Source organism: Haliotis rufescens, unplaced genomic scaffold, assembly GCF_023055435.1.
Source record: "Haliotis rufescens isolate VD_foot unplaced genomic scaffold, xgHalRufe1.0.p SCAF_20, whole genome shotgun sequence".
NCBI classification, from domain to species: domain Eukaryota; kingdom Metazoa; phylum Mollusca; class Gastropoda; order Lepetellida; family Haliotidae; genus Haliotis; species Haliotis rufescens.
This window is the reverse complement of record NW_025963891.1, coordinates 11,882,320-11,998,293: the sequence shown is the minus strand read 5'-3', so window position 1 is coordinate 11,998,293 and position 115,974 is coordinate 11,882,320. Positions and strand designations below refer to the sequence as shown.

The 115,974-nt window shown below is 41.1% G+C and overlaps 1 protein-coding gene across 3 annotated transcripts; it reads right to left on the bottom strand.

Moving 5' to 3' along the window:
* Nucleotides 1-56,238: 56,238 nt before the first annotated feature.
* Nucleotides 56,239-103,512, bottom strand: LOC124131606 (heparan sulfate glucosamine 3-O-sulfotransferase 3B1-like). 3 transcript variants are annotated; one of them, XM_046494979.2, is made up of 3 exons: nt 103,370-103,512; nt 88,881-89,783; nt 56,239-58,778 (listed from the first exon to the last, which is right to left on the bottom strand). In XM_046494979.2, the coding sequence occupies exons 2-3, from the start codon at nt 89,582-89,584 to the stop codon at nt 58,160-58,162; spliced, it is 1,323 nt and encodes a 440-aa protein (XP_046350935.1). In that variant the 5' UTR covers nt 89,585-89,783; nt 103,370-103,512; the 3' UTR covers nt 56,239-58,159. The 3 variants fall into 3 exon arrangements, with proteins under 3 accessions (XP_046350935.1, XP_046350945.1, XP_048256801.1); XM_046494989.2 differs by lacking the exon at nt 103,370-103,512 and adding an exon at nt 96,585-96,728; XM_048400844.1 differs by lacking the exon at nt 103,370-103,512 and having other exon boundaries at nt 88,881-89,850.
* Between the last annotated feature and the right edge of the window lie 12,462 nt (nt 103,513-115,974).

The window sequence follows — 115,974 nt, the reverse complement described above, 5'->3', positions numbered from 1 at the left end:
CATCATATAATTTTCATCACTTTTTTTTTCTTTTACGCCCAATGGAATATGTTTTAGCAGATAGTCGAGACTGGCTATTGCCTGGCGTTGACGTTTTGTATTTAATTTTCCTCTTTCAAATTCTTTTTGAGGATGTGGTTCATTTCAAAGGCAAGGCATATTCAGAAATATTTTGTGGGAACTGTCTCTCCGAATTAACATAAAACTAAAGACCTAAAATGAATTCAACTATAGCACTGGAACCAAGGATCTGTGGATTACCTTGTTACATAACCCAAAGCATAACTTTAATTAATTATCCCATGATTTTAACCGGAGAACAACTAAAAGGAATTACCCTGTTACGTAGAACAACTTTAATCAATTACCCCCATGACTAAGATTAATGGGCCATTTTAAATGAATTAATCTGTTATTTAACCCAAAGAACCTTTTTAATGAACTACCCCCTTGACTTAAATGAAAGGACAATTTTAAATGAATTAATCTGTTATTTAACCCAAAGAACCTTTTTAATGAACTACCCCCTTGACTATAATGAAAGGACAATTTTAAATGAATTAATCTGTTACTTAACCCAAAGGACCACTTTAATGAACTACCCCCATGGCTTAAATTAAAGAGACATTTTAAATGAATTAATCTGTTACTTAACACAAAGAACCACTTTAATGAACTACCCCCATGACTTAAATTAAAGAGACATTTTAAATGAATTAATCTGTTACTTAACCCAAAGGACCGCTTTAATGAACTACCCCCATGACTTAAATTAAAGAGACATTTTAAATGAATTAATCTGTTACTTAACCCAAAGAACCTCTTTAATGAACTACCCCATGTTTTAAATTAAAGGGCCATTTTAAATGAATTAATCTGTTATTATACTCCAAGAACCTTTTTAATGAACTACCCCTTGACTTAGATGAAAGGACCATTTTAAATGAATTAATCTGTTACTTAACACAAAGAACCACTTTAATGAACTTCCCCCTTGACTTAAATTAAAGGGCCATTTTAAATGAATTAATCTGTTATTATACTCTAAGAACCTTTTTAATGAACTAACCCTTGACTTAAATGAAAGGAACCTTTTAAATGAATTAATCTGTTACTTTACCCAAAGGACCACTTTAATGAATTATCCCGTCACTTTAACCAAAGAACAACAAAATAGATTACCTATTCAAGGACCACATAAATGAAACTGTACTTAAACCAAAGGACCACTTCAATAATTGACCTAGTAATAATAAAACCAAAGGACCACTTTAGTGCATTAACCCGGAAAAGAAAGCAAATAATCAGGTAATTGAAATAAAATATGATATCCAACTTTTAAATATTTTGAATTGGAAGTATCTTTTGAATAATCCAAGATGTTTCATTCAGTCACTCGCAGCAGGCTGCAGTTTGGCGCAGACATCAATGGCGCTGGATAAGTGCGTGTCATATAACACAGGGCCTCCATGGACGACAGTTCAATCAGTGTTTATGTTGTTCATGAATCTCTAATATTTACATTGTGTACATGAAACACAGAAATGCAATCTCAGGAAAAAAACACAAGCCTGAATTACGTACAGGAATACCCGCAAGGCCGAAACAGTTTAGTCTCGGTTTCTGTACACTCAAACAATATTGGAGGAGGAGGGTGGCGTGTGTGATGGCGAAAACTGCAGCTTAGCATTATTTGTTTTTGTCCAATGACTACTTATGCAAATTTAAAATGAAATCTAGATTCAATCGATCGACATTAGACTTTTTGTCAATGGCGTCCCCGTGCTATTGACAGCTTCTTGAAGCACGGGACGAACTGGACGCTTGTGAGGAGTCTGTGTTTATTAGATAACATGCACGTCAGTCCGAGTTCCTGTAAACGAAACAGACATGCTGCAAGATATGAATAATAACGAGTTGATATTTTCTGTGCTGAGTTGCTAGTTTGTTAATATTATTTGATATACTGGAGTCCTGTCAGGCAGGGTCGTGAAGATGAAAGGAACCATGGGCGCGATCAGCTGATTGACACCTCGCGAGCGTTAGTCAGTCTTGAGTGAGAATATATGATATTGGATGGTTCCTTATCGCCAAAGAAATGTGCAGTTTGTCAAGTAAAAACTTCGTTTTTGTTGACGTCTTGACGAATTGAATCGTTTTAAAGGTGAGACCTCTGTCTATGAGTGAGTGAATATAGTTATAGCCGCTTTTAGCAGTTTTCTAGTAATTTCAAGGCGGGGGTCACCAGAAATACGTGCACATGTGGGGAATCGAACCCGTCCCTTTGGCGTTACAAGCGAACGCTGGGCTACCCAACTGTTCAACCAGTCTATGACACAATGTATGAGGACGTCAGCGTTTATTGTGCAATATGACTAGACTGTGATTGATAAGTAACGGTTTATTGAACTTATATATGTGGTACTACATCGACTGAAGGTACTACATCGACTGTTTGCAACGTCTCCCTTTTCTTCTACCAATACAAACACACTTACCTACAATCGTCGATAGCTACGAAGATTGATATACAGTTTACTCTTGTTATAACAGCAGTTATATCGAACGTTTTAACGATCCAAGAGTAAGTCAGTCAGAAGGTTTAACGCCGCTTTGAACAGTATTCCAGTTATATCACGGCATGTTACCTTAATGTGGGGGGAAAGCCCGAAGTGATGCGAGTCGGTCCTCCAAGAATGGTATTTCACGTTACTACAGAGTGAGTATCTAACTCATGCCATTTCAAACATAACATGTGGATAAGACGAGTCAGAAAGAAGTAAGTTTGACAACACGTGTTTATGTTCCGCTGATGCCATCTGTTGTTTCAGAGATCTGCAAATGTGTCTTGCTTTACGTCTTTAGTGTACACACCTCCAAGTTGCAATGTGACCGTCGGCTTTGATGCGTTCTTTACAGTTTTGTAACAACGGACTGTCCTTAAAAACGTTTGAACATTTACCTAACTGTACTGGTCCTCGTATACGTTTCTCGTCGCGTGTAATCCCCAGTTTGAAGTGCGGGAAACACAAGCGTCTTTATGTGACCACAGAATCCGTCACGATGGGCCTCGTTCCAAAAACCGACCCCAGTGCTACGACTGTCACCAGTCTATATTTCAGTATTAGTTTTCAGGTTGACGTAGTGCTTAGTTCGCCTTGTGGAATGATTGATGGTTTAGAACATGTTTCATCGAAAAGGTTTTAAAAATGATTATGTCTCTACTTGCTAGTGTCAATCACATGAAATATAAAGGCTCATTTTGAATGATGCATTCAGCTTATGGGTGTCTTTCTTCTGACTGTTTCCATGGAAACATATTTTTAAGAACAGACAGAGACACACAAAAACCTACGGACCCATAATCTCCAGTAGGAAATCCATCCAAGGAATACAAACTTCAGATCTCCAAAGTGAGAACTCTTTTTGTATATTTCGATCCGACCTTACTGTGAATATTTTTTGTCGGCAAAAATATTCATTTGTGACGAGGAACCGTTAGAATGGTTACGCGAACTCCTCAGGAAAATGTCCTGGTTCCGAACTTCGAGACCAGTGGAGTGATGATATTAGATCGCAGTTCCGATCTTTGTAAACGATACATCAAATTAATGGCGTTATATTATCTGTTTTGTCCCTTTACCAAACCATGTCGTTTGTTTGCCAGGAATCAATTCCATTTCAGGAGATGGTCAAACTGGCCTTAAGGCATCATGCAGTTAGAAAGCCCCCCGTGGTATACTGACAAATTGATCCATTATGTGTCTCGAGAAAACCCTACAACTAAGACAGCGACATCTGTAACTGTAAGTTACTCACTGAGGACTAACCTTTCTGCACTTTGATACGTAAAACACGCGATGTATTTTAAGAAAAGGATTTGTCTTCATGCCATAGTCTGAATCGATTTTGAAATAACAAGCTAGAATAATAGGTCATATAGGTACTGATGACTATATAGAGCAGATGGGTATTTCATGTGTATATGTTTACCTGGTGTCGTTTCATATCATACCTGACAGGCCCATCAGTAATTGAGTATTCAACATGACACTTACGTAAACAACGTGTAGCTGTTGGTAATGCTGGTATTTTAAATCTTTTTATATCTTCAAAAAAAACACGACAGACAGATAACTTACGCCAACGGACAGGTAACAGAGATATCAACTGACAGGTAACCTTGGCGCAAACATGCAGGTAACAGAGATATCAACTGACAGGTAACGTTGACGCCAACAGACAGGCAACAGAGATATCAACTGACAGGTAACGTTGACGCCAACAGACAGGTAACAGAGATATCAACTGACAGGTAACGTTGACGCCAACAGGCAGGTAACAGAGATATCAACTGACAGGTAACGTTGACGCCAACAGACAGGTAACAGAGATATCAACTGACAGGTAACGTTGACGCCAACAGGCAGGTCACAGAAATATCAACTGACAGGTAACGTTGACGCCAACAGACAGGTAAGAGAGATATCAACTGACAGGTAACGTTGATGCCAAAAGAAGGTAACAGAGATTTCAATTAACGCCAACATACAGTTAATAGAGATATTAACAGATAGGTAACGTTGACGTCAACGGACAGGTAACGCTGTCGTCAACAAACTGGTAGGGTTGACCTCAACAGGGAGGTAACGCTGACGACAACAGAGAGCTAGCACAGACATCAACAGACAGGTAACGTTGATGTCATCAAACTGGTACGGTTGACGTCAACAGACAGTTAACATAAACCATCGGACAGGTAACCCTGACGTCAACAAACTGGTAGGGTTGACGTCAACAGACAGGTAATGCTGACGACAACAGACAGTAAACATAAATCAACGGACAGGTAACGGTGACGTCAACAAACTGGTAGCTTTGACGTCAACAGACAGGTAACATAGACCCGAATCTGGGTCTATGGCGGGGACGTCATGAAATTTGATCATTTTTCTGATGTATTCTACTTATATCACGGCCTGTCAGCTTGATGTGGGAGGAAAGCCCGAAGTCTTAGGCGTCTATCACTTTGGCTTAACCCAAGAGCACGGGTATGGTGCTGATAAACCTTGACACATAATCAGTCCGAATCGGGATTCGAACCCACTATCACAGGTTTCTGTCACGCCTAATGGACGCAACTCTGCACAGAGAAGACGACTGGCCCCCATCCATGCTGGGCTGATACACAAATGCCTGATGCCTATCACAATCCATCTCTATTGGCCAATCATAGTTTCGTGTTGCGTAATAAATGACGACTAGTTGGTGTATTGGGGTATTATCGGCGGCTGACAGGGAACGATTCAATGTTATCACTGCGCTAATGAGTATTAGCGAGAATAACATCAACGTCATTAGGGAATAATGAGTTCTCGTCATTTCTCGCGAGGTTTCGGGTCGGAGCCATCATGGCGTTTATTGATACTCTTCTGGTTTCGTAATGGCAGAAGTTTGGGTAAAATTGAAAATCGACTTTGCTGGTATATTGCTTTTTAAAGGAATTCAGGCTTTCGTTTTGCAATAATAGGATATAATACGTTTCATAAACAGCTTTCGCTTTCAGTTAAATCTCCAATGGTTCGTCAAAACGACGCATTATCACATAGCAGTAGAGTTAAAGAGAACAAACGAATTTATAGTGGAATGAGAATAAGCGACTTCTGTTTTACGCCGCAGTCAATAATATTACAATATTTATCTGTTGTTTAACGCCGCACTCGTTCCAGCTATATGACATCGGTCTATAAATAATCGCGTCTGGACCAGGCAATCCAGTGATTAACATCATAATCACCGATCCACGCAGTGGATATGGTCATCTATTAAGTCATCGAGTCTGACCACCCAATCCCGTTAGTTGCCTCTCACTCAATATTACAGCTGTATCAATAACGATGTACATAATAGTTTTGGGCCATACTAACCAGTGGTTGATAGCATGAGACACGATCCCGCCGTCGTGCTGCAACAACACACTACCATTCAGATTACAGGTTATAACCAGTGCTTGGAAATATGGGGTTCTAGGGACCAATTCTGAGCTGGAATCCAATGAGGTCGAACGAAACTATGAATAGGTAGAACAGTTTTCCCCAGCGTCAAATACCACTCTCCTTCTCCTTCATCAAGAGGAGCTGAACATAAGTAACAAGCTCTCAAGTAAATATTTACATGAACGTTATAAATATCCCGTGTCATATACACATATATTAAGCAGGGATAAGGGAGAGCTCCGCCCAGCTTGGAAATACGTTGTCATATTTGAACGTTGTGTGACAGGATTAGAAAAACCTACAAATCACGCAAACCAAATTCTGAACACGAACCTAATTTGATGGCGGCCGCTCGTTTCATTACGTTTTTTGTAATGAAATTACTCGATGCATGCCATCGGTTCGTCCGACAACAACGTGAACAACTGCTTGGATGAAAGAAACGGTGCTCGCCAGATGTCTTATACAACATCTCGCCAATAGACGTGGGAGGTATTTCAAACGATTTGTAATACAGTTGAAGTTCTTATCAATAAATAAACATAAAGGTGTGTAGTATCAGATTTACTGTTACGAACAGCCAATGTTAATGTGTTTTAATTTCGTTGTTTTCTATCAAACAGGAACAAGTTGTTTAGAGCGGATGTGTAAATTGTTTCATCAATCGCTTATATCGAACCTCCTGTTAGTTGTCTTGAGTTGAATGTGGTATGTTTATGTCGCTTTATATATGTCGATCTGGCCAAGTTCTTTTATGTCGAACCTACTGTTATTTCTAAGTTATCCAGAGAGCAATGGGGTAGCGTTATGTCACCACTCCCTATGTGTCGAAGGGCGGTCGGGTAGCCTAGTGGTTAAAGCTTTCGATCGTCACGCCGAAGACCCGGGTTCGATTCCCGACATGGGTACAATGTGTGAAGCCCATTTCTGGTGACCCCCGCCGTGATATTGCTGGAATATTGCTAAAAGCGGCGTAAAACCATACTCACTCACTATGTTTCGAAATGTCCATGTTACCAGTGATTCAAAGCGTAATTGTGTATTTAAATAATGCTCGCTTATTGATGTCAGACCTGTTATTTCGGGAGAGCGGGTGGCCCAATCGTCTAAGGCGCCGCAATGCTCAGTGCAGAGTTGTTTCCCTTGGGCACGCCAGAAACCTACGATCGTGTGTTTCTTGGTTTGTCAGCACCAAACCCATGCTCGTGGGTTTCACCAAATAGGAACGTCTGAGACATGCACCACTTCGGGATTTTGATCCTCCCACATTGCGGTAGCACACCATGATATCATTATATATCGCATCGCCAGTTACCTGTCGGGCTTTCGATCACACAACGGGGCGGTCGGTTTGCCTCGTGGTTAAAGCGTTCGCTCGTCACGCCGAAGACCCTGGTTCTATTCCCCACATGGGTACAATGTGTGAAGCCCATTTATTGTGTCCCCCGCCGTGATATTGCTGGAATATTGCTAAAAGGGGCGTAAAACCGTACTCACTCACTCCATCGATCACACAAGATCCACCGATGCTCGGGAACCTGAAGTCTCTCTGACTTTTCCCATTGCGCCGATACCATGATTTGTGCGGTTTGACTGGTCCAGACTTGATTATAAGCTGGCTGACGTGATGTGACTGAGGTGACAAAACGGCGTAAAAAAAACCTTCACTACATCAGACTTCTCAGTCTACTGTAAAGTACTAGTGCCTCATAGATTAATAGAGTGAGTATGGTTTTACGCCGCTTTTAGCAACATTCCTGAAATATGACGGCGGAGGACACCAGAAATGTGCTTTTAATTATACTTTGTACCCATGTGGGGAATCGAACCCGGGTCTACTGCGTGACGAATGAACGCTTTAACCACTTGGCAACCCCACCGCACGGTTAATGGTGTGTTTGTTTGTGTGTTTGTTTGTGTGCGTGCGTGCGTTTCTGTGTGTTTGTGTGTGTGTGTGTGTGAACGTGTGTGCGAGAATGCGTACGTACATGTGTATGTCCACGGGTTGGGGTTGGGCTAGAGGTGTGCGCGCGCGTGTGTTCATAAACATTTACATTCCCCACATACAATCAATATTCCAGGAAATATCTCACTCCCAACACGATCCGTTCTAACATGTACACTACAGAAATGGAAGACTTAATCTGTTAATGTCAGCAATAAAATGCACAATGGCTCATTGACCAGGAACTCATTGACCAGGAATTACGACAACAGTCCGTGGTGCACGATTCATCAGCCTAGTTTCAGGCAGCAGGTCCCCTGACGCTCTGCCTCTCTTGTTGCACCGTAAGCTGGTAAGGGAACCGTTTAGTTTTGTTTCTCATCACACTAATTTCTCTGCAGACCAAAATAAATAGAAGGAATCTTTTGATTCCCACTGACTAATCCGAAGCCAGCATCGGACGAATTGTTGATAAGGGCTGATATCTGTCGAGTAATCATTGTTTGAAGCCGCATCGGGGGCACGGGTGGCCCAGTCGACTAAGGCGCCGCGATTCGCTGTGCAGAGTTGCCTATGGTTGTGGGTTCGAATCCCGGTTCGCCCAGATTATGTTTCGAGGTTTGTCACCACCATACCCGTGCTCGTGGGTTTCACCGAAGTGGTAAACGTTTAAGACCTGCATCACCTCCCACATTAAGCTGACATGCCGCGATATAACTGTAATAATGTTAAATGCGACGTTAAACCCAACTCACCCACTTGAAGCCGCATCAGCATTAGGCGACCAAAACATCAAGAGTTACGCCCCTTGAAATTAAGAAATCTACGGTTTTGTCCCACAATGCATGATCCATCTGAGGTGAATATTTCAAAATTAGGCGTTATTAAAAGATACATAAATTTAATAAAGTTGCTACGTGCGAATTTTAACCCGATGGCTCATGACACACACACTTCATATATCATGACAATAATGTAACTTAAAGATGAATTCGCTTGTCTAAATTATCCGGGAAATAGTAACTTTCGTTATTAAAATGCCAAAATGTTATAATGTCAATCAAATTTAGTTTTCTTTGATAGCAAGGTGCACTGGTTACAATCTATATTTCTAATCTCCTCAACGTATATAGATTATATGCTTCTAGTACCACCGGTACTGAAATGAACTCATTTTCCCGCCTTGTATATGGATTTAAAATGTTCGTTACAATATTCGAGATAGTTTTAATCATCCAGATCGATGGTCTGAAACTGAACTTGACGTAAAATCAAACAAAACGCACGCGAAATAGATGTTGAGAAAAGTCAGTCGCCTTTCGAGGTAGCACGTGAAGAACGTTCAGTGGAGATGTAGATCACATGACCGTTATGTTCGTGCAGGCGCGTGATGTATTGGATGGGACTACCCATCAGATGAAGTAGGGCAATAGACACCGAGGTAATTTGGGCTTTGATGACCGACAACACTTCACTCGGAACTTCCTATAAAAATCAATTATTGTATGACATGTTATGCTAGTTTTAGTACAGTTTTATGATGAATAGGCCCGGGTGTAATCAAAAGGCTCCTTTCTCGAGTGTATTTCAATATCACATCAGCCCTTGAAAGGGAATCAATGATTAAACATGTCCATGATAAAAGTTAACTCGTTGATGTTTTGTTTCACATAGATATGGCTGATTCAGATACAAAATGCACAAACGACCCTTTCAGCACATTTTTAACGTTCTGGTTGAGCCTAGGGGCTTAATCTGCTTATGCTAGAATGTATGGCTGACAAATTGAGTGAGTTTGGTTTTATGTCGTTGAAGCATGATTTAAACCAAATCCATGCCAAAGACATCAATAATGGGCTTCGCGCGACGTCCCAATACGGAGATCGAACCCGGTCGCTGGCGTGACGAGCGAACACTGTTACCGTTCGGCTAACCCTCCACCCGCTGTTTGTCTTAATACATGACCTCTCCATTTTACGTTGATTTGAGTGAGCAGGTTTTACGCCCTTCTTAGCAATATTCCAGCAATATGCAGTAACCACTAGGCTACCTCACCGCCTCACGTTGATTGAGTCGTAACGGTAAATTATAAACACACCTGAAGCTCGACGCTGAAGCTCGACGCAAGGCAAGGCCTAAATCAAGTGAACAATAGATAAACAAAACCACGCCTATAGTCTAGGGGGGGGGGGGGGGGGGGGGGGGGGGGGCATTTCCAGATTAATCCTCCAGCAATTGTATGTTAGGTAGATATCAGACGTCGGACTGGAGTTTTGACGCCGCTTTAGAAATAGTTCCCTCATATCATGGAGGGGAACACCTCGAATTGACTTCCCAGATCGCACCGGTGTGCGTTACAGGGCCGTCTGTATGACGTCTGATCACGTGAACTGCTGGGCCACCCTGCCGCGCCATAACGTGGGAAGCTTTACTCATGTCGATCCTGTATACACGATACATATGATTTACACATGGCAATCATGCAACACAAAGCCCACATGCCAGGATGCTGTATCTCCCGTATAGTTTCTTTCCCCTCATTCATATTTATCACCCAGGGGGGATTATATAAATTACCAGAGCCCTTTATGATTTCCTCATGTGGTGTATGTAATAACATACGTTGTGCAACAACAATTTCATGTATATAATAACACCATGATGTATGATGCAAAAACATATTTCTGAAACTCAATGTCAAAGAGTCTTCTTGCGCACCTATTTAACTACGGTCATGATTTGTGGTCGTACATAGTTATATTTTAAACCCCAGACAATAAAACAAGCGGTCCATGGTGTGGTGTACATTGTCGTCTCTCTGTCCCTCTGTCGATATCCGAGAAGGCATCCGTGAATGTCAGATCGCCACAGGGGAAAGTTGGAAGTCGGTATCCTGGCCCAGGTGAGATACGTTTGGTATGTCTGATGGATCAGATGCCACCTCCGCCCACATACACCATACTCTCTCTATGAACGCATGGAGGCTTATTTTTGTAACCATCTTTCATCAGTGGGGTTCATTTATTGCGGCATACTGCCAGTAAATTCAGGTTTCTAGTGATGTGACTTGGTTAATAACAAAGGCGAATTTACTGGAAGGTTTGTGAATGAATAAATTCCGTAAATCTGACCAGGTGCTTGTTGACATATTTGCCCTACACCCGACGTTTATTAAAGCCCTTATGTATTCGATACCCCGTATATAAGCAGACATGTGGAACGTGTCAAAGAGACAGGCCTGTAGAACTGTAGGGAAGAGAGAGATGAAGAGTAATGTTGGTTAAATAGATGGAATTAAGATGGCGAAAGAGCACATATTTGCATCTACTGTGTGTCACCAATAACTAGACACAAATTCATCTACTGTGTGTCACCAATAATTAGACACAAGATACATCTACTGTGTGTCACCAATAACTAGACACAAGATACATCTACTGTGTGTCACCAATAACTAGACACAAAATACATCTACCGTGTGTCACCAATAACTAGACACAAGATACATCTACCGTGTGTCACCAATAACTAGACACAAGATACATCTACTGTGTGTCACTAATAACTAGACAGAAAATACATCTACTGTGTGTCACCAATAACTAGACACAAGATACATCTACCGTGTGTCACCAATAACTAGACACAAGATACATCTACTGAGTGTCACCAATAACTAGACACAAGATATATCTACCGTGTGTCACCAATAACTAGACACAAAATACATCTACTGTGTGTCACCAATAACTGGACATAAAATACATCTACTGAGTGTCACCAATAACTGGACATACAATACATCTACTGAGTGTCACCAATAACTAGACATAAGATATATCTACCGTGTGTCACCAATAACTAGACACAAGATACATCTACTGTGTGTCACCAATAACTAGACACAAGATACATCTACTGTGTGTCACTAATAACTAGACACAAAATACATCTACCGTGTGTCACCAATAACAAGACACAAGATACATCTACCGTGTGTCACCAATAACTAGACACAAGATACATCTACTGAGTGTCACCAATAACTAGACACAAGATATATCTACCGTGTGTCACCAATAACTAGACACAAAATACATCTACTGTGTGTCATCAATAACTGGACATAAAATACATCTACTGAGTGTCACCAATAACTGGACATACAATACATCAACTGAGTGTCACCAATAACTGGACACAAGATACATCTACTGTGTGTCACCAATAACTGGACATAAAATACATCTACTGAGTGTCACCAATAACTAGACACAAGATACATCTACCGTGTGTCACCAATAACTAGACACAAGATACATCTACTGTGTGTCACCAATAACCAGACACAAGATATATCTACCGTGTGTCACCAATAACTAGACACAAAATACATCTTCTGAGTGCTACCAATAACTAGACACAAGATACATCTACTGTGTGTCACCAATAACTAGACACAAGATACATCTACTGTGTGTCACCAATAACTAGACACAAGATACATCTACCGTGTCACCAATAACTAGACACAAAATACATCTACTGAGTGTCACCAATAACTAGACACAAGATACATCTACTGTGTGTCACCAATAACTGGACATAAAATACATCTACCGTGTGTCACCAATAACTGGACATAAGATACATCTACCGTGTGTCACCAATAACTAGACACAAGATACATCTACTGAGTGTCACCAATAACTAGACACAAGATACATCTACTGTGTGTCACCATTAACTAGACACAAGATATATCTACCGTGTGTCAACAATAACTAGACACAAAATACATCTACTGAGTGTCACCAATAACTAGACACAAAATACATCTACTGTGTGTCACCAATAACTAGACACAAGATACATCTACTGTGTGTCACCAATAACTAGACACAAGATACATCTACTGTGTGTCACCAATAACTAGACACAAAATACATCTACTGTGTGTCACCAATAACTAGACACAAGATACATCTACTGTGTGTCACCAATAACTAGACACAAGATACATCTACTGTGTGTCACCAATAACTAGACACAAAATACATCTACTGTGTGTCACCAATAACTAGACACAAGATACATCTACTGAGTGTCACCAATAACTAGACACAAGATACATCTACTGTGTGTCACCAATAACTAGACACAAGATACATCTACCGTGTGTCACCAATAACTGGACATAAAATACATCTACTGAGTGTCACCAATAACTAGACACAAGATACATCTACCGTGTGTCACCAATAACTAGACACAAGATACATCTACCGTGTGTCACCAATAACTGGACATAAAATACATCTCCTGTGTGTCACCAATAACTGGACATAAAATACATCTACTTAGTGTCACCAATAACTAGACACAAGATACATCTACCGTGTGTCTCATCAATAACTAGACACAAGATACATCTACTGTGTGTCACCAATAACTGGACATAAAATACATCTACTGAGTGTCACCAATAACTAGACACAAGATACATCTACTGAGTGTCACCAATAACTAGACACAAGATACATCTACTGAGTGTCACCAATACCTAGACACAAAATACATCTACCGTGTGTCACCAATAACTAGACACAAAATACATCTACTGTGTGTCACCAATAACTAGACACAAGATACATCTACTGTGTGTCACCAATAACTGGACATAAAATACATCTACTCAGTGTCACCAATAACTAGACACAAGATACATCTACCGTGTGTCACCAATAACTAGACACAAGATATATCTACCGTGTGTCACCAATAACTGGACATAAAATACATCTACTGTGTGCCACCAATAACTAGACACATGATACATCTACTTAGTGTCACCAATAACTAGACACAAGGTATATCTACTGTGTGTCACAAACAACTAGACAATAGATACATCTAATCGCACAATGTCATGATTTGTTTCGCCGTCCCGTTTTACTAAATTATACAGAAGGGCACAGCATGTGTTGACGTGCATAGAATCACGTAACCGAATGAATTAAGCACTTTGAAAACACATTGAGGGAGATACAGTGTATACAGCATATACGTATTTACAGTGACGTAACGTCAGGGTCAACGACGCCATTATACTCACCCCTCCCTCTCCAACCCCAACCCCCGTCCTCTGCACCGACCGCTTCTTCATACCCCTCATAAATCTTGCGTCTACTTTTCCAGACATATTTTACAATGGCGGGTGTAGGTGTTCAGTGGAGAGAGGATGTTTTGCCCCCATAACGAGGCGTCCACGTAACTAGATAGCGCGAGTAACAGTTGTGCCAGTGCTTCCTGTTGATCCCTGGCTTTGTCGCTCCTTCCTATGGTACCAAACTCCTGTCTACTTACACGACAACGATGTGAGGAACGTGATCAAGTATATGGCTCATATATGCGTGATGTTAGGGAGAATACAAGCGAGGAGTCTGTCATACAGACCCTGAAACAAATATATCCAATACAGCCCATGCAAGTCTATAATATTTGGCAAGTCTCGATAACTGCAGTATCTAAAACTGAAGTATATGGGCTCCTTTTATATTATATTTCATAATTATAATTCAACAAAAAATATTAACTGCCAAGTTTGTTCATTTCAGATACTAGTCTAACCAGAGAGTTGTGGGGGCCGGAATGGCTATGTGAACTGTGTCGTGGAAAACTTGAATAATTCGTTTTGACATTTATTAAAAGTCCCCCAGGACTTTAAGGGGTTCCAGTAAATGCGCTGTCGCTGGTCTCTCTGGTCTGGTCGGGCTCTCAATCACTGGATTGTCTGGTCCATCACCTGATTGTTTACGATTCGATTTTTTACAGACAGCATTTGTGTGGCAGGAGTATTGCAGTGCGGTGCTAGGCAACAAATAAACACCCCCCTTTGAATGTAACTTTAGTGATCGACGGGTACTACAGCAGGACATACTTACCCTTTCCCCGAACAACCGGTGTCATCGCTGATCCGCCCATATACATTTCACCGCCATTGTCCTTTTACGCCCAACATAACCTGTTTCGGCAGATAATAATTCTCTGGCGTTGACGTTCTATATTATTAATTTATCATCCTTTAATTGTTTGTTTGTTTGTTTCTTTAACGCCGCACTCAGCACTATTCCAGCTACATGACGACGGTCTGTAAAATAATCGAGTCTGGACCAGACAATCCAGTGATTGACAACATGAACATCGATCCACGCAATTGGGGTCGATGACATGCATCGACCAAGTCAGCGAGCCTGACCACCCGATCCGGTTAGTCGCCTCTTATGACAAGCATAGTCGCCTTTTACGGCAGGCATGGGTTGCTGAAGACCTATTCTACCCCGGATCTTAACGGGCCTCCTTTAATTGGACAAGGCGGATGTTAGAGTGTGCTAGTGTCAGTAAAGAACGACTACATGAGTAAGAATTAAAAGTCTCAATCGCATTCAGTGCACCCGTCTTCACTGATTCCACCACAGTGGCAAATGTCCCTACATTACTTGACACGCTGTGAAGTATTGGCGTGTTAAGCTACGTTAAACCGAACTCACTCACTCACTCATTCGTTCGTTTCTTGTGATTCGTGATTGATACAAACACATGCATAACAAACATGTTCGCAGCAATACCAAAACGTAGCCATTGCGAATAAAGATTTCGAATTTCGAATATATCATGAAACAACTTCAATACAACGTGTAGCCAGTCAGTGATATCCGTGACACAGGTGGTTTCATTGAACAATAACCTCATTTGATGAACCCGACATTTGACATAATTTTTTTAAAATGGCTACAAATTATATAGCGCAAATTGAAGAAATTAAAACCAGTTTTCGACATGTTTCTGGTGTATAGGCAAGGTCTTTGCTTTCGTTCCCCAGCAACAACTTCACAATGCTAACTTTACGATTATGCAACTTTGGATGGTATTTTAATAATATTTTTATTCATTAATTATTATATAATATTCCGTTTGCGTCCCAGACAAGCCATATTGGACATCGCTTGACTAAACCCAAATCCATAAAGGTTCCTATTCGCAAATCATAATGAATATCCGCATGATAGAACCAAGTCGCCCTGCTCTATAGGTCGTATTATCAGTGATCTTTAGAGTGTGCCATCGTCGGTATCTTCAAGTCATTAGTGTACACAATCAGACTGACATGATTCTGGTAATTGAATTTATTTATCGGTTCCTATTGCTGAGTCTACCACCCAGTATATGGTGAAATCGTTCTGCACAAGCACCAGAATCGATTCCTCTTTCCCCACTAAGAGAGCATCTAGAATGGTTGGCGTGATTGTACAGTGATTCTTAGCCTTTGAACTGGCGTCAAGCTCGTCAATATATCTAAGAGGCAAGGGACAGTCTGAAAATCGGTATGATTTGGCCAAGTTGTTCAATTACCGAAACAGCACTTAACCTATTGCCGTCCTCCGTAGATGGGTTCTGTGATGGCTGTTACCGCTCCTATAATCGTTACTGACCGCGCGACTAGTAGAATTACCCGAATTCGTGAGTCTGTGAAGACTTTGATGAACATGTCTGCCATATTTACATAAGCTATCAACTAGAGAATGATATGCTGTTGGTAAAACTAACAAACACAAGTCCCGTGAAGATCAGGGTTAGAATTGGCATTCCGCAACCCATGAGTGTCGGAAAAGGCGTGTAACGGGATCCGGTGGTCATTCTTGCTGACTTGGTTGATGGAATTCATCTTATACCAATTGCGGTCCAGATTATTTACAGACCGATGTCATATATCTGGAATAAAGCTGAGTGCGGCGTTGAACAAAACATTACCCAAAAGATAATTGCAAATAATGTAAAAGTAGTCCTTAAATTCGACTACATACAGCAATTTCTAACAATTATTGCGGTAATGCAGCTAATATCCTAGAACTTTGGCAGGTTTTTTTTCTGCTCCAAAAGAAAAAAAACCACTCGTATTTGATAAGCCCTTTCATTTCAACTGCAATGCGACGTAGTTGTTTAACCGGAAACGACAGAGCGGCCATTTTTTATCCGGTCCAGACATGCCAAAAAGGAGCCCCCTGCGAGTAATGAGGTAGACTCGAAGTTAGGTTTGATGGCGGATGTTTGTGCGTTTGGGGACACGTCTTCTTGTCAAAGGATCGAGCTTGAAGTGTGAGTACCCGCATATTAACCTGAAAGGTTCATCTTAAGATTTGGCATCCCTCTGAGACCAACGGTTTCAAATAATTGGCCGCAACAATCGTTTGAGGTTTCATGTTGCGGAAACAAGTGCTCCTATTTAAATACAAATTTGAAAACATCTTTCCTGTAACTTTTTTTTCATAAAGTGAGTCCTTTCGTAGTCAGAATGTTTACAAGTTGAACACTTTTTGTGTCGTGACGCACTAGTGGAGTCTGTAATCTCAAAATAAATCAAAATATCATCCCAACTTTGATAAAAACGCATACAAACCACAAGACATTGTGTTTTCCGGACTGATTACACGAGCATGCAAGCAATCAGCCCGATAGAGGGCGCCTTTGAAGTCAACTTGTAACTTGGAGGCAATCTGGGGCGCTTTGATCCTGTCTTCCATTGTTCAAACTTATCATACATTTCTTGTGGGCTTAATTCTACCGACGTCGTGATCATTCTTGCTGTTATTATTATTTCAAAATAAAAACAGCCTTTACCATGTGGTGTAGCTTAATATTTGTGTACAGGAAAGATTGCATGCCAGAAAGATGTCTCCCGTGTTTTGCGTGACGTGATTGGATGTTGTTCTGACTGACTGACCAATACCGGATCCCTGTTTAATTTCCTCCGTACATGCATCTGCATGTGTAACCATGGTAATATCTCGAACGGTGTTCACATAATGTAGGAATTGATTATCGTGAGTTGGTAGGCGACGCGGTGTGAGAAAAAAACCCACGAGCTTGTGTACAAATAGGTTTTAATCAGATGAGCAAAACCTTGATATCGTTGTGTTATGACTGAATTCTGTATATTACAAATTGCTTCTACATGTCTGTTTGTAAACTGAATACTAGTAGCTATTCTTGTTACGTTTATTCGTTCATGACAGGGAACGCTCTTTTCATATTTTATGCATCAGCTCCAGAATCCTCGGTAACTTGTTAAATATTTGAACATCCCCTGATATGTTTATCAACAGTTGTTTATGCGATGCAATTGAATATCGTACAACATTTGTGCACCCATATGTATTACGTTGTTACAATTAAAAATGTCGCGAACCGTAAGATTACATATGACCAATGTTAGACAACATTGCTGTTTGTGAATAAAAGAGACCGCCTCCGTGGTCTAGTGGTAGAGCGTCAGCCCGGAGAGCGGAAGGTCCGGGGTTCGATCCCCGGCCGCGTCATACCAAAAGACGTTAAGAAAATGGTACTTGTTGTTACCCTGTCTGGCGCTCGGCATTAAGGGGCTAAAACAAGGACTGGTCGGCTCGGAGTCAGTATACTGTGTCGCTATATAAGTGCAATAATCCTGGACGCGACGTTAAACCACATTTCACCTCACCTCCCCTTGCGAAACAATCAATAAACTCGCCCTTCGAAATCTTACTTTAAGGCAGAAATATTGCCCATGAGATGTAACATTGCATTTACTCACCCTTCGAAATCTGCTGTACTGCTATTGTATAGCGTGGAAGATATATGTAGCTAGATATGGCGAACAAGATTTAACAACCAAACGATTTCCTAATTTTCAAGACGAAATATGGTAATATAAAGTATCCATCAATATTAATTTATAACCTCCAGTTTGTGCTACTGAAACCTGAGATCCCCCTGCATCTCTAACAGTGCGTACTATATCGGTGTTATAACGTATAACGGTTAACGTATAACTTTGAGGAAGGTAATTAACGTCAAACAATGTCATTCAGCCAGCAAGGACGTCAGTTTCCGGGTCGCGTGATCGACTTCTACACCATAAAATAGAAACAAACCCCCGTGACTTTAAAAAAGTAAAAATATAATCATGAATGTCACAAATGGTACTATTTTGGGGGTCTCGTAATGATAAATGTACAAGTTTTATATGACGTTTATTTAATGCTATGAATCCTTGATCGTAGACGGTGTATGCCAGCCATGTTTGTGCCGACAATACGTGGCAGGTGTAGCAGGAAGTCTTCAAAAAGACAGGGTTTAGAGCAATTACGTCACGAAGCGTAATCCTTAACCGTCAAGAGTTGCATGAGGTACTTGACACATGTGACATTGCCCTGTCTGGCCAATGCTCAAACAGGCTGAATGTTCGGAAAGCATTGTAGGGTAATCTTACAACGTGTCCATGGTGAACAGAGCGGATGGAACCAGCTTGTCTTGATGTATGTAGAGGCCACGGTAATGACGTGGAGCATGTTACGACGACGTGTTCTGGTTTGCTGGTATTCTATCACGTCTACACTGATGCACGCTTTATCAGCTTTAGCCAACAAAATAAGACACACAGACGTGTTAATCTTCATAAAGAGCACCATCATCCATCCTGATGACAAATTTAACCTGGGATGGCGGAGAGATGAGACAGAGAAATAAAAGTTTGTGTTTACCGGAACCCGACATTCTTTCTTCTCGGAAAGGGGGCGGTCGGGTAGCCTATAGTTAAAGCGTTCGCTCGTCACGCCGAAGACCCGGGTTCGATTCCCGACATGGGTATAATGTGTGAATGTGTGAAGCCCATTTCTGGTGTCCCCCGCCGTGATATTGCTGGAATATCGCTAAAAGCGGCGTAAAGCCATACTCACTCACTCTTCTCGGAAAGCGACCAGTAAGATAACGTGCGACATAAATGGTGAATGAATGCTTACGGTAAAACCCATTGTTGTTTTATGACGATATGTCGTTACCCGTCAAACCAGTTGTTGATAGCATGAAGAACGGTACACGCCGTGAGGGTACGATCGCATACAATCAGCCAGATCACACTCAAGGTGACCGTATCCTGCTCCATCGGTGCCATCCATCACACACACAAGCAAAGGTAACCCGTGAAGATCCGGGGTAGAATAGGTCTTCAGCAACCCATGTGCCGTCAGAGGCGACTATGCTTGTCGAAAGAGGCGACTAATGGGATCGGGTGTTCAGACTGGCTGAATTGATTTATGCATGTCATCGTATCCCAATTGCGTAAATCGATACTCATACTGTCAATCACTGGATTGTCTGGCCCAGACTCGATTATTTAAAGACAGCCGTCATATAGCTGGAATATTGTTGCTTGCGACGTTAAAGAGCAAACAAACAAACATGCAAAGGCATGTTAAGAGTTCACCTGAACAAATGGGAACATGTGATGCTAATCTAAACAGGGAATTGTATCAGACAAAAATTAAACTCATGCGTCAAATTAATATATGTACTCTACATGTCTACCATAAAACGTTTCATGAGCTTTATAATGTCATTGAATGCTGTATATCAAATCAAAACATATTGAGCAAGTCGTATGACGCTCCTTGAAATCTTCGTAGAAATTAAAGTACATGCTCGGTTATGCCAAAGACAGGAGCTGCTGGAGTATTGATCGGCCTATAGGGCAAGTTGACTGTTGGAAAGTTGAAGTCATCCCGCTTGTCATTCAGTTTTGTGGAGAGTGTTTATGCATAGATCTAAATATGAAACAGGCGAGGCGGTGTCACTGGTCACTTACATTTCTACCTCAGGTGGGTAAATCAATGAAACGGAACTGGCTATTTGACCAATATTGAACATTTCATACAATGGGCAGTTTTGTCGGCAGGATAAAGCCAACGGATAAAAACGATATCCGTTGGACAAGGTAGACACAATTTTATGGATAACAACTCCTTTAATACTTCTTTATTATTGTTATCCATAAAATTGTGTCTACCTTGTCATCACTCAAATTCCAAGTAATGCCTATCAAACAAGATATCCGTTGGGGTCATATTCGGATAGAGTGCAAATTTTAAAGGTCAAATAGGGACTACTTTCAGCGTTTACAAACAAATATAGCGTCGCCATTGTCATTCAGCGATCAATCGAATTAACCATCGGGAATCTGGAGAAACTTCTGGGATAATTGTTATCATTATCAAAAGAACAGTCTAATATACTGAAAAAATCATGTAACTGTGACGTAGCTGAGGCATTTTACAAGTTTGGGCAACTTTGTCGATATAAATTGCGAAATAATTCATCAAGGACACTAGCCTTGCGGGATCAGTTTCCATGTGCTTGTAGACCTCTGCAGCTTGGAACCTTTTCCCCGAATTAAAACAGTTGAATGTGGCCGAAATATGTCCGAATTGTACTTGTTTCGTTTTGTTCCTGTGTGTACATCTGACTGCACTTCGTAACGTTATGAGCGGATAGGCAGGCTATAAGCAAACGTGGCGTCTCATAAACTAGTATTAGAGTAGCTTCCCTTTGATAAAGGGCAGTTACTCTAGCAGACAGACCTATGGATTGCCGCGAACGGCAAGTAGAAACATTTTGTACAGGCAATTGTTGTTTTTCAGTTGAAATATATTGACTCTTGTAACTGTCCGACTGACACATGACTTACCTTCTGACGTAATATAAATTTATATTAGTGCGCTCATTAAAGAAAAACATACAATGTTTAGGTAATGTTTTTGAGAGATGGGAAGAGATTTTTCGAGCACAGAATTGAACAATGAGATTATGTTTAAAGAGGGTTATCACGCTTGTGTAATTTGGATAAACAATATGTATTTAGCTCACCAAGGCTCGCTAAATACAATGTATATTACCTATACAGGATATTTACCATTCCCAAATACACTCGCGCGGTAACCTCAATAATTCAGAGTGAGTGAGTGAGTGAGTTGGGTGAGTGACTATTACAGATATATCGCGGCGTGTCAGCTTAATGTGGGAGGAAATCCTGAAGTGATGCAGGTCTCAGACGTTCACCACTTTGGTGAAACCAAGAAACGCAGGTATGGTGCTGACAAACATAGAAACATAATCGGGGCGAACCGGGATTCGAACCCACAATCATAGGTTTCTGGCGTGCCAAAGGGACGCAACTCTGCAGGGCGAATCGCGGCGCCTCAAACGACAGGGCCACCCGTGCCCTATATTTCAGAACAGCGATATACATGACGGGTACCTGACGTGTGACACAAAGGACGGTTCAAAGTAATATTGTTTTATAAAGTACAGTTTCAACATTAATTTAGCCACGGTCTCTCTCAATAACTGTTCTCGTCAAGTTACCTCCCTTTATCTCTCAGCAGGAACCTTGAACCTTGACCTTGACCTTGACCTCACTCATAAAAATCTTAATGCTGTTTAAACATAGACGATGTTTTTGTCCAGTGTTTGACTAAGCTAATACACCTGCTATAGCCTAATCTGACATGACCTTAAAAGCTTTCCTGTTTTGTGTAGTCTGACGCAATCAACTGGTAATAGACCCGAACACACGAAATTGAATTACCGTTTTGAATTACAAGGGGGAAAAACATAACTCAAATTAAGCTGTCCTGATTGAAAACATCGCAACACGATCCTGGACAGCAAAATGGCAGCCTGGGTTTGCCAAGGATTACTTTAAAACCAGACAAAGCCAATGTCTCCACCTTTGGTGGAATCATCAAACCCAGGTTGAAAATGGAGGATTGAATTTCAGTCCGCAGAGTCGTTCAAATTAAAGAACAAAATCAATCACATCAACATATCTGTCTTAATTTAGCATTTAATAATGAGAAGAGAATAGGTGGATTACAGAAGCCTTTCCCAAGTCGATTTGAGTTCCTAGTCTAATCATAAGGACTAATTACCGTTCGGGGGGGGGGGGGGGGGGGGGGCAGGGGGTAGGGGGATGGGTGGTTATCGGCGTGACTCTTCCACATCTGCCTTCTGTCACCACCTCCGTCTGAAGACCTGGTCACGTGATCGAGACGAGATTTATTTTTGTATTGTCGCTTCTTTGTTTCATTTACTGATCTATTTCTGGGAAGACAGAAGAGGGGGACGGTTGCGTGACGCCCACTTGGGGATTGAAAATGCGGAGGGGGGTCGGGCATACCCATCTGTCTTTCATCTCGTTGACTGATGCGCGGAATGATAGGACCATTGCATGAAGGATTTTGAAAAATGGTTACGCAATAGGCATTGCTTGGTGGTACCGTTAGGACGAGAATGGGCGAGGATTGACGAGAGTTCACAGAAAGCAGGACACGGGGAACGATACTGAACTCGGTACTATGATGATTAATACGCGGAGGTTCATCAAAATTCATTGAATATTTATTTTATTATATCAGTAAAGGATAAAAGGAATGTTGATAGAATTACGTCAGTACACTTAAACTTAAAAGTGAATTACGTTTCTCGCATGTCCGATTCAGACTCATTCGTTTTCTGAAATGTCCAAACAGGATAGGGCTTGTCTGATAGGATCAATATGATAGTGCTTGTTTGATAGGATCAATATGATAGTGCTTGTTTGATAGTATCAATATAATAGGGCTTGTTTGATAGGATCAATATGATACGTTAATATGATTTAAATCGTGTAAAATTAGTAACTTTTAAACCTATAACCAGTAGGACATTTATTTAATTAATTTAACTTGATTGGTGCCAAATGGCGGAAATGCATTTACGAAGAAATTTCTAAGGAATGGCTGAGACAAATATCGAAGTATAGACCTATTCGAGACGTGAGTGCTTATAGATATAAAACACAAACGCCAAAGAAAAATCTGTCATCATTATCCGCCGAACAGACTCCATTGGGCGTAAAAGGCAAAATAGCGGTGAACTTGATATGAACGGAAGCAGAGATGGCACCAGGTGTTGTCTATAATGCATAAAAAGATATAAGCCTATGAAAGTTTTAAGACGTAATATCCTCAGTGTAGAATTGACTTCAAAATCTGGTTTCACTGCCGACCTTTTGTACAACACATAAGTAGAGACAAAACCGGGAGCATACACTGATCTGATCATAATACTTCAGACATGAAAGCAGATCGAACAAGAACAACTTACAGAAGAAATTGTTTTCTCTCGGAACAGCATCACAATACTAATATGATTGAAATGTTAAAACTCATCTGAAATACCGAAAATGTCATTTGTTTGAAATTGTATTTCCCCAAACGAAGCTTTTTTAGACTTTAATCAATGCTGAAGAGAAATAAGACCAATCAAGGGAAACAAAGTTATCAATAAAGTTGTGATTTCATTGCAGGGATCAAGCGGATGAAAGGTGAACACCGGCGTATCAATCACTTGAAACGTTCTTCCTCTCATACACATGGAGCGAAAACAATAACAGGATTAACATCCAATCGCTATAATTGATACGGTTAATATTTTGACAAAGAGTCGTATTTCGGAGAATAATCAAAAGAAGTAGAAAATATCTCTTTCAAACAATTTTCATGATCAAAAGATAGAAATCGTGTCATTACAAAGAGCTGGTCCAAAAGTGGCCCCTTAACTTATCCTCTCTATGGCGAGTTGATCTCAAGTGGCCCTTGACACGTCCAGACTGGACACAATGAACCGCTAGAACGGCCATTATCAAGCTCCGCAGCTGAAAACTTTCATTACTATTGTCTTGGAGCCAAAGCCGCTATTAGATCTTGGTTAACGGTTCCCAACCTTCCTGTGTATTGTTTCATGGTCGTAAGATTTTCTCCTAAATAACGTGGAGAAACTGATGGTGATTGTCTTTCCTACGTCCTCCCACTTCGAATCGGACTCGTTGGAAGGATGACATATTCTGGGAGAATCATAAACTGTGCTTGTTTTCTTTGCTTCTTTGTTGACTTTAGGACTAATTGAGAACTAATTACGGCATTTACCAACTCTACGGCTCGGCAATGATTGCATTAATGGGGGTTCTTCAGAACGGTTGATGATGGATTTCATGACAGAGTGTCGACATGCAGTTCTGCACGAAAAGTTATGTTGAAAAAGTCCAGAATCTTATTACACAGCCTTAGAAGAATAATGATGGCGGTTACATTATTTTTATTTTTTAATTTAATAAAAAACTCATGCATGCTTCTCGTCCAATGAAAAAGACATGAATTGCGAATAAAGATTTTAAAATATTATGTTTTATTTTAACTCCTTTTTGGAACTTGATTAGCAAATATAAAACGTCGATTATCCATCGGGCGTAAAAGGTTAAAGAGAGGTGTAAACTATATAAATTGATCACTGAAGAATCAGTGATGACTTCAGGTGTCGCGAAACAAACGTTTACCGCACATTTACACCTGTCACGCGGATTAGCAGTCTCATTTTTCTTTGATATGATCATGTTTATCTTTGCACCCATGTAAGCATCCTGGTGAAAAAACAGTAAACACCAGGTGATTTAGTTATGTGTATAATGATCTCCTCCACGTGCACATGTAGTGTTTGATGGTCGAGAATGTATTAGAAACGTCTCTTGCGTGTCGTACCGATATCTTCAGCACAGACATAGTTGTTCGGAAAACACTATGCGTAGCTACTGTTACGTTTACACATCTACAGATAAACATATAATATTTGCCATAAGTCTCGCCTGTCAAAGTGAAATAATTAGAAGAATGTTCACTTAAATTGATTCGTATCAAAATGATAGACTTATTCTAGATTATTTGCCTCAGCTGGTTGCTGTTTGGTTATTTTTATTATTATTATTTTTACAGATTAGGATAAAAAATGCAGCAAAGATGGTTTAGGTGATCCTGGCACAGTCAGGCTGGTTAGGCTCATCATCAGCTCAGGACCCTTGCCCCCTCTACACGCAGCCCAGACGGCGAATGGGTCTTCTTCCAGGAAGCGCTGCCTTGTCAAACCCACCCAGGACTTTTCGGAGAATGTGAAGACTCCCCAACACTGCAGCCTTCTGCATTACCCAGATTGTCAGAAGGGCTGTATTCCTGGTAGCAAACCCGGGTACTCTCCCAATGTCAGTCAACAGATTGGGAGGTACCAAACCTAAGGCACCGGGAACGATTGGGAGTCGGACAACTTGGTATTTGGGATGCAAGCGTGACATTTCGAAAGCGAGGTCCGCATATTTGCCATGTTTTTACTCAATCTTGTCAATCACATTAGTGTCAAAGGGGACAGAAAATTCAATGATATAAATGATATCATTGGATTTATCAAAAAGGACAAGATCAGGTTTGTTGGCCTGGATACGTCTGAGGCTGGAAATGGGCCTATTCCAAAGAATTTTGTATTTATCATTTTCAATGACGCCCTCTACATATTACGGGTCGTACCATGGGTGGACCTCTGTGTCAAACCCACAAGCATGGCGAAGACGGTAATAAAATGATCGATCTACACCATCATGTCGCTTAAGATACTCTGTTTCTGCCAAAGCTGGGCATCCACTGACAATGTGTGGGGCAGTCTCATTAAATTCGTTACATAATCTACATTTCATATTCACATTTTGATGCAAAATCGCACATTGACGGTTTCGAGTGGGAAGTGACTGGTCCTGAGCAGCAAACAGAAAGCCTTCTGTTTCACCTTTTAGGCCAGACGACTGTATCCAAACAAAGGACTCTGCAGGACTTGACTGAAACATGAAAAGATTTTTAAAAATATCTGTCGACGCTATATTGACGGTACAAATGCTATGCAAATTCTGCAGTCGAACGAAATCGGCACGGCAGTTGCCATGTTGTTAATGAACCGGATATAGGTTTAGTTACGGGATTTTGATTGGACTATGCATAATTCCAGCCTAGTTCGGCAAGGGTGGAAACTGGATTTTTAAAGTCAGTTAACTCCCTCGCCTCGGGAAGATGGTAAGACACCAACACAATTTTAGTCTTTATTTGAACCTCCTTTACTCAATTAAATTGAATTTTCTTTACAGAAAAGACACTTCAGCCATTTATCACCACGAAGAAACACACGAGGTAATTTCAAAAGAAAACAAGAAGATGATTTGTATACTATTACGACTGGCGAACCTTTGCAGCCAGTCACAGTTCAGAACAGGTCACGTGACACGTGTTCATGTCTACTTCCTCTAAATATAAAAAGGTCAACCCCAGAGAAAAACCTGACTCGATTATCCGCCAAAACATTCCTTTGGGTGTAAAAGGCCATACAGAGGTGACAATCAGATGAATGGATTACTGAAAATCAGAGATGACACCAGATGTTCGCGAAAAGGGTAAGCATGTCCTGACCTACCGGTAACACTGGCCAATTTGCATATATAAGTAAGTGTTTGTTCCCTGACGCCGCATCAGTAGTACAACTGCCATGAGACGGCGTCCTAAATCAAACAAGCATCAGTGACATCATCCTCTGAGGTTTTATTCCCGGAAACATATCTTTAGTTACCAATGTGACAAAGATACAACATACACTCAAGTGTTAAAGACAAAAGGACCCCCTATGTCAGAGAACAATGTCTGCCAATGTCAGTCAGAGCAATGATAAACCTTCAGATAGAACCTCTGTTCCAAACACTAAATATTTTTATGACCTTTAACGACTGATGGAGTGAAACACACAGCTGTACAGTCTCCATGGTGTCAGTTGCATATTATGAAGGCGGTGTCACAGTACTGTTAGTTTTGTATAAAACTATTTTGAACATTGTATAGAAGGCAACTCGATCTGTCTGAGGAACAAATTGGAGGCTTATCATTCATTCATCCTCCAATGAGAACCATATATAGAGGATATTACATGAGTGTTCATGCCATACTATGTTTACGACACGAGTGTCTAAATTCCGGTTTTTCCCGAGCGAGAGCGAGGCAAAAACCGGAATTTAGGCACGAGTGTCGTAAAGATAGTTTGACATGAACACGAATATGATGTTGTTTATGTTTATGTATTACCGAAAAGATGTCTACATACAAAGACGAATTTTAGTGTTTACCTTTAAGGACATCTTCAACTATGACGTCGTTTCTAGTGGGACGTCATTCCGACCTCACGTCACAATAAGATTCGAATGACGTCAACAATGCCGTCGGGATGACGGAAACAATACACTGTTGTCTAGTGACGTGATATGACCCTAGGGCACATATGATATTTATGAACCCAGATATGTTTGCTCTCGTGGGGAATATATGTGGTTTACGCTCTTCATTTTCTGTATATGCTCATGAACTGACGGAAACCCTATCACTCCCCTCTAGAAGAAGAAGTTTATCGTACAAAAAGCACGTCACCTAAGTTACAGAGCACATACATACATGTCATACGTTCTTTGTGGAAGACATTTCCAAATCAGTGACAAGAATAATGTCCGATGCAATTCCTCTTTTGATTTCTGCCTTATGTTCACGTATTGTTGAACAATTGACTTGCCTTTGCATGTGTTTATGACGGGTGCCACCGATGTACAGGATACGCTCACCTTTTCGCGAATACCTAGTATCATCACTATTTGGTAGTGATTCATAAACACTAGCTCATGATATAGTCGGAATCGTACAATCGACTCTGCTTTTGGCAGATATTTCATTTGAAAATGAAAAGGTTTTGTCGCTTTTAATTAAATAACGCTTGCATTATACCGACAGCTTATTATAGTTGCTCCATATAGTTCTGATCTTCTTTGGTACGAGATGTAATGAGATTGGAAATGGGTTTAATATCATATTTAGACGATCAGTAATTATTGTTCGTGAAGGTCCGGGGAGGAATACATGTAGGTCTTCAGTAACCCATGCTTGCCGTAAAAGGCGACTATGCTTGTGGTAAGAGGCGACTAACGGGATCGGGTGGTTAGGATCGCTGACTTGGTTGATGCATGTCGTCGTATCCCAATTGCGTGGATCGATCCTCATGTTATCAATCACTTGATTGTCCGGTCCAGACTCGATTATTTACAGACCGCCGTCACATAGCTGGAATAGTGCTGATTGCGGTGTTAAACAACAAACAAACAAATGGAATGGAGGGCTATACTGTATCTGTAATCGTATCATTTAGACATCCGTATTTTGAGTACTTAACCGTATCATTTGTTATTAACGTTTATTTTACCCGGTGACAGGTGAAATTCCACCAAAATGAATCATTCCGGTCCGTTATTCGTTAAACAGTCTAGTATGTTCTTTGGGGGATTGTATCGGATTGGATATGCTATAATAGTAACGTACAAATAGTCTATGACATCATTACTCAATACATTTCTCTAAATTAAATCTATTCTTAAATTAAATGCATATGTCCCTCTATTGTGTTTCAGGATCATGGTATATGAGAACATGTTTTTGTGAAGAATTTTTCTGTTATGAACGAAACTGTATATGGTCACGTGACAAAACATGTCGTGCCACAAAAGATGTATGTTTTGCGGCAACCTCGGTGGATAACTATTCAGGTATGCACCGAATATCAATGACCACATGTTCAATGAAGAGATCTGGATAATAGGCAGATCTAAGGTAGGTGTACGTGTACGTCACAGAAACCTTCAACAGGAAACTACAGGGAGTTGAAGTTGATTCAAGGAATCTAATCAAGCCTATTCCAAAGCGAGGCCCCGCATGGCTGCCATGAACAGTACAAATAGGTTACCTGGCTAGTATCACAAGAATAGTTGTGAACCCAGTTATTTTTTAAAAAAATAAAAAAATCCTTCACGGCGTGTTCTCTATTTTAACGTTTCGTTTTTAGGTTTGTCAGCACGATAACAGTGCTCCTGTTTTTTTACCAAAGAGGTAAACGTCTGAGACCTGCATCAATTCGGGCTTTTCTCCCATAATTTAGCTAACGCGCCATAATATTACTGGAATACTCTTTCACCCACTCGGCCTTCGCCTGATGAAGGAGCAAGAAGTAGCTCTGAAACGTCCTTAGAAAGAATAAAAGAAGGTGCTATCCATAAAATGTGTCATGTGTTCATGTTCTTCCAACTTCTAACCGCCCATCAAATACTGGAATACTTTTCAAAGCGGCGTTCAACCCAACCCACTCACTCATTAACTCTGCATTAAACATGATTTACTAATTAATTGCAGTTATTTGTTCCTCCACACCCTGTAAAGGAAATCGGCGTTCAGTTCATTCCGGCGAACCACAATAGCATATGAATTAATGACCGATTACTAATTTATATTACTGAAAGGTTAGTTAGTTTGATAATTAACCAGCTTTTATATTCACATTTGTCGGGGGGCACGGGTGGTCAGGTCGTCTTAGCGCCGCGATTCGTTGTGCAGAGTTGCGTCCCTTGGGCACGCCAGAAACCTATGATTGTGGGTTCGAATCCCGGTTCGCCCCGATTATGTTTCTAGGTTTGTCAGCACCATACCTGTTTGTGGGTTTCACCGAAGTGGTAACCGTCTGAGGCCTGCATCACTTCGGGCTTTCCTCCCACATTAAGCTGACACGCCGTGATATAACTGTAATACTGTTAAAAGCGGCGTTAAACCCAACTCACTCGCCCATTCAGATTTTTCGAACCTGGGTATCCATATTACAAGGAACATGGAGAGACACACAACAGAGCATCTAAACATCTGACGTTAACCCCCAGAAAGTCAAATGATTAATGCAATGTCGGGTAACGACGTTAGTTGAGAGGATCTTGGTTACATCACTTGGGAATGAATTCATTATCTGTTTCCAAAATTGAACTTGAACACGCCGTAAGAAAATCTGGGACATATGTTTACTATCTGCTTCAGTTATGCAAACCCGGAAGTCATTGCACGGTGTCCCGAACATTGGTTCGTGTTCGAGTTGCAGTCTATCATAGGACAGGCATCCCAGAAGAGAAAATACACATTAACGCGGACTTTTGTTCCAGTGTGTGAGCGTGTTTGGTGGAGGTTATTAGTTTTAAATGTTTTGTCAAATTAACTGGGTAAAGTTAACTGGGGACATATCCGGCGCATAGCTTGGTTCTAATTAGGAGATTGGAGGTTTGCTTGCGTTGACACTTTAATAAAACAAATAATGAACTTTGCATTCAAGTAGCCGACTGTAATTGGGCATTTCGGGATCTGCTTCTATTGTTGTGTTTACAATGCAGTGCTGAGAGGCGAGCGCCGGCAGATGGTCTCGCGCAAATGAGATCACGTGGGGCCACGTGCCAATGACATCACGCGTCATTAACAATGGCGGATCGTGGGTCACGTGCTCGCAAATAGTCGTCTTGGGACTTCCGGGGGCAAAATCAACTCTTTAAAAACAATAGCGGGGTGTTTTTGTTGAACTAGTATGTTTTTCTTCAAATTTGGTGTATTGTTCGAGAAAATTATGTTTTATTGCACGACACAGGGGTTATTTTACGCTGCCGAGATTTAGATGACACGCAGCTTTAGGTTACAATTCAGTCTGATTCCAGGCATTAGGAGGTGCAATTGCTACGTCAGTGCCCGGATGTAGACCTCTCATTCCCAGTCTCGTGTCCAGTTACTGCTGACATACTTCCCACAGAGAATAATTGAAGATTGCTACTCGACACAAGACATTGCTACCCCATGACCTAACAAAGAACGTTAATGTCTGTTAGTTGTTTTGGATTTAACTAAATGCCAGTTTTGTACATATTTTATGTTGACATGCCCATTTTTTGCTAATATAGAACTGACATAAAACTCCCCAAGCAAATGTATCATGACTTCGTTTTGCATAGAAATTAGATGAGTAGATTTTTTAAATCATATTTAGAATGTCAAGGGCTAGTGTTCCACCGTTTACTGTTTGTAATGAAAATGTCAGCGACGTACGGCATTCATTTGCACGACATCAATACTTGCATGACAAAGAACTAATGAGTGATTTAAAACCCGACAGCGTACTTTATTTATAACATGTGTCAAAAGATAGGATAATATATTTTGCTTAACCAGTCAATTAAGGAACAGTACAAGCATTATAAAACATCAATATAGATGTTGGAATTGGTATAAAATATTCTATATTCTCTACACTGACACTTATTCGTAAGAGTAGACAAACGGGATCGGGTAGTCAGGCTCGAGGACTTTGTTGATACATGTCATCGATCCGAATTGCGTTTATCGATGATCATGATGACAATCACTGGATTGCCTGGCCCAGACTTGATTATTTACAGACCTTTAAAAGATGGAAAACTTTTGGCTTGTATATTTTGAATATCACATTAGAAAGTATATTAGAACTAGATTATTTATATTGATAGTTTCATAGCGTATAATGTTGCATATTTGGAAATCAGTGGTTCTACTCATATCACTACAATGCTTTGACCAGTCCATTACGTAATGTTTTTCATCGTCTTATGTCATATTCATAGACGTTTTTACTCTTCACAAGACGTGGTTCATACGACCTTATGCTTTGTTTATGTTGTCTTTTGTCATTGCGTTTGGTGAATAAACATCAGCTTTGTGTCTCTCACGAAATTGTAGAAACATTCCCACAGGGGTGTGACCTTTGACCTGTTGTCCCCTCTTTACGGCTGTCACAGAAGATCACAGAGGTTTAACCGCTGACAGAGACGTCCGTTGCTGACGTCGCCCCTTCATGCCTGTAATACTGCTCCATGTGCCGAGCATAAATCTGTCAAGAAAAAAACCCTGTCACGAATTTCAGATGTTCGTTTCCTTCAAGCGGACTCGTAAATTTAAGAAAGTGCCAAATTTAAAGTCTCCCAGCTCACTTGTCTCTCTGTAAGGAGGGGTGTAGTCATTAACTTATGTATTTATTCCTTTTATTGCAAGAAAATTCCATTTCCATTTCGTGTTGGTTCGAAGTTGTAACTTGTTTATGATACTGCTGTTAACGAAAGCAGCAGAAACGGAGGCTGTTTTTGTTTACGACAGATGCGACTGAAACGTACTGCTGATATTAGAGAGTCGCATTTGAAACCTCCTTTAAAATTTGATAGTATTGAATGTAAAACAGAAATTTAAGTCTGCTGCCTTTTCTCCGAGTCAGGTACAGAGAGCTAGGGGTACTGATGTGAATAGTTGTGTAATCTGTAATCTGTTTGACCTAAAGGTTCTTGTTGGGGAGGGGGTGGGGGAGAGATTGTTGATGTTTCACAGCGCGTGGATTGCAGTAGTTGTAGGAGGAGAAATAAGCATTCTTTCTTTAAAAAAGCGTATTTTAAAATAAAATCCAAATGGGGCCCAGACTTGCCAAATCATTCAAGACTTGAGTTGGACTACTTTTTAAATTTTATTCTGTAGGGTCTGGGAGTAGTAGCAGTAGTAGTACCAGTGTAGCAGTGGTAATAGTAGAACTGTAGTAGTAGTATTAGTAGTAGTAGTACCAGTGTAGCAGTGGTAGCAGTAGTAGTAGTAGTAGTAGTAGTAGTAGTAGTATATATAGAAGTAATAATAATTATAGTAGTAGAAGTAGTCGTAGTGGAAGTAGTAGTAGTAGTAGTAGTATATATAGTAGTAATAAAAATAGTAGTAGAAGTAGTAGTAGTAGTAGTAGTAGTATGGTAGTAGTAGTAGTAGTAGTTGCAGCAGTAGTAATAGTAGTAGTAGTAGTAGTAGTAGTAGTAGTAGTAGTAGTAGTAGTAGTAGCGTGTGGTACTAGTCTGGACTGATGCCGATTTATAGTGCTAGCCCACTGAGATACCATGCCGCAGTGTAACATGAATACCCCACTCAGACAAAGTACACTCCGACTCCGAGCCGATCAGTGTTTTGTTGAATGCCGAGCACCAGACAGCTTCCAACAAATACCATTTTTTAATGACTTTTGGTATGACGCGGCCGGGATCGAACCACCAATTTTCTGCACTCCAGGCGAACCCTACATCTTCCACACCACGGAGGCGATCGCATTGTGACAGGACGGGGTGAGCTCAGAAGAGAGAACGGATTATATGTCGGTGTAGACGGAGAATCATGGTGAGTTGTACTGTGCTGCAATGTTCCCCTGACGCCAGAGTGTTGGCTTCACAGTTGTGGTAGACTGACATCAAACGAAATGGTTTAACATGTCATTTGTTTTATTGTCTTTTAATTCAAAGGGGCCAAGAGAATCGTTTCATTTGTCGACCATTTGCTTTCTAAATTAAACATATACAGTAAACTACGGTTATAACGAACACGCTTATAACGAACTGACGGATATAACGAACTTACTTTTTGGTCCCGACTACTTACTGTAGTCATGCTGTATATGTACTTATAACGAACTACGGTTATAACGAACTAAAATTAGTAGTCCCTTTGAGTTCGTTATAACCGTAGTTTACTGTAGTTTAAGATTTGTTTTGTTACTTTGCCTTTATATATAATGAAAAGGACACCCGAAATCTAAGAAGATTTGCAAGTAGATTTGGTTGCAGACTAACACTCAGTCAATGAAAACATGCCTTTAAAATAATTTTAAAAAATTCTCGAAAGAACCTTTGCTCTTCTGCTGTTTTCATATGTGGAATCAAGCAAACCAGTCTTGGTTAGTTTGATCTAGACTTGGCTAGGCTTTTAGAAACAAATACCTGAAAATATAACTTCCTGTCATGGCGCAGGACTAACTCGGTTGGGAAGTTTTCGGATATTTTTGTTGAAGGTCTGTATAAGTCCCTCACAGTTCCTGGACCATATAATTTCGCCTTTGCCCATCCCTCACTGTAATGCTATAGAGCTAAATGAAGCAAGCTTAGATTTTCCACAGGTTCTAAATCCCCCATCTCACTTGGGGTCCTTTTCAATTGATATGTAGTTGCTGTTTCTTTCACAATTATATGTTTTCATAGACCAAGCGTGCGTCAAGGTCTGCATGACAGTTGATGATGGCGAGTTAATATTCATTGCCACGGCAGTGAGACTCCCTGGCATCGATAGAGGAAACTATTAGAATATGGAGCTAGATGCTAAGACTTGTGCCATTGTGAGAATGTACTCATCAAATCATAAATAGTTAATATGTCTATTTATTTTGCTTATCAAAGGAAAATGTGTTTTATTGACACATTAAATCACCTAGCAATTTCATGGTTAAAATCAATGGAAACATGCAGAATAAAACTAGATTGAAACACGGATACTTTTGTCAAATACATTTGAAGCGTGACTAATTTACATATATATTCACGTACTTGCAGATCAATTACTCAGACTTATTGAAACGAAAAACATTAGCTTTACTTTTTAAGCACGTATGCTGAGGCTGTCGATTTGTTTCCAATAAAAACAAGAACTATAAACCGCATTCTAAAGAAATGTCAAATGTATGATATCTTTGATGTGTTCTTGGTTTCCACACAGCGAGTGAAAGGGGATTACCCCTTTTCAGAAAGAAAATAAAACTTACCCGAGCAAGAATAATTAACTGCATATAACTAGACACACATAAACGCCGTTTTGCACAGACAAAATTACATAAAATTGTTAAATGTACGCCAGCGTTTGATCCAAGAGGTTTGACAGACTCTGGAACGTCATAGTTAACTGTTCTATTGATCATATTTGCACCACTCGCCACGAGTTCAGCATGTGCCGCGCTGCGCTGATATAATTGTATCGTCACTAGCGGGGAGTAAGCGATTAAAATTCCAAGCGTTGTGAGAAATATTTAACATTTAGATTCACCAGCGTGGCAAATATCTACACAATAATTACAAAATCACGCGTTATTAACGACGGCGTTAACGGTGTCGATGCATAGAACCAGTCTGATGTATTTTCAAAATAAATCACGTGGTCGAGTTGAATGTTTGATACAGGAACCCGGATGAAATGACTCCCCAGCGCGCAATGTATTTATGGAGAGGCTGGTGTATTAAACTATCTATAGCGGGCAATTCACAGTCTGATTTATACGTTCAAACGAGAAAGATCACGAGGAAATGCTAGACTATCACGCGCTCCTGAGCAAAGAAGTGCCTTTGCAGACCTTGATCACAAACATTGATTTGTCCGTCTCTTCCAAATGAGGATGCTCAAATATGTCAATCTTTGATACCGGGGTTTCGCTAATGAAAGTGCCTCTATCATTGTGTTCATTTCTCAAAATGGCGACATTGTGGCGACACCTATCGTCGGTCTAAGTTTGTATCTGTCATGATGTTTGTCGTAATGGATCTTCTGGGACGGATGTATTCTTCACAGTTTGTGAACTGCAGGAGCGTTTCTGTATTTTGTTAAAAAGAATCGTTGATATGATGATAAATAGAGCATTCATTTAAAAGATAGCAGATATATTTTATTGATTAATAATTTTCAATATTTATGAACATATCATTAATAATTACGAATATGTCTGCAGGTTATTAATACTCTCTGAAAGATGTTATATGCGTACAGCAGTTACACCTGACCGTGTAGTATGTAATGATTTGTTTGTTTGTTTATTTGTTTGTTTGTTTGTTGTTTAACGCCGCACTCAGCAATATGACGGCGGTCTGTCAATAATCGAGTCTGAACCGGACTATCCAGTGATTGACATCATGAGCATCGATCCACGCAATTTGGATTCGATGACATGCATCAACCAAGTCAGCGAGCCTCACCACCCGATCCCATTAGTCGCCTCTTACGACAAGCATAGTCGCCTTTTACGGCACGCATGGGTTGCTGAAGACCCATTCCGGTCTACCCCGCATTGTACCCATGTTGGGAATCGACCCCGGGTCTTCGGCGTGCCGAGCGAACGCTGTAACCACTAGGCTACCCGACCACCAGCAGTAACACTAAGATGTGGCTAGACATATTTCATCAGTGCAGGAATAAAATCGAAATGGTTTAAATTCGTTACTGAGCTAGTTTTACAGGGTTTTCTTCACTCTGTATCAGCGTGAATGGAGAAGACGTGTCTGGGATTGATGAAGACAACGGAAGGGTATGGTGAGGATGTGGAGTTGACCCTGGAAGTAGTAGTAGTAGTTAGTAGTAGTAGTAGTAGTAGTAGTAGTAGTAGTAACAGTAACAGTACGAGTAGTAACAGTAAAGGTAGTAGTAGCAGCAGCAGCAGTAGTTGTAGTAGTAGTGGTAGTAGTAGTAGTAGTAGTAGTAGTAGCAGTAGCAGTAGCAGTAGCAGTAACAGTAACAGTAGTAGTAGTAACAGTAAAGGTAGTAGTAGCAGCAGCAGCAGCAGCAGTAGTAGTAGTAGTAGTAGTAGTAGTAGTAGTAGTAGTAGTAGTAGTAGTAGTAGTAGTAGTAGCAGCAGCAATAGTTACAAAAGTCGGGCATTATGTTATAGGGAAGTTACATCCCCCCACCCAACCCCACTCCCTCACTGTGACCTCTGACAACACCGAAATGAAGCCAATTGTTTAAATGTATGTAAATGGTTCACCCTCCATTCTGAAACAGTCGTCTCCGTCCGTTACGTACACGACGTTCCACGGCCGCGTCAACGACATCACTTGGTGGTCATCACCTACACCCAGGACGCTGTTCCCCATGTACGCTTGCTCCTGGCGGCTTTAAGGAAATCAGCCACACGTTTAACTTAATTCTCTACTTAAAGGACGGAAACATTAAAATGCATTACGACAAAAAAAAACGCATGTCGTACAATGCCACAGTGTTGCAAGACTTGCCTATGCTGCAGACACCCCGACTGTAATGGGCATAAACCATTGCTCAAACGCTTCACTTTAAGAGCCTACTCAAACAATATCTCTCCAGTGTCTCTCTGTTTACGGATCCTATAAATCAAGGTAGGGGAAAGGGCCCGGGATATACCGCCGTACGTAACACAGAGCAAGGTAGTGACTCCACCGGTCTCCCCTGGCTGGCTGGCTGGCCTCTCCCTCAGTCTGAACAACAGGAGAGACTGGAGCTGGGTGTTGTCGTTAGTAGCAATGTGGAATGTACTCCAAATTCAGATTAACAGTATGCAGTCTTGTCGTTAGTAACACGTTAGAGTGTACACCGACTAGACACCGATTGTGGGTGTTGTCGTTTGTAACAATGTGGAATGTACTCCGAATTCAGATTAACAGTATAGTCTTGTCGTTAGTAACACGTTAGAGTGTACACCGACTAGACACCGATTGTGGGTGTTGTCGTTTGTAACAATGTGGAATGTACTCCGAATTCAGATTAACAGTATACAGTCTTGTCGTTCGTAACACGTTAGAGTGTACACCGACTAGACACCGATTGTGGGTGTTGTCGTTAGTAACAATATGGAATGTACTCCGAATTCAGATTAACAGCTTATAGTCTTGTCGTTAGAAACATATTAGAGGACATCGACTATAGACTGACTGTGGTTGTTGTCGTTAGTAACATGTTCGAATGTACACCGCTTAAAGACTGAATGTGGGTGTGTCGTTAGTAACGTGTTAGAATGTACACCGCTTAAAGACTGACTGTGGTTGTTGTCGTTAGTAACATGTTAGAATGTACACCGCTTAAAGACTGACTGTGGTTGTTGTCGTTAGTGCATGTTAGAGTGTACACCGGGAATAAACTGAATCTCGCTGTTAGTGACATGTTAGAACGTACACTGAGAATAGACAGAATATTGTCCTCGTCGGTTGTCACATGTTAGAACGTTACAGAGAGAATAGACTGAATCCCGTCGTTTGTAACACCATAGAATATAAAAAATGTACATTTAATTTCGTCAGAACTGTCGGAACACAGGCCTTCGGACAATCATTTCCTTACCTCTTATCAGTTAAATTGATCCGATTACGAGATAAATGCCATTAATCCTTTCAACAAAACAATTCCCTCTGACAGTTTAAAATAGGAGGGAGAAAAACATTATCCACTACGAGCCATTCAATATTCATTTACCTCGGTAAATACACCTGTTCGCTGCTACTCTGGTTACAGGCGGGAGAATGGTGTCGTTGTTCTCCGTAAGTAAGGGAGTGTATATCACCTGTGTATTACCTGTGTGTTGGATCATACGATATCCTTGGCAAAACAACTTCGCGCCTTAACCTGCAATAAGGGACTTTAATTCTCGTTAAAGGGGATTTAGAACACTGTAAAAGCCGTTTGATTGCGTCCATAGGTCGTTCACAACTGTAATAAAAGGAAAAAAACTACACAGGCTCAAATAATCGGGGAAGAGTGTGAGTGAGTCTGGTTTTCGACGTATTTAAAGGTGTTACCGCGACCTGCTATGTGTGTCTGAGTCTGGTAGAGACAAACTCTTCCCGGATATGACGTCATATACGCGCGTGGGCAATGCTATACACTGAAATTACAATGTGCAATGCGTCATCTATCAGTGTTAAACCATTGTGATGACGTCACGCTATTCTTCTTGAAGTTGTTTCTGAGCCAGGGGGTGATGACCGTTCTGAGCGTGCATTTAAACAAGTAAAACTGCTATATTAAACTTGCAAAATTATACATAAATTATATGTCAACAATGACGTGATCATGGTAGAAATTAACGTGAAAACACTCAAATCTGTTAACTATGTCCCTAATAACTTGCATGCCCTTCTCTTCCCGCTTGTTAAACATTAAACGCCAATGCCGGAGAATAACTATTGTCGATTATCCGCAAAACAGATTCCATTTTAGTGCTTTTCTCTAGTTCAACATAGTTATTTTCCATATTAACTGCCACGACCTTCTCAACTCTCGTTTGTAATCACATTCAATACCGTTGTGCGTTTATCTTTGTGTCGTAATACATTCAGTTCAGATCGTAGGTCGAGTAAGAAAAGTTAAATAAGCACTCAATCCGAACTTATGCATTGAAATAGCTTTATCAAAACAATGTGTTCCGAAACATAAAACTACTTAATTTTCACTGCAATTTTTTAAGAGTATGCTGGAAATCTTAAACATTCCAGGAATTGCCCTGTTTTCTCTACAATACATTACTTTTCAAAGATAATAGCATATGCAATCAATCATAACAACGTAACATTTCAGAGATGTTTCTTTGTGTGTTTTGCATGAAGGAAACGTGCATGTGGTTTATTTTGACAAATGTTAAAGTGTGCCGCCATCTCTTAGCTTAATCATTCCGTCGTGGATGTCGGTAGACATAACAGTATTGTTTTAAAGATGGCACCCTTCGAGGCAGCTGAAGTCTCAGAGGACTACTTTTATGGATTCATACGCCGAGGGTGGACGTTTTTGCCTCCCGGTCTGAGTCAACTAAACATGCGGGTCTTGGGAGTGTTGGTTTTGGAGTCAGGATGTATTTAGATGGGGACCAGAGTTGAGGTGGGTTGTTGCCGTAACACGTGGATATCGTTGATCTGTCTGAGTCGGGCATCATTGAGAATGTCAAGAAAACTACACGGCCGTCTCTTCATCATATTGGTGATGGGGGATAAATGCAACACAGACGACATGAATGGAGTTGTGGAGGTGTACGGCGCTTTCTGCATCTGTAACCCGGTCTTGGGGTTTTCTTTGATAACTAGATTAAACAGAATTTGCTACGATATGAAGGGTGTTGTCAGAGCCGGGGACTTACAATGGAATATGGGTTCTAAAAGGTCAGTGTGTGTTGTTTGGTAACGTTGGGGCATTACTGGTGTGTAGACACCGTTGATCTCGGTGATATTTGCATGGCTACGACTTGACCACATCACGAGGTAACGATTTAAGACAAGCATTGTTGTAGTGCGGGGAAGGTGGAGCCTAGTGGGTTAGCGTTCGTAAGCGTCCTTAAGCGTTCGCGACCAATAAAGACAACACAGCCAGGTAACGACTTAAGTCAAGCAGTGCTCTGGTGCAGGGGAGGTGGATCCTCGTGGGTTAGCGTCCGTAAGCGTCCTTAAGCGTTCGCGACCAATAAAGACAACACAGCCAGGTAACGATTCAAGTCAAGCAGTGTTGTAGTACAGGTGCGGTGGAGCCCAGTGGGTAAGCGTCCGTAAGCGTTCGTGGCCGCACGTATGCGTTCACGATCAATAATGGCAACATTATCAGGTAACGACCTAAGTCAAGCAGTGCTCTGGTGCAGGGGAGGTGGATCCTCGTGGGTTAGCGTTCGTAAGCGTCCTTAAGCGTTCGCGACCAATAAAGACAACACAGCCAGGTAACGATTTAAGTCAAGCAGTGCTCTGGCACAGGGGCGGTGGAGCCTAGACGGTAAGCGTCCGTAAGCGTTGGTGGCCGCACGTATGCGTTCACGATCAATAATGGCAACATATCCAGGTTGAAATTTCAGTCAAACAGTGTTCTGGTGCAGCCTAGTGGGGAAGCGTCCGTAAGCGTGCTTAAGCGTTCACGACCAATAATGACAACAACATACATAACCAGATAATGGCCAAGGTTAAAACGCGCAGTGTTGCAGGGGCGGTAGTCAGCCAAGTGGATAAAGCGTTCACTTGTCACACAGATGCTTTTATTCCCCATTGTGGTGCAAATTTGTTTAGCCATTCCACTGACATGATGGTGATAAAATAATGTTCAAATTTGCGTAAAGCCTCACTCATGACCTGACTCTGTGACACTTGATGTTATCAGATGGATTTTTTTTTATTGTTTAGTTTTATATTGAACCACCAGGTACGCATGTGTGAAAACTAAGCGTACGAAATTAATCCCCCGGGGAATAGATTATTTGTATAAATAATTATCCACAGTCTTCATAATTGGACGTGATATCACAGCTGTTAAAAAACGAGATCCTACTGGACAGTACCCTATTGACCCCGTATATGACCCTATCCCGCTGTCCTCAAACAACCCTGACCAATTATGGCATTTAAAATAGCCCTTGAACACAGCGGCCATCTGACCAACAACAGTACCATATTGTCGTCTGCTGGTCCTCAGTTGTCGTCTGCCTCTGAACATTGTCGTCTGCCGCTTGACAACCACTCCACGTGTCGTCATTCCGGTCATTGGCACAATGCCTCAGCTGGTCTCTGCCTATGAAATGGTTGTCGATAATAAGTCACAACCGAATGTCCACCCCTATGTTGTTCTGACCACTCAATAAAAAGGACCCCTGCTGAGCTCAACACTGACCACATGAAGCGGAACTGCCCAACGCTGACTGTGACAATCAGGGCAGGTGTCCGTTAAGTTGTCGCCGTCCTCTTAGATCTATAGCGTTCCCGTTTCCGACATGGGTCACAATTGAGTTCCGCAGCTTGATTGAAATACCATTATTGTTCGAAAAATATGACACGTACGCAGGTATTATTATATCCTATCTGACCTGCTCATTGTTATCGCCGTTTCAGTTTATGTCAAGGATTAATCTATTATTAATATAGAGGTATGATACAGTTCAGGTAACGTTGGATAAGTTTGACTTTGTTTATTGACGCTGGATGATTTGTTACTGTATGTGTTCATGAAAATATCATCGAGGGGGTTTCAGTTTTATTCGCACGCATGTTATTATGACACAAAACATAAAATAGCTAATGCGAACTGATGTCAAATGATAAATCTCGGATGGGGGAAGATCAAGGTAATCTCTGGAACGCCAAGTAAGGTCGAGATAGATTTGGCCAGAAAATCCAGCGATTGACATCGCGATAATCGATCTACGCAACTGAGGTACGACGACATGCATCAATCAAATCAGCGAGCCTGACCACCTGATCCCATAAACATGGGTTGGTGAAGACGTATTCCAGCCTGACGGAACTTCACTGGGCGTCTGTATTCATTGTACTATATCTAGGATCCACATCTACAGTTTTGGAAAGGCGTGTGTGGGGGTGGGATGGGGTTGGGGAGAGGTAGGACAAGGAAATGTGTTTTCGCTGACTATATAAGTTTATCTTACATAGCAACCAGGTAATGCTCCGTCGGGCTTATTCACATTTCAAAGCTTCGACAAAAAGGACCTGGAGGAGAAGAGCGTTTCTTGAGAGTGCTGGCCTTGTTTTCATTATTTCTTGTCATGAAAAACATAACTATTCATGTATTAGTTAGTGTGTGGCGGTATTGTCATGTTATAAGCGTGATCCGACAACCGGCAAGCGCCTTGATTCATGTACAATTAAAATGGTGACCTTATGACCTCTGGAACACAGGTGTAAGAGTTCGTGCAGCTCTCCCAGCAAAGATAATTATTTGTGGTGTTACTGAACGCCGTGAATTCCAATACTGTGGCCTGATGACTTGATAAGAAGTGTTTTTTTGTGCCGAGGGTCAATTTCCGTTCAGGGGAGAAATAAGATGTGGGCCAAAAACTTGGCATCCGTCAATTAGCTGTGACTTTCCGCTCTGCTTCGTCCATTTCCGTCTCCCAGGACTGCTCGACGGACTTATTCTTTCCAGAATCTGCGTTAGTGATTAGTAATAGTGTTCCAGACATGCAAAGAATCATTGTTGAGAGTGTTCGTCGTTTTTTGTACTACTGTAGTAGGAAATAACTATATGGACTTGTGAAGCGATTTCTGAAAGTCATTTTAATACAATATCTTATAAAATGTATGGTTCTCCTTACGCTAATGGCATTGATCATGTAATCCGATTTTATGTGTACATTACCATCATCGTCGTCGTTGTCATCGTTTCGTTGTTATCACCATCAACAACAGAATCATCAAGACCATCATCGTCGTCGTTGTCACCGTTTCGTTGTTATCACCATCAACAACAGCATCATCAAGACCATCGTCGTCGTCGTTGTCATCGTTTCGTTGTTATCACCATCAACAACAGCATCATCAAGACCATCGTCGTCGTCGTTGTCACCGTTTCGTTGTTATCACCGTCAACAACAGCATCATCAAGACCATCATCGTCGTCGTTGTCACCGTTTCGTTGTTATCACCATCAACAACAGCATCGTCAAGATCATCGTCGTCGTCGTTGTCACCGTTTCGTTGTTATCACCATCAACAACAGCATCATCAAGACCATCATCGTCGTCGTTGTCACCGTTTCGTTCTTACCACCATCAACAACAGCATCATCAAGACCATCGTCGTCGTCGTTGTCACCGTTTCGTTGTTATCACCGTCAACAACAGCATCATCAAGACCATCATCGTCGTCGTTGTCACCGTTTCGTTCTTACCACCATCAACAACAGCATCATCAAGATCATCGTCGTCGTCGTTGTCATCGTTTCGTTGTTATCACCATCAACAACAGCATCGTCAAGAACATCATCGTCGTCGTTGTCACCGTTTCGTTGTTATCACCATCAACAACAGCATCGTCAAGATCATCATCGTCGTCGCTGTCATCGTTTCGTTGTCATCACCATCAACAACAGCATCATCAAGATCATCATCGTCGTCGTTGTCATCGTTTCGTTGTTATCACCATCAACAACAGCATCATCAAGACCATCATCGTCGTCGTTGTCATCGTTTCGTTGTTATCACCATCAACAAAGCATCATCAAGACCATCATCGTCGTCGCTGTCACCGTTTCGTTGTTATCACCATCAACGACAGCATCATCAAGACCATCGTCGTCGTCGTTGTCATCGTTTCGTTGTTATCACCATCAACAACAGCATCATCAAGACCATCGTCGTCGTCGTTGTCACCGTTTCGTTGTTATCACCGTCAACAACAGCATCATCAAGACCATCATCGTCGTCGTTGTCACCGTTTCGTTGTTATCACCATCAACAACAGCATCGTCAAGATCATCGTCGTCGTCGTTGTCACCGTTTCGTTGTTATCACCATCAACAACAGCATCATCAAGACCATCGTCGTCGTCGTTGTCACCGTTTCGTTCTTACCACCATCAACAACAGCATCATCAAGACCATCGTCGTCGTCGTTGTCACCGTTTCGTTGTTATCACCATCAACAACAGCATCGTCAAGATCATCATCGTCGTCGCTGTCATCGTTTCGTTGTTATCACCATCAACAACAGCATCGTCAAGATCATCATCGTCGTCGTTGTCATCGTTTCGTTGTTATCACCATCAACAACAGCATCATCAAGACCATCATCGTCGTCGTTGTCATCGTTTCGTTGTTATCACCATCAACAAAGCATCATCAAGATCATAATTGTCGTCGCTGTCACCGTTTCGTTGTTATCACCATCAACAACAGCATCATCAAGATCATCATCGTCGTCGTTGTCACCGTTTCGTTGTTATCGCCATCAACAACAGCATCATCAAGATCATCATCGTCGTCGTTGTCACCGTTTCGTTGTTATCACCATCAACAAAGCATCATCAAGACCATCATCGTCGTCGTTGTCACCGTTTCGTTGTTATCACCATCAACAAAGCATCATCAAGACCATCATCGTCGTCGTTGTCACCGTTTCGTTGTTATCACCATCAACAAAGCATCATCAAGACCATCATCGTCGTCGTTGTCACCGTTTCGTTGTTATCACCATCAACAACAGCATCGTCAAGAACATCATCGTCGTCGTTGTCATCGTTTCGTTGTTATCACCATCAACAACAGCATCGTCAAGATCATCATCGTCGTCGTTGTCACCGTTTCGTTGTTATCACCATCAACAACAGCATCATCAAGATCATCGTCGTCGTCGTTGTCACCGTTTCGTTGTTATCACCGTCAACAACAGCATCATCAAGACCATCATCGTCGTCGTTGTCACGGTTTCGTTCTTACCACCATCAACAACAGCATCATCAAGATCATCGTCGTCGTCGTTGTCATCGTTTCGTTGTTATCACCATCAACAACAGCATCATCAAGATCATCGTCGTCGTCGTTGTCATCGTTTCGTTGTTATCACCATCAACAACAGCATCGTCAAGAACATCATCGTCGTCGTTGTCATCGTTTCGTTGTTATCACCATCAACAACAGCATCGTCAAGATCATCATCGTCGTCGTTGTCATCGTTTCGTTGTTATCACCATCAACAAGAGCATCATCAAGATCATCGTCATCGCTGTCATCGTTTCGTTGTTATCACCATCAACAACAGCATCGTCAAGATCATCATCGTCGTCGTTGTCATCGTTTCGTTGTTATCACCATCATCAAGACCATCGTCGTCGTCGTTGTCACCGTTTCGTTGTTATCGCCATCAACAACAGCATCGTCAAGATCATCGTCGTCGTCGTCGCCATCATCACCGCTGGAAGAAGGAAATGAAAAAGCAATTCATCTAACTGTTTGCAAGAGATTGTGGTGGCGGTGGACTCCAATTACTTGAAAAAAACTCGAAAGCGATATAAGGGTAGCATCGGTTCGTATATTTCTTGTACATTGTTGTTCATGGTCTGGAAACTTTGTTTTATATCGGTTTGAATGAAAATAGTCTGTAGAAAATATTATCGGTCTTGGATGAGAAGCACCAGTAAGCATCAATTGAGGCCTCAGATTCACATTATACTCGCCTCTTTAACCTGATAGTATTGCTGTTTTGGTGTCGAGGTTGGTTGGTTGGTTGGTTGTTTAACGCCGCACTCAGCAATATTCCAGCTATATGACGGCGGTCTGAAAATAATCGAGTCTGGACCAGACTATCCAGCGATTAATATCATGAGCATCGACCCACGGGATTTGGATCGATGACATGCATCAACTAAGTCAGCGAGTCTGACCACCCGATCACGTTAGTCGCCTTTCGGCAAGCATGGGTTGCTGAAGACCTATTCTACCCTGGAGCTTCACGAGTCTGATGTGTTAAAGCACATCTGTGACGTCATTCTGTTGTTTGAACGCTCCAATATTTTTTCAAGAATGGAGAGTTGCTTGTCAACTGTACATTATCTTGAAGCAGCATTTGAATTTTTCAAATATTTTCAACTACAGAATATTTTGTCAAAGTGTAAAAGTAGGGATGAGTTTTAAGTAGGGGAATATCCTCGTAACTCTCCATTCCTTAAAAATAATGGGCCTCTGCTCCATTATTTTTAAGGAATGGAGAGTTACTCGGACATTCCCCTCCACGCAATGTATGGGGGAAAAACATTACAGTTTCAAATAGAAGCCATACCATCATCATCACCATTAGTGTAAACATTATCATCATTATTAGTGGTATATTCATTATGGTAATTTTCAAACACGCCATTACTACATTCATATAATCAACCATTATTCAACGTAATGACCTAGTTTCTGCAGTAGGACTTTTAAGGCAGAGTAAACCAACGTTGTGGTGCATACTTTGTTTGTTTGTTTTCTTTGTTGGTTAGGGCGGTCGGGTAGCCTTGTGGTTAAAGCGTTCTCTCGTCACGCTGAAGAACCTGGTTCGATTCCCGACATGGGTACAATGTGTGAAGCCCATTTCCGGTGTCCCCCGCCGTGATATTGCTGGAATATTGCTAAAAGCGGCGTAAAACCAAACTCACCCACTCACTCTTTGTTGGTTAACGCCGCGCTCAGCAATATTCCAGCTGTTTGACGGCGGCCTGTAAATATTCGAACAGACAATCCAGTGATTGACATAATGAGAATCGATCCACGCAATTGGGATACGATGACATGCATCAACCAAGTCAGCGAGCCTGATCACCCGATCCCGTTAGTCGCCTCTTACAAGCATTGTCGCTAATTTACGGCAAGCATGGGTTGCGGAAGACCTATTCTACCCCGGATCTTCACTGCTCAGTGGTGCATAGTCACAGACCTAGACGTTGTGATCAGTGCCTTCCGTAAAACTGGATCCATATACATCAGCCCCGACTATTTGATATTCTGTGCGGTATGGCGGATAGGGTGGGATGTATTTGGTTGTGGTGTCAGTAGCGTCTCTGAGTAGTGCAATTAATGTAAAAAGCAGATCTTGTCCAGGTGTCGGTTTTTTGGGCGGTGGCCGGCCATGCCTAGGGCTCATTGCAACCCTACCCCTTTGACGGTACTTGTCCCACTGTCGTGAAATTACATTTTTTGATTTGCCAAACATTCGGTCAGCTTGGGATACTGAGTGACGTCCAACTTCTATTGTTCCCACAATTCGCCGTTTTGTCTGTTCATTGAGATACGGTCTCGGGGGCATTTATAAGCGTGTGCTTGGCTCGATTGCATTTGTGATTGCGAGTTCTCCAACAGGAGCACACACTTTGGCTTCTGTGTGCACGTGCAACACGTACAATACATGAAGTGAAATTTCATTCTGATTGGATGTTGCGTTCAGATGCAACGCCACGGTATTGTAAATTTGCACGACAGCTACATTCAAATCGGCGCCCTAATTTTGTGTGGGTAGTATATATTACTCACACTTATTAACACCTCATTGCGTTGGTGAAATATAATTTACATTAAAAAAGGTAATGAAATGATTTTTTGCAGAGGATCACCACAGTAACACGTTGAATCTCTAATAATGCCTAATATTCTATATGTATATGATAAAACACGCCCGCTCGGTTTTGTTTGAAAATGTAAAACCGCGAGCGAGGGAAAAGCTCAAGGTTTTACATTTGTTACACTTACATTAAATTTTAAGTTTACATTTTCACATTAATTTTACATTTTCACATTTACATTTTTACATTTACATTTTCTCATTTACCTTTTTACATTTTACATTTTCAACCAAAACCGAAAAGGCGTGTTTTATCAAACTTGCGAACCGTCTTAATCCAAGAAATACCCGAAAAATAAGAAAACATGGACATACTTCATAGTGACAAAATACACAGTATCGGGGTGTAAAAGGAATTCGCTCAAAGCGTGAGAGAGAAAAACTATGTGCAGCATGGACCAGCTGCAGTCATGGAATGATAAATTGAACGATATGTGAGGTTGCAGGTTCGATTCACGTTATGGAATGTTCATGTTAAAATAAATTGTGAATTTTAACCAAAACAAAATTGTATTTACATCAAGAGGCAAGTTTATAAAACGTTAACTGTAAAATAAAGGTTTTACAATTGAAATCAAAGTAGGTTTTGAAGTGACCCATTTCAAAACCTAGGTTTGGAAGAGAATTGCTTCCAAACCTGGGTTTGGAAGACGAGATGGTTACTAAGTTTACCCGAGGTTGTCAGAAACCTAATGCAACATAAGGTTTTACGGTGATAGGTTATAAAAAATTGTTTACCTGAGGTTTACTGACAATTTGCACACAAACCCACTACAGAGAGAACGGCAACGTCTGGATTAACGGGGGTTCCCTGTAGACAAAATAACTTCAGGTATGAGACAAATCAACTTGAAACATGATTTGAATTATTTTGTTCCAACTTGCAGGACCGCAAATTGACCCCAGTCTAGACCAAGATCTAATATAGGACAGAGATGGTGGTAGGTTGAACGATCTAATTTGTTGCACCAGCCTCTCGCTGTGCCAGTGGACGACATGTCGAGCTGTGCAGTGGTGGAGATTTATTCAATGCTGTTCTCAGAGCAATCAGTCAGTCCCGACACATTGTTATGATGTAATTACGCTCAGTCAGACGGCGCCACTCTAATACGCAATTGCAATCAATGCCAGGAATTAATTGTTCATAACCTGTTTTTGCCGAGACCAGCATGGTTAACATCATCGACAGTGCCGTGAAGGAGGGTGGGACGCCCCATGTGGTGGGGGAAGGGAGGGGGAGACTCTGACAGGCTGCGTATACTGTGGGGGTTATACAATACCTGGTATTACAATGGCACCACTGGTCGGTTTGCCATCATGATACCTACACATACAGTCCTGACAGCACTTTGAATAGGAAGCATATTGACATAAGCTGTTTGTTTGTTTGTTGTTTAACGCCGCACTCAGCAATATTCCAGCTATATGACGGCGGTCTGTAAATAATCGAGTCTGGACCAGACAATCCAGCAATTGGGACACGATGACATGCATCAACCAAGTCAGCGAGCCTGACCGCCCGATCCTGTTAATCACCTCTTACGACAAGCATAGTTGCCTTTTACCCTAAGCATGGGTTGCTGAAGACCTATCTACCCCGGATCTTCAAGCCACTGAATACATTCGATATACATTTATAAAAACTCTACATACCATGCGTTGTGACATACACCGAGAGAAGATAATTGCACGGTGTGTGTAAGTATGCAACAAAATAAGCAGACTTTAAAATAAAATAAAAATTTAGTCTGCATATTCTATATGCATGACTGTGACAATGTTTACTGTACAATGCATGACATACATGTATGTACAGTTTACAGTTTATGTACAGAGGTTATTATACAAGGATGTGTCATGCTGATTTTACGAAACGAATTCAAAAGTCTTGTATTTCCCGAGAGAGATTCGAGTGACGCCAACAATGCCGAGGTAAACAATACAATGGTTCGTGTTATTTGCACAAGTACACATGCAATTTTTATGAACTTGGATATTTCTAACCTCGTGGGTAATACACATCAATATGAGCTTATTAATTCAATGGTGCATTCATATAGGTTATTTGTACAGCGTATGTAATACATATAGATACAAATTGATCGCACAATGTTAAAAGGAAAGGCATTGATATTAGAATGCAATACATGGTCTATACAATCCATTAACGTTAGCATTGCTTTGACGTGAGCTCAGTCTAAGGTGTACGTCCATATATTGACAAACAATCATATAATTTTACCGGTTCAATTTCAGCAAGACTGTCACGATGAAACAGAATGGTTTCTATTGTCCATTGACGACTGCATAATCGATCTCTTTGCCAATGACGTAATCAACATACATTTCAAAACGAATATGACCCTTAAGATAGAGTAGAGCGCCAACAATAAACCATAACTGCAGTGAATTGGACGCGTGTAGATTTCAGTTAATCTGTCAGTGCTTGAATATTGGCTGCCTCGAGAGCCTCATAAAACCATTGACTCAGCAACCTTCTGAATGATTCATCCCGAGTGAAGAGGTGTGATACCTTATGGCGCGTTAATACCCTACCCTTCATTTTTACTAGGAGTTGGACAAGACATATCCGCATAACTGTTTGCATGTGGATTTGTTTTCAACTTGACAGTTACTGGTATGAATGTTTGAACTGCCGTAGCTGTATTGTACAGGAATTGGTAAGAACGGTCGTTCTTTTCTCTGTGTTCATGCCGTCGGCTTTCACTCGACACCCGGTGTTTCAGTGAACGCGAACAGATGGTGTCATGTAAGACTATATGAGTGTAGGTGTTTGTGTGAATGTGTTGGCCATAATTTGCAGGGGTGTTCATTATTTACATGTGAAATAGGATGTGTGTGACCGTCTGCATGGCCGTGTGTGACCGCCTCCATGATTGTGTGTGACCATCTTCACGGTCATGTGTTAATGTCCACATGATTGTGTGTGACCGTCTACATGATTGTGTGTGACCGTCTACATGATTGTGTGTGACAGTCTACATGTTCAATAGTAAATGTCTACATGATTGTGTGTGACTGTCTACATGATTGTGTGTGATCGTCTACATGTTCAATAGTAAATGTCTACATGATTGTGTGTTACCGTCTACATGATTGTGTGTGATCGTCTACATGTTCATGTGTAAATGTCTACATGATTGTGTGTGACTGTCTAAATGATTGTGTGTTACCGTCTACATGATTGTGTGTGACCATCTACATGTTCATGTGTAAATGTCTACATGATTGTGTGTGACTGTCTAAATGATTGTGTGTGACCGTCTACATGTTCATGTGTAAATGTCTACATGATTGTGTGTTACCGTCTACATGATTGTGTGTGATCGTCTACATGTTCATGTGTAAATGTCTACATGATTGTGTGTGACTGTCTACATGATTGTGTGTGATCGTCTACATGTTCATGTGTAAATGTCTACATGATTGTGTGTGACCGTCTACATGATTGTGTGTGATCGTCTACATGTTCATGTGTAAATGTCTACATGATTGTGTGTGACTGTCTACATGATTGTGTGTGACCGTCTACATGTTCATGTGTAAATGTCTACATGATTGTGTGTGACTGTCTACATGATTGTGTGTGATCGTCTACATGTTCATGTGTAAATGTCTACATGATTGTGTGTGACTGTCTACATGATTGTGTGTGACCGTCTACATGTTCATGTGTAAATGTCTACATGATTTTGTGTGACTGTCTACATGATTGTGTGTGATCGTCTACATGTTCATGTGTAAATGTCTACATGATTGTGTGTGACTGTCTAAATGATTGTGTGTTACCGTCTACATGTTCATGTGTAAATGTCTACATGATTGTGTGTGACAGTCTACATGTTCATGTGTAAATGTCTACATGATTGTGTGTGACTGTCTACATGATTGTGTGTGACTGTCTAAATGATTGTGTGTTACCGTCTACATGTTCATGTGTAAATGTCTACATGATTGTGTGTGATCGTCTACGTGTTCATGTGTAAATGTCTACATGATTGTGTGTGACTGTCTACATGATTGTGTGTGATCGTCTACATGTTCACGTGTAAATGTCTACATGATTGTGTGTGACTGTCTACATGATTGTGTGTGACCGTCTACATGTTCACGTGTAAATGTCTACATGATTGTGTGTGACTGTCTACATGATTGTGTGTGACCGTTTTCATGGTCATGTGAAAATGTCTATATGATTGTGTGTGACCGTCTACATGGGCATGTGTAAATGTCTACATGATTGTGTGTGACCGTCTACATGGGCATGTGTAAATGTCTACATGATTGCGTGTGACCGTCTAAATGGTAATGTGAAAATGTCTACACGATTGTGTGTCACCGTCTTCATGGTCATGTGTAAATGTCTACATGATTTTGTGTGACCGTCTACATGATTGTGTCGGTCAGGTAGCCTGGTGGTTAAAGCGTTCGGTCGTCACGCCGAAGACCCGGGTTCGATTCGCGACATGGGTACAATGTGTGAAGCCCATTTCTGATGTCCCGCGCCATGATATTGCTGGAATATTGCCAAAAGCGGCGTAAAACCATACTCACACACTCACTCCATGATTGTGTGTGACCCTCCACATGGTCGTGTTTAAATGTCTACGAGTTTGTATAGAAATGTCTACTTGGTCAGAAGTGTAAATGAACGCATAATCTGTATTTCCTCTATCAATATCGGAGAGTACAAACAAGTAAATCAATTCATCAAGATCTACATGTATGTATAATAATCTGTGATTACAAATATGATGTGATAGATAGAGAATAAACTCCAGCTGCCATGCACCTATTTCTTTGCTTACTATGCTAATGACTTGAGCCCATGTGTCTACTGTCATCTCATCTACACTACGTGTAATGCATCACAACTATTACTTCGTTGTCTGTACAATCTTCTATTTTCAGATATTGATTAAGACACAGTAAATCAAATGGGATATTTCTTCCTGGCACCCGGCAGTCACAGTTCACTAACTGGTGAAGAACAACCTCGTCACATTCTTCTTCACACATCATACACATACCAGCTGTTGTTATAGGTACAATACCTGGTATAACCGGAGCATATATAGGCCAGCAGTACATGCTGTAAAGGTCACACCAATGCCACAAGGCGAAGTACAACCTCGTCACATTCTTCTTCACACATCATACACATACCAGCTGTTATAGGTACAATACCTGGTATAACCGGAGCATATATAGACCAGCAGTACATGCTGTAAAGGTCACACCAATGCCACACTCTGTATGGAGCGGGTCTTCCATGTATCACATGAAATCGTTTCAGATGTTGGCTGGTAGACACCTTCAGGTCCATAAATGTGTTTCAAGTCGAGGTGTTGTGTAACAAACAGTCCGTCTTTATCGTACCTTTGGTGGAAAATGTTCGTCAGTGAAATACGTTCAATTGAATGAGGTTTGTACTTCTTAGCAATGCCTAGTAAATCATGGATTGCAGATGCAGACAATTCTGTTTAGGTAGTCTAGTCTCATGGAACATAGGGTTGTAACAAAATAATCTGGTTTACATCTTTAGAGTCTTAAGAGGTAAGCAAGTTGAGTCTTGTCAATCACTGCTTCCATTGTCCAGAGACCAGGAGTTCGAGTAGTTACGTAAGTAGGTGATCTGTGGTTGAAGTTCCATATTGATCTGGCAAAGTAGCGTACGTTGCAGCAGGTCTAATTCATGGAGTTCTTTTGATGATGTGTTTGACCATAGTTCGCAAACATAGGAGCCGCTTTGGACAACAACACGATGCCATAGATGAATACGTGTCAGTGGATTTAGCCCTCCAGCTCTTAATCCAATAGCACCGAGAGAAGCAATGATACGTTTCGCTTTACGTAGGCTCTTGTGGTTCTCTCACTCTCTTTATGTGTAGTCATTAGGGAACATGCGTATCTTTTAGTGGAAGTGCAGTTCTGTGAAGTTTCAGTGTAACGTTTTTTTCAACCAATGACCGCCTGTATGTAAGAGAACGTAGCTTTTCCTTGCATTGTAAGACTGACGTTGTGATGATTGTGTGACCGTCTACATGATTGTGTGACCGTCTACATGGCCGTGTGTGATCGTTTACATGATTGTGTGTGACCGTCTACATGATTCTGTGTGACCGTGTGCATGATTGCGTGACCGTCTACATGATTGTGTGTGGCCGTTGACATGATTGTGTGACCGTCTACATGATTGTGTGTGACCGTCTACATGGTCGTGTGTGATCGTTTACATTATTGTGTGTGACCGTCTACATGATTCTGTGTGACCGTCTACATGATTGCGTGACCGTCTACATGATTGTGTGTGGCCGTTGACATGATTGTGTGACCGACTACATGATTGTGTGTGACCGTCTACATGATTGTGTGTGACCGTGTGCATAATTGTGTGACCGTCTACGTGATTATATGTGATCGTTTTCATGATTGTGTGACCGTCAACATGGCCCTATGTGACAATCAGCATGCTCGTGTGTGACCGCCTTTTTGGCCATATGACCGTCTCCATGGTCGTTTGGACGATGTGTATGATGATTAATCAACTCATAGGTAGATATATGTCCCTCAACGATCATACTGAAAATACCACAAAGTTGATTGTTTAATGTCATCAATGGTTTCAATTTTATATTGCTTGTTCCATACCAAACACACATACTGACACGTATTGCATCCTAACCGAGGACCATGATAGAGAGTGGAGTCTGAAGCTCCGAGACGGATGCATCGTCGTCGGGGAACTAATCACACTGAGAGCTAATTAAGAATAATGGATGTCCACTCGTGTTCAGTCTGACTGCGTGGATCTGAACCTATTAAGACCCTATATCACAGCCTAATTCATGTCCATACTCTCAGCGATATTTCGCTGTTGCTGATTTGTCTGCAATTCGCAACAGCGTGTATCCTGCTTTAGAAGGATATTCATATTCATCATTGTGGAGTGCCCACTAGTCTACGGCGCTGCAGTTTGATGTGTAGTGTCACGTACCATATCTGTACCAGGATCCGCTGAAAGTGTGTTTGAATCCAAAATTCGTCCTGATATTGAACCTTGGTGGCAGTGGTTAAACGAATGGTGCATTTCAACGACCTGTGTCACGTTTGGCTTTCCGCCCACACCGAGGGAATAGAACTAGGACTGGTCGCATCGGTGTCAGTATAATGTGTCTGAGTGGGGTATCCATGTTTAAGAGTGGGGTGTTATCTCAGTAGCCATTAGTTCGGACTTGTCTACACACGCACGCACGCACGCACGCACGCACGCACGCACGCACGCACACGCACGCACACACACACATACAAACAAACAAAACAAATGCATGTGCGTCGTTATTACAGTGCAATTTTCTTGAACGCGAAGTTAAACCCTTGTCACCTCACCTCACTATATTATATTGACAATCTATGTTAACCTATGTCAACATAATAACATACAGTCATCTCTATCTGACCGTACCCGAGTCGCGTCATTCCAAAAGACGTTAAAAGAGGGTATCCTGCCTGACGCTCGGCATTAAGGAGCTAAAACTAGGACTGGTCGGCTCGGAGTCGGTATACTGTGTCTGAGTGGGATATTCAAGTTAAACTGCGGCATGGTATACCAGTGGGCTAGCACTAAAAATTGGCATTAGTCCGAACTAGTACAAGGTGACACACACACACACACACCCACCCACACCCACACACACACACACACACACACACACACACACACACACACACACACACACACACACACACACACTCACTCACACACACACTCACTCACTCACCCACTCACTCTCTCTCACACACACACACACACACACACACACACACACACACGTGCATGTATAAGTTCGATAATTTCACACTTAACATGAGCCATAAAAAGTTGCAATAAGACTTCTGCTAATTCAGCAAATATTCCTCCTCGAAGTACTTGGATATACAGTCGGACCCCGTTCAACGAGACAATGTTGCCACTTTAAGATATCCGGACATTCGAGATAGCGAGGCAGCCAGACATATCAAGTATGTCGAGTTATCCGTAGTTCTATACAAACGGAGTCCCGATAGCAGACAACAATTCTGAGACAGTACAACCCTCTTAGAACATAAAAGATGACAAAGCTCGAGTTGTGGTTCTACGTTCGGATATGACGAAGTTCTCGTGTTCCTTGGACTTCGTCATATGTATTCGACGGTACATCAAACAGACACACAAGAAAACAAAAGTTCTGTCGAAAATAAGTGATTTATTTCCTCATAACAAGAACAATAGCAACATGCATCTCCCACTGGTCAGTCGGTATCACGTGGTATAAGCTACATAAGTTCTAGATTATAAACATGTACTAACCAGTGTACAGGTCCTTTCATCTATTTTCTGTTATTCATCTCCTTGGAACACCATGCCTATTAATGGATTTCATGTCTAAATGGAGTCGGTAGCTGAAGCCCCTAATTAACTATGAACAATGCAAAAGGTAGAAACACTTCCAACAGTCAAAATACCCATTGTTATTTCTGTACAAGCAGTGAATGTTTACTTTGATTTCATTGAAACCGCTTCACAATGTATATACACTTAATAATAAATAAATACAAATGATAGCACCAGAGTTGTCAAGCGACAAAGTGTGGTCGTAGCTACATAACGGTGTCATGTCGAAATGACGATGTCACGTGACCCACCACCTTATCACGTGATATCCCATTACCCAATGAAATTGGACAAAGTTCAGTAAGCGTGGAAGTTAGAATAATGACTATTTGTACTGGCAAGATACGGCGTCATCTGACAAGACCAATTGTAAAACAAAATGTTTGACCCGTGTAAGGTAAGCTTGTGTCTTTAAAGCCTTACTCGAGTTGAGATAGCAGAACCTTGCGTAGATGGTTTGCTGACATCGACGTGTCCATACCGTGTGTATTTTGTCGAAGCATTTTGTGGAAGAAGGGTCATAGTGAGTCAGCAAGGTCACTGCTTCCGGTATGTCACTATGGCAACAAGAACAAAACGTCACACGTCAAACGGCGACATTGTTGGTTTAATCGTCACGTAAACGATAATGCCTCCAATTGTCCACATGTGTTAGGAGACACATATGTGCTTTCCATTGGTTTTATGTTCCTCTGCATAATGTAGAATACCACCTCGTCATGAAAACGTTATTGATAGAAAAGCAAAACACAAACGATGAAGACATGTTTTTGGTCCCTTTTCTTTTGTGAGCCCGACGATAGGGTTGAATTCGCTTGTAGATGACGAGGTCACGGGTCCAGCGGGTGGCAAAGCGATGACGACACCAACTGCAGATATGTGTCTACTTAATATATGCACATACTGGTTGATCTGTTTTCTCTAAAGTAAGGTCCTTCGGGGTCTTAACTTAAAAAGTCTACATCTCACACGTTCGTAAGAACCGCTTTATGGTTATTTCAAAGGTACCCGGTAACACCGTACATCCATTGTTTGTTTATACAGTTTACACAATAAAATACATATTTTAATTATCATACCAGCTATGTACTGCCTTTGTCAAAATGTTGTTCTCAAAACAAATTAAATTCATTTTAAACCCCATGCAAAATAATCAAAGACCGTATATCATATATAAACAACTGCCTTTTCAGAAGGTCCCTACATTTTGTATTGAATAATTGGACATATTTCTGTTTCTCTGAGTTCTAAGGTTCGGAATTGGGTTGAGGCCTGCCAGGTATCGTTGTAGCCGATCACACTTGATGGTGTCACCGACATGAGAAAAGTGTGATGGTGGCAAACATCAAACATATTTGCCCTTCGCTGTAAGTGTCTTCATAGAAACTCTTGTTTGCATTTGCCAGTAGACTTGGTGTGAAATCTATTTCCATGGCTTGCACAGTCGTGAGACAACTCGCAGTTTGTCTCATTGTTTCAATTTGCGGAGGGCCTAAGCACACATCCCTACCTGGCTACTGATAGAGACAGGCGCCATCCAGACCAGATCCCTGTTGCGTATGCCCTGTGTTGGACCTCCCCACGGTCAACACATGCTCCAACCTTGTCAACATACGACACCATCGTCAACACAACACAGCGTTCCTTATGACACATCATGACGACAGGACGTGACAGCGGTCAATAACTAGACGCATAACCATTCCACATGTGTCACGTCCAGCCGAAGTCCTGTTTCACCATCTGATAAAACTTCAGATTAAAAGGACGGTAAAAGTCTCGCAGTCTTTTCACGACATCTGGGTCGACGTGAGGGTGACGACGGCCCTTAGTTTTACCTAAGCAGTGTGGCCTTCCACTTCCTTCGGGCTTTTTCAGACATGGAAATCCCCGGGTCTGGTTGAGGTAGAAATGCTTGTCAGTAATTATCCGTTTTAGGCCAAGGAAATCCTGAACTTTAGCCATCTCTCCTGCGGGGTCAGATATCAGGTTTTCACCGCTGACGAAATGCATTTGTTCCAAAGGGAAATACCTCAACCAACGTTCCACATGTTTGGCATAGACGCCAATTCTCACAGCGCCCCACTTGGTGTCTACAAGGCGGGTTGTGTTGTCTATGAACGCCATTTGTTCAAAAGGTTTTAAATAAGGCCTTTTTGTGAAGGACTGGGTGTAGTCGGATATTGCACGAGTCACCGGGTCCCTAACCACTACAATCAGTTTCACGTTCTTGGACATGTTGAAGACCTTCTTCGGAACTTCCCGGGTGACGAAGTAGCTCGGGGTCTTCTCCATGGTCACCTGGCCCGGAAGTGTAGTCGGCATCTGTCGCCTGCAGAGAGAAGAGACATTGTTAGATGAACCAGGAATATTCATAAGATTCTACACAAATGGTTGCATTGTTATGTTGAGAACATTACGTGAGTCACAGCGGGGCGAATCTGGGATTCGAATTCACGACCAACGGATCCTGACAAAAAGAGTGTGAGTGAGTGAGTGAGTTGGGTTTAACGCCGCTTTGAACATTATTCAAGTTATATCACGGCGTGTCAGCTTAATGGTGGAGGAAAGCCCGAAGTGATGCAGGTCTCAGACGTTTACCACTTCGGTGAAACCCACGAGCACGGGTATGGTGCTGACACACCTAGAAACATAATTGGGGCGAACCGGGATTCGAACCCACAATCATAGGTTTCTGGCGTGCCCAAGGGATGCAACTCTGCACAGCGAATCGCGGCGCCTTAGACGACTGGGCCACCCGTGCCCCCTCCTGACAAAAAGAATTACTGAGCCAAGACCACTAAGTCATACCAGTTTCACGATAATCCATAAGACATGAGGTATGTTTGTTAAACTTTCTTCTCTAACGCCGCTCTCAGTTATATTCCAGCAATCAAGTCTGGGCCAGATAATCCAGTGACTGACATCATGAGCATCGATCTACGCATGATCCGGAGCAGATTAAGAAATCTCACGGGGAAAGATGATTATTCCCAAAGGTGTTGACAATTAAAAACAAAATATATGCAATGGGTTTTCTGATGTCACGTTTCTTTTGTGAAACTGGTATCTTTCGATCGGCCCGTTTCTACCCTATAGTTTACGAGACGACTTTGTGTGAGCTTCTATAATAGCTACATATGTTTTGCTAGAAGAAAAAAATTGATTGTGTAATTTCACAAATTCATAACGAAAGATGGATTGCAAATGTCACTGTCTGGCAGAATTGGGCCAGTACGATAATTTATTTATGATTTCATTGTCACTCACGTCTCATCCGTCAGCAACTTGCACACATAAACCTCAACGGATAGAAATATACTTATCATAATGCACATAAACATCGTGAACTTTCCGCAAACGCATTCATCAAAAGTCTGACAGGGGCTATGCAAAGGGATTAGAGCATAGGCTGCTGTGGGCGAAATGAAACACCGCCAGGCTTCGGTTTCGTTGCTTCGAATAACAGCTTGATGTGAACTGGTGGTATGTTATATCCACGACCATATTATTACCCAGCATTCAACGAGCGCAGGAAGGGGAAAGTCATCTCAAGTAAAGGCATTCTTAAACCCTTCTTAGTAACTAACGTCCACTTAGCAAACTTCGGACAAAACAAACCGATTATAACACACACACACACACATACACACATACACACACACACACACACACACACACACACACACACACACACACACACACACACACACACACACACACACACACACACACACACACACACACACATATATAAACTATAGTAATACATAAGGATCGGATGTTCTTTAAAGTCTTCTGTGTAGTATGGATCATTTAAGACGAAATACTTTTATTCACCAGGTAGAATCTTTATTGGCATTACGGTGTACTATCGAAATACGGATAACTCGAATATTCGATAGTCCCAAGGACTAGCTTCATCTATTTGTAACTGGTCATCTCACCTGTATAACATATGCAGTCGTGCTTCCTAGTATCGATATATTACCCTTCATTTGGCGTCCTGTCGTGAAAATATCTACTTTGTCTAGTTTATCAACTCCCTTGATGACATAGATTATCCTCTATACCAAATTAACTTAATATCGTTGGCTTCCATTTGCAATGCACAAAGTTAGCAAGAGAATGAATATCAAACAAAGCTTCACACAGAATAGGCATGTACCAGTGCGACACTGGATTTCCGAATTGAAAGAGCCATTATGTAATTGACTACATCGTTCCTGGCTCGCTATACATTCATTAATCATTTACAGTCAGACAACATCTAACACACAGAGAATGAAATTCACAAAAGTACCGCCTAGCCAATCAAAGAGTAAACATTTCGATTCGTAAAGGGCAATATTGATACGCTGATGAAATCGCCAATAAAGTGATTCTCATTAATCCTCTCCGGCGTCGAGAAGACTCGCTCCTGTCGCCTGTGGGAAGGCCAACTTCTCCCAGCTCACGTAATGAGTTCGTGGTGACCTTCCTCTGCCTCAGCTATTGTTTACGTGATGTCGGGGCTGATGGTCGCGGAAACATTGTATCACAGCCACATCTACATCATATTAAATTGTACTTTAATCTTCCCGTTAGTTTATTCCGTGCTTTCCTTTCCGAACAACTGTTGTATGTTTAGGGAAATCCGCGTGTGTAGATGTACGGAGATCTGTTTCATGTACTGTGGACGTGCGTTTCATGTTTCATGCACTGTTGACGTGCGTTTCATGTTTCATGTACTGTTGACGTGCGTTTCATGTTTCATGTACTGTTGACGTGCGTTTCATGTTTCATTTACTTTGGACGTGCGTTTCATGTTTTATGTACTTTGGACGTGCGTTTCATGTTTCATGTACTTTGGACGTGCGTTTCATGTTTCATGTATTGTTGACGTGCGTTTCATGTTTCATGTACTGTTGACGTGCGTTTCATGTTTCATAAACTGTTGAAGTGCGTTTCATGTTTCATGTACTGTTGACGTGCGTTTCATGTTTCATGTACTGTTGACGCGCGTTTCATGTTTCATGTACTGTTGACGTGCGTTTCATGTTTCATGTACGGTTGACGTGCGTTTCATGTTTCATGTACTGTTGACGTGCGTCTACAACTACTATTAAAGAGGTCTGGGCAGGTCTCTTACCCAGTAAAATTGACGAATTGTAAGTACAGTAAACTACGGTTAAAGCGAACACGCTTACAACGAACTGACGGTTATAACGAACTTACTTTTTTGGTCCCGACTATTTGCTGTAGTTATGCTGTATATATGCTTATAACGAACTTCGGTTATAACGAACTAAAATAAGTAGTCCCTTTGAGTTCGTTATAACCGTAGTTTACAGTATTGGAAGACTTTAAGACTTTGTTTAGGAGTAGAATGATATGTTCGTTTCTCGATACTTTCGTTTACATTTAAAACGTACATATTGAAGGACATCATTACAACCAAAATGCCCCACATCATACCTTGCCCTTTGCTAGGAAGAGGAAGAGTTGTTTTATCCCCAGGTTTTAGTGCTATTCCAGCACTATTCAAGAAATATTCGAATATTATCCAAATTTGTTTGTTTGTTTGTTGTTTAACGCCGCACTGAGCAATATTCCAGCTATATGACGGCGGTAATATGTCAGAAGTATGCCAGTTAAGTTCCAACAATATCCAAGGAATATGCCAACAATATTCAGCTAATCAAGAAATATTCCAACATTATCCAAGTTTGTTTGTTTGTTGTTTAACGCCGCACTGAGCAATATTCCAGCTATATGACGGCGGTAATATGTCAGAAGTATGCCAGTAAAGTTCCACAATATCCAAGGAATATGCCCACAATATTCAGCAATATTCCAGAAATATTTAATTATTTATTCTAACAATAATCCGGTAATATTCCAGAAATAATCCAACAAAATCCCAGCAATATTCCTGCAATATCCCAAAGGGTTGTGAGCGTTGTCATTACCCTAGAGTTCATCATGGATCTGAGATAAGCAGTTCCCCTGTGTCCCTTTGGAGGAAGTGGGAGTGTAATACGACCCCATACTACATATTGGTAACTGGCCTGACTGCACCAACACCATCATCTCATCAACGACTCCGCCTTTGATGTTGATGATGTGACGGCATGATTACATTGTCAGTATTCAACACAGCAATGGGGCCGGTTGAACAATACCAAATGGAGCGTGGTATGGTGTAGTATTTTCGCCTGTTGTTAGGGGTGTTGCCAGGCGTGTCACATGACCGACATGAGTGATTGAGCAAGGGTAGATCGAGAAAGGTTCTGCTAAACGTCCTCTAATTGGTGAAACGTTCGCACTAGACTAACACTTGGACAAGGAAAACATTTTTTTTTAATTTAATTGTTTGTTTTTTCTTCAAAAAAATCTTTCCTCTGCTGCTGTTTCCATGGGTTCATGTGGAATCAAGGGAACTAGACTTGGTTTAGTTTGATCTAGACTAGCCTTGGCTTTAAATGAATATATATATATATATACATACATATATATATATATATATATATATATATATATATATATATATATATATATATACTAAAAAGCCTAATTCCACATGTCATGGAGCAGGCGAGTGTTCCCTCCAACAGGAGGTAGCATGAAGTAAACTGCCAAAAGAAAGTATCCACTTAAAAGCTTGGATATGACCAAAATATTACAAACGTTATCGAAACGTTACCAGGATGACCTCTTGTAAGACACACAATGATATGATGCACATAACATCGCCTCTGATACCTGTATCAAACACATGATCATCGAATGTTTCAATTTTTTGCCACTATCAAACATGGGAGTATACTTTTTTGCCATGTAGTTCAGTACATATCTCACACGCATTTACGATATTTACAAGATAATGTCATTTAATTCATTTTTGGTGATGAAAACACCACATTTGAGCCTAAGCAGACAAAGCATAATGTTTGGATTTACTTTCAAATACATGTTTTGGACACGACCACAGGACTTTCTAGGTAAGACTGTCGCATCGACCAGCTGAGCTCGTTCCATCTAAGCGCCTAGGGGTAAAACTTTCTTTCGTAGAATCAATAATCTAAACCCCTACCAGGTGAGATGAACTGTCTCCGATTAAACGGCATTGTAACTTAAGACAAATTAATTCTATAACATCATTTGTACATTATAAGTGAGTGAGTCGGGTTTAGCGCCGCTGTATGTACATTATTAATCTGAGTATTACAATAATATCACCATTCGGATCGTATATTCAGGGGACTATCAAACACCAAGCCATTAGACAGGAGCAGAATCAACTACCTGTATAGCACGGCTGTGTACAAACATCCCCAAGCTAAGGGAGACGCCGAACTACAATGCTGAAGCGCTGGGATCGATGCAACGAGGCGGCGTTACAAGACCTATACCCATTCTCGCCAGTGCTTACATCTAACAGCGCACACAACTGGAGTACCGGTAATATCTGGAGAACAGTCTTTTGCACTCTGTATTCAGGGCTATTTCTATACATGATTATCCAGATCCGGATCCCGGATCAATTGGAGACTGTGGTTAACATTGATCTGGAAGCTGAATTAACCCAATTACGACTGCCATTGTCCGCGTGGAGTCGTGTTGCGCATCCCGGGAAATATGCTTCAGCGAGATGCGCTATTAAGACAATACGCTTTATGTTGTGTGGTGCTAGTCTCATGCTATCAGTGGATCATTTGAGGCAATATGGCAGGTTATATTTGGAATAGCAATTTATCTTCTGTGTAAGATTAGATTGTATTTAGATTAAATATACGTGTAACGCAATTACATAGGGTTGTATCGGGTACAGAAAAAGCTGTGTGACTAATGAAGTCTCTTTGGTCGCATTCCCGTGGAGGAAAAAATATCTTCACAAACTGTGTCGAAATTAAGTGATCGTAATAAAGTTAGTAAATTATAGTCATATCTGGTGTTCCGTTGAATTGAATTCAATCATTTGGTGGACAAATTGTTATTAGCCAAAAGATACTTTTAGTTTGTTGATTGGTTTTATAGAGAATTAATTTGATATAGCTAACCTTCCGTAAAACAGCTTTGAAAAAAATATTCATATGATCCTACGTTTATTGCATCTTTCCATTAAAGGATAGGTTTCAGAGTCAGCGTGGCAGATAATACGGATGAAGCGGATATCTATCCTCGAACCTGAGCTCTACAATAAGATCGAGAGACGATCTTGTGGTATCGTGTTGATAGAAGGCCTCATCTTCTCTAAATGCCGGGTCGCGATGCTAGGCGTGGCAGTATCTTTGAGTTTACCTTTGATCATAGTATCTCATTAAGTCGTTGTAGATGAAGTCGTGATCGGTATAGCTGCTGCTACTATTCCCTGTGGAAGTGTTTAGGAAAGTCACGAAAGCAGATCCTGGCAAGATTAAAAGTCTGCATTGTTTGTGATGTTTAAGCCTATCCATGCATCTGTAGGCGGTTTGATATACGTGCGGGAGTCAATAGTTAACTCCCCGGACCGATAAGCCATCAGTGTTACGACTGCTATTTAATTCTGCCTAACAACTGTGTATCATCCAAAAAAGACTTCATCTTTGATCAGAGTGTAAGGGGATGAGCGGAACAGTCACAGGGGATGTGTAGCCCAGTGGTGACATCTCGCGCTCACAGATTGACTGCCAATGCTGATCACAATCAATGCAGCAGCCAAGCGAAAGGGGCTTAGCACTCAAGTCACTTTGTCGCGGAAACTCAGGTCTGAATCAATACTTTGTCTACTTAATTACACCAAGTAGATCATTGGCACGGAGACCAGGGATGCCTCGGGCAGGTTGAGGACCGCAATTCATGAAGAGGACCCCATATGCTCTTGTGGAGGTCCTTCAGAGCACGGAGGTCACATCTCTCGGGTGGGGAAGGGTGGTTAAAAATTTTAAAAAGTCGATCCTGAGCTTCTTTTTGTGATCTGATTCAGAATGCGGATGGAACAGGGTGTGATGGGTTGATGCAATAAGGGCGTTAGAAATAAGGAACGATGTGTAAGGGAAATAATAAATGCATTGAATGACAAGGGCCCGGTAGATAACTATGTTGTGGGAGGAGAGTTACACGGAGATCATCCTCGGTGTTATCGGAACATATTTGGAAGTCCTTAATCATGTTTTAGGTGAGAAGGGATGCGAATAACGATAGACCTGAGAGTGTAATACCACGAAATTACAAATACAGTGGAATTGAGTCGATATTGAAACAGCAATTTGTCACTGTTTGTTCATCATATGGGGATGTTGAGACGTTAACGTTCATGTAACAACGCTGTAACCGTCGACGTCCGCGATCCTAGCAGCATCAGCTACATGATCACCCCCATGAGGTTTTGGAAAAGGCGTTTCTTGCATTATTAATATTATCATCATTATCATCGTCGTCGTTGCGCTGCCTAGTCAAACCCACCCAGAACTTTTCGAAGATGTGAAGACTCCCCAACACTGCAGCCTTCTGCATTACCCAGATTGTCAGAAGGGCTGTATTCCTGGTAGCAAACCCGGGTACTCTCCCAATGTCAGTCAACAGATTGGGAGGTACCAAACCTAAGGCAATAAGACAATAGGGAGTCGGACAACTTGGTACTTGGGATGCAAGCGTGACATCATCATTATTATTGTTGTTTTTGTTGTTGTTGTTGTTGTTGTTGTTTTTGTTGTTGTTGTTGTTGTCACTATCATTAGTACATTTTTAGTCGTGGAAATTGTATCTAGATAACCAAACTAATACCTTGATGATGCCAGAGAAGTCAATACGGATGATCCAAAGGATAGGGCCAATGGCAGATTTGCTGATATCTGATACAAGCAGGCGCTGCAAGACTTTAGACAATCAAGAAGAAGATTTACAGCTTGGAACCACCGGGACCCGACTGTGGAGAGCCGGATAACTGGTTCTACCTGTTACTGACGTTCAGTAACACTGAGGAATCTCTCGTCATTTCACATTGGATATTACATTTGTTTTATTCTACCCTCCCCCTTGCCATCAAAGTGCCCAACGTCATTTCAAACTTTCTACATGGGTTTACACTCAATAAACCCCCAAACAACTCTACGACGACGGAAATATACTTCTCAAACAAAGTTAAGGACCGCTCATTTTTTCAGATTACTAAAGTTAATCTGTCATGACATGACAGATCAACTATAGTAATATAATAAAATCCGGTGGTCCTTAACTTAGTTAGAGTAGTATATCTACTTAACCAGGCATATAACCACCCATTGACTCTATTTCCAGACTGATCCGTCTCCCAGCACCGACACAGCACACTGCCATTAAGCCATATATGCACTCCATCTTTCGAGAATCGTTCGTCGACTGTGAAATTAAATCACGATATTACAAAGGCAGATTCAGAGCGCAAATAGCTTTTACAACAATCGTTTGTTTATCAAAGCGACAAATAAAACCCATTAAGGTAGACTTTACGCCCTGGGACCCAATTTCAAATAAACAACAAAGGCACATATACAGACCGTATACCCTAAGTGGCACACCTTCATTTACTGACTCGAATGTTAATACAGATTGCTCAAGGCATGGGGTAGTACCATTTATATATCATTACAATAAGGTAATCCTGTTTCTTAAAGTATATTCCTCTGAAAAACATCCCCGACCTTATATAAATTGACTCCATCTTCTCCAACATGAACTGTGATCTACGCCTGTGCGTGAGGTTAAAGCTCGGTGACCCAGGAGAGGGGACGAACAATGACGTTGGATGACCCTCCCCCTTCTCCACCCCCGGGTAGATTACAACCTGCGATATATTACCTGAGTGTGTGACTTGTGGGGTAATTAATGTACCGACTGACCCCCTGATACCATCAACTTACATCCGTGTTAACCCTGGTTGTTACGAGAGATGCTATCTGACCTACATGAAGTCACACATTACGTTCCAGGTCCCCAGAACGCTTACGTGCGACCTTGTGGTTTCTCGGCCAGGTGTGAGGGTGCCAGCCAGGCCCATAGCAACACACTGTCACGGTATTTATCCTACGTTTGAGTCATTTACCACAGAACATTACACCGCTCAGGAAGGACTTAAAGCGGGGTAATTTGCGTGTTTATTTGTACAGGTTGTGTCCTTGACGAGCTCTGCTTGTAACTTCGAAATTTAGAAAATGTCCAACTTGGTTCAGTTGAAGCTGAGCCAGCAACCTCAGAAGTTTGTTTATTAACTTGTCACCGTCAAGTGGTTTAATGTGTTTCGGGATTTAATCGCACAACACAAGTGATGTTTAAACTAAGTTTATCCAGGACGAGGTTCACCAGATGGCAGATCAGTATTACCTCTTCGGATTAAATCTTCGGTCTGAGGACAATCTTTCTCCCACATTGCCAGTTAATTAGTAAAATGGTGCTACCTGATGGTCCAGTATGGCGATTGTGTGTTAATATTGCATTCACCCGTGGCCTGGCTGGTTTAGTATGCCATCGTACCCCAACTTGCACCCTTGCTTTAGACATCAGTAACTTCCGGTCCGAGTACACTTCCGGTTGGGGAGTCTGGGTTATAACTCCTAACTTACAAATCCTAGAGTAGGATCATTCACTAACCCATCCAATTACCCAAACTCTCTCACACATCCAGATGGGCAGTGTGGTAGCCTAGTGGTTAAAGCGTTAGCTCGTCACGCCGAAAGCCCAGGATCGATTCCCCACATGGTAAATTGTATGAAGCCCATTTCTAGTATTCCCATCTTGATATTGCTTAAATATTACTAAAAGCGGCGTAAAACCGCTAAAAATCTCAGGCATGCACCACACACAATCCTGTAAACCCATGAGCTACAATCCTGCTTAAACATTGACAACGCTCGTCCATACCTCCCTGAATGCACATGACCAAATGCACCAAACAAGAACCCCGAATTACAAAACAATGTGACAACGGTCATAAATCGTCACAACGCTTGCTCTATATTAGGGACTGATCAGTGCGTGCCGTGGAGCACCCGACTGGCGTGATGGCGACAGCCAGACATGTTATGAGGTCAACAGCTGTTTCTTTAATTAGCGAATATTAATCGAAAATATTGTGAGAAGCAACGATTTCTACCTATCTGCCAACAGTCTGACTCGCAGCGTGTTATGCGACATTGTCGAGCGCCGTCACCGCGTGGGCCATCCCCCGGCACCACGTGCTGGCACACAGCTGAGGCCTCATTGTCTGCTTATGTTCAATTATACTGACTACTGGAAGCCGGGTGTTGTGGTTCCTAGTCTATGGTTAAGGACAGTTATATATATTTCACGGACTTCCAACATGCACATGAAGCTTTATCGCGGAGCAAACTGTATATTTATTCAGTCTTGCCATGACCTCGCCTTGGGTATACCTGCCATGTATGCCTTGGCATGCTACTACCACGCCTTACATGACATATGTCAGCTATACCACGACATAGCTTGTTAATACCACCACGCCTCGAAGAGTATGTCAGCTATACCATGGCATTTGCTACCGGTAAAGCAGGACAAGCTTACCCTTTTTGCGAACACCTAGTGTCAAGATCGATTTCAGTGATTCATTCATAATTTCTTTATCACTATTTTGCCTTTTAACCCGAATGGAATATGTTTCAGCAGATCGAGTGAGTGAGTGAGTATGGTTTGACGCCGGGTTTAGCCTATTGCAGCAATATCGCGGCGGGGGACACCAGAAATGGGCTTCACACATTGTACCCATGTCGGGAATCGAACCCGGGTCTTCAGCGTGACGAGAGAACGCTTTAACCCGACCGACCGCGGAAAATCGAGAATGTTTTTACGTTGACGTTCAATATTTGCTAATACCACCACGTCTTAAAGTATATATGTCAGTTATTCCAAGACATTTGCCACAACTACGACATCCATACAACATATACCACTCAAACTTTGATAGGGGTATTCAGATACATTGGAAACTTGACTTAACAATAACTTCCCATGTCTAAGTAATCAGTGTGGCGAATCCTGGAATGATACGATTATTCCTGTGAAGGATTCAGTAGTATATTGAGAGGCAGTTGGTACTGATGCTACTATTGCAACTACAGGGATGTCTACAACGCTGGAGGACGTCCATGAACGGTCTAGCGTACACAACAGGGGTGACTAACAATAATAGGCTGATATAGATATGGAACAAATACCTTAAGAGTGTGTGAGTTGGGTTTAACCGTTATAAACAGTAGTTCAGTTATATCATGGCGTGTCAGCTTAATGTGGCAGGAAAGCCCGAAGTGATGCAGGTCTCAGACGTTTACCACTTTGGAGAAACCCACAAACATGGGTATGGTGGTGACAAACCTAGAAACATAATTGGGGGCAAAGGCGTATCTTTATATACTCCACTTGCAACAGGTTCAAACACAATCCTCCCATCCTCCTATGCGTTAACATCACTACAGTGAACATCCGCTTTCTTTCACAACTGCAAGCACTTTCAAGCACACCGTACCATCGCAAGCCGCAGTCTTTACCTATGACCTACAACACCAAGCCATGTGTAAATACAGAGATGCGATAAGCAGGAGGTAGGACTATATAATATGCTTGTTATGAACTCGGTAATCTCGCCACAAAATATTCTGGCGGTTGGATTCACCAACTAACCGAACACATGTGTTTCCCTGTAAACAGGCTTAAGCTATAAATCTCCATATCGCTGATGAACCGATCCCCGGAAGTTCAAACTCGTCATCGAGTTTCATTAACTTAATTGTATACGATTTAATTGATCGTAATTCCTTGTAATAATCTTTCCATTTCGACGTAATCCAAAAGCCATAAATATAGACTCTGAAAGCTATTATTTTTAATAATTATTAAGCCATAGAGTTGTAAGGCGGCTATGTTGTGGGGTGTTTCATTAACGTCAGAAGGTAAGGTGAGGTGAAATGAAGTTTAACGTCGCGTCCAAGATTATTGCACTTATATAGCGACGTGCATGTACGTGTGTGTGTGGCTGCTTGTACTAGTCCGGACTGATGCCGACTTATAGTGCTTGCTCACTGAGATACCATGCCGCAGTTTAACATGAATACCCCACTCAGACACAGTATACTGACTCCGCGCCGACCAGTCATTAGCCCCTTATTGCCGAGCGCCAGACAGGGTAACAACAAGTACCATCTTTTAACGTCTTTTGGTATGACGCGGCCGGGGATCGAACCCCGGACCTTCCGCTCTCCGGGCGGACGCTCTACCATTAGACCACGGAGGCGGTCTTTTAACGTCAGAAGACGGTTTATTTAACATAAAATATTACCGCTGCCTTCGCACGGTTCGTCAACATGTATCAGGTCAAGACAGTTTTCTCTATTCGATATTGTTTTTATCTTAAATTCCTCAGTCTGGTATTCCTTCAATTGCAGAAATGTTCATTTCTTATTCATCCTGTTGAATGTACTCACACATACGAAATTGCCTCCAATGCTACTTCTCCGAAGCGGTTTGGAACTGGTTAAATAATTGACTTTAGTATGTCGTGCTCACAAACGTAATAGCCACACCACACGCCATGGTATCAGGTTTTACTTGAAACTGACATTCGTGTTATTATTCAATTAAATTGTAAATATTTCAGCTATGACGGTAACGGTTATCATGTGACCAGCCCGCGTAGGTCTATATTTAGATTAAAGCATGGTGGAGCGAGGGAACATTCGACTCAGGTAGTGGCGGTATAAATTAGAAGTATCATTCTCAAGTGAATGCTAATTTATGCTTCACAAGAATGCAAACACTAATAAAATGATAGTAATAATAGAACATAAATACTTACGATCATTTATGACTATATCTGGGTTGAAGTAGCCATTAGGCCCCCATAAAGGCAGATCTCTCGACTAACGACCTTCCGAATCCACTAAAGGCTTCTTATACCGGAATAACATGGACATAAACCCATGGAACCTTCTCGTGGCCTTGAGACACAGTCTTAAGCATATTCTTAACTATCGGCAATATGATTATCTGCGAAGCTGCGGGGCTTTGGTCAATCTCCACCAATTAACTCCTGCTAACCCTCCCACTCCAAGACGGCTAGAGGCTCTTCCAGGAATCGTTCCAGGAAGATCTCAACGAGAACAACAGCATGTCCCTGAGGACGATGACAATGAGACTCAGGCTGAGACAGGACCTCATATCTAGGATACCGTTTCAGAAAGTGACCTCAGCGCTACAAATGTCGTAACTCCCATACTCTAACTTAGACTTGCGATATAAGAGTTTTAAGTTTGCTTTGTGGAAGGGGCCGAGGAACAGAACAAATACGCCTCAGAAGAAACCGAGCATCAAATAACGCCTAGTCTGTCTTACAGACCCTGATACAAATATATATCAAATCCAGCCCATGCAAGTCTATAATGCTTTACAAGTCGAGATCACTGCAGTATCGAAGAGAGTCACTGGGCTCCTTTTTATTATATTTTTATGAAGATAACTGAACAACTGGTTTTTTTCTGTACGATATGTTCATTTCAGAGACTAGATGTTAGTCTAAATAACGCCAACACTTCAAATATAGCCGTCGCGGTCGCTTTGTCTCATTTATTCCATATTAACATTAAATAGGCGATTACCTCAAAGGAGAAGGGGTATTTTGTTCATGGGTCATGGAAACATCCTCGTTTACAGGAATAAGAACCTTATATCCTCAGTTTGTTGGTCCCGCTAACTAGATTACTCTGAGGATATCAACTGTTTGTAATGACGTTTTTCGACAAAGATTCTCTTTGATGTACTGAGGGCGGAGTTGTCGTAAAGCACTGCGACCTATTTCGATATTGGAGGATAAATCATTGTTAACAGACTGGTTAAGATTAGACAAGCAAATGAAAAGCGCTTCTGACTCAAGTATATACGGTTGTCCGTCTACACCGCTCGCCGTGCTATCAGCCGCCCCATGCGTCTCACCACGACGGCTCTATTATAAATACATACACGGGAATTAAACCAGCTCCATAACTCAGGTGATATTTAAACAAGATAGGCGACGTCGGGAAGTTATATTTGCCCCGCTTTTGTTATCTCCGCAGCAAACACAGGTAACGCGGAGCTGGAGAGACACAATGACCACGCTCGTGGCTGACAAATAGAAGGGGCATTAATATACCCATACAAACAGAGGGGGCATTAATATACCTACATAAACAGAGGGGGCATTACTATCCCTATACTTCTTTAGGGGTGACATGACCACAGGGGTCTGTGTGTCAACCTTTGTGGCTAAGGTATGTCGACTTTAGTGACTCGCATGTCGACCTAAGTAATTGTATGTCGGCCTTTACGGTTTGTATGGTGATCTTACTGACCTGTAAGTCGACTTTGACGACTTGTGTATCGCTTGTACTGGTCTGTATTTTGGTCTTATCAGTTGTTGTTGAGAAATAAGTGATTTGTATATCGACATAGTTGACTTTGGTTTGACCGAATCGGCGTTTATTATGTCGATCTCAATGATGAATGTCGACTTAAATATTTTTTGTATGTCGACCCTAGTGCTTTTTGATTTGTGTGTCGAGAATTATTAGAACAGTAGTACTAGAGCTGCCGTATTCCAGCTATATGACGGTGGTCTTTAAATAATCGAGTCTGGACCAGACAATCCAGTGATTGACATCATGGGCATCGATCCACGCAATTGGGATACGATGACATTCATCTAAAAGGTCAGCGAGCCTGACCACCCGATCCCGTTAGTCGCCTCTTACGACAAGCATGGATTGCTGAAAAGCCATGCTACCCCGGATCTTCAAGGGTCTGCATCATCTTGTTAAATCACTGTATTGTCTGGTCAAGACTCGATTGTTTGCAGGCTGCCGTCATATGACAGGAGTACTGCTGTGCGGAGCTAGGCAACAACAATTACTTTTCCATACAAATTGTGCGAGTGGCGGGTGCTACCAGTACCGCAGGACATGCTAACCCTTTTGCAAACGCCTTTTACGCCCAATGGAATCTGTTTCGGCAGACTACTGAGACTGATTATTCACTGGCATTGGCATTATATACTACTCAAAAGAAGTTAAGGATCACCCGATTCTTTCATATTGGTAATGTTTATCTGTCATGGCATGAGAGATTAACTAATAGTTACTATTGTAATATGAAAGAATCAGGTGATCCTTAACTTCTTTCGAGTAGTATATATTTAGAAAGCCTATTGGTACTAGAGTTCGCGTGTCATGTCTAAGATCTGGGCTCGATGCCCAACACATGTACAATATGTGACGACCATTCTTGGTGTGCCGTGATTTGACAGGAATGGAGCTTTACTCACTACCTCAATGAAAGTTAACATACTGCCCCAACAGCCGCAGTCTATAGACTAAAGTAGTGAGAGGTATGTTTCCCGGTTGAAGCACGTTGACAGTGAGAAACTGAAATGTCACACACAAGATGAAATAGACCCAAAGTTCAAATAAGCCACTTGAAGTCAGGTACAGCCTGTCCTTCATGTTTTGGTCTTCCGTATTTCCGGGGAATTGGGCCACGTAGGGGTTAAACCACGAGTCTTTATTCATGAGGAGACGAGCGCAAGTCTTGATTAAATTACGGACATTTTTTGGAGATATTATTGGTCCAATATTCACAAGCAGTAGCTGCGTGTTGCCTTCACGGAGCCCTAGGGCGACCCAATTTTCATAACGCAATAAGGCTGATGTAAATACGCTCCAAAGGCAACAAAACCTATAAGCCGCTGTGGTTAGGGTTTCCACCATATCTGTACTGTCAAAGCCGGAGGAATTAACTGATCTTTACAGAATGGTCGCTACCGAACTGTGACAACGTGCTTCATTACGCTTAAGTCGAGCTAATGGTCTTTGCGAAACGTATATCAAGTATGAAATCCCAATGCTCACGTTGAGTATTTGAGTCATTAACTCATAACGCTCACATATCAGTTCGCGACCTCGTGTTGGCTATGGTGTTGTGTCAGCCAAGACACTTCCAGTTAATCGCCATCTTGTCAAGCGATCCGTGACATGATAGATCGTCTATCTAACTTGTCACCCTGGTGAAAAGATTATGAATAGCCACGTACATATAAGATACATATGATAAAAGACAAAACCTTTCAGCATAAATGAATCGACGAGGTATGTGAGTTGTCACGCTTCAGAAACAATTGTTAAATCAACGTCTTTGAAGTGCTTGCATATTCATTGACTATAAAGAGCATTGGGGACAAACAAGCTACCCCAGTCCGCAGCCAGATGTAATGTACCGCTATGTCGATTCCTTTCAAGATTACAAAGGCTCCAGCAATTCTAAATCATTCAAATCTCCCCGTCTTAAAATAGGACAGGAATCCAGGACTGCTTAAACAGAAACCAAAGCATCGGTGCCAACCAAATCCCCCAAGACATGTGGCACCTTTTGGATCTACATAGTAACAAGACATTATCAGGGTGTGTTTGGTCCGTGTTGGCACCAATGGTAAGAATACCGGAGTGGCTAAGAGACAGATTACCATTGTCAGAGGTCTCACTGATGTCCGAGACGTGATGGACTGGCTGTACCGATTCTTAGTTGGAGTCGGGTTACGCCAGGGATTGTAGAAGACTATTTGTAGAAGTGGACACTCGTTAGGGGAAGGGATTGGGTGTGTCCCGGGCGTGCTGGGACGGGGATGGAGAACATTCAGGAAATCGTGCTGCGTTAGTATCTTCCTGTGAACCGTCTTGTCACAACAGAACGTACTGAATTCAAACGTGTCACCTGATACCATTAATATGAAACTGGGGATCTGGCTGATGTGCACAAATAACCTTCATGTGCCTTGTCAATATATACTGAACAAACAAAGTTAGGAATCATAAGTATGTTTGGGAATATTGGATTTGAAACTGTGACCTCAGTCTTCACTACAAAAGAATATCCCCAAAATATTCATGACCCCTTACTATTTATGTTCAGTATATTTACTGGAGGCCATGTAGTCCCAAATACTGAGTCACAGAATTTGATTCTGAATCCGTGTTGAATTCTAGACGCGTCAAGAAAGTATGAAAGTATGAGAAGAAAATATGTTTGAATCAAATAAAGGCTTCGAGTAGTGATTCGTATGTCCCGAAAGGTTCGCGTTTCTCAAAATGTTAAAATATTGAACTTTAGTAATTAAGCAGTTTGACTACATTGTTGACATGTCATAAGCATTCCAGGGTTTCGCCAGATTCCTTGAAGCGTTTTTTCTTGCCTGTACACTATACCCGTAACCGTATCAGTGTCGATGTACGATCAATATATCATGGAGATGAGCCGGACGTGATATTCATCAGCAATTTGGTATCAGTCGGGTTTTCGAGAAACCTAACCTTTCCCGTAATTAGCACCTCAGCTGTTGACAAGATAGCATCGGCGCCGCACTTGACCACTACCCATCTGCCGACATCTTTTCACATGACCAGTCGACATTTCAAAATGGCCGGATTTAGTCTCATGGCCTCGTCGAAGCTCCGAGAACACAAAGGGCACATCAAAGCTGGTGAAGCATGCATTATTCCCCGATTATTCAACTGACCTGGGCAGAAGATCTCCGGGAGATTCCGGCAATGGTCGTTTCATGGACAGAGTCTGTCACTCGGTGATCACGGATACCGTGCACGCTATGCTTGATTTCATGCTTCATAACAAGACTTCAACGTTCCATAGAGTGAGTCTCGTTCGCTGGACAGCTGGATATCGCGATACAGCCATTACTGACAGATGTACTCCATGACGATGCGCTTGCGCTTATCTATTCAAGACATCAAACATTAACCTTGTTTACCCAGTATTCACCATGTCTAACATCTAAATTTAAAAAAACCAAAAACATTACCAATATACAATAAAAACTACCAAACAACACAACACAATATTATAAGTAATATTATAAGTGTAATTTCAAATCGTGAATTTTAATATAATGAAAAAGTGGATAATAGAGTAGGTTTTTGGTCGTGAAGCGACTGTTGGTGTCACCGCCGTGATATTTCTGGAATATTGTCACTGCAGCGTAAAACCATACTCACTCATATAAACAAGATAATACGTCTCTTAATCTTAACTTAGAATTTTTTTTAAATTAATTTATCTGGTAGTTTCTAGTATAAGCGACCTTCATAAATTATGATAATACGTTTGTGTAAAGCTCATAAACTGTGACATATTTTTCTTAACATTTCACTTAGAACATTGACCACATACAGACGATGTGACAAGCTTGGGCGGGTTGTTCCTCGTAACAATCTAGACACACTTTCGCTGCTGTGACACATTCCTCCCATATCACACCATTGTCCTATGTCCCTCAAAGGGTTAACTGTACTGTCGCCACTTATTTCAAGTACGTGAATACCTCACGAATACCAATACTTAATCTGGACAAATTTACCATGGCCGGATCTACCTTGACACCGATTTGTAATTGTGTTATTTCGGCGCGTCTATTGTTTTAGCCCAAGTCAAGGAGTTGATAGGAGATTGACTCCCAATATATCCTAACTGCCTTCACGGGGTCAGATCTACGTGTTTCATCCCCGCTGTCGCGCGTCTCGGTAAGCTCTTGTAATATGTTGACTGGGAGGAGAAGAGGGAGCGTTAACATGAGGCGATTAAACTCGCCTCGGGTCCCTTTCCCCGCGAACATGATCCAATGTTAAATATAACACTACATGGTTGTCCGTGATGTTTTATAGCGTGTGAGTCTTCCACAAGCTCAGCTGTGACGAACAAGAGACGAGTTAGTTTACAATGTAGAAAATCCTTAATTCTGTCTTAATCCTGATAGTTTTACAGAAGAGGTGGTTCTGATGTGATGAAGGCCGACTACTTACGAAAAAGGGGTTGGGAGGCAAATGGGGACAGTGTTGTGGATACAGGGGTTTGTTGTGGGTATAGGAACGGCTATCTGGGAAGATATGGGGGTGGGGGAAGAGTCAGGGTGCTAGTTGGAAAGGGTGCGTGTTTGTTGGGGAAGTGAATAGGGAAGAGAAGGGATGGTTTGGGATGCGGGGTTGGTGGATGGGGGATGGAGAAGAGTCGGGGTGGTGGTTGGGAAGGATATGGGTGCGGGCATGGAGGGGGGCAGGAGGAGAATCGGGGTGGTGGTTGGGAAGGGTTGGGGTGGTGTAAGTGAGAAAGGGCATGACAGTGATATCGGGCAGTGTTATAATATTCCATGTAATACTCGACAAGGAGTAACATACTATTCATTTGGCATCCATAATTAACTACGATTAATGTTTTCATGTCTCAATATATTTATCTATTAACAAATGAACAAATATGTTCGTGTCAGATATATCCTGAAGAGAAAAGACCCCTCAAAAATCAACTTATAGTTTGTGCTTAAACAAGTTGATGTTATTAATGTAAAAGCTTACTACCTCTATATACGATGAATCAAAGCTTTCACTCCTGTAGCCTTCATGAAATATAGATGGACATTGTCAGCTTATCTTTAACGGTGACTAGTTTCTTTAACAACACCCTTTACTAATAAATATGGCTACAAGTATCGAGTTGGTTTATATTATTCATAACTCAAATAATACCGTGTTCAATCCACGACCTACAGATAGATCCATTAACAAAGTAACCTGACGCGTGTCTAGACAATATAGCCTGTCTTTCCAATACTTTATTTGCCAGACGGGACAAGGATAGCGTTTGCTATCTGAGTAAATATTCTCACTAAATTAATGAACAGATCCCTGGTGATAAACGCCTGTGTCTCACGCCAGTCATATTGACTCCGAGGCCAGTGATTTCAACATAAAGACATCGTGTTTGATTTTCTCTGTTCAGAGTTACGTCCCTTGGGCGTCCTTGACCCCCCATGCTCTTACGTTCGAATCCCAGCTTCGCCCCGCTTATGTTTGTAGGTTTGTGCTCGAGTGTTTCAACGGTGAAAAACGTCTAGGGGCTGCATCACTTCGGGCTGTTTGGTGATCAGTTTGCTTCTACTATTCATTGGAGGTACGGATGGCCCAGTTGGCTAAGGTGTCCCTTACAATGATCCTGGGTTCGAATCCCGATTCGCACTGATTTTGTTTCTAGGTTTTTCAGCACCATACCCATGCTCGTGGGTTCCACCAACGTGGTACACGTCTGTATCACTTCAGACTTTCCTCTCTCATTAAGCTAACACGGCGTGACATAACTGAAATATTGTTCAAAGCCGCGTTTTACCAAACTCAAAATATGTGAATGATTGTTTTTCTACGATAATAAATACTTCCGAGGGCCCAATGATTGTTGTTGATGAATTTCGTGACAGATCTTATACAATATGTATGAAAATCAATAAAAGCTTAAGATTTTTTAATCATATCTATCGTCAGCATATTCATTGCATTGTTCAACTTACATATTTCTCCTAATGCTAAGGGTGTGTGTAACAAAACACTATAGAGAGAAATTTCAAGACGACAGTCAAGAATACCATTAATTTTTTAAAAAGACCAAGACGTACATGTTTTATGTTACATTTGCAGTTTAACCTTAACGAAAATAGTACATAAAGCGACAGACAACATGTGTATCGGTGATAGCAGGTGTGGCCAATACCCGGCGACGAGGGACGCCTCCCGCAGGGTCTACTCCTGCAACAAGGCAATAATCCCGTGTAACGCGGTCCCCCTCCCCCTATAGCTCTAATCCTCACCTACATCACAACACCTGCCCACACCCCAGGGCCCGTCACAGACTCGGAAGGGGGTGCAGCGACGTGTTCAAGCCCCTCGATTTTCCCGTCACTCAATCCGAACAAGACGGGATGACCTGATACCCTGTGCTTATACAGGCGTAATAATAGCTGCTCGCAGATAGGAAAAAAGTTATTGTGAAAGATTTGGGTAATGCTAGAGGCATGGGAGCTATTATCATCATAGGAATATTCAAGGGGAGAATTGGGCTTAGGGCTAGAGTTGGTTCTCTACTCAGAGAATGACCTTCTTCTCGTGTTTCTCAATTAGAAACGCGAGGTCACGTTGCCTTGATGACGTCACGACACGTTCTCCCAAAAAGAGGCATCTCAAACAATGGTTTTGAGGCTAGACATTTTTCAGTAAAGACTGTACATAGGAGGGGATCTCATATGATTTAAGTACGTAAATCAAAAACAACAACTTTGAAACTATAGGTAATTATTTAAACAAAGCATATTCACTTTGCGCTATCCACGCGCTTAAGCTAATGGCGCTACACAATTATTACCCTGTCAAAGGATTTAGCATTCATTAAGAAAGGGTTACGCCGGCTCCCTTGGGACCACTAAACCAAAGCTGCTTAGATGGCGCTTGGCTAACCTAAAGTCCCCGACATATAGTCATGTATAAGGTTAAATGACAATAATTAATTAAAGGAAGCCGCGAGCAATAAAGAACTGTCAAGTCTCTTATTCCCAGAGCTAGAGCTGGAAAGGGGATGAGGGCAGGCCGCGGGGATGTTAATAGGGTAGGAGTGATATTTTTTTTCTAAAAATAATAATATGTTCTTGGTTCTGTAAAAGAGATTAATTGGGCGCAGGAGGATTAACATCAATTTCATCCTTCCGGGTACCCATTAAATGATTGGTGTACAGCGGCAAATTGGGGACAAAGTAACTTGGGTAAAATGACACTACATGTCTTGCGACTTGTTTGTCATTTATATACATGTCGTTTGTATCGAAATAATCCGATTATCTGATCAATTGAGGTTTTTTAAACTGTGGACAGAAATTTGGACTTTCTGACAATGTGAATATATAATAAATTCACAAAACATTATTTATTTTTTGAAACTCCCATCAACGGATGCTACTATTTGAATTCAGTCACAGAACCACGTGTAGTTGCAACCAAAGACGTATATAGTATTGTATGTACGTCCGTGTTGCAACCATGACATCAGAATGTTACTCTCGCATAATCACGCGTGAGCACAACGTACATTTAGTCTCCAAATAAACTATCCTGTTTGCAAAAAAACATATTTCATTTTTTGAAACTCCCATCAACGCATGCTAGTATTTGAATTCTGTCACAGAACAACGTGTAGTTGCAACCATGACATCAGATTGTTACTCTCGCATAATCACGCGTGAGCACAACGTACATTTAGTCTCCAAATAAACTATCCTGTTTGCAAAAACATATTTAAGTAATTGTACCAAGTTGGCCTTCGTAGCGTCCCGGAATGGCCCTCGAATATTTCCGCGCCGAGAAAAGCGATAATGTATTCCACCTTGGTCCCGATTGTTTCCGATGTCAAATCCAGTGTTATCCACCGCTATCGTTTCCTGGGGAGGCACGTGGCCGGCTAGGTGTCCCCCTAATGTTCTGCTTGTGAATTACACCCTACATTCTACCGTGGACATGGGTAAGCTTTACCATGATGTAAACCATATTTATAGTGTAAATTACAGAAGCTGCAACAATAATGTGCTTGGTAAGAGTCGGGAGAGGGGTGGCTAGATTAGGTTTCTCTTAAAAGGGTTATATGGAAGTTATCAAGTATAAAAGATAGTCTTTCAACCTTTAATGTTTTGTCATTGAATATTCAGTTCACCGTGGGCTAGATGTGTTTACACAGTGCATGTTGGTTAAAAAATTCTTGTATCGCACATAAACGCAGTGTTGAGGTATAAAATGTATATATAGGTTTCATTAGAGTTTGTAGCTCTTATCAGATTCAGGCTGTACTTGACACGCGAGGAAGAATACCAACCTTGCTGAGACGCACAACGTTGGTTTAACTGCATATCAAAACATCCTCTTCCTCAAAGAAGACAACCAGTTCCTAATTCATTATTATTGCATTCGCGACCAACTCGTGTCATTCCGAGACATGCCGAATAGCCATTTTGTCACACTCGTGTCGTTCCGTGACAAGCCGAATGGTCACGGAAATGGGCGAGTGTTGCCGTATGTTTTTTGTATGTCACGGAAATATGCGAGTGGTGACGAATCTTCTGAGTGACATTACGCTAATGAGACACCTGATTTCTCCGCAGAATGAATGTTTGGTCTATTTTTACTGGCGTCTATCGATAACAATCTGATGTGCTTATTCCGCCTCGTCATTCCGCGCTCACCGCTGCACTGTCCCTCCGCCTCGTCCCCGACTCCAGCATGCCTTGACTCAAGTTTGTTTGCTCTCTAAACATTGTCAATTAGGTTAAAATCAACCTCGAGTGATCCCTAAGAAGCCAAAATGATCCTCCAACAGACCATCATAATCAACATACCACGGAGCCAGCGTTCTAAGAGGCCATCTTTTGTCCGTTGGTTGCCCATCAAATACACTACTTCCACTAACTTTGTTCCACTAAGCGTAATCAGTGAGATTGCTAACAAAGACTTTAAGTCGTATCACTGACAGTTTATTGACGTTGGGACAGAAGGAGTTAACGAAGCAGCAAATAGCCTCCTTGCCACAGACCACGTTGGCCGATGGTGGTCAGACTATCAGTGTTATGTAACGCCTCAGATGGCGCGTGTCTGAATTCACCTAGGCTGGTTATAAGGTACCGGTTCCTCCTAGACGGCCTCCCCTGGTATTACTTTACATAAGTTGGTGGAATTGCAGACCTGCTTGTTCGGGCGGTGTAATCACTCTTCGTCAGGATAATACAAGTGTAAAGCGGAGGGATTGCAGAAAGCCATGTCTGAAAGCTAGGGAACATGTGTGGAGCCATGTACATGTGCTTACCGCGACGGGGGAGAGGCGGAACATGGGAGGGGGAGAGAGCCAAGCAATTAGACAAATAACGCATCGAAGCATATACACTTGGTAGATTGTCTTTCTGACGCTTCTATATTCTAAATCATGTTTTGGAGATTTAAATCGTTCCTGAGCGTGTTTGAAGCTTGCGTCTGATAGATCATGAAATCTCCGCGGGAATCAACATGAACACAAATTGGTTTGTTGTGCGGCCCTGTTGAGCTCTTGTGCAATATTACCCTTTTATGACAGCTAGGATGCGACCCCCTTGTTACGACATAGGTGGAATCGAGCTTATGTGTTATACTGACAGTTTTACGACATATATTGGGAAAGGTTTTCGGCAGGAACGCCGGAAGTGCATTGTCTCTAGCACTCGAGATAATTAAATTACCATCCCGAAACAACGCCAGATGAAATGCACTCGGCAAGATTCACAAAAATGAACATGCCCCTCACAAACTACGCCTATAACACGTCCTCTGCTCCCGTAAATTCCCAGCTACACAACGCCCATGTTTTACAACGTGTGCGATTCCTGGCATTGTCTTGGGGCGGGGGCATATTACCCTTGAGACACCTACTACATCAAGGTGTAAGGGGTTCTACATCATACATGATGGACACCACATGAGGTAGATTAAAATCTACTGACAGCCAGGAGCTTAGGAACATGCGTCGGATATAGGGATTCCGCTGTAGAGAACCTTTGTGGGGATACCTGTGCCGGGTGCATTTAGGGATATATCTTTAGGGATCCCTTGGTCGGGACATATTTTTATTGATACCGGTGTAGGGATATATCTGTAGGGATACCACAATAGGGATGTATCAGTAGGGATACAACTGAGAATATATCTGATGGGATACCGCTGAAGGAATATATCTGTAGGGATACCACAATAGGGATATATCTCTTGGGATACCGCTGAAGGAATATATCTGTAGGGATACCACATTAGGGATATATCTCTTGGGATACCGCTGAAAGAATATATCTGTAGGGATACCACAATAGGGATATATCTCTTGGGATACCGCTGAAGGAATATATCTGTAGGGATACCACATTAGGGATATATCTCTTGGGATACCGCTGAAGGAATATATCTGTAGGGATACCACATTAGGGATATATCTGATGGGATACCGCTGAAGGAATATATCTGTAGGGATACCACATTAGCGATATATCTCTTGGGATACCACATTAGCGATATATCTCTTGGGATACCGCTGAAAGAATATATCTGTAGGGATACCGCTGAAGAGATACCATTGTCGGGACCTATATTTATGGATACCGATGTAGGGATACCACAATAGGGATATATCTCTTGGGATACCACTGTACAAACTTACAGATATTGCAGATGTATGTGGGGATATATCTTTGGGGAAACCGCTGTAAGTACATATCTGTATGGGAACCACTGTAGGGATATATCTGTGAATAAACCGCTGTGATGATATCCTGTTAGGATTTCTCGCTAGGGTTTATGATTTTCGGACATTTATAGCAAAGGACATTACTCGCACACGTATTTATATTCCTGATGGGGCTTCGCGACTTGAGGTTTCTGCAATACGTCTTTAAGATGTAAAGAAGGAATACACTCACATGTTTTGCCCGATCCTCGGCTACAAAATGTGAAAATGCTTGGAACTCTTTTCTTTGTGGGGTTAAGCTCGTCGTGTAAGTATTGCTGGCATTATGGCATCGAACATCAACAGACTTGAACACATTCAGTTTTGTTGGCCGAGGGTCTGTTATGGAAGACGCCGTGTATCTTGTCCGCTGACTCTTTATACAATCAGAGAGTATTAGCCTTGTCATTTCATTCCGACATTCACGTCAATGCTCCCGCCGCTGAACAACAATCCACTGAGACAGCTATTTCTGGACGTTCTTCACAATGAATAATATCTTACATTACGGCAAAACTTTGCAAAAGTGTCACCATGTAGTAAAATACCTCGAACATGCGATAAATATTAATTATCTGAACCACGTCGACCAGAATGCATAAACATCCACACAATGACGTGATTAAAAAGCGGTTGAACTAATCGCTGCTGGTGGGAAATGTAAGATGCTGCTGGTGGGAAATGTAAGATATGTAACCGGGACTAGACGCTGCCTTGGAATAGTTTCTCCACTCAACGAGGCAGTGGGGAAACAAAGTATTTGTCTGCAATTTCAAACTCCCCAGCAATGCAGCTACTTCGATAGCTTTAACCTGTTACAGGCAACTCGATATAGAAAGTATTCAGCCCTTCTTTTTGAGGCAGCTGCGACCGAGAATATTTCCCATGTTTACAAGTAGGTCCCACCGGGCAGGTATGATTATATTTACAGGTTCGTCCTACAGGGTAGGTATGACCACCTTTACAGTTGAGTCCCACCGGGCAGGTATGACAATATTTACAGGTTCGTCCCACAGGGTAGGTATGACCATATTTACAGGTGAGTCCCATCGGGCAGATATGACAATATTTACAGGTGAGTCCCACATGGCAGGTATGATCATATTTACGGGTTATTCCCACAAGACATGTATGACCAATTTATAGGTACGTTCCACAGGAAACGTATGACCATGTTTACAAGTTAGTCCCATAGGGCAAGTATGCTTTATGCAGAGATTTCTATTGGATATGGAACGGGTTTTGTCGCTATATTTAGGTTATTCCAACAGGGCAATAATGACCATGTTTCACGTTATTCCAACAGGGCAAGAATAACCATGTTTCACGTCATTCCAACAGGGCAATAATGACCATGTTTCACGTTATTCCAACAGGGCAAGAATGACCATGTTTTACGTCATTCCAACGGGGCATGAATGACCATGTTTCACCCCATTCCAACGGGGCATGAATGACCATGTTTCACCTCATTCCAACGGGGCAAGAGTGACCATGTTTCACCTCATTCCAACGGGGCAAGAGTGACCATGTTTCACCTCATTCCAACGGGGCATGAATGACCATGTTTCACCTCATTCCAACGGGGCATGAATGACCATGTTTCACGTCATTCCAACGGGGCATGAATGACCATGTTTCACGTCATTCCAACAGGGCAAGAATGACCATGTTTCACGTCATTCCAACAGGGCAAGAATGACCATGTTTCACGTCATTCAACGGGGCATGAATGACCATGTTTCACGTCATTCCAACAGGGTAAGAATGACTATGTTTCACGTCATTCCAACAGGGTAAGAATGACCATGTTTCACGTCATTCCAACAGGGTAAGAATGACTATGTTTCACGTCATTCCAACAGGGTAAGAATGACCATGTTTCACGTCATTCCAACAGGGTAAGAATGACTATGTTTCACCTCATTCCAACAGGGCAAGAATGACTAAGTTTTACGTCATTCCAACAGGGCAAGAATGACCATGTTTCACGTCATTCCAACGGGGCAAGATTGACCCTGTTTCACGTTATTCCAACAGGGCAATAATGACCATGTTTCACGTTATTCCAACAGGGCAAGAATGACCATGTTTCACGTCATTCCAACAGGGCAGGTATGACCATGTTTCACGTTATTCCAACAGGGCAAGTATGACCATGTTTCACGTCATTCCAACAGTACAGGTATGACTTTATTTACAGGTTAGACCCACAACCTAGGTATAACCATGTTTCACCGTATTCCTACAGTACGGGTATGGGTCACATATCACCACAACTATACATGGGGATTAACAACATACCGTAGCACATTTGACACGTTACCACTGATTATATATACATGTATGTATGTCGTGACTCGTCGGTAGAAAGACATCATTGCGTACCATATTTGAGATAACACTTTTCACTGCTCTGATATTCCATTAATACGTGACAAGGGAAGATACAAGAAACATAAGAAAGTAGAACATGAAATAAATATCAATATTACATGGTAACTGAATCTTCAGAAGGAAATGTTCGTCGATATGTCTCATTGAAACAAATTTGATATTCAATAATTTCAGCAGAGGATATCGTGCGTTTCGTTGTTTGGTCTATTGCACGGCGTTAGCGTTTATCTATATCGAAAGAAAGCTTGTTTGTTTGATGACAAAAACGCATTTACAGAAACCATGAATGTATTAATACTTAGTTGTGAAGTACAACAAATTAGCTCCCGCTGTTACATTGACGACGATGTCATTTCTGTGAGAGTCTCCATCAGGATATCAATACACCAACAACGACCATGCACGCTTTAATCCAGTTTGAAAAATCGTATAAAATGCTAGGTAGGTTAGGTAAAGACGTCCCAAAGCAACGTCCACAGGCAAGAGATCTACACCTATACGTCTCTGTCCAACCAGGCAGGAAGATACTAAATCACCCCTCCACTATATATCCATGCATAACGTTATACAAATATTATATGATAAGGACCAATACGTAGAATATCATACACCTTGAGAGGAGTAGATACCTGACACTGCCATCGAAACATGGCGTCAGTTTGTCGGTAAAACAACACTTGTTACAGTTCGCATAATAAAAGTTCTTTTAGCACAACCATGATTAACACAACGACTAGCGTTCAATGATTAACACAACGACTAGTGTTGTTGGTGTATTCGGTAATCACTGATATTAAATTCTCTCTCTCTCTCTCTCTCTCTCTCTCTCTCTCTCTCTCTCTCTCTCTCTCTCTCTCTCTCTCTCTCTCTCTCTCTCTCTCTCTCTCTCTCTCTGTATTGATTTTAACTTTCTCTGGGTATTGATCCGACTTGTCCCACTCGAACCGCTATCTCCACACAGCGTTACAACGCCGACGGAACAATGAGATGGAAGTAATTAGATTTTAACAATAAAAGAAACATTTCTGATTTTCGAACCCTGAAGACATTCATTATCATTTTCATACTTTCAAACACATGTGAATATATTACATTTATATTATATGTAGTATTGTCCAGTTAACTACATTTAAACTTTCCCCTCGTCAAATTATCTACATTTATACTTTCCCCTCTTCTAGGCATCTACATTTACACTTTCCCCTAGTCAAGTTATTAACAATTAAACTTTCCCGAGTCCAGTTATTAAAATGAAAACTTTCCCCTCCTCCAGACATCTGCATTTACAATTTCCAGTCGTCCAGTTATCAACACAAAAGCTTTCCCTCGTCCAGTTATCTACATTAATACTTTCCCCTCGTCAAGGCATCTACATTTATGCTTTCCCCTCGTCTAGGCATCTACATTTATACTTTCCCCACGTCCAGTTATCTACCAGTTATACTTTCCCCTCGTCCAGTGATATACATTAATACTTTCCACTCGTCTAGGCATCTACATTTATACTTTCCCCACGTCCAGTTATCTACATTTATACTTTCCCCTCGTCCAGTGATATACATTAATACTTTTCCCTCGTCTAGGCATCTACATTTATGTTTTCCCCTTGTCCAGTTATCTACCATTTATACTTTCCCCTCGTCCAGTTATCTACCATTTATACTTTCCCCTCGTCCATTTATCTACATTTATACCTTTCCCTAGTCCAGTTATCTACATTTATACTTTACCCTCGTCCAGTGATATACATTTAAACTTTCCCCTCGTCCAATTCCCTTGGAATGCCGGGCACACACAGTCAGCCAACATGGGACGCAGTGTCAATAACCTCGCCTCAACACAACACGGATAAACATAAGCTACACCCGGCGTTTGTCCTCGCTGTTATTAGCCTTTTAGGTTAAGCGACCGAAGCTTTGTGTGTATCTGACAAGGAACAAGGTATAACATGTGTTGTCGCCTTCGATCTGGCCCGGACTCTGGGTTTGAACTGGCTGAGTCGACTGGTGCAGTATTTAAAACCTCGTCTCAACCCTCAGAATAAATACGCAACCATCACTACTTCATCACTGGTGCATCTTTCGACACAACAAATGCTGAGACTCAGACGAGAGAGCAAAATTTCATTTTGGCGAATTTTTCTGAGAAAAAAAGTAGCCAGTTCAGCATCGTGTTTCAAACACTGTTTATCAAATTGGAGAGCTTCTTGACACCCCGGGAAGTCGGTTTGAATATGTCAATTTCTCCGACTCGCAAAATATCAAGAGTCCCTGCCTTGCCCAATTAGCGACAGCTTGAGCAACGCTACTTGAGTATCCCCGAGGCGGACGTGAAACACGCGAAATAGACAACACAAGACTCTGTCGTCTAAAAAACGTCTAACGGACGCTAACAGACCGAATGAAATATCAGCTTTGTTGTAAACTTGTAAACCCCAGCGAGGCAGTATCGGCAAATGTCTATAAATCTACTCGTGCTGTGTTTGATATTTGACAGGGTGAAATGAAATCAAACAGCGACAATGTGACATGTTATCTATTCAAAAGTCCGCTGTGGCAAAGTACAAGTGTTATCTGTGTTTCTCAGTGATGTGGCGACTTGGCAAACAACCTCACTGTCGTTAGTCCTCGTCAATCAATTGTAAAGATGAAATGTCGTCTGCTCCAATATAATGTCGTCTGCTAACGTTCTCACGTGGGAAGAAGCAGACGAGATTTTATCCACAGCGTACTAAAGCCGATAATATCAACCTGACAGCAGTGACGCCAAATAAGTAGTAATTTGTATGACTGGAAATGTGCCTCAAGGTAACAGGCTCAATATATCAGTATTGTAAGGAAAGTAGGGCGAGACTGCAAGAGGGGGTATAATTTAGAATAATTATCACTCTTACCTGTACCACTGAAGTCCCTTATTGTAGTGTCTATCAAAGAAGTGGGGTTCGGGTCCAGGAGCACGAACATCAGGGTGGATCCTAAGGAACTCCAATAAGGCTCTTGTTCCTCCTTTCTTCACGCCAATAATTAGTGCCTCGGGTAATTTCTTTGTGGCATTTTCTTGTACCCTTGCGAGTCCTGTTGATTCTGTGCTGTCCTTTTTCTTGACCTGACTCCCCTCCTGGAACACCTCATATTCCTCCTCCTCCTCCTCCCCTCTCCCAGAATCACTCCACTCCTCGTCCAGATAAATCGTACTCGCGGTATTTGTCAACCGATTATCCATCTTGGATCGTTTGCTCACAAAGTTGTTTTCTGTATTCCCTCTTAAGCCTGGCTTGTTCCTCCCGCTAATAACCTTCCCGCCTCGCTCCAATATTTCTTGAGCATGTGAATTTTGAAGTACTCTGTTATGTCTTGAGACAAGCATTGAAGGTAAATCCTGAGTTTTGTCACTAAATTCCTCGTCTTGAAGTTTGTCCCCCAGGGCGGAGAGGTCGGAGGAAGAGGATCTCTCGCTGACGACGAGCGAGTCGGACAGAGGCACCACGTAGAGGACAGACAGGGCGAGGAGGTAAGCACAGACTATCAGGAACCCTCCAAGACTCATAATGACCAGCAACGCACTTCGTCTCACTCTCAGACAAGGAAACACAAACATATCCAGGAATAACACGGGGTTAAATTGCACCCCTCCGATGGTCCATCCATCGTTCCTTCATTCATCCGCCTTCGTCTTCTAGCCTTCCCACGACTACACCAACGTCGAAGGAGGCTCCATTTAGCCGACGTCCTGTTTAGTAAACATCCTTGGTCTGTGTCACGGCTGGTCAGTTAGTCACGACGCGAGGGCATTCTACCTGAAACATCAATACAACGTGAACTCCACTACACTAAGCCTGCTCTTACACCACATGTGTAAGTATTGTGTGCTGTGTGTCATGTGACTTGGCCCGCGCTGCTGATTGGCTATGCGGACAGCGCGAAGTGAATGAAAGCCCGATGTAAACAATATGCTATGGACATAACGGCACTCTTGGAGTAATTTAGACCAGTTCGGCGCGTGCCTGGTTTGGTAGTGCAGGCACGAGGGTTTGTTTAATTTCTCATTATCAACGCTGTGAGCTGTGAAACATGGAAAAGCATATCTAACCTCAGTGCAAGTGTTTTCTCATGATAGTGTAGAAGTGTTTACACATGAAAGGTAACAAGTAAACATTCCATAAAAATGTCGCTGAGCAGACACTAACTAACTAAACAAGAATATACGAACAAATATTAACAAATAAAAAACATTATATAATAAAAAGATAAACATAAACAATATATGATAATTTCACAATTCCTCTAACACAAGGACGCTTATATAGGAACGGTGATGCTTTAAAAAAGAAGAAACATTCGAATATTTAAACAAAGTATCTTTTAAAACTGCAAAATTAACCTGTTATTCGTCCCTGAAATGTATATCACTCCATCATAATTAACTTATACATAAAGTCCATATAGGGCTAAGTCACGTTTTCGAAATATCAAGAAGCCAGGAGCATTAAAAATGTATGTTCCTCAAAAGCCGTCATAATGTTGAATATGATACGTGCTGTAGTCGTGACTGGACGCCATCCACAACAAGGTTATGCATTCAGTGGGAGATGTTATCGCTCCCATTTCGACATTCTACCTGTCAGATACCGGCAAACTTTGCCCTCATGCCGAGCTGAGTGAGACTCCGTTGTGATTAACACTATAATTAGTCTGTCTAGCGTATTGTAATTGCTCGTATGAGTAACTGATATCTTGGTTTGCATATCTACATATTTCGCTTCTCACCATGAGCGTGTGAACAACATCTATCCCCCTTTGTCTTGTGTGGTGTATAATGTTACATTTCCTTAAACTCGGAGTCGCCGATGTGAAATATTTGTAAAGGAAGGTAGACAACTCTGAAATTTTATTTTGATTTATCCCATCAATAATTACCTCCCTTTCGTAAACCGAGCCGGGTTATCCGAAGTGATCTATATTTGCTTAACTTGTAAAATGTCATCTTCAGGTATATTTGTTCAATCGTATTTGTAATGCATTTGGTATGTCTGTCCCTGCGGGATAATGCATTGCGTTAATGGAGAATGTGTTATTTGATGAGATAACAATGTGGTATGTTATCCTATCATGTAAGAATGTAACTACGTGCAGATTTCAAACCGTATCTCGCCCCTCGATATGACAGCTAGTCGAGTCATCCACCTCTAAGTTCGGAGGTCGAGTCCCAACTAAATTCTCATATTCGTAGTTGTCCATTTCAAGTCATATCACGTGACTTTTGATTGATAGTGCTGGCCCCGCCTCAAGTAGAACTATGTAGTTATGTACACCAGTTTTAATCTGCACGCGTTCAGAGATTATCCCGTGCTTAGCAACTATCATATCGCGATTGGTATATATCCTCAAGTTGATGTGATAGGCTTTATGTTGCCCTGGTGGTATTGAGACAACACTGACACGTTGATCATGTTTTGGTGTTTAAGCTTAAATCATACAGACTGACCTGCCAGCAACGATTAAATGCTTAATGGGTGTAATTTGAGCCCGCAAGTGTTTTAATTATTAGCTCGTGTCGGTAAACTGACAATGATAGAATACACTTGGCACCCAGCACGGGGTATCATCACCTGGGGGCGGGAATGGGGCGTACATATTTACATACAATTAGGTGAACATGACTGTGTTATTCATGAGTAGGTACAGGTATTAAAAAGTTAGATACGCGAAAAAATACATGATGACTAATTATTGATGATGTATCCGTCGACAAATACAGTAGATTTTTCTTTGTAATTGGTATGCGGAGCATAGCTTCATTTTATTGTATTTGAAAGGGAACATTGTGCAATTTATATGGTTTATGTTTGATCTGATTGTCCGTTTAAAAAGGAGTCCAGAGCAACAACTGTTTTTCACACATGTGTTTTCATTTTAGTGAGCTATTATTAGTTTACTTTTTAAAATAATAATTTGCCAAGTTACTATTTTGATATATTTGGTATTTGATGATGGTCTTTCGGAAAACTATTTTTTTCTTAAATAGTTTTTGGTAATTTCAAAGCAACGATTCAAAACATGTGGCGTTATATAAGTCAGACTTCCTATCTCCATCCCGCATACCAACCCTACATGTCAACGCCATCAGGAAGACACGTGACTTGCAGCACAGCGTCAACTGAAATTCCAAGGGAGTAAATGATATCATATCACCTGTCAAGGTGGCTGATTACAGTACGATATTCACTGGATGATTATTTATGGTATGCTGTGTATATCGGTATTGGCATTACTGTAATTATCTCAATTTGGACGCATCGAGAAATATACTGAATGAAGAATATTGACACGATTCTATTCTTCAAAATTTCTTTTAGTTATACAGATAAAGATGTATCACACACAGACACACACACAGACACACACACACACACACACACACACATATATATATATATATATATACACACACACACACACACACACACACACACACACACACACACACACACACACATACATACATACATACATACATACATACATACATACATATATTCTGAATATTTTGTTTCACTTTGAAGATACTAACAGTTAAGTAAAAGGAACATAGCATACATTTATAATACATTTAATGTCGTGTTCAAATAAACATTGCATGTCCACGATTTCTATATAATTCTCAATGTAAAACAAGTGTTGTTAGTTTTGCACATGAAAGTAATTCGGTGTAATGTAATGCATTACCTTGTACATATCACGGTTGTCCCTAGTTTCTAACATGTAAGGAAAATGTTATTTATTCCTTGTGTGACGTGCTGAAATATTGCCGAGTTAAACAACAAACAACAAACATGTTATGCTCCATCTATAAAGTACGTGTCAATACAAACGTACCATTAGATTGATACTAATAGTTGGCGCGGTGGGGTAGCCTAGTGGTTGAAGCGTTCGCTCGTCACGCCGAAGACCCGGGTTCGATTCCCGACATGGGTACAATGTGTGAAGCCCATTTCTGGTGTCCCCCGCCGTGATATTGCTGGAATATTGCAAAACCCTATTCACTCACTCGATGATAACATAGTGGGACTGGGACCTGTATTTAAAGATACACTTGGAGCAACGCATACACTTTCATACCTTCAGTACCAAGTAGATTTCTCTTCTTCAAACACTGGGACTATTTTCATTTGGATGACGGGTGTAATATTGTAATCTTTCCTAAATAGTTAATCAAAAATTTACAAAAACAACAAAGAAAGTAAAGTAGTTTTGAAAAAATCATCTTTTCCAGATGTTTACATATTCTAATAAAAACGGGTTTAACGTTTCAAACACCGTGCCATGAATCACTGTATTTGTGTTGTGATATTCTTAAAGCCCACATTGTTTATGATAAAAGGATCGTTCAAAGTAAGATGGTCAGAGAATCACTGGAGAAGTCAACAACCATGTGGGATAAAATCTCGTTTGTACGTTAAACTGGTATAAATTCACATTATGATTTAACCGCATGTCTTTTAAATAACAGCGTTGTTTCCCTTGCGCCAATGAAATTTTGTAAGTTTGGCACCAGACAATATAATGGCTTGACAGTAAAACTGACTTTCCATGGAGAAAATACCAGTGTCGGTTATATGTTGGTAGTAACGCACTGTAACATAAGCATTGTAGTGAAGTAGCGACACCCAAAATACATACCATCGTTGGTAAGTTTACTGAGAAATAATTCATCAGAATCTGACACCCCAAAATATGCCTACGTAAATGAACGTATTTGTTTGTTCTTTAACATAAGTATAGAATTCCAAAATTATATTAATAATGATGTTCATGACACGTATTCTCATTTATTTATTTTATGAAGAAAAAGAAGAAGAAAAATTGATTTATTAATGTGTCGCTCTTTGCAATTATAAAATATTCTAAAACACAGTTATAACAATTTTAAAAATAGCAAAGTCCAGCCTCAAAGGGTTATGAAACACACAGTGGCATAAAATAACAAATTATATTGAATAAAACATAAATAGTTAAAATTGTATGAAAGGGATAGTTTAAACTTGAGGATTAATTAATTTGGTTTAAGTGAAAGTATTTATGAAGAAGTAGATCTGCGTCTGCACACAGAATAATAGATGCGGCTAAAGGATGGGAAAATAGGTCATTTACCATGAGGTAGCTTAGTTTATCAATGGGTCCCACAGAAGAAAAAAGAGGTTCAAATTAAATTAATTTAATTTAAAGATCATATCTTAAATCAGGACAGAATGGACAGACAATTTAAAATGTACCTAAACAACGAAACGCAGGCATGTGCATTCTCTGTAAACAACGTATTGGGAATTAGGAATGTATGTACATATTGATAATGGAAAACAAGCATATCAAATATTAAGATGAAAACCTTTTTCTGTGTGGCGTTTAAAGGCTACCAATGTTTACATTATTTTTAAGACGTTTGAAGGCTACATGTCTTTTATTTATTTCTCTACAACGTACCCTCAATAATTCACGTTCTCCGCCTCTAACTTTCTATTTTGTTAATATCGCATTTAATTTGTTCATTCAATTTTGTTGCGAAGCTTGTGATATTCATTACTCATTGTCTTTCACATGTTAGGGTTTCACTGCATACGTCAACAAGGAAAAAAGCTTAAAAAATAATACTGACTGAAAGTTTCAGCTGTTCAGTCATTTAAAGCAGCACAATATTTAATTGTCTGATTTTTGCACCTTGGCAATTATGATATTGATTTCTCAGTAGACATTGTAAGCTGTAGTTTGTCTGACTGGTGTGTTGAGGTGTCGCTCTCTGTAGCCTTCACAGGAGTGAAATAGACATGATTTGTGACACATGACAAGCGATAATTGTCTCGACCTCCTTTCTCCCCGCGCATGTCTGAATACAGGGGTGACATGTGCTGATAATAACGTTTGCATGGATCTCGGTGTCACTCTTGCGTGTTATAAACGTCATTGTGTTACAAATACAAGAGAAAATTGTATAATATTTTTTGGTTTTAAAATTACCTTTTCACATTCATTTCTGTTGCATTGTGCCAACTATCATTCTAAAACCACGTTAAAATATAGCGCGCGTGCGTGCGTGCGTGCGTGCTTGCGTGCGTGCGTGTGTGTATGTGTGTGCGTGCGCTCGTTATCCTTTTCGCGAACACCTGGTGTCATCACTGATTTTCAGTGGTCCATTCTTATAATTTCCACAGCTATTTTGCTATTTTTTCTTTTACACCCAGTTCTTCCTCGGATAATCGAGACTGGTTATTCTCTGGCGTTGTCGTTTTATATTTTTCATCTGTATATTTTTTTATTATTTTGTGGCCAAGCTGTATCCGCTATAGATATAAACAATGTTTCACTGAGCATGGGACCAGCGCGAGGCTCGAGGACACTATTTCGGTTGTCTAGTTATAATATTCATACAACAGATTCTATTTAACATAGAAACTAGTTGCAGAATTATTTTGACATAAAAGTGTGAAACACATATTGTGAAACAAATTTTAAATGTAAATATTTTAGCGTTTATGACTCTTTCTTGTGGCAATCCTTGACATTAATAACCGACACCAAAGAAATAAGACAATGTATATCACCTTCTGACTTTATATAAATAACGTCTGTATGTTTGCTTGTATATTATCAAGACTTGTGTGTCTCGTTTCCCGTTAGAATATCCCCCGTCAACCGTCGCCAGTACTATTTCAAATTGCTCACAACAGGAACATCTGCTGAGACAAGGACATTCATTTTCAGATAACTTCCTTGAAGATTTATGATAAAGAAGAAAAAAAATAATTTATATAACGGGATAGGATTACTCAAAATATGCATGCACACGCGTTCGTTAAAGAAAAACAAAAATGTCGCCACGCACAGGACAATTTCCTAGCATGCCAGGTACATAGGGGCTAGAGAACTACCGAAACTGTTCGCTCGTATTTGAGGCTTGTTTTTTGTTCTGTTCAGGAACCAGTGAGTGAGTTGGGTTTTACGCCGCATTAAGCAATCTTCATGCAATATCAGGGCACCAGAACATGTTTCACACATGTTGGAATTGGTCATTAGTTTCTTTCTTTGTCTGTTGTTTAACGCCGCACTCAGCAATATTTCAGCTATATGACGTCAGTTTGAAAAAAAAAGAGTCTGGACCAGACAATCCAGTCATTGACGTCATGAACATCGATCTACGCAGTTGGGATACGCATGCATCAACCAAGTCAGCGAGCCTGACCACCCGATCCCGCTAGTCGCCTCTTACCACAAGCATAGTCGCCTTTTACGACAAGCATTGTTGCTGAAGACCTGTTCTACCCCTGATCTTCACGGGTCCAGGCCATTGTTTTTCTTAAGAACTGCATACTACCATGGGATATGAAACTGTCACGATACAGAATGTAGTGTTGTGTCATGTGGCCCCGTGAGGCTAGTGGTGTCTGGACGTGCGTGTATCCAACACAAACCCTCGTTTTTCAAACGCTAAGTTTACATATTTAAACACGTTTACCAGTCTTAAAAGTTTGTTTATAAACAGATCACCGTGACTTGTAAAATCAAAGTTTACAATTTTAAAATATACACAGCAAATAAATACTTACAGAATTATTGTTGTATCTGGGATAAGACGACAGCGATATCCATAAGCAGGTATTAATTCTCCCTGTGTACACAGATCGGTTGGAGCTATACAAGCGGGGCTAAGAGCTTTGTTTGTCTAGAAGCTCGCGTTACCCAACAGTTTGCGGGACTCAGGGAGCACGCGCTGAGAAGGCTGCTGCATCAGTCAAAGCTTCCCGTATGTTTGTGCGTCTGTGCATCCTTGCCTCCTGTGTTTGTTTGTGATGCATGCATACACCTAGACACAATATTTGGCTTAAGACATCTGATACTCCTTAAACGCAAACGCACTGTATGAGAGATTAATGTACATGCATGACACAACACAGACGCGTGTATGAGTGACAAGGGGTTGTCAAAGCGTTACAATGTAAAAAGTTCAAGAAAATATTACTTTTTAAAAAAGTCTTTCGTAGGCATTTTGAAATAATTATTGATAAAACAGGAGGATCTAGGGTTTTAAGGATGAGCTTTTATATCTCTATCCCGTTAATATCGGAATGGGTGGCCTAGTGGTTACAGTGTTCGCTTGTTACCGCGAAGACCGGGTTCGATTCCCTACTTGGATGGGCGCTTGAAGCACTTATTGGTGTTCCCTGTCCCGATAATGCTGGAATGCTGATATTGCGAGAGACATTCACTCGCTCAGACTGAGTACATCGGATGAAGAGATTATGTTCGCTTAGGCTCCATAGGACTTGACATAAAGGTTTCACGAAATTTCTTTTTACTTTTTTTTGTAACGGATCCAGTTATTATAATCATGATCATCGTAATCAGATAACATGATTTGAAGAGTTTCAAAAGCAAACAGTGAACAAAATGAATTTAAACTTTTGTCAGTTTACAAACATGTTTCCTATGGCGCCATCTCTCTGAGGACGTGGGAAACTCGATATGATGTGAAGCTTTGTGAACAGTGTAAAACATCGTCCCAGCAGACACCACGCACTCCACTGATGCAGCTGCAGTCAACACAAACTTGTTTCAGTTTAAATTTGCATAACTACACAAGCACGTATACAGGTAGACTCACATTTAGTCTCTGAAATCTTAGATAACACAATATCCTTCTTGACTCTAAAACTAAAAACAATTCACTATGCTTATTTCAGAATAGAGCTAGCTTGAGCTGGCTAGACTTGCTTTTGTATGCATTTCTAGATTTTGTTTTTTCATAAAATAACTTTAAATATATTCCACGGTCATGGTGCAGGACTAGTATACAGGTTTTGGGTTGTTGTTTAAAATGAGGGGTGCATTTTGTAACCACAGGATTAACATACAAGTGCAACAACGACATTGTTAACAAATCCTGGTAAATAAGTTGGTATTTAGCTGAAAACAAATAATAAAATTACAGTAAACTACGGTTATAACGAACTCAAAGGGACCACTAATTTTAATTTGTTATAACCGTAGTTCGTTATAAGCAAATGTAAGGAATATATACAGCAAATAGACAGAACCAAAAAATAGTTCGTTATATCCGTCAGTTCGCTATAAGCGTGTTCGTTATAACCGTAGTTTACTGTAGTTAAAATGCTATTGGTAGGGAAGGACATACTTTTCGCGAACACCTGGTGTCATCACTGATTTTCAGTGATCCATTTATACAATTTTCACCGCTAATTTAACTTTACGCCCATTTGATTCTGTTTCGTCGGATAATCGACATTGGTTGTTCTCTGGCGTTGACTGTATTTAAAAGTGCTGTAATACTTTCCCTATAAACCAGATCACTTTTATTAAACATACTCATCCATGCAACATTAATCCAGTCACAAAGTTACTGGTGTTGATAATGTAGACGTAAGTAACGGGCTTAAAGGGGAAGTGTACACGCAAAAATCACTTTCTTTCTTTTTCTAAACAAAACGCAATTTTAGAATAAGTTAGTATCTGTGTTTGAAAATACACACTCATTTTTTTCATAGTGAAAGTAGGAAGCTCACAATAGTGTGAAAATGGTATGCCGTTATGAGGCCTTCGTTTTTCGAGCTAAACAGGCCTGAGTTATCCCCCTTAGATTATGACGTAATTGGTGCCAATTCAACTGGGTCCCTGTCTATTCTGAACGCAAAAGATGTCAAGTACAAGTTTTCGGTAAAACAACATGGCCTACGACACACTCTGGCGCAGTGGTGACTCAGCATAACACTATGCTGGCTGGGATCTGAGACGCTAGAATCACACACCTGTACCTACACCACGTGAAGCGGCTCTAACAAAGCATGATGACGTCATAATGTTTATCAATTGGCACCAATGACGTCATATTGCAAGGGGCATAAGCCATGGTGTTTTTGTTATGGAAATAGAACACTTGGTAAATGTGAAAAATATAAATCGTTTTAATGCAAAACATATGTTAATTAATTGTGATAATTTTATTTTTTTTGTCTATGACACTTCTAGGTTAACACTTTTATTGTGGAAAAAGTACAAGAAAATTAGGTTCATTTCCGTGTGAACTTGCCCTTTAACGAAACAGCACAATAGTGCAGGAACTTGAAACTGACACTGTCGACCTCACACGCGCAGTTGGCATATTAGGTCAAGCTGGAAACCGACAAGGAAGATACATTTCAGACTTGTAATAACACATTTCATGACAATTTTAACAAAAAACTTACATCCCATTTATCAGTGTCTTAACGGGTTAAAACTAAACACAGCTATGCATACGTAACAGGCGACCTATTCACGAAGCTTTCTTAGCTGAGACAAATCTTAGCGACTTACAGCTAAACTCAGGACTGCAATAAGAGCGACACCTAAAGCTGTCTTATACTTATCGCAACGTTATCTTACTTACGACACAAATCTCAGCTGAGACAGTGAGCTCTTTTGTGACGGAGGTAAAATAAGTTTGGTGTTTTCCAATGACGTCATCAATTATTCAGGGAATTATCTAGATTGATTTTTTTGTTAATATATTTTATATAAGTTTTAAAGTAAAACAAATTCATCACTATTAAAGATGTTAATGTTAAGACTAATGCTGTTGCTTCCTGGTATTGTCCTATGCAACTGATCAATGAAGGATATTATCGCAAAAATGTTGTCCTTTATAGATAGATATAGCAGGAAGATTACATTATATATATCACATTTTTCGACGTTCTTTTCATTCGGTTTAATAACACATATGTAACCGATATAATTTGTAAACAAAGCTTGGGCGATAGGAATGCACTGTTTAACCTTAGAAACAAAAATTCTCAACTCAAACAACAATTAATCACACTCAGCACTGAAATCATTCAACTGATATTGATTCGATAATATTTTTTTATTATTTCAGACTGCAGCGAGCGATAACTGTCTCGGGGCAATTGAACAATCACAAGGACAAGTAAACGTCTTTGGACACTTTGCCAATTGATTAAATATTCGTATCGACGTTTATTTAACATAGAACAAGGTTATTTGTGCATGTGTTCTGAGCATCTTAAATTAAAACAAATTTTCAAGAAAGTCCGCGATTTGAAAATCACAGATGCCTATTCCATCCTTCAAACTCACACTAAAGAAATCAAAATCAACTTTGTAAATATATATACTGTATGTATGTGTTTCCATCTTTGGTGTTCAGGACTTCCTTGTGATGTTCTTAAGCTTAATCTATGTCCTGTGAAGTGTAACTATGTAGGGTCTCACATCTATCAAAAAGGGAAACCATTGACTGGGACAAGAAATACGCGCATTATATCGGTATGGCCACATGTAAAAAACAGATAGACTACATCACACATAAGTGAACAAACATCCTTTTGGTAGATATGAGAAGGAAATCCAGAAAATATAACAATGAAACGTCCACAGATCAGGATGTCCCACAGCAGCGACATAATTGTAGCAGTTCTCCCTGAGAGCAAAATCGATTTGGGAAAAAATGTTCCGGGAACCAACCTTGCTAGATTTGTAAACCGACTTTATATATACTACCAGGGAGAAGTCCTGCACGTGACTGGGGAATATAGGGAATATACATGTATATATTTTATGAACCAAAACCTAGATTTTAAAAAGCATGTCTAGCCATCTCTAATAAAACCCACTTTAGGGGAGAGAATGTGTCGTGCATTAAAAGCTTCCATAGGCTGTATTATGTTAGTCTTGTTCCGTTCGCGGCTGTTCAATTGATTAGACCAGCAGGGCTCTCGGAACATCGTCGTCCATGAATACCCAACCACAAACAATTCCTCGTGGGTTTTTTTATATAACCACGTATAGGATAGTTGAGCAGCTGACAAAAAAGGTTCTTTAAACTAGAAAAAGAGTGTGAACGTTTTTTAAGCGTCCGACTAGGGCTCGGGAACCTGTCGGTGCTGTTTGGCTTGCTTACACGCCGAGCATGCATATGTGCAATAATTTTGAAAATAATATTTTTTCCAAAAGCTTGTTTCTTTGGATTTCAATGTAAGCACGTACCATTTCTAAACAAAACTGACAGAATCGCAGTTCGGCACATTACCGTAATTCTAGATTGCCATTTGTCTGGTTGGAGTAGGCAGTGGATGGTGAGAGGAGCTCACAAAGGCCCAGCGAGCCATATCTAACTTAACTTGATGTATTACGTCACGTCACGAAGTAATTGGAAATGTAAACCTCAACTCAAGTCAACTAAAAGTGCGCACATTTATTTCTCATCGATATGGTCTCTGTGATTTTGTAACCTCAGCAACAACGTGTAAAACACAATGTAATATTAGATTGTAATATCTGTGACATAAGGCATAACTCATTTCACTAAGAGCGTCTGAAACCGTGCTGACAAAATGGCTGTAGGGTTTGGCCGGTAGAGCATTAAATTCTACTTGTTTTAATGATGCCACAAACACCATGGAAATCTTCTTATGCACGCTCGCGGTGTCGGACACAAGGGTTAAAATCTGATTAAAATTTGCCGGATTTAGACTTGCATTACCGAGTGGCGTGAGCGACGTCATTTATCTCGAAGACGTCATCTGTACGATCTTTTTTCTGCTGGGGTCAGCAACGACGTCGGGTGTGTGGTTCACTCAGGCTCAAAGTTAAATATACCCTGATTGCATTATACAATACAGCATTCGTACCCTCCGAGAGCTGTGTGCCTGTCTGTGTCCGATGTTATTCCCCATTTTGACTTGTACATGTGTTTCCATGGGGTTTTGTTTAGATGAACAATTGACTTGCCTTTGCATGTGTTTGTGACGGGCCAAGATACGCTCACATTTTCACGAACACCTGCTACCTCACTATTTGTAATGATTCATAATGATATAGTCGGGATAGTACAATGGACTCTGCTTTCAGTGAAGATTATGATTAAAGAAAATGGTTTTGTCCCTTTTATATACATATATATACAAATGGAGGAGGGGTAGTTTTACGGTAAAGTGTCCGCCCGGCCCACGTTCGATTCCCCACATGGTTCAGTGTGTAAATCCCTTCTAATACCTTCCGTCCTGTATTGCTGGAACATATTGCTAAAAAGTGGCATAAAACGCACACTCACTTTTATATAATTCAACTCTCAGGTAGTATATAGACTCTGAGTATATTTAATCTATTTATAAACGAGAATTTTCTGCTCATTCGAGCCTCATATGGCCATACATAACGGACAATGCGCAGCCGTGCGTGACGTGACGTTCCAGAACCATGCCGTCACATGACCAACGAGCTACGAGAAATTACGGATTATCCCCCCTGAAAGGATGAATGGTATTAATCCCGAGCCTTCATTCACGAGGGACAGATAATCCGTTATTCCGAGTTTCGAGTTGGTTATTCTATATATTACCCATGGACAACTGAAAAAAGGAAACGAAGAAAAAACGTATGAAATGTCAACCCCACAGACATCACTGTAGGCATCCTATTGTTCAGATGACGTAAATTAATCAATTTGTGACGTCATAAATAACACTTTCCTCAACATGGAAGCACTGTGACTTTATATGGTGTCAATTGACCAATTAGTAATAGTTGTAGTAGTAGCCGTAGGCGTAGCAGTAGTAGTGGTAGCGGTAGCAGTGGTAGTGGTAGCAGTAGAAGTAGTAATAGAAGTAGTAGTAGCAGCAGTAGCAGTCGTAGTATTGACAGTTGTAGTTGTAGTAGTTGTAGAAGTAGTAGTAGTTGCAGTTGTAGTAGTGGTAGTACTAGTAGTAGTAGTAGTAGTGGTAGTAGTAGTAGTAGTAGTAGTTATAGAAGTAGTAGTAGTAGTTGCAATAGTAAAAGTAGTGTTGGTAGTGGTAGTAGTTGTAGTAGTGGTAGAAGTAATAGTAGTTGCAGTTGTAGTAGTGGTAGTAGTAGTAGTAGTAGTAGTAGTAGTAGTAGTAGTAGTAGTTATAGAAGTAGAAGTAGTAGTTGCAATAGTAAAAGTAGTGTTGGTAGTGGTAGTAGTTGTAGTAGTGGTAGAAGTAGTAGTAGTTGCAGTTGTAGTAGTGGTGGTAGTAGTAGTAATAGTTGCAATAATAGTAGTAGTAGTAGTAGTAGTAGTAGTAGTAGTTGCAATAATAGTTGTAGTAGTGGAAGCAGAGCTGGATGAAGTTTTACTTTATGTGGGCTAATAAATCCCCGGTAGATATGCTGTGTCTGGCTGAACACAAGGAGCTAGATTAACCTTGTCGGATGTCCAGACAGCGCTGCCTTGTACGACCCGGCCCGACACAACGTAACCTGATGTTGCGCATGTCCATCTGTCGGACAACACGACAAGCGTAAAGATTTACAACATTCAAGACCAAGGTTCGAGTGCGACTGGCCTGACACCTACCTCACTGCTGTGCAAGGATGATATTAACGATGTCCACGCTCCTTCACGTGTAGCTAACGCTTTCAATCCCACCACATAACCGTCACAGTTCGCCCTGTACGTCCCGCCAGTAACAGCACTCTCATATGAGGTATGTGTCCAGTATATCGCATCGAGTCGCTCGCTACTGCGAGAGCTCGCCAAGCGTAATAGAAAAAGAGACAGAGCAACAACTGAAGCTTAAACACTGGGTGAATATGATGCATCGGGAATTGTTTATGACTGCTCCAGACAAGCCTGGCAGATTAGCTGGGATGGTCTGTTTGTCTTTGGTTTTAAGGCGTTAATCCTGAACATGGCCGCGGTCGGCACCCAAGTAGGCCTTCAGATTGATCGGGAGGTTAAAATGGAACAGAAGCAATCAACATAGCTGCGGAATGCTACGGTCATATTGAAACCTGGTTGATTTATGTGTTTGATTTAACTCTTCTGCCACGGTTTTAGCGTGCAGTGATGGATTAAGTCCGACGGACCTTGTATTTACTGTGCGATCTCGCCAATACACGATGTCGTATGGTAGTGCTTAAGGGTTGGTCATCTTGAAGTGGTTGTGGTGTTGGATCTGACCCATGCGGTTTAAGACTAAGCTTGTATTTGCACGCGCTTCGAGGGAGGTAATTGATCACCCTGACCACACATACTGACCAATGAGGTCACCGGAATCGTTTGACCGTCGATGACTATTTGACCACATACAGTGGGTGTTATGGAACGTGTGCAATATTTAGTTGTGATTGACGAGAAGATGCAGGGACGCTTAATATCCGCGTGTGTACATCCAGTTCAACAAGTTTATATTGATTTTTTTTGTTTCCCCCCCTTTGAATCAATGTGTATATACTCACATAGTGAAATTGCTTGAAAAACTATGACGGAATGATTTAGCGCCGTTTAACAGTATTTCAGTCATATCACGGCGTGCCAAATTTATTTTGACAGAAAGCCCAAACTGACGCAGGTTGAAAACGTTTATTCATAAATGAGAATACCTACTTGGATTATCAATAAAAGTGAATGATCATACATCACCATCTTCCAGAATACATACAAATCCGTTTGACAGGCAGTCAACTGGTCAATTATTGGTAACATCTTTTCGCAAATGGCGGTCATCTAAGTGAATTGCTCATTCAATATAATGTACATGAAGCGGCATGGATGAATCTTATTGTCAATAGCTGTGTTGTGTCCCTTTGAGCTGCTGAAACAATACGTAATAATAACATTTTTCCATATTAACTTTTAAAAAATCGAGATAAAAGATGAATAATGATGTATTTATCATTAACGTTGTTGACGAAAAGGAAGAATTTCTTTTCTGGATGTGTTATCATATATATTTGGAGACACAAAATGGCTTGGAAAATTATCCAGTCATTTAGTGCCTTTGAAGTCATTGGAATCTGTTTCTGCGGATAATCGAGACAGATTATTGTCTGGCGTTAATATTTTTAATAATTTGAAATATGATACAAGTATGAAAACAAATGGTTTTTTAACTGAAATCAACATGACGTATGATATAAGTAACACTGAATATGTTGCACAGTAAGAATAACTGAGAATTCATATTGAGCTGTGGCCTTTCTCTACACTATAAGCGATAATTTGTCAACTTGAAGTATAGCTATTAACTCATGTTTTAACTGTAGTTTTTATTGGCGTTAATAATTCGTTTAAAAGGAAGACATTAAACCTTTTATTGAAAATAACCTGTTGTTTGTCACGGCGTTTCAGGGCTACTTCACCGGGTGAGTGAGTGAGTGAGTATGGCTTAACGCCGCTTTTAGCAATATTCCAGCAATATCACGGCGGGGGACACCAGAAATGGGCTTCACTCATTGTGCCCATGTCGGGAATCGAACCCGGGTCTTCGGCGTGACGAGCGAACGCTTTAACCACTAGGCTACCCGGCCGCCCCGGTGAATGATTGAACAAAGTCATGGATCGGTATCAGTTCAGTCAAAGAAAGGACAAGAAGTAGCACTATATAGCACCCGATACTAGTTCACTCAGGGACGGGACAAGAAGTAGCACTATATAGCACCCGGTATTAGTTCACTCAGGGACGGGACAAGAAGTAGCACTATATAGCACCCGGTATTAGTTCACTCAGGAACGGAACAAGAAGTAGACCTATACAGCACCCGGCATTAGTTCACTCAGGGACGGGACAAGAAGTAGCACTATATAGCAGCCGGTATTAGTTCACTCAGGGACGGGACAAGAAGTAGACCTATACAGCACCCGGCATTAGTTCACTCAGGGACGGGACAAGAAGTAGCACTATATAGCACCCGGTATTAGTTCACTCAGGAACGGGACAAGAAGTAGCACTATGTAGCACCCGGTATTAGTTCACTCAGGAACCGGACAAGAAGTAGCACTATCTAGAACCCGGTATTAGTTCACTTAGGGACGGGACAAGAAGTAGCACTATATAGCACCCGGTATTAGTTCACTCAGGAACGGGACAAGAAGCAGCACTATATAGCACCCGGTATTAGTTCAGTCAGGGACGGGACAAGAAGTAGCACTATATAGAACCCGGTATTAGTTCACTTAGGGACGGGACAAGAAGTAGCACTATATAGCACCCGGTATTAGTTCACTCAGGAACGGGACAAGAAGTAGATCTATACAGCACCCGGCATTAGTTCACTCAGGGACGGGACAAGAAGTAGCACTATATAGCACCCGGTATTAGTTCACTCAGGAACGGGACAAGAAGTAGCACTATATAGCACCCGGTATTAGTTCACTCAGGGACGGGGCAAGAAGTAGCACTATATAGCACCCGGTATTAGTTCACTCAGGAACGGGACAAGAAGTAGACCTATACAGCACCCGGCATTAGTTCACTCAGGGACGGGACAAGAAGTAGCACTATATAGCACCCGGTATTAGTTCAGTCAGGGACGGGGCAAGAGGTAGACCTATATATAAACCTGTATACGTTCAGTCCCTCAAAGGGGCGGTCGGGTAGCCTAGTGGTTAAAGCGTTCGCTCGTCACGCCGAAGACCCGGGTTCGATTCCCGACATGGGTACAATGTGTGAAGCCCATTTCTGGTGTCCCCCGCCGTGATATTGCTGGAATATTGCTAAAAGCGGCGTAAAACCATACTCACTCACTCACACAGTCCCTCAAATGAAGAAGCGGCATACGTAGTCCCGAAACGCCAAGAGTGAGTGAGTGAGTATGGCTTAACGCTTTTAGCAATATTCCAGCAATATCACGGCGGGGGACACCGGAAATTGGCTTCACAAATTGTACCCATGTCGGGAATCGAACCCGGGTCTTCAGCGTGACGAGCGAACGCTTTAACCACTAGGCTACCCGACCGCCCCCGAAACGTCCGGAGAAACAATCAGGTAGTTGTTATCAATTAAATGTTTCGGGTCTTCGTGTTTAAACTGTGTAATTGCATTGAGTGGGTGACATATCTAAAATCCCAATCATTTAGGCTGTTCAGGATTACACTTTATTTGGAATAGGCAATAATGCAATAATGCAATTCAACAACGACATGGTATGTCAAATCAAACAATTATCTCCAGTGTCCAACGCGAACACATGGTGTCATCCCTGTAAATTTTACAGTAAAGGTTTGAATGTTTTTCGTTTCAATTGTGTTAGGGCTCCTTTTCTGATGACACATTTACGAATACGCCTGTGGCGTCTGTGTTGTAAATTTGCTTACGTCAGTTGAAGTCAGGCCTACCTCAACCCATTGGACTCGGTTGATGACTGAGAAGAATGATTCAGAAACACATGATCATGATGTAGTCGGAATCGTACAACTAATTGACTCTGCGTTCAGCGGGGATTTCTTATGATATTGGAAAGGGTTTTGTCGCTTATATTTCACCGAACCTCTGATTCAGACTTCCGGCGGGGATTCCGGGTTGGGGAAACTTCACAGTATCCTATGCGTGTTGTACATGTACGAGGAGACCTACTGATTCGGCTTGTCGGCTCAGGGACTTGGTTCATTGCATACCCCTATGGTGCGGGGCGTTGCACATAATATCACATAACATCAACCTGTAAAGATCCGGGTTAGAATAGGTCTTCAACAACCCATGCTTACCGTAAAAGGCGACTATCCTTGTCGTGAGAGGCGACTAACGGGATCGGGTGGTCAGGCTCGCTGACTTGGTTGATGCTTGTCATCGATCCCAATTGCGTGGATCGATGCTCATAGTATTAATAACTGGATTGTCTGGTCCAGACTCGATTATTTACAGACCGCCGCCATATAGCTGGAATATTGCTGAGTGCGGCGTTAAACAACAAACTAAACCAAACCACATAATATCAATCACAGGCTTGTTTGTCCCGACTCGATTATTTACGAGCCGAGGTCACATAGCTGGAATATTGTTGACTGTGGTGTGAAACAACAAACAAACAAAGCATTATTCAGGATGGAATGTAAAGAATGCATAGTATTTTGTTCCCTGCTATTCATATATTTTAAAGGGAACGGAACTCATAAATTATGAAGACAGATAAACTGCCTGGCAAAAGAAAGTATATACACCCATGTTTGAGTGTGACTAAAAATGAACAAACAAGAAATGGTAATTCTATGGTGATATATTCGATACGGGTATCATTGTTGTGTTTTCAGACAAGTAACGTTTTGATAACGTTTGTAAGACCTAGTGTTTGGTCAAATCCAATTTTTAATTGTATACTTTCTTTTGCCCGGCAGTTTATGTAGATAAAGATTGGTGTTTAATACGTGTACGTGGAGCACTTCTTTCCTCATCGATATTTCAAGTCACAGCATCTTCATCAAGGTAACACTTAGTGGATGACCCTTGTTTAAACTGTGTGTGAAGTCTGCTACTGGTCGTATTGTTAGATTCAAATGCATCGAATGTACAGTCATACCCAAAAGAACGTGTTTCATCTTACATTCCAACAAATGACTTTGCTTTATATCTTTCAAAGATGAAGGATCGCATTTTAATCGCTCGAATGGCAATTCCCTTCTTCAAAGCAAATTAGTTTTTCAAAATATTTAAAATAATAGGCATAAATACAAATCAGCAGGTCTTTAGATAAAGTAACACGACAGCTAATGACTAATTAACGATCGTGCTTTTGGCCGCATAAAAGCTATAAAATGTTCAATGACATTTACAAATCGGATTTGTTTGAAGATGTGTAGGGACATAAGCACCATGGCGCCGGTAAAACATTTACTGATTCACGTGGTGAATATATACAACTCAAAAGAAGTTAAAGAACACCCAACTCTTTCATATTTCTCTGTCATGCCTTGACAGATTAACTATAGTACAAGCCTTGACAGATTAACTATAGAACATGCCTTGAAAGATTAACTATATTACATGCCTTGACATATTAACTACATGTATAGTACATGCCTTGACATATTAACTATAGTGCATGCCTTGACATATTAACTATAGTACATGCCTTGACAGATTAACTATAGTACAAGCCTTGACAGATTAACTATAGAACATGCCTTGACAGATTAACTATAGTACATGGCTTGACAGATTAATTATAGTACATGCCTTGACAGATTAACTTTAGTACATGCCTTGACAGATTAACTATAGTACATGCCTTGACAGATTAACTATAGTGCATGCCTTGACAGATTAACTATAGTACATGCCTTGACAGATTAACTATAGTACATGCCTTGACAGATTAACTACAGTACATGCCTTGACAGGTTAACTTTAGAACACGCCTTGACAGATTAACTATAGTACATGCCTTGACAGATAAACTATAGTACATGCCTTGACAGATTAACTATAGAACATGCCTTGACAGAGTAACTATAGTACATGCCTTGACAGATAAACTATAGTACATGTCTTGACAGATTAACTATATTACATGCCTTGACAGACTAACTATATTACATGCCTTGACAGATTAACTATAGTATATGCCTTGACAGATTAACTATAGTATATGCCTTGACAGATTAACTACAGTACATGCCTTGACAGGTTATCTTTAGTACACGCCTTGACAGATTAACTATAGTACATGCCCTGACAGATTAACTATAGTAACACGAAAGAATCAGATGTTCTTTTACTTTGTTTGAGTTGTATGCTTGTTGACAATGAAAAGATTAATCCCATGATAACGCACTGGTGGTGACACTGCACGTTAGCCTTGCTCCAAGGCTATACTTCAAGAAAAATCCATGGATGTATCGTATTTCTATCCTCCTAATAAGTAAGTCTAGACATGTGGACTCCAGTCTCTTAAAGGGACAACTTGTTCTCATTATTAACATAATCTAGAACTTCTGATCTAAACTAATAATTATTGCCTTAGAGACTTGTGCTGCACTGCACGTATTCTCAACTTCTTGTTGCTCGTGATATGTTGTATATGTGTGATGTTAGTTAGGTTTTAGAAAATATGTCACTGGCCCTAATGGAAGACGAATATTGAGATGACAACACTCTTCTGTCCCATCCTGTTGTCATTTATAAAGGGGATCGTGCAGAAGGTTCTGTCTTCTGTTAGTCCACGTCCACTGGCCCTTATACAATACATACATTTGAAATATTGTGGTACATGAAACGATGTTTCATAATGACAGCATCATTTTAAATATATATATTTGGATTGTCGCGAAAGGTTACTGCAAGAGTTGTCTAAAATCATTGTAAACTTTAAATTCTTAAGTAAAATGATATTCATTCTCTACATTTGTTTCACATAAAGGACAAAGATCCAAACGTACATCAATATCTCCCCATCTACCTTCGTTTACATTAAGTCTTCGTTGCGCGGCTCCATGCCTTATCATAACATTACGATTTCTTATTTCTGCAAGAAGAGAAAGGTATGTTTCTAGTTCTAGGGTACATTTAAACTCTTTACACAGAATGTACCTATGTTGATATTGTAAAGCTGGTGTTATAGTGTAGTAGAAGATGTTAAATATGTCAGCCTGGTTCATACCAGATGATGCTGATATACTGAGTATGACCGTGTTCATGGAAGATGGTGCATTTGACAAACTCTTGTCTTGGGACTATTGTCATAGGAATTCCGAAGGTGTTGAATATGTCAGACTGTTGTCATGGGGTATCGGAAGGTGTTGAATATGTCAGAATGTTGTCATGGGGTATCGGAAGGTGTTGAATATGTCAGAATGTTGTCATGGTGTATTGAAAGGTGTTGAATATGTCAGACTGTTTTCATGGTGTTGAATATGTCAGACTGTTGTCATGGTGTATTAAAAGGTGTTGACTATGTCAGACTGTTGTCAAGGTGTTGAATATGTCAGACTGTTGTCAAGGTGTTGAATATGTCAGACTGTTTTCATGGTGTTGAATATGTCAGACTGTTGTCATGGTGTATTGTAAGGTGTTGAATATGTCAGACCGTTGTCATGATGTATTGTAAGGTGTTGAATAGGTCAGACTGTTGTCAAGGTGTTGAATATGTCAGACTGTTGTCATGGTGTTGAATATGTCAGACTGTTGTCAAGGTTTTGAATATGTCAGGCTGTTGTCATGGTGTATTGTAAGGTGTTGAATAGGTCACACTGTTGTCATGGTGTATTGTAAGGTGTTGAATATATCAGACTGTTGTCAAGGTGTATTGTAAGGTGTTGAATATGTCAGGCTGTTGTCATGGTGTATTGTAAGGTGTTGAATATGTCAGACTGTTGTCATGGTGTATTGTAAGGTGTTGAATATGTCAGACTGTTGTCATGGTGTATTGTAAGGTGTTGAATATGTCAGACTGTTGTCATGGTGTATTGTAAGGTGGTGAATATGTCAGACTGTTGTCATGGTGTATTGTAAGGTGTTGAATATGTCAGACTGTTGTCATGGTGTATTGTAAGGTGTTGAATATGTCAGACTGTTGTCATGGTGTATTGTAAGGTGTTGAATATGTCAGGCTGTTGTCATGGTGTATTGTAAGATGTTGAATATGTCAGGCTGTTGTCATGGTGTAATGTAAGGTGTTGAATATGTCAGACTGTTGTCATGGTGTATTGTAAGGTGTTGAATATGTCAGGCTGTTGTCATGGTGTATTGTAAGGTGTTGAATTTGTCAGACTGTTGTCATGGTGTATTGTAAGGTGTTGAATATGTCTGGCTGTTGTCATGGTGTATTGTAAGGTGTTGAATATGTCAGGCTGTTGTCATGGTGTATTGTAAGGTGTTGAATATGTCAGACTGTTGTCATGGTGTATTGTAAGGTGTTGAATATGTCAGACTGTTGTCATGGCGTATTGAAAGGTGTTGAATATGTCAGACTGTTGTCAAGGTGTTGAATATGTCAGACTGTTGTCATGGCGTATTGAAAGGTGTTGACTATGTCAGACTGTTGTCAAGGTGTTGAATATGTCAGACTGTTGTCATGGCGTATTGAAAGGTGTTGACTATGTCAGACTGTTGTCAAGGTGTTGAATATGTCAGACTGTTATAATGTTAAATATGTCAGACTGTTGTAATGGGGTATCGGATGATGTTGAAATAAAATGTCAATCTTATGGTATATTTTATTAAGTAGATCAATCTAACTGTTAATGATTACCATAAATACACAGAGACAAGGTCTCCTTTTTCTCAGACGACATTTCTTACAAAGCCAGGTATGGACTAGACATGGACATCAAGCTGCGGAGAATAGTCCCATTTAAACACATTATATACAGTAACTACACACAATAAGAAACATAGTAGACTCTCAGGAACGAGGTAATACTTAAGCACAGTTTTATAAGCACGACACAGACCTTACAGCTTACTACATGGACGTGTCATTTCTGCACCTCTTGGACCGAATGTCGAGCACTACCTGGCCATACATTACTCAGTGTTGGAACGAAGGAATATGTTATTCATTTAACTTAAAAACAGAGGTTTTGTTTAATTCTGTGTGACTGATAAATGCTATGTACGTGAGGCACAACATGCTTGTCAAAGAACAGGACATGCTGACATTATATGTCTGCCATGCAGAACTGGTTATGTCTGCTGTAAGTAAGACGTTATTCTAGATGCACTGATAGCAGAAGAAATCACCGCAATGGTCCGTAGGCAAAAACTTTCTTGAAAAATATCCACGAACCACGTTATTAGCGGTTAACACGGGGCCTTGCTGTGGCATTGTGCGTTAAAGGGGGGCTGTCCAGCATGGTCGAGTTGTTATGAGTGTTTTGTGTGAAATAGAGACTTACTCCTGTCATAATGTCTATCGATACAGCTACAGAGAGTTACACTATTAAAGTTGGCAAGGTGATGTGAAATGGGGTTTGACGTCGCGTTCAAGATTAATGCACGCGCTTAAACATAATTCTACACTCAGATAAAGTGTGCTGACTCCGGGCCGACCAGTCCTTGGTGTTTCCCCTTACTGCCAAGCACCGACAGGGTAGTGAGTGAGTGAGTAAGTGAGTTGGGTTTAACGCCGCTTTTAACAGCATTCCAGTTATATCGCGGCGTGTCAGCTTAATGTGGGAGGAAAACCCGAAGTGATGCAGGTCTCAGACGTTTACCACTTCGGTGAAAAACCCACGAGCACGTGTATGGTGCGGACAAACCTAGAAACCTAATCGGGGCGAATCGGGATTCGAACCCACCATCATAGGTTTCTGGCGTGCCCAAGGGACGCGAATTGCGGCGCCTTAGACGACTGGGCCACCCGTGCCCCCGTAACAATCAGTACCATCGACGTTGCCAGGGATCGAACCCCTCACCTTCCGCGGACCGGGCAGACGCTCTATCCACTAGACCATGGAGGCGATCGACAAAATGAGACAACTGTGGGATGAATTGAACTTGCTGTAGCTGTCAAGTGACCCAAACGTAGGCTCGCTTTATATAATCAAATATCTATTTCCTAAACTCTTTGTCCCTTTTTGTTTGTTTAAATAAAACACTTGACATTTTCATCAAATCCGTGATATCGAGTTTCTTCCAATTGCAATTTTACAGCTATCTCTATTCATTAACTACCCCTCCTTACTTATGTGACAGATGGTTTGACGTGAGTGAATGTTGTTTTATGTCGTGGACAATCGCCCCGGTCAGACAAACCAGGGAGTGAAATCATGAGTATACATCCATGCCATAAACCGAACCCTAATGACACGCAGTAAATCACCGAGTCCACTGATTCTCTTCAAGCGGCTTTTACGACAATGTGGGGCTCTATTCTTCCCCGGAATCCTCACGGGGTTAATAGTCTGAAGTCTACGACACAAGATCCCATCTCCACACGACTAGATGTAATCCAGAAATATTCTTGTAAAAATTATGCATGTAGCAATTTCAGCGGGGAGGTAATTAATGTCTTGTTGGCAAATCAGTTCCTACTTTTTATGATTCCCGTCACAATGCTTTTTTCAACTCTCAGCACATGGTATCAGCACTGTCTGGAACCTGAAGCCGAAATTTTATCTTGCAGTGCTGACATTTCCCTGTTCCTGTCTTCCGTTTGATCTTAATTTCCTACACGTTATTGCAGCGTCACCGGAAGTCTACTCTTTCCTTAGGAACAAATGGAAATACCAAAAAGCTGTCGCTGAAAATACAAACGAAACGTGATCGAGTGGCCTGTTGCCGCGTCCTTTCTTGACAGATGAAACATCTGATACTGCATGTGACGTCAACATGCACTGAATGCAAGTGCGGGGTATGCTGGGGAGATAACGCTGTCCCAGCAGTTGCAGGCATGGTATGCCTGATATATCTGCTCATATATCGAGGAGATATATCAAGAAGATATGTCAGTGCCAGTTGTTGATTGGCATCTGCAGTCGGATATAGCAAAACTACACTGGAAATAGTTCCCGTGTCTCTCAAAACCGCATGTATGTTTAGATAGGCGGTATATGCAAAGAGTAGTTGTCAGGGAAGTAGCATATCGTGAAGAGGTAATCAACGTGCGCAGCATTTTTGACGTTTTAGCGTTTAGTACAGTGTCACAAGCTGTCACACATACACACATACACATACGTTTTTTGCTCATAATCTGTCGAGAACTCAGGACTACACCAGGATCTATATTACGTAGATCGTTAAGAAGCTAATATAATATAATAATGAGAATTCCTGGTCTGAATATTTTTCATCAATACCATGTTTGTCACAAGAGCCGGATAATGGGGATCGGGTGGTTGCAATGTGTGGCAAGACGTGAATAGTTGTTCATGCTATCAACCACTGGTCATTGTCCAGATTGTGTGTTTGCGTGTTGTTTAACGCCGCACTCAGCAATATTCCAGCTATATGACGGCGGTCTGTATATTATCGAGTCTGGACAAGACAATCCAGTGATTGCCATCATGAACATCGAGCCACGCAATGAGGTAACGATGACGTGCATCAACCAAGTCAGCGAGCCTGACCACCCGATCCCGTTAGTAGCCAGTTACGACAAGCATAGTCGCCTTTTAGGACAAGCATGGGTTGCTGAAGACCTATTCTACCCCGGATCTTCACGGGTCTCCTGTCCAGAGTTGAATGGTATATGAAATAGGCAAAAAACCTTGAAAGAAAGTTATAAAATATTTGTTTCTATACCAGTCAAAAAAAGTTAAAGAAGCCATATAACTGTAGTCAATCATTACCAATGACAAAATCGGGTGTTCTTTAACTTCCTTTGAGTAGTATAGAAACATATATTATATATTTTTCTTTCAAGATTTCTTGACAATTCGTCGTTGGATATGATCAGTTTGTCCCCACCCCCGCTCACCGATGTGTGTACATGAAAAGGAAAGAAAAACATCTGATTTGTCTCATGGTTAAAATGTTAGCTTATCCAAAGCGGTAAGGTGAATTAAACTCGTTTGGGTATTGAAAATAAATCAGTTAATTTCCTAACAATCACTTATGATCACCTATGATTGAGCATTGAATTGTAGTATCATTGTCGGAACCGTACGCATTGAAACGGTAAAGATTCAAAGATAAAAGATCGTTATAAAGGCAATGATATATATAACGTCAGCGTCATAGAATAATCTCGATGATCTTCCGAGATACGACCATGCTGACATATTGATCATATATATCAAGTGAAATATATGAATATTTGTACTCCCGTGATGGGTAATAGTATGCTGTCTTATCATGACGATATATAACCCTGTACTAAATGCGTACACTTATGTTTATCATTATTCGTTCATTATGCCATGAACCGGTACGTAATTTATCCTGTATTTATTAATATCATGTAAATATCACGCATGTGGAACACTGACATCCACAATTACATTCATGTTACAAATTTCCATATTCGTAATTTCATTGTATACTTAGACTGGTTTAGACAGTTTTGCTTCATAAGGATACAAGACTGATTAACAATGTCGAAACGTATAGGTAACAGATATTGTCCCCATACAAACATGTACACTTGGTCTTAGTCCTGCACCATGACTGTGGATTATATTTATTTTATGAAAACAAAACCAATCTAGATATATATACAAAAGCAAGTCTAGCAAACTCTAGATAGTAGCTCTATTCCACAGCCAGCTCAAGCTAGCTCTAGATCTATTCCACAGTCAGCTCTAGC

Excerpts from the sequence above, each read along its gene's own strand:
- LOC124131606 (XM_046494979.2), bottom strand. The coding sequence starts at position 89,584 with ATGTTTGTGTTTCCTTGTCTGAGAGTGAGACGAAGTGCGTTGCTGGTC. Across the intron at positions 58,779-88,880 it reads AAGGGACTTCAGTGGTACAG|GCGACAGATGCCGACTACAC; the intron begins GTAAGAGTGATA and ends TTCTCTCTGCAG.